General features: G+C 41.4%; 1 protein-coding gene across 1 annotated transcript; it reads left to right on the top strand.

The window, feature by feature from the left end:
• Positions 1-25740: 25740 nt before the first annotated feature.
• Prkg2 (protein kinase cGMP-dependent 2) lies at positions 25741-134739 on the top strand. Its single transcript, XM_021162709.2, has 19 exons — positions 25741-25799; positions 39573-40046; positions 66684-66850; positions 69557-69670; positions 71767-71872; positions 75812-75875; positions 82990-83067; positions 84292-84386; positions 87786-87854; positions 91153-91251; positions 92368-92521; positions 94288-94424; positions 96551-96640; positions 97748-97889; positions 116394-116557; positions 120832-120954; positions 122147-122209; positions 130254-130320; positions 132397-134739. Exons 2-19 carry the CDS (start codon positions 39586-39588, stop codon positions 132490-132492), a joined length of 2289 nt encoding a protein of 762 aa, XP_021018368.1. The 5' UTR covers positions 25741-25799; positions 39573-39585; the 3' UTR covers positions 132493-134739.
• Positions 134740-144179: the final 9440 nt, after the last annotated feature.

The following is a 144179-nucleotide window of genomic DNA, read 5'->3' as shown; positions in this document are numbered from 1 at the left end:
GTTAGGTTTAAGTTCTAAACCCTAGGACCTCAGATTGGTATGTATTTGGGATAAGATGTTTCCAGGAACAGCTAAGTTAGAGGGAAATCATTATGCTAGCATCTGTCTACATGGGCTGATGTCCTTGTAGGCATGGAAAGTTGGATGCAGATTTGAACAGAGGAATATAATGTTGACACACAGGCAGAGCATCCTGTGAACTGGAAGGGACAGTCTATAAGTCAAGGGAAGAAGACTAGAGTAAGGCCTTCTCTCATAAACTGCAGAAGGAATTGGATGGATGTGATGGCACAGGCCTTTAATCCCTGCACTTAGAAGAAGGTCTCTGTGACTTCAAGGCCAGCCTGGTGCACATATAAAGTTTCAGGACAACCAAAAACTTGTCTTGAAATGAATAAAAGGAAAAAAGGAAGGGAAAAAGGAAGCAAGGAAAGAAGGGAGGGAGAACGGGAGGAAGTCAGTCAGTCAGTCAGTCAGTTAGTCAGTCAAGCCCTTCAAACTATAATACAATGAACATTTATTCTGCCTAGTCGTGATGCTACCATATCCATCGCAGCAGCATTAGCATGCGAGTACCAGTGTTCTCTTGTGAATCTTCAGGCAGCTGGTTTTGGGCAGCACACTGCTTCTTTGGCTTCAGCTGGGTTACGTGGTGGACTCAGGGCCTCTTGCTGCATGCTTGCCACTCCTGACATGCTTATTCACATGCCTCCTTCTACATGCTCTCCCCCTCTAGACATGCTCATTCACATGGTACCTGAAAGCATCCAAGGAAACAAGAATAAGTACTGTAATGTCTCTTAAGACTCAGAATGGGGATAGCATCACACCTCTTGTACTTTATTGATCAGAATAAGCCCTGGGCCAGTCAGCTACAACAGGAAGTAGACTCTTACAGGGAGGAACTATAGAATAATGTGACTCCCTCCCTTTTTGACATTTCCTTGCTGTGAGTCTTCCCTAGATATGATATGTGGGTGGGGTTGTGGACACATTTAAAGAAAAAAAATTCACACAAGCAAACAATTCGAAATAGAATGTTGAACATCATAGATTATTTTTTGTATATTGATTGTTCATTAAAAATGGTGTTTTGCAGGGCTAGAGAGATAGCTCAGCTGTTAAGGGCAATTGCTGTTCTTGTAGAGGACCTGATTTCAGTCCACAGTACCCACATGCTGGCTTATGTCATCTGCAAAGCTTCTAGAGAGCACATTGGCCTTGGGGAGGTCGATGGAATTAACAGAGAAGTCTTAGCACAGGAAAGGTGAATCAGAAGAACAAGCATATTCGCAACCTGTGGTGTTCAGGTCAAGTGTGCTACAAGGGCATGGTCCTCCAGCTGAAGGCGTCAACAGACAAGGCTCACTCAATGCCAAGTGCAAATAAAAGGAAGACCTGGATGCTGCCTTAAGATTACCATATGTACACACAAATTGTTCTCTTCTAATTGTGGATGTAATATGATCAGCTGCTTCAAGTTTTGCTGCAGTAGTCAAATGTAGCAGAAGCTGTGGGGTATAATGAATCCCTTTTCCCTCAATTTTGTTCCACAGTATTTTATCACAGCAACAGGAAAAGAAGCTAACACAGATAGCTCTGTGTCTGTTGTTGACATGTGAAAAGATTTGATGCAAGTGTGTGAAGAGATTCAAGATCTGGTGAATTTTGCAGTGATGAGCTTTAGTCTAGAGCAGAGGACAGACTTCTAGACTCTTCAGACAGACTGTATGGCCATGAGGTCAGAGATGGGAAAGGGCATAACATGAATAAAGAATGAAAACTTGATTTTCTTTCTTGCACACTATCTACCCATTCATTTTCCAGGCCAGTTTTCCAGTCCAAAGTCTATAGAGGAGGAAAGCCAACCTTTAAGCACATCTGACATTAAGAAGATACTACTATTCCAGCTAATGTGTCTGGCTCAACACTTGACCAAAGAATGTTGTGACTTTGCTACCCAATGAGCCCACTCAGAAAACAAGGCACAAGCCCGTTCTTCACCGTAAAGCTCACACTCCCTTGGTAACTGAGAAATCTTGATTTCATTTTCTATTCTACTCTTGGTTGGAAGGTTTAAAGTGGTTGTAATACAATAAAGGGGCTCTATTTCAGTCATTTTCTTACAGATATGGATATTATTTTGATGGTATTGAATAAAGATATATGCCAAGGACCTTACCAGTTGCAGAATTCCTGGAATAAAGCAGTAAGCAAAATGGGGCTTCATCTTGAACTATGAATTCATAGAACCTTACTGCAGATCACATATTCAACTTTTAAAAATTCCCACATAAAATATCAGTGGAATTATAAAACACTCCTTTAAACTTAACATAAGTCATGATATGAAAGATTACTTGCTCAACAAACATATACTGGGGGGGTCTCAGCAATTGCTGCTTAATGGACTATGTCCTGGGAATGTCAACTTGAATAAGTTAGACCCCCCTTATTATAGTATAGGTATAGGGAAAGATAAAATAATAATTGGTTAATTAATTAAAAATAAAGAGCTATGGTCATAATTCTATGAAGGAAGTATAGAAGCTGAAATAGAACAAACAAAGTCTTAAGAGGCAGAGATCTGACAGGGCCAAGTAAAGGTGATACTAACCTGAGAACTAAAGATGAAATAAATTATCACTCTAAGAAGAGGTAGACAGAAAGTGAAAATCCCCAAGGAGTAAAAGACCTGATGCAGTGGGGTAGGAGTCAGACCATGCATGGCTCCCTGAGAGATAAGGCAAAGGTCTGGACTTGTTCTAATGAATGAGAAGCCTATGACTGTTTTTAAGTAGATAATAGCCTGTTCTATTATAGAATATGTACAGAATAGACTGAGAAGATAGTAAATAGGGGCAGTGAAAGTGAGTTTGAAGTTGCTGCTATAGTCCATTTACAAAGGTATGGTAGTCTAGAGCAGGAACTCCAGATATAGGACCAGACAACCGATATGGAACCTAGGTGGGAAGCCATGATGCAGAATACAAAGTTTCTATTGAAGACAAGAGTGGAACCAGAAGATGTCATTCAACTGTGAAAGTATGATTGAACTGAGACCTAAGCAAGCCTCAAATTTTGAAAAGGTCATGCTCTGCTTTCCCAGGGATTTTAGTATTAAACAGTTTTCAGAACCCAAATAGACAAAAACAAGTCCACAAGATTTCACTTTCCTACTCACAAGTCTAGGTGATTCTACCTTTAAACTTTCAAGTGTCAATTTATGTTAAGAAACACTGTTGATTGTTCCAGTACAGTTTAGCAACACCTCTTAAAAAAGAAGTAGATTGGGTAGTGTTTCTTCTATTTCTAGTTTGTGGAATAGTTTGAGGAGTATTGGTATTAGCTCTTCTTTGAAGGTCTGGTAGAATTCTACACTAAAATCATCTGGCCCTGGGCCTTTTTTTTTTAGTTAGGAAGTTTTTGATGACTATTTCTATTTCCTTATGGGTTATGGGAGTGTTTAGATAGTTTACCGGATCTTTATTTAACTTTGATATGTGGTATCTGTCTAAAAAAACCATCCATTTCATCTAGATTTTCCAGTTTTGTAGACTATAGGCTTTTGTAGTAGGTTCTGATGATTATTTTTTAATTTCTTCAGTATCTATTGTTATGTCTCTCCTTTTGTTTCTTATTTTATTAATTTGGGTACTGTTACTGTGCTCTTTAGTTAGTTTGGCTAAAGGTTTGTCTATCTTGTTGATTTTCTCAAAGAACCACTTCCTGGTTTTGTTGTTTCTTTGTATCTTTCTCTTTGTTTTTAACTGGTTGATTTCAGCCTTGAGTTTGAGAAACAGAAGGAACAATACCTAATTCATTCTATGAAGCCACAGTTACTCTGATTTCTAAATCATACAAAGAACAACAAAGAAAAATTATTTCAGATTCATTTTGCTTATGAAATGCAAAGATACTCAATAAAATTCTCACAAATCAAATCCAAGAACACATCAAAACCTTCATTCTCGATGATCAAGTAGGCTTCATCCAGGGGTGCAGGGATGGTTCAATATATGGAAATCCATCAACATAATCCACTATATAAATAAACTCAAGGACAAAAAGAACCACATGATCATCTCATTAGATGCTGAAAAAGCCTTCGACAAAATACAACACCCCTTCATATTAAAAATCTTAGAGATATCAGGAATTCATGGCACATACCTAAACATAATATAAGCAATATATAACAAACCAACAACCTAAATCAAATTAAATGGAGAGAAACTAGAAGCAATCCCACTAAAATCTGGGACAAAACTAGGCTGCCCACTCTCGCCCTAACTATTCAATACAGTACTCGATGTTCTAGCTAGAGCAATTAGGCAAAGGAGATCATGTGGAAACAAATTGGAAAAGAAGTCAAAATATCACTATTTGCAGATGATATGATAGATTACATAAGCAGCCTCCAAAATTCCACCAGAGAAAAAGGTTAGGGAAACAACACCACAATAGCCACAAATCATATGAAACATCTTGGTGTAACTTTAACCAAGCAAATTAGAGATATGTAGGACAAGAACTTCAAGTCTCTAAAGAAAGAAATTGAAGAAGATCTCAGAAGATGGAAATATCTCCCATGTTCATGGATTGGTAGGATTAACAGTGAAAATGGCCATCTTACCAAAAGCAACCTACAAATTCAATGCAATTCCCATATAAATTCCAAAGCAATTCTTTGCAGAGATAGAAAGAGCAATTCTCAAATTCATATGGAAAAACAAAAAACCCAGGATAGCCAGAACAATTCTCAACAATAAAAGACCTTCTGGGAGAATCACTATTCCTGACCTCAAGCTTTACTACAAAGTAATAATGATAAAAACCACATGTTATTGGTATAAAAACAGACAGGTCAATCAATGGAATAGATTGGAAGACACTGAACTAAACCCACACATTTATGAACACTTGATCTTTTACAAAGAAGCCAAAACCAGTCAGTGGAAAAAAGAATGCATCATCAATAAATGGTGCTGGTCTTACTGGTAGTTTGCTTGTAGAAGGATGATAAAAGATCCATATTTATCACCATGCACAAAGCTCAAGTCCAAGTGGATGAGAACCTCAATATAAAACTAGATACACTGAATCTAATAGAAGAGAAAGTGGGAAAAGCCCTTTACTCATTGGCACAGGCGGACATTTCTTGGACAGAACTCCAATTGCTTTAATATCAACCAGTGATAAATGGGACCCCATGAAACCAAAAAGCTTCTGTAAGGCAAAGACACTGTCACTAGGACAAACCGGCAACTTACAGACTGGGAAACATCTTTACTAATCCTACATGCTATAGAGGGCTAATATCCAAAATATAGAAAGAATTTAAGAAGTAAACTTCCAAAAAACCCAATAACCCAATTAAGAACTGGGGTACAGAGCTAAACAGAGGATTCACAAAAGAAGAATTTCAAATGGCCAAGAAGCATCTAAAGAAAATGCTCAACACCCTTAGTCATCTGGGAAATGAAAATCAAAACAACCCTGAGAGTTCACCTCACACCAATCAGAATGGCTAACATCAAAACCACACATGACAACAGATGCTGGTGAGGATGTGGAGAAAGAGGAACACTCCTCCATTGCTGGTGGGATTGCAAACTGCTGCAAGCACTCTGGAAATCAATGTGGCAGTTCCTCAGAAAATTAGAAATAGTTCTACCTAAAGACCCACCTATACCACTCTTGGGAATATACCCAAAAGACACACCACCATGCCACAAGGACAAGTGCTCCACCATGTTCATAGTGGCCTTATTTGTAATATCCAGAAGATGGAAACAGCGCAGATGTCCTTCAGCCAAAGAATGGACACAGAAAATGTGGTTCATTTACACAATGGAATACTATTCAGCTGTTAAAAACAAGGACATTATGAATTTTGAAGACAAATGGATGGAACTAGAAAATATCATCCCAAGTGAGGTAACCCAGACCCAAAAGTACATGCATGGTATGCACTCACTGATGAGTGGATATTAGCCAAAATGTACAGAATATCCAGGATACAATCCATAGACCATAAGAAGTGTAATAAGCAGACAGGCCCAAGTGAGGATGCTTCAGTTCCAGTTAGAATCAGGAAGGAATTAATCTAGGGAAGCAGAGAAAGGGAGGGAGCAGGGTAGGAAGAGGGTAAGAGGAGGAGAAGGGGAAAAGGGGAACAGAATCAGGTACATGGCAGGGGTGGGCAGGAGAGAAGTCTAGAGGGCAAAGAGAATGAGTGAATATAAGCAGCAGTGGAGGGTAGGAGGTGGAAGGACTCTCTAGAAAGTACCAGAGACCTGGGAGGTGAGAGACTCTAAGGACTCAATGGTGGTGACATTAGCTAAAAGATCCAACATTGATGAGAGGGAACTGAAAGAGTCCACCTGTAGAGGATAAACAGGGCCTCAAGAGGAGGGATAATGACTAACCCACAGTCAAAATTTCTGACCCAGAATTGTTCCTGTCTAAAATAACTTCAGGGACAAAAATGGAGAAGAGACTGAAGGAAAGGTGGTTCAATGACTGGCCCAACTTGGGATCCATCTCATGGGAAGACACCAAGGCCTGATACTATTACTGATGATATGATGTGCTTACAGACAGGAGCCTGGCATGGTTGTCCTCTAAAAGACCCTATCAGCAACTGACTAAGACAGAAGCAGATACTTACACCAAACCATTGGACTGAAGTTGGGGGCCCCTATGATTGAATTAGGGGAAGGATTGAAGAGACTGAAGGGGAGGGTGACCCAATAAGAAGAGCAGCAGTCTCAACTAACTGAGGCCCCAGGGAGCTTCCAGAGACGGAGCTAACAATGAGGAGCATATAGGGACCTTCCTCAGGCCCATAGCACAAATATAGGAGAGGTGGTCTGCCTGGTCAGGCATCAGTGGGAAATGTGCTTAATCCTCAAGAGACTTGAGACCCCAGGGAAGACAGAGGTCTGTTGTGGGGGGAACATCCTCCCAGAGGCAAGAGGAGGGAGGAATGGGATGTGGAACTGTGGGAGGGGAAATTGAGGGGGGCAACGACTGGAATGTAAATGCTACTACTACCACCATCACCACCACCACCACCGAAAGAGCAAATAGAAATTAGACTGCAGACTCAGGTATGGTAGTGTAGGAAGATCTCCAAGGCACTGATTTCCTAGGCAGGCTGAGGACCAGACCTTACCTTAGGAGCCAAGACCGAACTGTAATGTCATATTAGAGAGCAAGAAGAGGGGAGGGATCACTGAGACCAGGAGTGCCACAGCCATGTTCAAGGTGTGTGTGTTTGGGTGAGAGACAAGTCCATAGTCAGAAGCCAGGTCAGATATCTTTGGGGGTCAATTCTAATCAGAAAATGAATAGCTTTTATACTCTGTTTTTCTCAAATAAATGTATTTTTGAACTATGTCTCTATTTTGACTGGAGAAAGGTAGAGAGCTACTTTGCCTGATGTGAATAAAATGTCAAAAGCAATATATTGGTCTGTTGATTCCTTTTTCTTTTTTGAAAGAACTAAGAAAAATGAGATCATTTTTATATTTGGAAATTCTCACTTTGTTCAGACTTGATTTGTGCGGTTTGCTTTGAAGAAAATACTGCAGAAACTCCAGTCTTATAAAAGCTTTTAACCAAACACATTAAATTCTGATATTGCCTATAATATTTCAGTTTTGCCTATACCGACTTATTTTTCCTTTTATATTCTCATTTTTCTTGACTTTCCTGTTAGCCTTGAGCTGTCTTTTGGTATCTGAATTAAGCAATCCTCTGCTCCACAGGTTTTATAAACCTGAGATGAGTGACCCATCCATCTACCTATGAGGAGCAAAAACACAGTGCACACAAATCCGAGATGCTCAGTCTGCCTGTGGAGTAAAATGAAGGCAGTTGCTATCCTAAAGAAGGTTTCAGGAGACTCGGAGATGAACCACATTGACACCTGGTGTTTAAGTGTAAGGGGGAAGCATGCCGATACAGAAGTGGGAGAGGGAAAGAAGATTAGACATAACCAGATGACAGAGAGAACATTCAAAAACAGGTGATTTCAGAGGCAAGATGGAGAAGGCCCAGTGAGATAGAGGAAATGCCAGGCAAGGGATGCAAGAATTATTCTGAGAATATAGTTTCAAATCCTTAACTGTAGTAGATGTACTGAGAAAGAGAGGAAGCCTAGGGATGAACAGAAGCAAAAGCCTCCAGGGTTTGTAGGCTGAGACAAGGAGTTTAGATTTTATTTACTATGAGAGCTATGAGAGGTAGGAGAAATACTGTAGCAGAGAGACAACCTCACATTCTGCAAAGAGTTAGTTGTCTGCACCTAGAGTGAGGTCTAGCACACCTGCAGGTGACCATGTTTAGCTGCCACTGTGATAGGGCAGATGAGAGATTTAGGACTTTGTATATAGAAGAAGCCAATAAAGAGAGTGACTAGGCCAACTTAAGGGATTCAGAAACTAGGAAGTCCAAGACCCAATGACAAGATGTGAGAGTGTGCTGTGTGGTAGACTCTGTGGGAGGTGTGGGATCTGTGGCCTAGAGGACAAATAAATGATGGTGTCACCGTGGGAAGAGAAGATGCAGGAGGGCTGCAGGACTGGTGTGGGGAGTGTAGCAGAGTAGAGAGGGAAATGGCTCTCGGAGGTGTTTTGAGAGTGGTGTAACTGCATGCTGTTTGAGCGGGGAGGAATTATTATTGAATAGTGTCCTCATAAAATTCCCCTGGTAAGAGGGGGATTCTCAAAATTGGTTTTATCTCATGCCTTTGGAACACATGTTTTGCATTGTAACAGCATCTTCTCTCTATCCCTTGGAAAACCTGCATTTCCTCCTGTGGTTTCTGGCCCAGTTTTCCTGACACATCCCACCTAGTTAGTGGAGCTCATTGCTTCCAAGTCAAGGTGGCATCCTCTTTCTTTTAGTCACTCGGAATCTTGTTCAACCCTTTCCTTCCTCTATTATGATCCCTAATATTATACCCACCTACAATCATACCATCAGACTTCCAAAGACAACTGACTTCAGATATCACTACACAAAGATACTCAGACATAGATGCTCTTTGAATGCATCATTTAGATAGGCTGCAGACAGGTGGAGAAAGGGTCTTTGTCCTGCTTTATATTTCTGCCACTATTCCACTCAGATTTAGTTCTAAATTAGTTAACTAAGGATACTATCATGGGTGAACTGTGTCACCCCTAAAAGTAGGCTGAAGCTCTGACACCTGCAGTATTCTTATGGATGTGTTATTTAGAAATGAGTTTTCGAAGATATTGTACGAAGAGGAGCTCCTGAGAGTGGTTCTGATCTAGTACAGCTATTGTTTTTATGGAAAAGAGAATTTTTAATATAAGCAGATTACTATGGGATGACAGATGCAGAAGCTAAAATTCTATGGTGATGAGCTAAGGGACACCAAGGCCTGGTCACCACCACTTAGAAGTTCAGATGAGGGCATTTTAAAAATAGGTTTTAGAGAAAGGGTGAACTGCTATCATCTTTAGACATCTAGTTTCTAGAAATGTGAGGCAACACAATCCTACTGTTTTATGTAACCACAGTATAGCAAGTTGTCATGGTGGTTCTAGGAAATTGAACGTTCAGAAAGCACATTTCTTGGGATAACAAATAGATATAGACTTTTCCGGGGCCCACTTACCTATACTCTGTATGCTGTCCCTATTTTCCTCAGACTTGTGTGTGTGTGTGTGTGTGTGTTTATGAAGCATCACCACCCCCAAAGAACTTACAATCTAGGAATTTCTTAAAGAGTATATCTACAAATTTGCTATGCTCCTCTGGATCTTAATAGAAATTCTGCATGTCCAAACGAGCTCACGAAGGAGCAGAAGTCCAGCCTCTGCTCAAGCAGCTGGATCATCTCATCCTCCAACTCACGGCAAAGTCCATTTTTTCTGTTTTACTTTAAACATCTAGAAAACAGAGAGCTTGCTTTATTCCATTTAACTCCTTAGATTATAATTCTGCTTGTTGAATCAATAATCTGGTCAATGCATGAACTGACAGTTTCAGCTATTAACAGATAACCATATAGTTAATTTTCCCTCTGTATTTCCCTGGGTCTTAGAGAAAGTGACAAAATATTCTACAAATGACCTGAAATTGGCTTCATTGCTCTTAACCACAAATAGAGTGAGGCTAATTCAATGTCATGATGAGGACTATAATTTAATTCCAAAGTCAAGAAAATGAAAGTTTTAAAACCGAGAAAATGTGACCGTCTTCCCTGTGCTGGAGGCCTTCCAGCACATGGACAACCAGGTAAGACCCCTCACAAAACCTTTGGCTACCAATGAAAAGAAAGAGTCTAACAGAATGGGTGCAAACACAGAATCCATCATTCTGCTACATACAAGAAACATACCCAACATCAAAGACAGACATTACCTCAGAGTAGAGGGCTGGAAAAGGGTTTTCCAAAGAAATGGACCCAAAAGACAAGCTAAAGTAGCCATTCTAATATTTAATAAAATAGACTTCCAACCAAAATTCAACAGAAGAGATGGAGAAGGACACTTCATACTCATCAAAGAAAAGTCCCAAGAGGGTGATATCTCAATTTTCAAAATTTATGCCCTGAATGCAATGGCACCCACATCTGTAAAAAAAAAATTACTAAAACTTAAATCACACTTTTAACCCTACACATTAATAGTGGGAGACTTCAACACTGACTTTCACCAATGGACAAGATGTTCAAACAGAAACTAAAGAAAGAAATAATGGACTAACAAACATTATGACTCAAATGGACCTAACAGATATCTACAAAACATTTCATCCAAACACAAATGAATATACCTTCTTAATATTGAACCTTCTTCCAAATTTAGCATACACTCCATCACAAAGCAAGTCTCAATGGATACAAGAAAACAATGAAATAACCTCTTGGATCTTATCAGATCACCATGGATTAATGTTTGAGTTCAACAACAACAGAAACAACAGAAAGCCTACAAACTCAAGAAAATGGAACAACTCTCTACTCAATGATCCCTGGGTCAGGGAAGAAATAAAGAAATTAAAGACTTTCTAGAATTCAATGAAAATAAATGCACAACATATCCAAACTTATGAGGCACAATGAAAGCATGCTAAGAGGAAAGTTCGTAGCACTAAGTGCCTTCATAAAGAAATTCGTGAAATCTCATACTTGCAATTTAACAATACACCTGAAAGCTCTAGAAGAAAAAGAAGCAAACATACCCAAGAGGAAATAACTGGCAGTAAATAATCAAACTCAGGGCTGAAATCAGTGAAATAGAAACAAAGAAAACAATACAAAGAATCAATGAAACAAAGAGTTGGTTCTTTGAGAAAATCAACATGATAGACAAACACTTAGCCAAACTAAAAGGCAGAGGAGGGAAAGTTTCCAAATTAACAAAATCATAAATGAAAAGGGGTACTTAACAACAGACACCTAGGAAATGCAAAAGAATCATTAGGTCTTATTTCAAAAGCCTGAACTTGACAGCATTTGAAAATCTAAATGAAATGGATAACTTTTTTTTAATAGATACCACTTACCAAACATAAATCAAGATGAGGTAAATTATCTAAACAGGTTTATAATCCCTAAGGAAATGGAAGCAGTCATTAAAAGTCTCCTGACCACAAAAAGCCCAAGACCAGATAGTTCTAGCGCAGAATTCTACAAGTCATTCATAGAAGAGCTAATACCAATACTCCTCAAACTATTCCACAAAATAGAAACAGAAGGAACATTCACAAGCTCACTGTTTGAGGCCACATTCATCGTGATACCTAAACTACACAAAGAATCAATGAAGGTAGCAAATTTCAGACCAATTTCCCTTATGAACATTGATGCAAATATACTCAATTAAATACTTGCAAACCAAATCCAAGAGCACATCAAAAACATCATCTGTCATGATCACATAGGCTTCATCCCAGGGATTCAGGGTTTGTTCAATATACAAAAATTCAGCAATATTAGTGTACAATACAAACAAACTGAAAGAAAAAAAATTACACATACCATCTCATTGGATGCTGAAAAAGCCTTTGATAAAGTCTCACACTCCTTCATGTTAAAAGTCTGAGAGATCAGGGATAGAAGGCACATACCTAAATAAAATAAAGGCAATGTATGGCAAGTCAATAGCCAACATCAAATGAAATGGAGAGAAACTTGAAGCAATTCCACTAAAATCAGGAACAAGACAAGGCTTTCAACTCATTCCATATCTCTTCAATATAGTACTTGAAGTTCTAGTTAAAGCAATAGGACAACTAAAGGAGATAAAGGGGATAAAAATTGGAAAGGAAGAAGCCAAAGTATTGCTATCCACAGATGTTGTGATATTATATGTAAGCAACCCCCAAAACTCTACAAAAGAACTCCTACAGCTGATAAACATCGTCAGCAATGTGGCTGAATACTAAATTAACTAAAAGAACTCAGTAGTCCTCATTTATAAAAAATGATATTTAGGCTGAAAAAGAAATCAGGGATTTTCTATTGTAAATCACCCTTTACAATAGCCACACATAATACAAATTATCTTGGTGTAACTACACAAGCAAGTGAAAGACAAAAACTTCAAGTCTCTGAAGAAAGAAATTGAAGAGGATGGAAATGTATCCCATGCTCGTGGTTCAGTTGGATTAATACAGTAAAAATGACCATCTAATTTAAAGCAATTTACAGATTCAATCCAATTCCCATTAATAATCCAGAACAATTCTTTACAGACATTGAAAGAACAATGCTCAACTTCATATAGAAAAACACTAAACACAGGATAGCTAAAACAATCCTCTACAATGAAAGAACTTCTGGATGTATCACCATTCCTGATTTTAAACTATACTGCAGAGTAGTTGTAGTAAGGACCATGTAGTACTGGCATAAAAACAGACAGGTTGCCCAATGGAAATGATTTGAAGACCCAGACTTAAGTCTACACACATTAGGAAACTTGATTCTTGATGGAAAGCCAAAATTATACAATGGAAAAATAAAGTACCTTCAACAAATGTTGCTGGTCTAATTGGATGTCTGCATGTAGAACAATGCAAATCAGTCCATACCTTTCATCCTGCACAAAACTCAAGTCCAATGGAGCAGACCTCAACATAAACCTAGATGCACTAAATCAGACAGACGAGAAAGTGCCTTGAATGCATTGGCACAGGACACTAATTCCTGAAGAGCACACTAAGAGCTCAGGCTCTAAGATCAACAATTAATAAATGGGACCTCGTGAAACTCAAAAGCTTCTGTAAGGCAAAGGACACCATCAGAAGGACAAAAAGGCAGCCGACTGAATGAGAAAAGATCTTCACCAACTCCACATTTGACAGAGGCTAATACCCAAACTATGTGAAGAACTCTAGAAACTAGACATCAACAAATCATATGCCCCACTTACAAATGTGGTATAGATCTAAACAGAGAATTCTGAACAGAGGAATCTCTAATGGCCAAGAAACACTCAAAGAAATGTTCAACACCCCTGTTTCATCAGGGAAATGCAAAGCGAAATGACTCTGAAGTCCCATCTTATACCCACCAGAGAGGCTAACATCAAAAACTCGAGAGACAGCTCATGCTAGTGAGGATGCGAAGCAAGGATAACACTTCTCCATTGCTGATAGGAGTGTAACATTGTACAACTACTTTGGATATCAATTTGGCAGTTTCTCAGATAGTTGGAATAGATCTACTTCAAGACCCAGCTATACCAGTCCTGGGCATATACCCAAAAGATGCTACCACAAGGACACTTGCTCAACTTTCTTCATAGTAGCTTTATTTGTAGTAGTCAGAAACTGGAAACAACTTAGATGTTTATCAACTAAAGAATGGATACAGAAAATGTAGTTTGTTTACTCAGTGGAATACTACTCAGCTATTAAAAATAAGGACATTATGAAATTTGCTGGCAAATGGATAGGTCTAGAAAAAAAATCACCCTGAGTGAGGTAACCCAGACTCAGAAAGAAAACCATGGTGTGTATTGACTTATAAGTGAATATTTATTGGTCATAAATTTCAGGATAACCATGCTATAAACCAGACCCAAAGAAGCTAAGTAACTAGGAGTATCCAAGGGGGGGTGCTTGAATTTCAAGGAGAAGAAGAAATAGATTAGAAACAGGGGTGGTTAGATTGAGGGTATTATGTGGGGTGAGGGGTGGGGGTGTGGATGGCAACAGGAGAGATGAGGTGGAAGGACAGAGGAAGAGAAAACTGGGAGAGAGAACTGGATTGTGGTGGGGGTAGGGGATAGTACATCTTTTGGAGGAGCTAGAAACCTAGGACAGTGGAGATGAAAATTCTCAGGAAATCTATGAAGGTGACCCTAGCTAATGCTTCTAGCAATGAGGGATGTGAAACTTGAACCAGCTTTCTCCTGTAACCAGGCAAGACTTCCAATGGAGGGATTGGGACATTAACCTTCCCCACCCTTAGACCCACAACTTATCCTTTCTACAAAATATATAGGGATAAAATACAAAGCAGTATTTGAGGAAGGTTCAACCGATGACTGGCCTAACTTGAGGCCAACGTCATGAGAGGGAGCTCACCCCTGACACTATAAATATATTAATATTCTGCTATACTTAGAGACATGAGCCTAGCATAACTGTCATCTCAGATGCTTCATCTAGCAACTGACGGAAATAAATCCAGAGACCAACAACCAAACATTAATCAGAGCCTCGGGAATCCTATGGAAGAAGGGTAGGAAGGAGTGGAGGAGCCAGAGGGGTCAGGGACACAACAAGGAAACCTGCAGAAACAACTAAGCTGTTCACCCTTCACTGCTTATCAGTTCTCAGCAGTGAGAGCAGCAACAAACCAGCACCATGAATCTGAATGGCTGTTCTGACAACACTGAGAACTTACCTTTGCCATTCTCAGTGGTCTTTCCCAGACACCTTGCGACAGGCGACTTATCATCACGTTGCACCTAGACATCAATATACAAATCCAGACTTTTGTACCTTCCATAAGGTAAACATTAAATAGATTTAGTCAAAAACAAATAAAACAATGATCCTTTTCATTAATGTTTAGAAAACATCTATTTTTATGTTCATATGTCACAGCTATTAATAAGAGTTATTTTTAAATGAACAAATGTTTATAAGATTTCGCACCTTTAATTTTGAATATGATAAATATTGATAGTCATAACCCACATAAACAAGAATGATGGAAGGGTCCTCAATAATTTTGAGACTGTAAAAGTCTTCTGAGACCAAAAAATGACAACCTCTGAGCTAGACAAATATGGACTCACAAGAAGTTTCAGAACCCACTGTCCACCCAGCAAGCCTTCCCTCCCAGAGGTTTCTTTCTGGTTGTTGCATAGGTTGGTAGCCAAAGCAGACAGGAAACCACATGTGCCCTGTCTGCCGCCATGTTTCTCTGCCCACTCCTTCCACACATGCAGTTCTTTTCCTTCCCAGGAACCCGCAACCAGAACCAGATATTTCATCTCTGGCACAAGGCTAAATTTTGATGTCCATTATTCCTGCTGCAAATCCTTCAAACTGTTTCTCTCTCCATGCTGAGGGACTTCTGTTCCCACACAAGATCTCAGGGCATGCCCTGCAATCAGCTCTTGCAGGAGGGATACCAATCATGTCGTTCCTGAAATGTTCTCACATTAGAGGAGCCATTCAGTCACAGAGGAAGAGAAATAGCTGTTAATCACGCCTGCAAAATTTCTAATAAAAACCTACAATTAAAAAAAATCCATACATGCTCTTTCATTTTTTTCTTAAATTTAAACAAAAGTTGAAAGACGTCATTTATCACTGATCTTACAGCTATTAAACCTAGCTATGACCACCTATGCATTCAAGAATGTTTCCTGCTGACCTAGCACATGTGAGTGTTTGCAAACATCCAGTCGGAATGCTGCCATACATCCTTGTGTCCTCTGATAGTTGATGACCTTGGCTCATTAAATGAGATAACTAGAGGTCAGGACAATCCATGCATACATTCTATTGTATTGGACCAACATAGGAACGTGCGTTTTTAAATGGACCACCCTGGAAGGTTAAACTGGTAGCTGCTTCCAGTTAGGTTCTCTATAGGAAAGTCAGATAAATAAGTTGCAAAGCCAGTAACAAATAAGTATAAGAAAGGAAAAATAAGAGATGTATAGGTTAGGTTGCTTACCAGTATTCCTATGCCCAAAGTCATGAAGTGGAAATAATCAGTTGCATTTGACAATGTGTTAAGATAGAGGATGAGGTGCATCGTAGAACTTTCCCAGTGCACCATGCTGGCTACACACAGGTCTGAAGGTGATTTATGATGTGTTGTCTCTAAGCAGATGGTTCTGCCTGGTGTTACGCCATCAAATGAGTTCATCTAACGGTACACTGTTTACATAGACAGAGCAAGGCCAGCAAAACAAATTGGCCCAATGAAGGACTGATTCTAAGCAGGATTCTCAATTATCCTTATTTCAGGGAAATATTGCTTACTGATTAAATGAAACTTTCGGTGTCTTGGAGGGTTTTCTGGAAAGATCTGTCACAGACAGACTGAATTTGGGAAATGAGACTACTTATATCTCCAATGAGGTCTTAATGGATTTAGCTCCTCTTGGATGGTTATTTGAAGAGACAAATATAATGCATTTTAAGCTTGGGTTCTGCTGTGTGACTACCAAGATAGGAAAATAACTGTCATATCCATACAGGATTAAACTTCAGAAGAGCCAATGAAAACCAAATAATAGCACTCAGTTCATTTTATCTCTCTTACTTTGGCATTAAGTTAACTTTACTTCAAATGTGCATTAGCATATAATGGCAACGAATAGAGCCTATAAAACAAATAAATACTCAAACCCAGCCAGTATTAAAACGGCAACTGCCATCCTCCTGATTTTCAGGTAGAGATGGGTGATCTTTTACAATTTACAGTTGGGAGTGCCATTTATAGATCTGTGACACGATGCCATTTCTATTTGTTGGAGCACATGGCATCTGGGATTCCAAACAGCTAGCTCATCTCTCATCACTGAGCTCAAGGACAGGCCAGAGGATGCATTCTGGGACTCTGTTGTACTCTGTATGGAGGTGATGACTGACTGGGTTTTAACAGCTTTCTCTCTACAGATATTCTCTGATAACCATAACAGAAAGGTTATCTAGTGACTTAGGAGTTTGCCATTTAATCCCACCAGGTTCACGAGCATCTGGATTACAAAACCCTTTGATGGGAGCTGTCATAAAGGTTCCGCCAGGGTCTAACATCATAAAATCAGTCTTGGGATTAAGCCTGATGCTGTGTGAGAAGGGTCTTCAGTGTGTGCACATTTGTTTCTCACCCCTCACATCTGACTCGAATCCTGCACATGGAAAGGCATCATGAGCTCTGTCTTCTAATCCTTAGTTAGGTCTTTTGATAAACTTACTGTGAGGTTATCAGTACCATCTAGTTCTTCAATGACCAGGACCATGAAAGTTTCTCATTACTGGGGTGCCCAGCAGAAATAGGAGGAAGGGACTTTTTATCCAAAATTGTGGTTGCGCCAGTGAGAGTGCTGTGCAGGACCTAGTGGATCACGACCGACCTGCATCTTCACACACTTACCTGGAGAGCACATGCGCATGAATGTCAGAAGCTCCCCTCGGGGCCTCTTAGGAAGCCAGAGTGTTTCTCTAATACACAGACCTCCCTAGGAAAGCTACAAGTGCAGCTTTCCCATGCTACAGAGCCCTAACATGGATTCCATACTACCATACTACTGGATCACCAATGCCATGAAGCAGATGATGACACCCATTTTAAGAGTTTTCAGGGGTTGGGGCTTGGAGAGATGGCTCAGTGGTTAGCATCACTGACTGCTCTTCCAGTGGGCTCCTGTTTGATTCCCAGCATTCACATGGGGACTCAGAATTGCCTTTAACTTTAGTTCCAGGGACTTGATGTCATTTACTGGCCTACCTGGCACCAGGCATGGACATGATGCACAGATATACATAAAGCACCTATAACATAAAAAAGTTTTGATATGAGTAAACTATTCCTTTTGTTTCCTGATCTGATTGTCCATGTGCATATATGTCTATACTCATACACATACTTGTACATGTAATCACGTTCACACACACACTTGAATTGCTACTTGGCATAATCCTTAGGACTCTTGGGAGATAATTTAAGCCAAAGTAGTTCCTCTTACTTTTACTGTGAAAAGTCAAGGATGCCAATCACCACACATAAGGATGCTGAAAGGAGCATTTAAATTTTTTAAAAAAGATGAAAAGATTGGGCTATTTTCATTTTACTTGCTAGAAAGAAACCTGAGCAGTCGGTTCAGTAGGGCTGTCACAGAATATTTAGGATCTAAATGAGACCAATTTCAAGGCTTTTACTTACCAGGACTGTGATCCTGCCCCAAGCTTTCCATTTCTGAACATCCTGCCCCACACCATCGCATCCTCCAGTCTAGCACCCGTGGACCACCTGCTGTTCTTGGGATTCATCAAGCTTCCTCTGTGCTCACTCCTTTCTCTGCCCGTCTGCCTGGCACATTCCTCCCCAGGCCATCCTGTGATGATTTTGCCTCAGCATTTCAGCCCCAGTCAAAATGCTTCCCCTTTAGAAAGGTCTTCTACGAGCTCCCTCACCAGGCAACCCTCTACCTGCAACCCATACCTCTCTAACCTACAACCTTTATCCCACCCATCCAAATTAGAAAGACATTTCTCATATTTGTGTAGTTATTTTCTGTCTCCAGGAATTATCCCCCATCCCGCTACTTATTTTATACCAATACACCACTCCCATCTGTTTCCTACATAGTTAAACATTCTTAGGTGCTTATTTTGTGTCTTTTTATTTGCATATGGTTTTGCAAAATGAGTACTGTATTTTATGGATAGTCATTTTATATTATATAAAGGCTATTAGACTTTGTATACATACCTCTTTTTACACACACACACACACACACCCCTACCTCATGCCTTCAATTCTCTATTCTATTTGCCTTTTCAATACCTGATCTGTTATTTTCAAGTGTTTTCTGGCATATATTCACTAGGGATATATATGTTCATCTTCTCCCAGGTAGACACCAAGACTCCCTATTCTAACAATAACAATAACAACAACAACAAAGAAGTTATAATAGTGGACAATTCAGGACAATTTTTTAATTGGATCTGCGTGAGGCTCTACAGAATATCCAGAAGTAGAACTGGCAGCAGGCTGTGCAGATTTTAATTTGAGTAAATTCTGAGTCTCTAAAATGGTTTCACCCGTCCACGCTCCTCTCATCAGCTAAGACTTTAGGGTTATGAGGGAGGGACCCATATCTACCTTGCTTCACTAGCCTTCTATAGTCTAAAAATAAAGAGAATGTGGGAAGTGGACCCCCGCCAGGATGACCAAGGTTGGGGCTAAGTCCCCAAAGAGCACAATTTAACATACATCATGTTAACTGTTCAGGAACCGAATACAAACAGAAAGCAAGGAAGGACTTGGAAATCTATATCTCTTTATAAGATCAGAAATACAAGAAGAGAAAGTCATTGAGCAAACTGGCAGGAAGGATGGAAGGCTGTAGTTACAGAGTATTCTCTTGGTGTGTGTTCCCTAGAAAATAAACCCCATAGAGGCCACACTTAATGCCAAGATTTTATTCAAGGGATCACTGAGGGCTGCAGGGTGGAGGGAGACCATGGAAGTGAGCAGGCAAAAGAACAGGCACAGAGTGGTACATTTCCAACCTGACCTTAGTTTCTTTAGCAACACCGCTGGTTTGCTGACTCATGGACGAGTAGCCAGAGGTGCAGAACCACTGAGTCTTAGATCAGCTCTTGGGTGGGCGGACAGGCCAACAACTTATTTGTTGTCTTCATCCTGGCTCCTTCTGCTCAGTGGTCAAAGTCAACTCCACAAGGCATGGACTCCACTGTACTCGTGGGTTGTATTTTGATCCCTTCCAGGCATCTGCGAGGGCAGTCAGAACTCCTGTTGGTTTAGTCGGGTCATCCCATGGGGCAGGACCCAATGTGGGAGGATTACAGAAGTAGTGTTGGTACGGTTCTCTGTTCCAGGGAGGTTGAATCCTCAGAGTTACAACCACGGAGATAGCATGAACCACCCCTAGTGCTATTGTGGCTGAGAAGCAGAGCCAGAGACTGGGATCCTGGAGCTAAGTGTAGGCTGCTATAGGGTGCATGTGTGCTGTCAGAGCTAATCCTTTCAGTAACAACAGCAAGTGTGGCTGCAGAAGGGGACGGCTGAGGCCAAGTGACGTATATATTAGGCACGAAATTAGTTATGAGAGAAGTGAAGAGTATAGAGGCCAACGTGTTATATAGGTGGTCTTTTGAAACAGTGCAGGCCAGCGGGATGTCAAACCCCATGAACCTGACGCACTGTCATGTTAGCTACGTTTTGGTTGCTGTGTCTAAAATATCTGATAGAAGTCGAGGCAACGTTGATTTTGGCTCAGCTTGGGTGGAGCTGTTTGGATGCACTGTGAATGATCCAGCAAAGATCATTGAGGTAGGAAGGCATGTTGGAAGAGTTTCTTCAGTTCCTGGAGACCAGGATGCAGGAAGGATCTAGAGACAGATATGCCCCCAAGGACCTACCTTCGGTGACCTATTTTTTTTTTTGTGACAGGTCTTACCTTAGGAAATTTCCAAAACCTCTCCAAATAGCACCATTGACTCAGGGCCAATCTTTCAATGCTAGAGTTGTTTTGAGGGAAATGTCATATCCAAGCAACTGTATTATTTAATGAGCACCCAAAACGATAGGAAAAAAATTTCTCTTTAATAAAGATAAATGCAGACAAAACCAGATGATTAACTCAATTCATATTTTGTACTTTATAGGAAAATTTAGCATCTCTTGATTTCTAATTAGGCAAAGCGCCAAGTTTTAAATTAAGTAATTATCATTTCAAGCCATTGTCTGTACTTCATGAAGAAAATCAAGAACATTCCCCAAATTCCATAGACTCTCAGAAGCATACGTGTAATTGTACTGGGCAATCACTTATGAATGGATCAGCTTCCTAGTCTGACCTGCTGATGCGTGTGTTAGGTGAGATGACATACAGATGAAGTAAAGGCTAGTCATGGCCTTACGTGCTTACAGTCTACCAGAGAGGCACAAGCACAGACTCACAGTGATAATACAAAGCAGAACACGATACATGGCATGAAGGGCCCTGAGATGAATGAAGTGAGGCACTGGGGGCTTCTGATGGAGGATCAGACATCTCCAAGCCATGACTGAGGACAGAAAGTGGGTAGAGCTAAGGACAGAGCCCTGGGACTTTCAGACTGGATAGAAGGAGAGGGTGAGCATAGGCAAGGTGCTGGCCAGTTTAGGCAGGGGGACACAAGGAGATCCTAGAAAGTAAAACAGATCAAATGTACCCCCAAATTAATGCCCATGAGACTCACCCTCCCTCTCACCAGAATCAGAGGGGAGAATTAAACAAACGAGAGGCCACTGACCCCTTCGTCAATTCAGGGTGGACTGAAGCAATGACCCCAATGCTAGGCTTGTAAGATTTATTTAATAGTCATACTTCATTCTCATGGAGGAAGCAGAGACACTATGTTTAGGTTGTCTTGGGTATCTTGGTGAATATTTTTTAAAGGAAACATGGGAAGAAGTTTGTTAAGATTAATATCATTATTTTAAATAACGAAGAGAATTGAGCTAGGTTATATATGGAATTATAAGGATCAATTCCACAAAGTCTCCATATTCAAGTCCAGTAGGAGAGGTGGGCGAATCCACAAGTCTGTGGTACCTGGAGTATTGTACAGCTATGGTATTAGAGAGAGTCACTGTGCCACACAGCCAGTGGCTTAAAGGAGGAACTGAATGGTAGTGTGAAGAACCCAGAAGTTCTCTTGCCAAGTGATGCTGGAACCAAGATACCAAAAGCAACAAAAGCACCTGATATTTCCTAGATTAGGGTTTAGCAAGGCCAAAAGAAAGAAGACACGGTGGCTGAAGGCTCTATCCTTACCAGGTGGAGTGGCTGCTCAAGACGTCAAGTTGCACACCTCTCAAGAAACAAATGAATAAACATGAACGGAAGCGATCACAGGAGATGGAGAGAAACCTGGCAAACAGGAGGACACTGAGTGAGCCACCAAGATGCTGGTTTTGTTTCTCTCATGCCCCAGATCTGCTGATCTAGAACAGGGCTCAGCTTGAGTGTTGGGGGCTCTAAGCCAAACAATAAAGAGCTATCTATGCTGGCAACACAGAGCTTATCCAATTGCTTTTGAGGAGGGGAAGGAGTGTAACAAGTCTGTGTGTGATGGATCTCCAGAGGTTCCTCTGTGGAAATTTGTCCTGGGAAGAGAGAACTCCAGTTGGAAGAGATTGCATAGTAACTTATTAGCCTAGATGCACAGGAGTCTGGACATGCTCCACCCCTTAGAACCCGCTCCCAGCTCCACCCCTTAGATCCCGCTCCCAGCTCCACCCCTTAGATCCCGCTCCCAGCTCCACCCCTTAGAACCCGCTCCCAGCTCCACCCCTTAGATCCCGCTCCCAGCTCCACCCCTTAGAACCCGCTCCCAGCTTGGCCTCCTCCGTTCTCTGTAGAGAGAAAAAGTAGAAGGCCTGAGAGACTTTTGTAAGGCATGGCAGCTGCTCCGGGACTTCTAAGGCTGTGTGTATAATGATGAGAAGGTAGGTCTTTTGTTCCTCCCATCACTGTAGGCTACTCCTGACCTTGGGCATCCTGAGAACACGCACTCTCCAGCGACAAGGTTTAAAAGAGGCAGGGGGCACCAAGGGTAGCAGAGACACATCCAAGAGGAGGCTTATGTAATAGCACCTAGTTTTTGTGTTCAAGGACTAAAGACATTTCTCAGAAGGAGCTCAGAGGTGGGCTGCATTCCTCCGTTAAAGGCAGAGAAAAGGCAATGGGTGACCCTCCCATCCCCCACCCCCTACGAGATGGGAGAACTCTCAAGCTTGTTAGCTTTGTGAATTCAGTGATAAGAGTGAGTTAACTCTTTGAGCTTGCTTCCAGAGGTCCACCTACTGCCACAAATGGAGTAAATAAAAAATTGCTTGCAACCCTTTACCATATGGATGAAGTCAGGTCACCCAAAAGGATGTTTGAATGACATTATTTCAACTCAGTAGCAGCCTGTCTTGAGCCCGCCAGGCAGACCTGACATTGCCTATTGGATATCATCGCTACCGACACTCCCTCCTTTGAGACTGCAGCCCTGAATATGTCAGGGGCAAATCTGTAGAGCCCAAGTCAAAGGATGGAAGTTCCACCCCATCACTCGCTGCTCTCCGAGATGGGCACACCACCCAGTTTTGAGAAATGGAAGGTATAAAGAAGTCTCACTGGAAGCTTCTGAAAGGGACTGTACTGTTCTTGAAAAAGACACGCTGTTGCCTTCTGACAGGGTTAGAAATTGCGTAACTAGAGACTCTCCTGTCCAGAAGCCATGGGTGTGGCAGTTCTGGGGATGAAGCTAGCCTGCTAGAGAGCAGACAGAACAGCAGGAACAGTCCACAATCCTCCCTGGACTTACTCAGTTGGTGAATTGACCAACTCCAGCCTCTTGACCTTGGGACTTCTTGCTGTATGAAACGATAAATGTCCTTATCATTTCAGACATTTTATGTAGGTTATTTATTAATGGCGGACTCCCATGATGACCTCATCTTCCCATTCTTTTCTTTCATGGTATTTTTCACATATAGTTACACATTTAATGTCTGTTTCTCCCACTGGATTACAGACTCTAAGTTGACAGGAGAAGTTCAACTTGATCACCATTGAATTTCCAGGAGGAATAAGGAATGGGGTGAGGGGTGGGGAGCAAAGTGCTTAAGGCACTCTGAGAAAGAATGCCTGTGAGCCTTGCTTTCTTAAGCAATAGTTCTTCCCCCTCCCCGTCCTCCACCTTCTCTTCCTCCTCCTCTTCTTTGTCCTCTTTCTCTTGCTTTTTGCCCCCTACCCCCACCCCTTCCTCCTCTTGGATTTTTTCTTTTTCTTGTTTCTCTTCTGTCAGGAAAGTAGACTTGTAAGAACTTCTATCTGGTCTCTAGGGGGGGTGGGATCCCACATTTCTCTTCAACTCTAGTTTTATGACACTGCCTGTCTCCATCAGTGGGTTTCAAGCTTTTACCTCAATGGACAGAGAGTACCATTACATAGTTGACTTAGTGGACCACAGGGTTTAGTAAACACACTTACTATGCGTTTTGTATTCTTTAAAAAAAAAAAGTAGCTCTGACTCAGTGTGTCAAGTCTGACCAAGTTCTTACCATGACTTTTAGATATTTTCCTATGGATTCTTCCATTTCTTTGGAGTTCTTCATCTCACCATCTCTGGTTGGCCAACGTGAAATGTACAGATTTGAGAAAAAGTACCTGGACTTAATTTTGTCCAGTTAGTAGAAAAACAAACAACCGCTCTTCGTCCTCTGAGGCTTAATGGCCCCATTCAACAAGTGTACACAGGCCTCATTCTATGTGGGGCTATGTATGTAATAGTGCATGCTGGAGTTGCAGGAAACTCAGTGGCCTGCCGGATGGTTGATACCCCTAGGGAGTCGGGGTCTCACGTTCTCTGGATACAAACTGAAGAATAGACCCTCACTGTGCAGAGAAACTGCCCTTGTCCTTGTGAATCTGCCACAGACATTCCTCTGGGAGGAGGAAGAAACAGGAACTCACTACAGGAGAGCACACCACCCGAGCATAGCATACTGCGGTGGGTGAGTATATCCATTTATATTTAGAAAAACCATAACGGACGCCTCGGAATACTGTGTCTAAAAGGCCACAGGAGAGTATTAAATTACCTGCTTGAATAACCAAGAGAGCCTCATGCTAAAGCCTCACAGAGTCAGGAGGTATTAATTCCTGTCCCTTGAAACCCGGTTTAGCCACTGTCCCCAGCATGTATCACATACAGTGAACTGACTAGATGTGAGTTAAGGTTCCAGAGTCCTAGAAGAGCACGCAGGCCAAGCAGCGCTTGGGTCACGTGTCATGTAGAAGGGCACCTCTGTGACACCAGAGAGCATGGCCAGGGTGTGTGCGCCTGTCCCTTTGCGCTCTGGAAGGGAAGGCAGAATATATAGAGAGAGACCCAGCAAGGGAGAGTAAGAGCCCACAGTGAAGCAGGCTGGAGGCACAAGGGTGGAGAGGGAAGGCGATGATGAATACCCCCCTCAACTTTCCTCTCCCTCGGCCCACACACTTGAAATAGAAATAATAACACAACCAACCACCCGCTTGCATCCACGATGTTATCGCCCTACTTAAGTTGCCTCACGCCGGAGGTTCGGGGTATAAAGTGCAGACTGTCGCCGTCGCCGCAGGCCGGCTCCGGAGTACAGGTTCGCGCCGGCGCGGGTGACCCCACCTTCAAGGAAGCGGGCTCCGGGCTCTCCCACGCCACCCCGGGCTGACCCCCGCCCTCCTCCGTCCCTCCTCTCCTCCGAACTCCCTCCTCCCTCCGGCGCGCCTCCTTCTCGCGGCGGCCCCCGCAGAGCAGCCAGGCGGCAGCACCCACGTCGCCGCAGCTCCCTCCCGCAGCGCGCCCGCCGCGTCCCGGCTCCCACGCAGCGCGAGCGGCGGCGCCCGCCAGCAGCCCGGACCCCGCACGGTGCGCACGGCGCGGCGGGGCAGAGCTGAGCTGAGCCCGGCCGGGGCCGCAGAGGGGCGGCGTGGCGAAGGACGCCAAGACACTGCGGCCGCGCGGAGGGGACGAGCTGCGCACCTGGAAAGTTACCCGGCGGCCTGGTGAGGCTGGGGGGCTCGGGCACCCGTGGGGCTCGCGACCAGGGACGGGAGTGGGGACACGCGGGTGCCACTGGGCGTGCGTTGCGCGGTGTGCACTTCTCCCACACCCAGCCGGTCTCTCGTGCTGCTTGCATGCGGACATGTGGACGCGTTTCGTTCTCTCCTTGTGGCGCGGGTGGCTCCATACAGCAGTTGGATTTAGAGCGCAGTGTGGCTGCAGTGTCCTTTGGCCTCTGCTGGGGCTGGGGGCTCAGGGGCGCTGTCACGGTGTGCCGTCCTGGCTTAGTTCTCCAAAGTCTGAATAGCTGATTGGGCACACAAGACTCCTGCAAGGACGTTTACAAGTGCTTGTAAACTTGTTTGGGTGTCTTCTTGTCACTTAGCACCCCGAGGCGCTTGCACAGTTCTGCACATCTTCGTGAAGAAGCGAAGAGAGCAAAGAAAAAGAAATAGGTTTCAAGTGTAAGTAGGAGAGTTGAGCACGTAGGCAGAGCAGGGAGGCCAGAGCTGAGAACCGAACCAGCTCAGGGGCCCATGAGAAAGGATGACCCTAGCTTTTAGCATGCTTGTTTCCAAAGTTCAATAGGAAAGGGGCTTTTATTTTCCTTAAAGAGAATGCAACATCCACCTGCTCCCTGCCACACCCCCATGCACAAGCGCCTTAGAAACCGTTTCTCTTCTTTGCAAGTTTCTATTTAGCTCACAGAGAAGGCGATCATCCCACAGAGTAGACAACAGCTGCTACTCAGGTTCCTGTTGCGTTTTGCACACCGGGCTAGTGAGGTGATGGGGTGAAGAATTCTCTCTGGAGAACTAGACTGGACTCTCCTTCGCAACAGGCCATAACTAAGAATAAACAAATTGCAAAGGTGGTACCTGTGAACCCAGCTTTTAACAGTCCTTGACTCTGGGCCTCTGTCTTCACAGGATGCAAGTGAGAACTCTCATCACAGGGAAAGAAGGCACATGCTGCCTGCCTGTTGGCTGAGCCCTGTAGTCTCCTGTTGTCTGATTTCTCCCTGTTTCCCAATTATCCCCTTTTCCTATGTTTTCATTTTCTCCAGTTTCCTCGGCTCGTTTTCTTGGGCTTATCAGTACTCTTATTTCTACTATTGTAAAAATTCTCTGCATACTTCTTTAATATTATCCAAAAGTCCCAACTCTGGCTTCAGCTCTTTCTATGGGACTTTTAAATGAGGACTTTCTTCTTCAGTCTACTGAAATGGCTAACCTCTTCTGTGCTTTCCCTCTGATCTCCCTTCCTTTGACACATTTGGGATTTGAGCTGTGGCCTGCTCGAAATGTCTATTTCCAAGCTGTCTAGCAGACTTCTGCCATTCCGACAATGTTTCCTTATCCTTTTCCTTTTTTACTACCCCACCCCAAATTATATTTTCACAGGTATGGCAGGTCCACACTCGGCAATGTAGGTATTTCTTATCTTTCTTCATGGTCTCGTCTAATCATGTGAATTCAAGTCTTACCTCTGCAGAATTGGCCTGACTTAATTTTTTTTTTTATTAATTTATGTATTTACATCCCAAACACTGCTTCTCCTCCCAGTCCCTCCCTCACAGAGTCTCTCCCTCCAGCCCCCCTGCCCCCTCCTGTGAGAGAGTGGGCTCCTCTGGGTATTCCTCCACCCTGGTACATTAAGTCTTTGCTAGATTAAGGACATCCTCTCTCACTGAGGCTAGACAAGGCAGCTATGGAGACTGAGCTGCCTGTCTGCTACATATGTGCAAGGGGGCCTTGTTCTAGCCCATGTGTGTTCTTTGATTGGTGGTTCAGTCTCCGAGAGCTCCCAGGAGTCCAGGTTAGTTGAGTTGGTTGATATTCCTTTGAAGTTCCTTTCCCCTTCAGGGCCTTCAGCCACCCCCCACCCCCATCCTGAACTCTTCCTTAAGTGTCCCTGACCTCCATCTGCTGCTGGGGGAGGCTCTCAGAGGACAGTTATGCTAGACTCCTGCCTGCAAGCTTAACAGAATGTCATTAATAATGTCCGGGATTGGTGCTTTCCTAAGGGATGGGCTGAGTTGGACCAGTTATTGGTTGGCCTTTTCTTCCGTCTCTGCTCCATCCCAGCATTTCTTTTAGACAGGACAAATTTTGGGTCAAAAGTTTTGTGAAGCGTTCATGTCCTTATCCCTTCCCTCGTGATCCTGTCTGGCTACAGGTGGTGGCCTCTTTAGGTTCTATATCCCCACTGCCCTGTATCCCAGGTATCTGAGAATTCCTAGAAATCTTCCACTCCAGCTGGAGATTTTCATTCATTATCCTGGCCCTCTGGGCTCTGTCCTGTCTTTCCCCACACCTGATCCTGCTTTCCCATTCCCCTCCTCCATCCTCCCATTTCCCACCGGGTTCCCTTCCTCTCTAGGCCTCCTATTTTCTTTTCCTTTCTAAGTGTGATTCAAGAATTCTTGCTTGGGCCTTCCTTCTTGTTTAACTGCTTTGGGTCTGTGGGGTGTCATGGGTATTCTGTACTTTATGGCTAATATCCACATATCAGTGAGTACATACTGTGCCTGTCCTTTTGGGTCTGAGATACCTCACTGAGGATGATATTTTCCAGTTCCATCCATTTGCCTGCAAAATTCATTGTGTCCTTGTTTTTAATAGCTGAATAGTATTCCATTGTGTAAACACCACACATTTTCTGTATTCATTCCTCAGTTGAGGGACATCTGGGTTGTTTTCAGTTTCTTGCTATTAAGAATAAAGCTGTTATGAATATGTCATTGGGTATAGTGGATCGACTTTTGGGTATATGCCAAGGAGTGATATATCTGAGTCTTTAGGTAGAACTATTTCCAATTTTCTGAGAAACCGCCAGACTGATTTTCAGAGTGGCCACACCAATTTGCAATCCCACCAGCAATGGAGGAGTGTTCCCCTTTCTCTACATTCTTACCAGCATGTGCTGCCCCTTGAGATTTTGATCTTAGCCATTCTGATTGGTGTTAAGGTAGACTCTCAGGCTGACTTCTTCTCTTTGCATAGGCTTCTCCCTCTTACTGGCCCATGGCCAACTCAGGACATCTTCTGTCTCCACAAGGCTCCTTCTGTGTGACTCCTCCCTCCTTCTGCTGGTGTCATGGAGGGTCACTATAGATGGTGCTCCATGGAACATGTATCACCAAATGAATGGATGACACAGAATGGAAGTCACGCTTTCTTCTAACCAGCCCAAGATTAAAACATTGGGATGGACTTGCTCCATTGTCTCGTGTGCAATTTGATTCTCAACTGCCTCTATATTTTAAATTAATTTTTTAAAAATGTGAGATCATAAAATAATCACAACATTTCTTCCTTTTTCTCCCTCCGGAAATTTCCATCTACCCCTCCTGCTCTCCTTCAAATTCATGGTGTTGTTTTTCATTGTTACTATATGACAGGTCATAGAATATAATATGATACATATGCTTGATGTAGGTATCCTGTTCAGTCCATGAATGAATGTATATTTTCAGGCCTGGCTCTTTGTCCGGGGCCAAAAAAATAAAATGGATGTGCTCTTGTGTGTCCTGGTCACAGGTTCTAGGCCAGGTATTCTGACCAGGAGCTGATTCTAACGCCTACCATTCTCAGTTATGAGATTTCCATGGGTTTTGAACCTGCTTCAGCTTTACCAGTCCTTCTGTCTGGTGGCCCGGTTCTCCTTGTTCTACGTGCTCTTCCTTGGGGAAACTCACGTCACCTGCTGCCGGCTCTCCTCCGTTGCCTGCAGTCCTGTGTGTGGCTATCCCTCCTCACTTTAGCTCCTTACCACAGCTCCTTTCTTTCCAATCTAAGAGTCAGATTTTCATGCTGCTGTTCCTGGCCTGTCACTGAACCGGGAGCTTCCTCAGTTTCCACTCATCTGTCAACCACTGTGACGAGTCTTAGGTTCTTCCTTGCCTTTGACTTTCCAGCCCCTTATTTATTACTGTTTATTGCACGTCTGTGCTTGAAATGTACACACTTCTCTCGTTCTGAGCATGTCCAGAATTAAACTGGTGCTCTGTCTCCCCAATCTGCTCCTCATTCCGGCTAATGGCACCGCCTCTCATCTGGTTGCCACAAGGTGAGCGAGCATGAGGTCCTTACTCTCTTTCTCCCCATCAAGTTCCATCAGCTATAATGTCCTGATTTGTGCATGCCAGCCCACATGTCTGCCTTGATGGTTTATGTGCGTGTGCAATATTCCCACCCCACCAAAGGAGCTGAATGGAGGGCTACTGAACTTTTTTACATATAGAATACATAGTGTTCATAAATTTCAGGATGTGACTTCTGCTGGGGGTGGACTCTTCCACAGAGAGCTTCCAGTGGTGTGACAGGCTCACATGGTTGCGAGTTGAGAGGAAGGCATTCTCAATTTCAAGATGCTGTGCACAGATAAAACAGCAGCCGATTTCAAGCTGAGTCCCACGTCCACAGTCACAGGGCAGCATGTGAAAAGAAGCTTGTAAATGTAGCACTGATAGGAGACTTGGCTTTTTCTCACAGGGTCGACTCTGTATGGGTGTTTGGAGGGAAAGAAGCAGGGGTTTAGAAACTCTGTGATGGTTACTTATTTTCTAAAAGAGCTCTGGAGAGACAGGCAAGTGGCAGTATCATAGAGCTGTGTATCATTTTCATATAACTTTAGAATTTTATCTAAGGAAGCCAGCACAATCCCCTCCTCCCTCCCCCCCTCTAAGTACAATCCCCTCCTCCAACTTCAAGCTGAACTGCCAATATGATAAAAATAATCTATTCTGCTTTTCATGATTTATGGAAGGAGAGGAAATTGCAGTTACCTGTAACCATCACTTCTGTAGTAATGTTTTTCTCTTCCTGGTTACCATGGAGATGGTCTGTATTCTCCCTAGTTCAAGAAGTCTGAGCCAGGAGAATAGGTTTGAGGCTCTGGGCTGGCTCTAATCTCGTAAGCACTTCTCACTCGGATGGGTTCCACCGCCTTTGTTTTACGCCCCCCCCCCAGTTTTCTTCCTTTGATTTCATGGTTATTCCAGGGGCATTATCTTCTAAAGGACAGCTATGACTATACAGCTTGAAAAAGAACTTGGCTTGCATTAAAACCCAGATACCATAATAAGGCATGTGCATTTTCAGTTCCTTACTCCAGCAGATTCCTCCTTTTTAGCTTGTTACTCATTACTTTCCTTCCGCCCATCATCCCTTTAGCCTATTTTCTCAGTGAGCTCGGCTTTAGGTTTTCTTGCATGTATTTCAAAGTAAGTGTTCTAAGTAATAGACGCTGTACTTGGTAACAGTTTTAGGTTTAGAGAAAAGTACAGAAAAGCCTATATACCACTCCCCCCCCCAATCCCCCGAGTTTACTTTGTTCCTAACAACATTAAACACAGATTTTTTAAAAGAAAAAATTCAAATTTATTTTTATTTATGTACATGTGTGTGTATCTGTGCGCATTGTGTGCCATATGCGTGTGGTGCTCACAGAGGCCAGAAGAGGGCACCAGAGCCCCCGGAGCTTAAGTTACAACTAGTGGTGAGCTATCTGTGTGGGTGCTGGGAACAGAAGTCTGGTCCTCTAGATGTGCATCAAGGGCTGTTAGCCTCTGAGCTGTCATACCATCTTGCAGCACTATGATATATATCAGTGTCTGTTACAACTGATGAACCAATATGGACTTATTACTAACTAACGCCCATCATTATAGTTGGGTCTATTCTTTGTATTGAATGTGTCATGGGTTACTGAAGTGCATGATAACAGATATCTATCATTGCAGTATCATATGGAATAGTTTCAATGACACAAGAGCCATGGCGTTTAACTTGTTAGCTCCTTTCTCCCTTGCTCTCCACAGCTCTTGACAGACACTCATATTTTCATGTCTATACCTTTTCTATTTCCCATAATGCTGTGCTGTTGGACTCATACTGTGTTGGCTCTTCTGGTTGATTTCTTCCTTTAGTGATATGTATCTGAATTTCCTCTAAGTCTTCTCATTTTTGTTTTGTTTGTTTTGTTTTTTAAATGGTACTCCTTATTCTTGAATAATATTTTGGTAAATTGATGCACAGGAGTTTCTTGTTAACCAACAGAAGGACATGGTTGCTTCAAAGTTGCAGCATTCATGAATAAAGCTGATGGTTTTGAGGAAGTCATGTGACTCCTATTGGATAATCATGGGGAGGCATGATTACCTGAGTGACAAATGCCTGCTCTGTCTTCATCAGTGACTGTGTCACCTTATGTGGCCTCTGGTCACACCAACCTTCCTGTTAGTACATATCCTGCCATCTTTGGTGTGCTCTGTGACCACTGTGTCTCAGTAGCTCCAGTTAGTTTGACACTATCTGCTCACAGATGACCATGTCTCCTCCCACTTTTCTTTGCTCTCTACGAAGACATCTGCTCTGAGACATCTGCTCTGGTCTTTCCCCATTTTTCAGGCTTGTTTAAATTGTTGCTTGTTGAGAAAGCCTCCTTTATTTGCTCAACTACCTCATTCTCTTCTTTTGCAGAGGTTTCAGTTGAAACAAAGTATAAACATAACAATTTCTCCTTTCCTAACTTATTTGTATCTTTTTTTTTTTTATTTAAAAAGTTACCCCTGAATCCAAGATCATCTGGACTCACCTATGCTGTCTTCTAGGCTTGAGAGTTTTATGTTTAGACTCCTGATCTACTCTCAGGTTACATTTTGTAAAAGCTGTAAAGTCTCCATTAGCTTCCCTTTGCTCTTTCTTCAAGGGTCAGATGTACACGATCTGAGGTCACTTCTGGGCTGCTCTGCTCCATTGGTCTACATGGCTGTTGTCTCCCCAAGGCTCTCTTAGCCACTCTCCTCTTATCGTCTCAATGTTTGTCACTTTGTTGTGAGCACAGAGAGCTAGAGTCGGCTCTCTGAGTGCTCTCCTTTAATAGCTTGTTTATTTGGTGTAGTTTTTAATCAATACTCTGTTGTTTTGATTGAGATAAGCCATTCCCTTGAGTAAATAGTGCTAACAGTAATAATACTAACAGTAATGATGCTGTTTAGGATTCATTAAGCCATGATGATATATACCAAGAACAGTTATATTCTTACCATTATCGATGTCATATGACTCTCTAAGAATTCTATATGATCGCAAATTGTTTTATCTCTTTGTCTATCTGTTTGTCAATCTAAATGTCTTTGTCTATCTAAATGTCAATCTGTCTCTTCTGTTCTTATCATTAAAGCCTGGAGGCTGTTCTGAGGACTCAGAAAAACTAGTCCAAAGAACTTAGACAGGGACTCTGGCTCTGCAGCCTGAGCCATCTTGCATACTCATATATATGCTTGTAAACACTCCCTCTGTGTGTGTGTGTGTGTGTGTGTGTGTGTGTGTGTGAGAGAGAGAGAGAGAGAGAGAGAGAGAGAGAGAGAGAGAGAGAGAGTTTGTGTATATGTGTCTCTCTGTGTGTATCTGTTTATGTGTATGTGAGTGTGTGTGTATTTGTGTGTATCTGTGTGTGTACCTGTGTGAATCTCCGTGTGTGTCTGTGTATGTGTGTGTCTCTCTGTGTTTCAGTGTGTGGTGTATATATATATATGTGTGTATATCTGTTTGTGTCTCTCTGTGTGTATCTGTGTATGAGTGTGTATTTGTTTGTGTCTGTGTGTATGTTTCACTCTCTGTGCATTTACATGGGTGAGTATGTGTGTGTGTGTGTGTGTGTGTGTGTGTGTATCTGTGTGTATGGTGTATGTGTGTATGTGTGTTTGTATATATCTCTGTATATGTGTGTCTCAGGGTATGTGTCTCTGTGTCTGTGCCTGTGTGTGCAGGTGAATGTCTCTCTCTATGTGCTGTGTGCCTGTTCATGTGGACGCATTTCTATCAGACTCTAGAAGAGTAGAGAGAGCAATGAATATTAAGAACAGAGCCATACTTCTGTTCTTAAACTACTGGAGAGCTAAAGGAGGGCAGACAGCAAGGCCACATTTTGCCACCCTGCCTGCCAGGTGTGACTCCGCCCACAAGTCCTTCCTAGAGTCTTTGCTCTGTGAGTAGCGTCTTCTGCAGAAGGAGAATCAGGGTAAGGACGGACACTGTGGTATTACACTCTCCTCCTGCTAAATGCCATGGCTTCCTCTCCTCTCTCTCTCCTCCCTGATTGTGAAGAGTACTCCCTCTCCAGGGAGTTCTGTTGTTGTGCCTTCAGTGAGCCATTTTGATTTAAAAATTTCTCTTCAGTGTATGGGGATGAGTAGACACTTACTAAGGAGTTGATGAGCTTGAGGAGACGTAGAAATTATTGATAGAATCCTGGTTGCCATTCAAACTGTTTTCTCAGCTCCCGCCTTTTGCTAGGGCTTCTTTCCTGTTTTTTGTTTATTTGTTTGTTTTATTCCACAATGTATTCTTTTCTCAATGGGACATAATGTCTAGGAAGCATAAGGTCTCACTCCCACAAGGGAATATTTGCATCTTTAAGGACCTCTTGTCTGGAAGGTATCCACTTCCTTAGACTTCTGCCTGGTACAGAAATTCAGTTCTGTGTTTTCCTTCTATAGAGACAATAAATCCATCTCTAGCCCCATCCTGCTAAAAGAGCCCTTTATGTACCTTGTGTCTCCCACATGTTTTGCATCACAATGGGATGCTTGGCAATCTTCATCATGACTCTAATGAGATGGAGATAAATATACCCATTTTATAGATACACAAGTGAAAGTGGAGATGCCATGTAACTTACAGGAGGTTGGGAGAGGGTGGGTTGCTTCCTTCCCTTGTGTATCTTGAATCTGTTGCTCAAGTTAAACTGGGATTTTAATCTCTAATGACATTTCTTATTACATCATCCACTGTCCTCTAATGTAAAAATGATTTTAATAACCTGTAGCTGCTAGATGGATGGAGCAACGTTCTGCAGCTCATTTCTCCTCTAGCTACCAATTCATATTTGAGAAATCGCTTACCCTAGTGACAGCTAAGAAGCATACAGTGTGAATCTAATCAGGCTTTATGTGGCCAGAGGCTTGAAACCTTGCTTTGTGGGGTAGCAAAACTTAAACAGGTGACATGAGAGCTCATGCCAGTCTTGAAAGACCCAGGAACTTGTTTAAGTCAGTGAAAGGTAAGTTAGCTGCTCTTCTCTCTTCATGCTTCAGGAATTCTAAATACTCCACAAGGTTTATACAGCTTCCAAGGTGACCTCAGGGAAACAGAGAAGATCGTGAGGGTTTGATGCTCTACACTTAATCGTGCTTTAGGTTTGTAAGATGATTGGGTTGGTACAGATTTTGCTCTGTCCATATATAGCAATGACTTTTGACCTTTTCATATTTAGGGTGCTATAAGTATTTATTGTTAAATCCAAACGTTAATATCCATGAGAGGATATGGATATACTCCACAGAGTATATGGTACTCCAGGCTCAGTAAACAGTTGTTTCATGAATACAGAATGAGTCATTAGTTCAATATTAAATTTAAATCTGTTTATGCTTGCCGTGCTCTCTATAAGAAAATTCTGTTGCCTCCTTACCACTTCCTTGGCTGAAAATGCTTGTCCACAAACCAAAAAAAATCTGTCTAGAAAAGAGCTTAGGGCTGCATGACCAAAGCTCGCACACGTGGTAATTTCAGAGAGCTCTGGGAACACCTTTCAGGACATCACTCAAGTTGATTCTTTCATGTCTTACACTAACGTCTGATGAGCTGCTTATTCTGGATACGAGCCTGTTCGGGCTCCCTTCTTTAAAATCTTCTCTCCTCCATCTTTCAATGCGATGCTAATGGGTAAGAATAACAAATGATGCCCAGTGAGCAGAAGCTTAAAGGTTAGACCCTCTGCATGTCCGCTGCTGTGGAAGCAGCTCTGCATATGCCTAGTTTATTAATGGATGCTCCCAGCGAGAAGCCAATGCTGAAAGACGAATCAAGTCCTGTTTCTGTCTTGATCTTGTGCAGCTTCCATTGGCTGGTTGGGCCTGTCTAAAATTTGGAGACTGTTAACTTTCCGCATCTAGTCAGCCTCCGTAGAAGCCACAATTAATCTGGTAGAACTCGTGAAATCAAGTCAAGATCTTTGTTTCTCCCTGAGCTAGACATCTGAAGGGGGGAGCTGGAAAGTGCATGTTTGTAGACTTCAGTTTTAATCCTCCATTTCTGTTGTCAAAAACATCCTAACAGGGCTGTGATTTGGATGTCACCAGGGCAGAGATTAAATGCAAAGGAGCATTCACATTGACAGAGGCTTGAAAAATATCACCACTACCACCACCACACCCACTGGGCTTACAGTTTGAAAAAAAACTCCTCTTGATTTAGAAATAACACATCTGCATTCCTCACAGTGTAGAGACAGAGCCTGTGTTACTCTATTAGCAATTTGTTCTTGCCCGGTACACTAGTAAGTGTTGTCTTTCTGCCAATGCTGGTGTTAAAAACTTCAAGCCGTGATCTCTGAGAAGAAAACATCAGTATGAAGTTTCTTCTACATCCTTCACGTTGGGTCACCAAACCAAGTTGTGCAAAAAGTGAAGGTCCGTGGTGTGATGCTCTATTCTTTCATTAAGAATATCTTCAGGGCTCAAAAGATAGCACAGTGGGTAAAGCTCTTGCAGAGCAAGTGTAAGGAACTAAGTTAGTAGCCACATGAATTCTGGGTAGACGTGGCAGCCTGCCTGTATTTCCTGTGCCCAGGATACAGAGACAGGAGACAACTGGAACAAGTTGTTTAGGGAGACTCTCCAAATTGGTGAGCTCCTGGTTTGGGTGAGAGATCACACTTCAAAAAATAGAAAGAAATTTACATCTAACCTGAAATTCCAGCTTACTTTGGCACAGACATGTATGTGAATGCATGCAAGTGTGTGTGCACATTCACATGAATATGCATACACACATATGAACACATGAACATGCATACACACATATGAACACATGAACATGCATACACACATATGAACACCACATACTTTGCAAAAGAGATGGGGACAGCTCCTCACAGGAGGGCTGGGGAGATAAGTTTAGAAAGTGCTGAACATGCACCTGAGTTCTATGCACAGTCATAGAACTTCTAATCCCCATGCTGGCATGGTAGAGACAGTAAGATTCCTGAGGTTGGGTGGCCAGGCAGTGTAGCCTAATTTGCCAATCCTGGATCTCAGTGAGAGACTCTGTCTCAAAAAAAAAACAAGGTGGATGGCTGCTGAGAAGTGTGACCCATAGCTTCCAAGTGTATTATATGTGACATGTATATGCACATGCATACACACACACACACATACACACACAGCCTTTTAGAAACCCCAAAGTTATCACTAACCAGGGTACAAAAAGAAAATCAGGGATTATAAAAGATATTTTTGTCGATCTGCCATGTATTTTTTTTTAATTCCAAAGCTTTGCATTTATTTAACATTTACTATAAATTCAAAAGGTTGGTACCAAAATATTTTCTTTCATTGATATTAGTACTTCAATAGAAATCAAGGAGCATTTTTAGGTTTACTAAGCCAATTTCACATAAATAATAGTAAATTTTTAAAAAGCAAATCAGGGCTGGAGATATATAGCTTAGCAGTTAAGAGTAGATAGGTAGATAGGTAGATAGGTAGATAGATAGATAGATACATAGATACATAGATACATAGATACATAGATACATAGATACACAATTAATCTGGTAGAACTCGTGAAATCAAGTCAAGATCTTTGTTTCTCCCTGAGCTAGACATCTGAAGGGGGGAGCTGGAAAGTGCATGTTTGTAGACTTCAGTTTTAATCCTCCATTTCTGATTTCATAAAATCAGAGTTAATCCAGATGTTTTTCACAGTTGATATACAGTTCCCCAGACTAAGCCATCTAATACTGCAATGCTTGGTGTACTAAGACCAGTTAGTTAGGGCAGCATCTGCTGTACTTCAGCTGTGCAAATTCTGCTGTTACGGGGTTTTGCTCAAATAAGTTTATGACCTGCAGATGATTTACATTTAAAAAATGATTTTATTTTTTAATCTTTAATTATGTGTAGGCTCCTGTGAGTGCAGTGCTTATAGAGGCCAGAAGGGGCGCTGGATCTCTGGAAGCTGGATTTACAGGTGGTTGTCAGCAGTTGGTACTCTTAACTGCTAAGCTATATATCTCCAGCCCTGATTTGCTTTTTAAAAATTTACTATTATTTATGTGAAATTGGCTTAGTAAACCTAAAAATGCTCCTTGATTTCTATTGAAGTACTAATATCAATGAAAGAAAATATTTTGGTACCAACCTTTTGAATTTATAGTAAATGTTAAATAAATGCAAAGCTTTGGAATTAAAAAAAAATACATGGCAGATCGACAAAAATATCTTTTATAATCCCTGATTTTCTTTTTGTACCCTGGTTAGTGATAACTTTGGGGTTTCTAAAAGGCTGTGTGTGTATGTGTGTGTGTGTGTATGCATGTGCATATACATGTCACATATAATACACTTGGAAGCTATGGGTCACACTTCTCAGCAGCCATCCACCTTGTTTTTTTTTGAGACAGAGTCTCTCACTGAGATCCAGGATTGGCAAATTAGGCTACACTGCCTGGCCACCCAACCTCAGGAATCTTACTGTCTCTACCATGCCAGCATGGGGATTAGAAGTTCTATGACTGTGCATAGAACTCAGGTGCATGTTCAGCACTTTCTAAACTTATCTCCCCAGCCCTCCTGTGAGGAGCTGTCCCCATCTCTTTTGCAAAGTATGTGGTGTTCATATGTGTGTATGCATGTTCATGTGTTCATATGTGTGTATGCATGTTCATGTGTTCATATGTGTGTATGCATATTCATGTGAATGTGCACACACACTTGCATGCATTCACATACATGTCTGTGCCAAAGTAAGCTGGAATTTCAGGTTAGATGTAAATTTCTTTCTACTTTTTGAAGTGTGATCTCTCACCCAAACCAGGAGCTCACCAATTTGGAGAGTCTCCCTAAACAACTTGTTCCAGTTGTCTCCTGTCTCTGTATCCTGGGCACAGGAAATACAGGCAGGCTGCCACGTCTACCCAGAATTCATGTGGCTACTAACTTAGTTCCTTACACTTGCTCTGCAAGAGCTTTACCCACTGTGCTATCTTTTGAGCCCTGAAGATATTCTTAATGAAAGAATAGAGCATCACACCACGGACCTTCACTTTTTGCACAACTTGGTTTGGTGACCCAACGTGAAGGATGTAGAAGAAACTTCATACTGATGTTTTCTTCTCAGAGATCACGGCTTGAAGTTTTTAACACCAGCATTGGCAGAAAGACAACACTTACTAGTGTACCGGGCAAGAACAAATTGCTAATAGAGTAACACAGGCTCTGTCTCTACACTGTGAGGAATGCAGATGTGTTATTTCTAAATCAAGAGGAGTTTTTTTTCAAACTGTAAGCCCAGTGGGTGTGGTGGTGGTAGTGGTGATATTTTTCAAGCCTCTGTCAATGTGAATGCTCCTTTGCATTTAATCTCTGCCCTGGTGACATCCAAATCACAGCCCTGTTAGGATGTTTTTGACAACTATCCAGAGAGAACCACTGGAAGAGAACAATAGGTGACTAGGGCTAGTTTTAGAAAATGCTCAGGTGTGTCTCCTGAAAGGACAGGGAAGAATGAGCCCAAATGCCAACCGCTCTCTATAGAGGGATAAAGAAACTCTGTCATTAGTTTCCTCTGTAGGAACGGAGCGTTTTATTGCTCATCAAAGGATGATGACTGCCTTGCGTCTGTTTATGAAGCAGATTGGGAAGGGGAGGGCCGTTAGAAAGTGGAACTCCACATGCTCACTGCCACTTCTGTGCCCTCCCTTAGGTCCCTGAGCAACATGGGAAATGGTTCAGTGAAGCCCAAGCATGCTAAGCACCCAGATGGCCAGTCAGGGAACCTCAGCAATGAAGCCCTGCGGAGCAAGGTGTTGGAGCTGGAGCGGGAGCTGAGGAGGAAGGATGCAGAAGTTCAGGAACGGGAGTACCACCTGAAGGAGCTTCGGGAGCGGCTGGCCAAGCAGACCGTGGCCATCGCGGAGCTCACAGAAGAACTGCAGAGCAAGTGCATCCAGCTGAACAAGCTGCAGGATGTTATCCACGTGCAGGGAGGAAGTCCACTGCAGGCCTCTCCTGACAAAGTGCCTCTGAATGTTCACCGCAAGACCTCAGGCTTGGTCTCGCTCCACAGCAGGAGGGGGGCGAAGGCTGGAGTATCTGCAGAGCCAACAACCCGAACCTATGACCTCAACAAACCCCCCGAGTTTTCCTTTGAGAAAGCGAGAGTCAGGAAGGATTCCAGGTAAGAAGTTTCTGTGTCCTGTTCATTCAAGTGGCCTTCACAGTAGGAAAGACAAGCGAGGTGTCCACGAGGCTTCCTAGACAGCCCGGGGGCATGGAATTCTCAGTTGTGGGGATGGAGAGCTTTGTGGAGAAGGGATCTCTTATTCTACAGCTTTTCAGATCTGGAATTGCCACTGGAGGCTGAGATGTACAGATTCTGAGACAGGTGCAACTGAGGGGCAGGATTTGGAGGGCACCATCTCTGTTCCCTTGACACTCCCAGAGGACAGAAGATCACTTAGGAAGTACACATGTCCGTTCTAAGGAAGCAGATTTAACAATACACACAGAGCACAGTGGGGTGGAACATGCCCAGCAAAGCTGGCTTCCTAGCCGCTGGTCTGTGAGAGTTTTGAGAAGGACCATGATGGGTGCTCCAGGGAGAATGACTTCATCCATTCACTGCACGGTTCTCGTTGAATGCTCTTCCTGCCAGTCACCATGTTAGCTGCTTACCATAGACAGACAGATCTCTCTGTCTTGTGGGGAGAGAGAGCGCGCGCACACACACACACACACACACACACACACACACACACACACAGAGAGAGAGAGAGAGAGAGAGATGAGGACTGTATAATTATAAATTGGGATAAATGACACAGTGAACAGAAGTGCTGTCAGAGGTGTTGAGGATCTTTGAGAGAAGTGGGATTGTCATGGAGGCCCAGCTGATGGATGAGGTGACCTTTAGCTGAGACACAAAGGACAAAACTGGCAGAAATTAGGTAAAAAGAGCAAAGGGAATAAATTAAAACCTAGAATTGATTTCTAAAACCAGACTGCTTTTCCTGTCTTAAATCAACATGTAGTAAGCGTGCATGTTTATAGGATCAATGTGATATTTTAACAGAGGCATACGGTGTGCGTTGAAAAAAATTGGGAATTTACGATTTGTGTGTTTTTGTCATATATTTATGTTTGGGACAAAATTTTGAAACTCTGAAAGGAAATGTAGAATTTCTTCACTACTTTCTTCTTAAGTGTATGCCAGTGTGTATTTAGGAGTACGGTTCCGATTGGAGTTTGATTTCCTGATTAGGAGAGAAAGATAAGTTATGGTCTCCTTTTTCTGTGGCCTTTCAATAAGCGCTTGTTAATTGACATGAGCTCTTCGCTTTGATGCCGTCTTGGCAGAGCCTGCCACTCTGTGCAAGATCTGTGAAATTAAATCTAATGTTAATTTACTCACAGGCACAAGTAACATAAATCAAGACAAAACATCCAACTCAAACAAATAGCTGACTAATCTTGACCACAAAATTATGAAGGGAGGTTTAATTCTTCAGTTTGTTGACAGGAGTTGGAACAGTGGATAATCAATAAATACATGAAGGGAAAATAGTCATACTGGGTTATTAATCATAAAATTCTGTAGCTGAATGAAGCTGATTAATATTTGTCATTAGGATGGTTTTGTGGATGGAGTCCAAAGTTTGGTTATTAGTTTAGAAGGGTCTTATCTGTTTATTCCTCTCAAAATGGATTTATAAATTATAGTTATTATAAACGTGCATATTTTCAGAACTTGCATATGGTCCATCGTTCTTTGTAATAGACTATGGATTTTGATATATGAATGTATACTTATTCCTCATATATCATGTCATTACACTTACACAGACATTATGTGGGCATAAGTAATAGATTATTTACTTCCATCCCCAAATCTTCTCAAATTGAATATGATTTTTATATATGGGACAGTACCTGGGAAACCTTAGACCTAATCTATCTTTGACTTTTCTCTCTACATTAGCCACTATGTTCCTCCTCTTGAAATCAAGGATTTGTTTATTTGATTTGTCCAAAGACTTGCACTCATCTTGAGTGGTGAAAGCATCAGCCTGCTAGAGCTGCGTAACACGAGACAAGCCTGCTCCTTTGAATTACTGCTTAGTTTGATTATTACATGGTAAAGAAAATTATTATTTATGTACTTAGGATTTTTTTAAAAGCTAATCCCCTATGCTTTTTCTTCTGTGTGTCATGAAGGGATCATAGAAAAGGCAAGGAGGTGGACCTCTGAGTAAGAATTATCAGTGATTCCTCTTACCCCAGCTGCAAGCCAGAGGGGCACAAGTCTATGAGTAGGTATAAATGAAGATCAGGGCTAATTTTTTTTTTCAATACTGGGGATCAAAAGTTGAATTGATTTCTTTAATGATTAGTCCTAAATAGGACAGCAGATAATTCATGCCCTAATAATTCTCATATACTTCTATAGAGCCTTGAGGTCATAGGTGAACCACTTAGGCAGAATATGGGCCCACCAACCCTTATTAATCAGATTTATTTATTTATTTATTTATTTATTTATTTATTCCAGTTTTACTTGACGAGTGTACAAAAGCAATTCTCCTTCAGTCTGAACTGATTGAGAGCAGCGAAGTCAATTGGTTCACAGAGATAACCTCCCAGAGTATAGAGGTATTCACCAGTTCAGCTCTTCATTTTCCCATTCCATTCTAGTTTTCAAGAAAAGACCCAAATAAATCTTGAATGTCTCGTAGGCAATTTAGGAAGAAATTTTATAAAAAAAAACAATGTTCTCGAAGTCAAAGTGCTAGAAATATGGTGTGCTGCTCACTAATGAGGCCTGACATACACAGCCCATTGATCTGGCTACTTTCTGTGCAGAACTGGCTGGAGATGGAAGAATTCACTCAGTTAAAATGGCCCCTCTGTTCATCCCTGGGCTCTCATAATTTATTCATCGAGCTTCACTAATGTTTCCTGAATGGACTGAAACCTAAATTTATACCTAATATATATGTGTCAGATACACTTTTGGATAACTTCTGCTCTCCACGCTTGCCCAGAAAGCTGTTGAATATCATGTGATATTGTCTCTGAAAGAGTACTTTTGTTAACAGAGATCTCTTAAAATTAATAGCTTGTTTTGCTTTGTTTTGTTTTTTGTGTTTTTGTTTTTGTTTTTCAAGACAGGGTTTCTCTGTATAGCCCTGGCTGTCCTGGAGCTCACTCTGTAGACAAGGCTGGCCTCAAACTCAGAAATCTGCCTGCCTCTGCCTCGAAAGTGCTGGAGTTAAAAGTGTGTGCCACCGCTGCCAGCCTAAAATGAATAGCTTAAGGGATCTAGGAACCCCTATGAAAATCAGAGGATAAAATTTGGTGGAATGACGAGTTAAAAACCTCAAAGATCGATTTTGATAATTTACGAGGAATAGTCACTCACAACACCCCAGCCTGTGACTTTTGAGACCTCCACCCAGACATAGTGTGACTAAAGAGTGAAAGTCATTGGTTTTAGGGCAGTCTCAGCTCATGCCAGCTTTGTTGACCTGGACACACTAAAATTTAGAGTTTGAAGAGGCAACCTGTACATTTGCCTCTGTGCTGGTCTAGAAATTTTTATCTTCTATAGTTCTTAAGGATTAGGCTCTACAGTGGTTCGGTGCTGTCTAGTAAATCTTTGTACAGTGACTGAAAGGCTCTGTAACCTGTGCTGTCCAGCATGGTAGCCAGTAGTTAGATGTGGCTCTTGGATGTTTGAAATATGGGTAATGCCTGTAAGAGAAGGAATTTTCAACTTCTGTTACTTATGGTTATATACCTACATGTGCCTGAATAGGATTGGCTGTTGCCGTTCTAGAATATGTGTCTCCTGTTACTGTTATTGCCATTGATGGAGTTGTGACATCTGTGGGCTTTGGGAACACTTTATAGATAGATACAGCAAGAGCAGTTTTAGGCCCAGCCACAGAAAATGGAAATGCTTCAGACAGACTGAGGTATCTATCACAGAGCAGAATTGCTGTGAAGCGGCTCTGGATGTGCGCGGTGCTTTGTAGTCGTTTGGCACTGAGCCTATGGACCAGTTTAGATCTTCAAATGCAGACAGCTGAGTAGCACGCTGTCTGCTGCTATTACAGGCACCCAGGTTTACCAGAGTATCCTAGCTCCTGTGAGACTTAGTACATTCTATTAGGTGTTTTGGTCTCAGGTTCCAATGTAATGGAGGTAAGTATCAGAAGACCTCGGAGATAGAGGAAGCTTTGGGGGTCATTTCATGCCAGTCTTGTCTGGGAAGAGTCTGGAAAGGCACTTGTGGGCATTACAAAATAAACCACAGTAGGCGGAGAACTCAGACTGGATTCTAAGATTGACTTAGAGACCTCTGATATTTGGGATCTACCCACAGATATCAGTCCCGCAGTTCAGGTCCCACAATGCTTTATGATAACAAACTCTACTGATTAGTAATGGTGGCGCCTCCTCCCTCTTCCATATGAAATGGAGTAGGACCTGTCCACTGCACTGATGCATCAATCATGTCCTCAGAGAGACCTGTGAGGAAAGGGTGTCAAGAAGGGATATGGCCCAAGCTATGTCAGACATGGCAGAGCACATATAGTTCTGTGAATGAATCCCGAGCTTCTTGGGGCTGAAAGCAGGGAAGGGCTCAGTATTTCTGTCCATGTCTGACTTGTCATAAGCACCAAGGTTGCCATGTAGCCAGAGGTCAGGCCAGTGACTGGAGGAAAGTTCTCTGTTTCCGTAGATGTTGCTTAGCAGACTCTAGCATTGGCAGAGCAAAAATTAGAAGCTCATGCTGAACGTCTGGTGGAACACAGGCAGCACATTTATCAAAGACATCTGGTAAGTGGCTGCTCTGAGCGCCTTTCGCTAAGAACGCTTAAACTATCATTTGGAACCATTGTTCTTCTGTGAAAAGGAGAGATAAAACAAAGGCTTGCCATGGGCTTCAGACATGGATTCCAGTTTCGGGGAGGACAATTAGTTGTGTTTGGCACTCCCACCCCAGGGGATGAATAGGTAAAAGTGGGAAATGCTGGTGAATCATACATTGGAGCAAGATGGGGTGGGGTGAGCAAGATGGGTGGGGAGTGAGGAAGAGTGTGTGGTTCTCATTTTTGCTTCCTTTCTGAAGGAGTACTGGAAGTGTGCATCAGAGGTACGGGCTTTTCCTCACTCAACAGGAAAGTTCTTATGGGAAGACATAATGGTGATCTATTAGCGAATGTGTGCTAGTCACCAGTCTGCTGCTTCACGAACATGGGAACATGTAATAAATACAACAACCCTTGAAGATAGTCACTTCCCTACTTTACATCTCTCTCTCCCCCGCCTCTCTCTCTCTCATGCACACACACATGCACGCATGCGTGAGCACACATACACATATGCAGATGCTTACATAGGCACAAGCACATACATGTGTGCACGCCACACACACAATAACTGTGTGCTAGTCACAAGTCTAAAAACTGCATAGTTGCAGAGAGATGTAATGCTTACAGCAACTCGGTAGGTGATCCCAACCCACTTTACATATGAGAAACCTGGCCCAGGAGGCTTTACATCCCTCACTCAAGGGTACAAAGTTCTTCATTTCTGGACAGGAGTTCAAAGAGCCCAAAGCAGCTCCAACTTCTGCTCTGCATGATTTCTCCAAAATTAGAATTAGAAGAGGACTTTCCATATTCTGATTGAAAAGTCTTATAGTAAACTAACTACCAAAAAATAATAAATAGATCATTTAAATGCTATAATTAGCAAAACAAACAAAATAGCACCAAGAAAATCCCTCTCTCTGCTTTTGTTTCTCCAAGAAAAAAAATATACAATATCCAGGAAGGGCTTCCCTGGTATTGGTTCACAATTCCAGGAATTTGTGTGGGATGGGCGAAGGGGCTGAGTTAGTAACATAGACATGGTTACCTAAGAGCTTTTAATGAACAACTAGAAATGTTTGGAGTAAACTATAAACCTTTACCTATCAAGTCTAGTAGTTAAAAAGTTGATGTATATGCTCACAATACTGCTAGCATAGCCTCAATAATTAGCATAGCAAACCCTGGATCGCTCAGTCCAATGAAGGCACGGGGAAACAGAAATCCAGTTGTTCGATCTGTTTGCTAGAAACCATGGGCGATGATTGCCAAGTGCCATGTGTACTGGAAGGCGTCAGTGTGTTTGGAAACAGGGGTTATGATTTATAACAATAACGCTCACATTGACACCCAGATCCAAGCTAGCTACTGAGGGATGGGACCAGGAAACAGAATCATTATTTAATGATTAGCTGCTGGTTCTCTTCCGTACATTATCTCCTGGATGCTTTGGACTTAACTAATCAGGTATGTGTGCTTTCTCTGTCGTACCAAAGGTGAAATGAAAGCTCAGGGTAATGTGTCACTAGACTGAAGCTTGTAGTGTTGATGGATTGTTGAAGCGGGATTGTAGTTTGGGTCAAGCTGATGTCCAGTGTTTATTCTCAACCAGATGCAGCCTACAGCATGAATGGCTTCCCTTAGGTTTGTATAACCAGGCATAAAGGGGGGCGGTTAGGGAGCTAGGGTGAATGAGATGTACCCTTAAGTTTTATACAAAAAGGGAGGCTAAGTATGGGGGAGTTTTAGATGTGTCTAGAATTAAGTGCAGCTGGCTTGTCATCTAGAAGCAGTTAAATGAATGAGTGACCTCTCCAAGTGCTGGCATCCAGCCTCTCTCACTTCCAGCCCTCTCTCTCTCTCTCTCTCTCTCTCTCTCTCTCTCTAAGAATACAAAGGCTCTGTGCTAGAGCACGGCATCTCTCTGTCTCTGTCCTCAACCCTTATGGGCCCTGCTTTATTCATTTCTAACCATTATTCCCTCTCACCACAACCCTGTCTTCCAGTCTGTCCGCAGCCAGGTCTTAGGGGAATATGTAATGGAGCCTCGGAAGGTGCTCAGGATTTGAAGACTCTTCTGAAGGGTCTGAAGTTCAAGTGCTCACACATAAGCACCGTGATAACCCTGAGGCCGATACCCCATGTACGACATTCTCATGGTGAAACTCTGTGACATTTTTATACTACCCAGAAGCCATATCGATTCTAACCAATAGCTTCAGGTTACAGCAGGCAGTGGGATGGCCCTGTACAATAACACATTCAAATCAATACTTATTTACTGAATACTGAATCAATGGAGCTCAATCCTTTAAATAGAGTTAAGCCACTGTTACCATTGTGACCTCACAGAGTGCTTCACAAGGTCACGGTCATCACTTGCAGTTCCCCTCTTTTTTTTTTTAATGTATTCTTTGAGAATTTCATAAGTGTATTTCAGTCATACTCCTTTCAACGCCTTTCAGATTTATCCTTCCCTCCTTCTAGATCCAACACCCCTCCCTGCCACATCCTCCCTCCCACAACCAGCGCTATATCCCTTCCAGATTCACCCCTACATCCATACCTCCCCAAATCTCTCCCTTTTTACTTTTAGTAACTCATAGGCTCCAGTCTGTGCTGTTCATTCACTCATGAGTATGGGACTGCACTGGAGTGTGGTCAACTTACTGTGAGCCACAGCCCTAAAGAAAACTGATGGGACTCTTCCCCAGAGGCCACCAGCTACCCACAGCACCTTAGTTAGGAGCGGGACTCACAAATGCCTTCCCACTCCATGCAAGAATGTTGGCTGGCCTCATCTTGTGTGGGCAGGCAACCATATCGTTGATGAGTTCAGGAGCACAGTGGTCCCATCATGTCCAGAAGACAATGTTTTACTGTGGTCTTCCCCAACCCACAACACTTACAACCATTCTCTCCTTTGGCCTCTGAGCCTTGAGGACATGGTGTAGTCTAGAGGTCCCAGATATGAGTGAGCATTTCAATGATGCTTATTCTCTGAGCCTTGAAGAATCCTGAGCTTCTGCATTAACCACTGTCAGTACAAATAAATGTCTCTAATAAGCTCTGAGACCTGCACTCATCTATAGGTAGAGAGGTACCCATTTAGAAGGCAGTTTGATACTGTGTACATTTTCTAAAATAACAATAGTACACTTACTACTCTGAGTGAGCTCTGAATCATGGCTTCTTGGCTAGACTTGCTGTACCTTGAATCTAACTGAAAACATTCATGCCACTATTGCAGCCATGGAAATATTTTGCCATGTGGATCTTTAATGCATGAACACTGGGTTCACAGCTGATTAAGAGTCTTAACTCTTCCCCTGCAACCGCCCCAGTAGCCTGCATAGCACCTTCAAGTTAATGCAGAAACAGCTTAATCCCAGCTATTTTGACACATATCTTATTTTGCTTTCTGGCTCCTTTATCTGTAGGTTCTGTAGACCTTCTTGGTCATATGGGTTTGAAACTGTATAGGCTGGCTTAAACCCTTGGCTTGCAGGCCTGGGCAGGAGCTTCTTGCTAGCCATATTGACACCCTTTCAGTGGCTTCTGAGACAGAATGCTTTCTTCATATTTTCTTTTTTCCTCACAATCATTCTGTCCTAGACAGTGCATGTTTCCTGGCTAGGCACCCGTGAAAGGCAGGAGTAGAAACCGTGCACATGAGGAGACAGTATCTCATCCCCTCCCCCACCCCCATCTCCCAATCACCCACCCCCGACCCCAGCACCGGACAGCTCAATGTGTTAGAGGCACGCATTGCCCAGGCCTTGGTCTCTGCCATCTATGTAAGCCAATACTGTTCCCTGTCTGACTTTTAAGATTTAAACAGCATTTCAGGTCTGAGGCAGGAAGAGCTAAGTCAAGGTCAAAGCTCTTAGGTGTCTAGACTTTATGGGAGCACCTCGTTTGCAAAGAATACCTTTCTCGTCCTGTGATTACACCTCCTGCTTTAAAGTCTCATTTTAAAATAATCTGTCTTTGAAGAATTCTTTTCTTAGTTATAAATATTTCAGGGCATTCTTACCTGACAGGTGTCTTTTTCTTTAAATCTAGAGCCAGCAACAGCTAGGGTATGCTTTATATCTAATTTATATTAAAGCATGAGCGGTCAGGGATCCCCATGTCCCTCTAAGTCTCTCACTAATATGTTCTGTCATATCAGCTCAACTGGGGGGGAGGGGTAGATAATTCCCTAGAAGCAATTTTGGCAATTTGGAAATTACAGACCAAGCTCCCGGGTAGGAAGGAAAGAAGGCACTAGGAATCCCAGCCCCCAGCCCCTTTCCACAGAAGAACAGGGAGAGGGAGCTAAGGAGACACCAGAAGAGGTTACTGCTTGAAATGTCTTGGGACAAGGGTGTTAGCATTCCCTCTAAACTCCACCCCACAGTTACCTGGCAATAGCCAGGTGTGCCTGACTCACTATACAAGGGGCTGCTTGCCCCCTTCTCTTTCTCTTGCTCCTCTCTTGCTCTCTCTTGCTCTTGCTTTCCCTTTCCCCCTCTCTCCCTATTCCCTTCCTCCCTCTCTATCCATGTGCTCATGGCCAGCCTCTACTCCTCTACTTCTCCTCTCCTCTCCTCTCCTCTCCTCTCCTCTCCTCTCCTCTCCTCTCCTCTCCTCTCCTCTCCTCTCCTCTCCTCTCCTCTCCTCTCCTCTCCTCTCCTCTCCTCTCCTCTCCTCTCCTCTCCTCTCCTCACCTCTCCTTGCCTTGCCTTTTCTCTCCTCCCCTTCCTCCCCTCCCGTCCTCTCCTCTAGCTCTCTCACTCTCTCACTCTCTCTCTTTCTCTGCCTCTACTACCCTCCTGACTCCCCTCCCCATGCCCTGAATAAACTCTATTCTATACTACTCTGTCAGTGACTGGTCCCTCAGAGGAAAAGGATACCTCAGCATGGGCCTGCAGAGGAATCCCCTTCCCCTTCCCTGATACGTGACTACACCTCCATAAAACATATCCCCCACCCCTTTATCTTTTTATAAACACAACACAGGGACTCAGAGAAATTCACGTAATAAATTACCTCACAATTTGCAATGTAAACACCATGTATTTGCTGCTTCAGAGAATTCTGGGTTGGGAGTCCAGGGCACTTTGTGTAAGTCACAAGGCTGCAGAGTAGGGTTCAGGCCAATGTGCTTTTTTTTCTAGTACCTTCTAGACCAGTGGTTCTCAACCGTCTTAATGCTTTGACCCTTTATCTTGATGTAGTGAAATTACAACCTCAACAATGAAATTATTTGTTGCTAATTTATGCCCATAATTTCTACTCTTATGAGTTGTAATGTAAATATCTGATATTCAGGATATCTGATATGCAAGCCCCTTGGGGGTCATGACCCACAGGTTAGGAACCTCTGTTTTAGAGGTAGGTTCTTTTCCAAGCTCATATAACTGTTGTAGAATTAAGTGCATTGTGGGTACAGGACCCAGGTCCTAGATTTCTTACTGGTTTCAGCTGAGGGCTGAGCTCTGCAACTTAGACTTTTTGAGAGTTCCCTGCAGTGTGTGCCTCTCTCAGGCCTCCTCACCACAGGCACTTCTTTGTGGCAGTTGGGGAGTCTCTTTATAGTTGGCTTAGATATGGTCATAAAACCCTGATGTGGCCTTCCACTAATGTGTGTTTTGTTGGTGATGAAAAGGTCCTTGGACCTGCCTCCATTGTATGGCAATGTGTTGTGTAAGGGTGTGAAGCAGAAGCCACACCGAAGTCTTACCTCTTTGAGGGGAGACTCTCTGGTCAAAATGTCCATGTGGGTGTTTAAGGCACATGTAAGAAGTTCAGAGTCATACCTCTATGTTCCTGTCATCACCAGAGTCAAATGATGGCTACCACTTAATGTTTATCACTGGATGTATATAGAAACAGAATGTAGCATATAGAATACACACATATGGGATATTTTCCAACCTTAACAAGATGTTATATCTCATGCTATAGCATCAGTGAACCTTTAAGACATTATAGTAAGTGAAACAAATCGGGCTCAAGAAGGAAAATGTCATATAGTCCCACTTACCAGCTATCCAAAGTAATCAAAAATTAGAGTTATAAAGTAGAGTCGATGTAGCCAGGGCCAGGACAGAGAGATTGAGTGTGTAATGGGTGTGAGCTAGAAGCAGTTGAGTGATGGTTACAGACAATGGGAGGGCACTTAATGCTACTGAACTGTGTGTATTCAAGTAGTTCAGCTGAACATTTTATATAATGTAGGTTTTGTCACAACATAAAGAAATATTCAGAGTCCGGGGACTGATTAACAGTGTTCTCCCAAATGTCAGGGCATGCTTCAAGTTCCAGATGGGGGCTGGGAAGAGGGAGAAGGGAGAAGGGAACAAGGCTGTTCTCGTTCTGTATCTATTTGTGATCACATGAAAGAGAGTATGATACATCACAGTGCTATAGTGAACATTGTATTAGTCGGTTATTGATTGCTCGGTGTAAGCTGATGATTGCTTGCTTGAAAAGCATATACATTTGTTACGTATCTTTTTGTTGTTTTGTGTATCTTCCCCTTCCTCCTGGTGTTGCAGAGCTATAGAAGGAAGGATGACATCCCATGTATAACCCTTCAGAGGAAGGATTTTATATTATTTTTCAGTGTGTGCACATATGTGCAAGTAACTCACACACCAAGCCATCTCATTGGCCCACAGCTATAGTTCTTAAGTATAGCTGTAGTCACCTGGGGAATTATTTTTAAAGGTATCTGGGTCTAGTCCTGGGAGAGCCTGATTAAACTGTTTTGAGCTGAGAGCTCACCTTGTGATATAAGATTTATAAACACTGCTTACTGCTAGCACTGGAGAACCCCTATGTTACAAGGATGTGCCCCCACCCCTGCTGACTTCCAAAATAATCAGCGGAACGATCAAAGATCAGTGCTAATTAGATACTTAGAACTGTTTACCATTTATACCTAATTACCTCGCCACACCATCAAATGCATGCTTATCATCAAGTGTGTCAGGCGAGCCTTCTTGTAAGTTTTGGTTGTTTTCAACATTTCATGATTAATCTCTGTTCTTTGATACTCGTGGGGAAAAAGCTATCTGCAGAAACCTGAGAAAGAGACAGAGAAGTGTTTGTCGTGAGCAGGAAGTAATGGCAACGCGATTAAATTAGAATCATGCTTGATTACATGGTCAGTAGGTAAGAGGATGCACAGGAGAAAGTCCTGCCTCCTTTCTGGTTACTGCTGGGATGACCTCGTCCCTTCCATACTGGTTTATCAGTTTCTACACATGTACCTTTATTAGGTATCTTTTTGTTGTTGTATCTATCAAAAGTGTGGGGTTTTGATACAAAACTAGGAAACAAAGAGATGTGTGTTCTGTGTTCTGTTATCTGTTTACTAAGTGACTTAAATCATTTTTACCCACTCTTGCCCTTATGTCTATAATACTTAAGCAGAGAAGAAATTTGAATATTTTCCAGTTTTCTCAAGATCATTAGATTCCTAATAGGTGCCAGGTGCATTTTGAGAGGTTACGTCGTAGGAGGAAAATGTAGCCATAGTCTTGATGATCTCAGTCTCTTTAGGGAAATTAAAATTATTTCCCCCATGTGTGGTGAATACTATGCTGTAAGAGAAAGGTATGAGGAAAGAAGGGAATAGTGAGATATTTTGTTTATTTTGAAACAAGTTCCCACTATGTACCCTAGGCTGGCCTTGAACTCCTTGATCTTCTGTTTCTACCTCCAGAGTGCTGGAATTAAAGGTGTGTACCACCACACCCAGTCCTAAGAGAAGTTCTCAAGCTGGATAGACTGTGGGGTATATAAAGTGGGATGGCATAGTTGGGAACACCAAATGCTTCCGTGGGTGTGGAAACCCTGTGCACCCTGTGATGAGACTGCACAAGCAGAGAGGTTAAACCACTAGGAGTTTAACTGACATTTTGATGTGATTCTCCTGAGTGAATATAGGCAGAATTTATGTAAAGATGTATAGTGTTGCCAGTCTCAGTTTTCCGTTGGTGGTGAGAACAGCTGCTTCACCTAGGTAATAGCTAACTCCTGAGCAGTATATTTTATGTCCCATGTACTATTCTTATTGAACCATGCTGTTAAATAATTTAATTCTCAGAAATTCTATGACCTGTGGACTGTGCTCATTGTTGTTTTACAGCTTAGAGAATCCAAGAGGCGAGGTGACATGCCACGTTTCCAGAGTTTGTAAATGGGAGACCGTAGAATCAAGCTCTGGTATCCCCTTTCAAGATCTTGTGCCCATAGCAAGTGTGTCCTGTGTATGCTTCTTATTGGATTGTGCAATCAAGCTGGGAAATACAATGGCATACAATGTAGGATGTGGACATAGAGCTGATACTGGGTGGGAAGAGAGCAGACCAGGGGTACTGCACAAACCTTGATTAAAGAAGTTCGTTAGAGCCAGGCAGTGGTGGTGCACGCCTTTAATCCCAGCACTCGGGAGGCAGAGGCAGGTGGATTTCTGAGTTCGAGGCCAGCCTGGTCTACAAAGTGAATTCCAGGACAGCCAGGACTATACAGAGAAACCCTGTCTTGAAAAAACAAAAAAACAAAAAGAAAAAAAGAAGAAGCTCATTAGATAACGTGGTCACGAGGAGGGTCTGACCAGACTTGAGAACAAAGGGCTCTAACATCCAGGATGTAGAAGGCAGCCTGAGATCCCTGCAGTGAGAAATGTGGGTGAACTTTGACAAATGGAATTCCTGAGCCAACTTAGAAGCTAGGAGTTTATTGCTTTGAAGAATGTTGATTATATAGATTGGTGCCATAAACAGATTGTGAAAGGTTGTGAGGTCCCCTCAGCTGGGTATGAGTTTGAGATCCTGTTCACCGGGAGAACTTTGGACAGAGCAGAACGTCTTAGAAATGCTTCTGTGGTTTCCGGAACCCTTGTTTCCAGAAAAACATGCTATAATTACTCCCGTTGCCAACTGCTGATGTTGCTATGCATCAAGGTCTTGCTGCCGTGTTATCAGACTAAATGTGCAAAGTATTCTCATGGGACAGACGTGGGTGCCGTGCCCTAATCACAGCTGAGGAGCCCACAATTCAGAAGGTTAAGTAGCTGCTCCAAGGATGTGATGTTGGGAGATAGCAGAGCGGAGCTGTGAAGTGAGCGGTTTCTAGTTCCTGAGTCACATATATTTTAAAATAATTTGAAAGCGGTGCTGGTTCTGGAGAGATGGTTTAGTGACTAAAGTACTTGCCTGGAAGCATGAGGGCATGAGTTCAGATCCCTAGTCCTCAAAGAACAACCCAGGTGCAATAATGTGCACCTGTAATCTCAACACTGGAAGGTGGAGACAGGAGGACCCCAGGATCTTTCTTCCCAGCCAATTTAGCCAATTGGAAAGCTCTAGGCTTACTGAGAAACCCAGCCCCCAAATATACAAATATAATAACTTGGAGAAGGCACTCGGAGTTGATTTCTGGCTTCCAGATATGTGTACCCTCACAGTACACACAGAGGCTGATTTCTCACTGAAGCACATAAATAATATAAAGCGAACATATCCAATGCAGCCATCAACTGTTACTTGAGAATAGACCATTAGGAGAGCCTAGGAAGAGCCTTCCTCATCTCCCAACTTTATCTGCTACCCATTTCAAAGTTACTCTCTATAACTACCCTTACCATAAATTTTACGTGTTTTTATAACTTACTCTAATGGAGCCATGGGTCACAACTCTACCAGCTCTGAACGTTTTCTTTATATAGCAAAACTCATCTATGTTATATACAGTGGTGGTTTAGAATTATCATCTCTCTACTGGACATCTGCTGTTTAATGCATATGAACATTGATTGCTGCCATGTCTTTCAGTGCATGAATGTGTGACATCTGGTGGATATGAATGGGGAAACGAATAGCTTGGCAGTACAGTATTTCTAAATTGAAATTTAGCTTAGACAGCCAGTTTTCCAAAGTGGCTAAACAAACTGGTACTCACGGTAAGGGTAAGGGTATCATTACCTTTCTCACATTCTCCACAGTAATTGGCAACATTAGCCATTTCCTCCTACTCCTTCTGGTGAGTATACTCAATCTTCCATTGTGGCTTTAGTGTTATTTTCTTCCCCAGTTAAAACGGATGAGCATTTTCTGATATGCTGTTTTGGCCCATCATAGCACGGTCTCACAGCTATTACCTGTTATCATGTATTTCCGCACATCTAGGCTGACTCCATGACTTTGAATTTTATACCAGAGGTCATTTTGTCCATCTTCATTCCACTAACATATTAGTTATTTTGACATATAGTAATTATTAACATAATGTTTCATCCTCTTTAATTTTATGAGGCCATTGTTTAGCCTTTTTATAATTATACGAATTTTAGAATCAGCTTTCCAATTTTCAAAAATAAAACACATGATTAGAATTTTATCAACTAGAAAATATTTGACATAATTAAACACTTTATTTTAGGGATCAGCAAGACAGATCAGTGAATAGAAGCACTTGGCCCAATGCCCACTGACTTGAATTTGACCTCTGCAGCCCACATAAATTTAGGAGAGAGCTGGTTATATAGAATTGTCCTCTGATCTCCACATAGGTGACACACACGTTTAATAAAATATAATTTTAAAATTCAGTTTCTAAATCAATAACCTCCATATATTCCTCTATGTTTAATATTTATCTTTCCTCTTCTTGAAAAGAGCAACATCTTCTCTAGAATTCATTGGGAGATGGGAATATGTAACAGGCTCTGTGTTTATGTGCATTATGACATCATTGATAACATACCTCAGAGCCAGAAATCAAGATAAATGTCAAGCATGCTGCACCAGGCTGTGCAAATATGACTTCTTCCACGGCCAGGGCCACGAGGTGGCTCTCGATTCCAATGGCAGATTCTTTTTTATTTTTATTGTTTCAATATTCTATTTTTTTTAAAGATTTATTTATTATATGTAAGTACACTATAGCTGTCTTCAGACACTCCAGAAGAGGGAGTCAGATCTCCTTATGGATGGTTGTGAGCCACCATGTGGTTGCTGGGATTTGAACTCCGGACCTTCGGAAGAGCAGTCGGGTGCTCTTACCCACTGAGCCATCTCATCATGTCTTTATTTACCTCCTTAGCTTTCAAGCCCCAAACCTTCTTAGAAGAAATAGAAGTAAACAACTATATATTATTTTCCTTTATTATATACATATCTTACATTATGCTGTGAAATAAGTGCTATGTGATTTATATGATTGTATATATATATGTATATATATATATATATGTGTGTATATATATATATGGTTTGTGTTTATTTTTGTAATTTCACTTTCAGTCTCATTGAAATTTATATTTTGGGTTATTTGCCTTTATTAAAAATAGGTATTTTTCTCATATAATAAATCCTGATTTCAGTTTCCCCTTCCTCCACAGCATGTGCTGTTTGGAGGTTTCCATGGGACCCCTTTGAACAACAAATTCGTTATAACCCATTCCCAGTACTAGATGCTTCATTTGGTGACGAGAAATGTCCAGTTGGGCACTGTCTCCCCCTTTATTTGATCACCCTCATGCATGTATATATTTCAGGAGGCTTCTACCCCTCACATGGCTCTGACTTTTAGCTGTCTCTTCCCTTATTGTCTTCTCTGTCCTCTGTCCTTCCCTGTCCACCTGACTCTCCCATTCCAGTCCTCCCCACCCCAGTTCACCCTCAATAGTCTCTCTCCCACTTGTGTCACTTTCCTAACACAATCTAGCCATTCTCCCTACTTCTGCTTTCATACTCTATACCTACCTCTGTGGTTCTATGTATTGCAGATTGGTTATCATTGACTTGAGAGCTAATATCCACATATAAGCAAATACATACCCTTTTGTCTTTGTGGGTCAAATTTTGTGATGTTATCTTTTTAACAGCTGAATAATTACTCCATGGTGTAAGTGTAACACATTTTCTTTATCCATGTTTCTCTGCTGTGGGACATCTAGGTTGTTTCCCGTTTCTGGCTATTATGAATAGAGTCACAGTGAACATGGTTGAACAAGTGTTCTTGCAGGAGAATGAAGCATTCTATGGTTTATGCCCAAGAGTGATATGACTGGGTCTTGAGGTTGATTGGCTCCCATCTTTCTAAGGAACAACATGTTCATTTCCATAGTGGCTGTACAAGTTTGTACTCCTGCCAGCAATAGATAAATGTTCCTCACATGCTCGCCAACGTGAGCTGTCATTTCTTCTTTTGATCATAGACATTCTAACAGGTATAAGATGAAATCTCAAAGTGGTTTTTATTGGTGTTTCCCTGATGGCTAAGGGTGATGGTGGTCATTTTAAGTGTTTTTCAGCCAGCTGAGTTTCCTCTTTTGAGAGTTCTCTTTTTAGATTTGTGCTCCATATTTCAATGGGATCATTCATTTTCTTGATGTGCAGGTGGTTTTTTTTTCCCATTCTTGATATACTTTCGATATTAGCCCTCTATTGGATGTGTTCCTGGTTAACCTCTTTTACCACTCTGTAGGCAGCTGCTTTGTCCAAATGACAGTGTCCCTTGCTGTGCAGAAACTCTCAGTTTCACAAGGTCCCTTTATTAATTGTTGGTCTTGGTGCTTGCACTATCAGGGTCCTGTTCGGAACAGAGTCTTCTCCTGTGCCGGTGAGTTTCAGGGTATTCTCCACTTCCTCTTCTATCAGGTTCAGCGTATCTGGTTTTATGTTGAGGACTTTGATCCATTTGGAGTAAAGTTCTGTGCAAGGTGATAAGTATGGATCTGTTTGGAAGCTACTTGCAACCATTCAGTTTTATCAGCACCATGTGTTCAAGATACTACCTTTTTGTCCCAGCATGTATTTCTGACTCTTTCTTTATTAAACAATCTGGTGTCCATGGGTGTGTGGATCTATGTCTGGATCTTCAGTTCCATTCCATTGATCAACATGTCTGTTTTTGAACCAATACCATTTTTTTTAAAACTATAGCTCTGTAGTAAAACTCAAGGTTAGGGATGGTGACACCACCAGCCCCTTCTTTGTTATTCAGGATTGTTTTAGGTATTGTGCGATTTGGTCTTTCCATAGTGCCCCAGATTTCCTGGATGTAAAGTGAGGGTTTTGTTTGTTTGTTTGTTTGTTTGTTTTAGATTTAACCTTTTCTTTGGTTGAGTTATTCAATTTTTTAGTTGTGTCTTCAATGCCTGAGATTCTTTCTTCTAACTCTTGTGTTCAATTGGTTATACTCACCTCTGAGGCTCCTGGTCGAGTTCCTGACATTTTCATTTCTAGATTTCCCTCAGCTTGGGTTTCTTTATTCGATTTCTACTTTATGGTCTTAAGCTATTTTATTCATTTTCTTCCACTCTTGGTGTTTTCATAGATTTCTTTCTGGGATGTATTCATTAGTCTTTAAGAACCTCTATCACATCCATAAAAGCTATTTGAGAGTTTTTTTGTCCTGTGCTTCAGCTATATTGCAATTCCTAGTGTCTACTGCGGTAGGTTGCTGGTCTCTAGTGCAGCAACACTGTCCTGGCTGTGATTGATTGTGTTTTTATGCTAACATCTAGGAATCTGGGTTTGGGATGACTGTGATTCTAGGTGCTGATATCTGTTCTTTGTTGAGTGGGTGCTCTGTGCCTTGGTTTCTATTTCCTCGCTGATTCTTAGGAGGGTTTGTTGGTTGTGTGTTGCCTGGTATGGGAAGTCTTCTGGGATGCTAATGGGTGTGGCCACTAAGGGTCTGGAAAAAATGTGTTTTTAGGTATTATGGTGATGGAGATTGGCTGGGGGTGGGGTGGGGAATCTGGGTAGGTCCACAGGAGAATATTGCACCAGAATCTGTTTGGTCCCTCGTGAATCTGAGCAGAGAGTTAGGGGCGATCACAGCAGGTGGTCTGCTGCAGAGCTGGGCTGATGCTGAGGGACTAGACATGGAGGAGAGGAAGGGTCTGAAGCTTGCCTCTCCGCTTCTCTGGTCAACTTGCTTGAGGCAGGTTTGACTGGTGGGTTCCCGGGGAATGCTTGCTAGATTGAGGGGCTTCCGTGAGGCAATGAGTTGGGAGAAGCACGTTTGGAGGGAAAGGTCTGTGTGATGGGCCCAGGAGATGGGGTGGAGAAAGAGGGGAGGCTGCAGTAGCTGGTCTGCTCCTGGGCTGGAGGTGACTGGGGAATTGGGTTTGGAAGCAAGGACGGAGGAGATCTGTAGTTAGCCTACTGCTTCTCTAGGCCCAATGTTCTTCTCTGTCTCTTAATAATATGTAGTAGTTTCCTGTGTGGAGGAACTGTCTATGTTAGATACACTTCTACTAGCGGATGATTTAAGTTCTGTCTTCAATGATGCCACTTACAATATTTATTTGATCGTTTGAATATTCATAAAATATAGGAATATAATTGAATTTATACTTTGGTTTGGTATGAAGTTAGAGATTGTTGAGAGCTTTGCTAATTTTGAGGAGTTTTCATCATTTTTTCATGACCACAGTCATGACTTTTGGAATGAGTGACATTTTCTTCTGCTACTATGTCTACATCTTCGATGTTCTCCTTCTGTTTACCATTTTAAAAAAGAATAATTTGTTTGTTTTATGTATGTGAGTACACTGTAGCTATCTTCAGACATACCAGAAGAGGACATCGGATCCCATTATAGATGGTTGTGAGTCACCATGTGGTTTCTGGGAATTGAACTCGGGACCTCTGGAAGAGCAGTCAGTGCTTTTAACCAACTCTCTGAGCTATCTTTCCAGCCCTTGTTTATCTTTCTTAAGGGCCTTAAAAAATTTACTCAAATGTCCAGTTCCCGTTAGACTCTAGTGTCACATTGCTGACTGAAATGTGGAGCCTTTCCACCCCCACTGTCTAATCCAGTGTTTCCTGACATTTGAAGCAACCTCCCAGAGCTCCACCGTCTAATGCAATGTTTCCTGTTGTTAGAAGGATGCTTCCAGTCCCCTCAGCTTACTCACCTGTTTTCTGGCTTTGCTTATCAATACGTTCAAGTTCCCTGTCCATTCTTGGTTTGCTGAGAGCAGTTTTAAATTTAAAAGTAATTACAGGTGTTTAATTTTATCAATGCTTTTGGAAATCTAATTAGATTTGGTATATTTTTTTGCCTCTTTGTTCCTTTTACGTGCCTAATTGCTTTAATTTTCTAGAGACAGAGTCTCCTCTGTAGCTCTGGCTGGCCTCTGAGCTGCCTTCTGACTCAGTCCTTGAGTGTTGAGATTGCTGGCACTGCCACTACACTGGCTACAGTCATTACTTTTCAACCTCAATATTTATTGGACATACTTTGTTTTACTTTTTCACATTTGTGGTTTTAAAAATAATTATCTTTTTCCCCTTGGGTTATTAATATTATTTTTTACATCAGACTCTATGGTCCTAAAACGAGTTGTGTAAAATATCTCTTTGTTATTTTCTGGGGGGAAAATGTGAGATACTGTTACTCTTTCTTCAAATATCTGAGAATTTTAATGGTATTTATTGAAATCAAGAATTTTGAGGAGGTAGGTTTTAATTTTGCATTCCGTTTCTTTCTTATTGAATTTTCTATCTCTGGTTGTGTCATACTTTAGGGATTTTAAAAATGATTTCACGTGATGTTTCCAGGTGCATCTGCATAGCATTCAATGCGTTTTCTCACGCCTGCAGGGCAGGAAGGGATGGCTCTCGTTTGCTGGATTAGCTATGTTTCCCCTGTGGCGGCCATCTTGCCAGGAACTTAACCACTTCACCTGCTCATTAGGCTAATAACAGATGTTCTTATTGGCTTGTTGGCTATCACTGGATAGCCCCTTCTTCTTCCCTCCCTCCCTCTCCCTCTGCCTCCCTCTTCCTCTTCTCCCCCCACCTCTGTCAACTTGCTTTTCTTTCCTCTTTTCTCCTTTCTATGGGTTGTGTGTGTGCAAACATTAGGGGGTCTCACTTTGTAATACCAACCTGTTTGGATGGATGTCCTTCTGCCTCAGCTTCCTGAGCACTGGCATTGCAGTCAGGCATCATGGCCCTTGTAGGAGTTTCTTTGAGGTAGAGACAACTCATTTATAATCTCTATTCTTTTCTATTTCATACCTACTTAAATCTAAAGGTTTCTATCTATGCACCATTTTAACTAAAATTCCTTATGATCTAACAGAGTATCAGTGGCATATTTAAACTGTATTGCTCAAGTCTCACACATGTGAGGATTATGTGGCTTTTTGGGTTTTAATTTCTGTGTAGTCTATGGGATCTGAAGAAGAGATGCTGTCACTTCAGTCTTTTGAAATGTGTGGACGCTTTATGCTTCCCCCTCCCCCCATGGTTTAGCATGTGATCAATCTTCATGAAGGGTGGTGTGCCCTTAAAAAGGTGTCGAGTGTGAATTAGACTTAGAATATCAATGACTCTAGAGCTTAAGCAAACTTTGATAACCAATGGTTTAGATATGGCTTCCAACTACTGTCTGCTCAGTTTATTTTGAGAGATGTGTGTTAAAATATCCAGATGTTATTGTGGGAGTTTTGTCAACCTCTGTTTTGAATGTTGTTGCCATTTTACACACGTTGATACAGTCTTCCTAAGTGCATGTCTCTTTAGCATATTGACTGATCCCTGATCAGGAAACGGCACGGATTCTCTTTAGCTGGCACCAGCATATCACATAGCTTCCCATTCCCTAGTCCATCACCATGAAGCATCTGTTGTGTGCATGACATGCATGGTGGTGTTGTTTTGCTATCAGTTTCACAACTCTGTCTTTTCACTGAAATATTTGCTACACCAGTACCTAATGCCATTATGCAACCATTGATTTAAACCTAATATGTTACCATGTGTTAACCTGCTATCTCATCTTGTCGCTTCCTTTTGCTGATTAACTATATATTTTATTACATTATTTTTGCATTTTATTTGAATGTTCTCTGATTAATCTTGTAACAAGTGCTCTAAATTATTTATGAAAGCTCCACATTACAGTTTTATTAATTTCTGGACCTTGCATTGTGCTAACTCCACTTGTTCTCTGTCTGTCTTCTTCATGTCTTGCTTGTCTCTTTTATTTATTTGTTATGCATTTTATGCTGCCCAAGGTATCACTCTTTTATAAAGACAGCCTTCCTTTGGTCACCTGCATGTTTGCCTCCTCTGCAGCTCTTTCTCTGTAACATTTGCTGGTTCTCGTCGGGGCTCACATCCCTCGCATCTGAGCTGTCCGCTATTACCTGTCTGTTGCCAGTGGGGAAATATTTTCAAAATGTGTTCATTTTGCTTTCACTCTTAAAAGCTGTTTTCAGGACAACGAGGCTGAATGGGCTCTGTGGGGCATTTGGAGACTTTCTATTGTGCTCTGACTTTCATTATTTCTGCTGAAGAGTAAATTAGTCCTGTTGTTGGTCATTTGAAGGTTACGAGTCTCTTATGTCTGGCTGCTTTTTGTTCCCCTCTCTTCTGATTGTATTTTATTTTCAGAAATTCAACTTTGATGGGCCTAGATATAATTTTAATTTAAAATCTATTGTTGTTATTATTATTTTAAGTGTGTGTGGGGGGATGTATATGAATATGGGTATACGCCTTAGCTTGATGTGCAAATCAGATGACAGCATTCAGGGGTCAGTTCTCTGCTTCCATGTTGGGTTCTAAGAATTAAAGTCAGCGCTTTTATCCACTTTTATCTATCTCACAGCCTAGACATAATTTTAATTGTATTTGGCCTGGGGTTTCTAGTGCATCTTTTCTGTGGCTTGATGTCTTTTAATTGACCTAATGATCGTATCGAATATGAGTGTTGTAGTTGATTGTGCTGGCCAGTTTTATGTCAGTCAGACACAAGCTAGAGCCATTGGGAAGAGGGAATCTCATCTGAGAAGATGCTGCAAGCAAATTGGTCTATAGGCAAGCTTGTGGTGTGTTTTCTTAATTAGTGATTGGTTTTAGGGGGTCTGGCTCACTGTGAGCTGTGCCACCCCTGAGCAGATGGTCGTGGGTTCTAAGAGAAAGCAGGCTGAGCAAGCCATGGGGAAAAGCCTATAAGCAACACCGTCCATGGTTACTACAGCCATTTCTGCCCCCGTGTTCCTGCCTTGAGCTTTTTCCCTGACTAACCTTGAATGATGGACTACAAGCTATACAGAGAACAAACCCTTTCCTCCACAGGTAGATTTTGGTCATGGTGTTTTATCGAAGCAATAGAAACTAGACTAATGCGTTGAGTTTCTGTGTCTATGACAAAAACACATGAAATAAACAGATTAGAGGAGAAAAAGCTGATTTTGTTCAGTGTGTGAGGAGTTTCGGTCAGTGCCCAGCTGACTCGGTGTCTTCCGGATAGTCAGTGAGATAAAACATAATGGGGGTGGGGTGGGTTTGTGGTGCAGCAAAGTTTCCCACCTCATGGTAGATGGGAAGCTTAGAACATAGCTGAGGCTCATCCTATGGAGCCTCTGCTCTGTTAAGATATCTCTGCTACTCTCAATAGCTGAATCTATCGTCTGTCTGTCTGTCTGTCTGTCTGTCATAATCACCTGTCACACTTTTGTTCATTCTTTGTGGGAATAAAGAACGTTGTGCTGATGATCAGTGGGGTCTACCATCGTTGAACACTGAATTGGAAAAGTTTGTATCCGTGAGTGTGTGTGGTGTTGGTGTGTGCTTGTGTTTGTATGTGCAGATATGAGCTGAATTCAGACGTTAGTGTGAGGTGGCCTCCTCGGTTGCTCTCCATTTTTATTATTTGTTCATTTAGACAAAGAGTCTCTCCTGAAACTGGAGCTTATCCATTCATTGGGTTAGGTCTGCTCTGCCTATCTTTATCCCAGTACTATTGTTAAGGACACATGCTAACCCACCTGGGTTTTCCATGGTTGGTAGGATCTAAACTCAGAACTGTATGTTTTGCACAATAAATAGATTACCAACTGAACCATCTCTCCATATTCTGTTTGCATTTTTTATTATTTAATTCAATTTAATTTTTTACTTATTCCCTTTATATCCCACTTCCTTCCTCCCTCCTGGTCATCTCCCCCCAAATCTTTCCCCCTCCCCTGGTCCCTCCCCTACTCCTCCGAGCCCCCTGGGTACCTCAGTCTCTGGGAGGCTGGGTGCTTTCTATCCCACTGAGGCAGACAAGGCAGCCCAGCTAGTAGAACATATCCCATGTATAGGCAACAGCTTTTGGGGTGTTCAGGACCCACATGAAGACCAAGCTATTTGTATTCTTAATGGCTGCTATATGTGTCCTATTTAAGTGTTTGAAAAAAAAATGTCCCATATAGTTTGTATGAATACAAGTATCCTGGGAGTAGGAAGGAAGATGTGTGTGAACTGTGTGACTACTGATGGATAAGATGTAGATTGAGAAGAAACTGAGCCAAGTTGGAGAAAATTTGTTCTGCTCTTTAAGGCAAAGCTGACAGAAATATGAGACAATAATACTGACTTATTTCATAAAAGGATTTGTTCAAGAAAAGATGGATGTTGTTAAAAAAATGAGGAGCAGTATATTTTAAAATACTGATTTTCCTTTATTGACAGCGGGTATTTCACAGCATTTTTATAGAATGTTAACAGAAGTCAGTATACAGAGAAATACATTCAAATGTTTTTTGTACTACCGCTTTAACGTATTTGTTTACTGGTAGACTTTTTTGAACTTTTAAGTTTTGGTTTGTGAACTTCCAAAGTTGGTTAAACTCAGAAAGAAAACATGTCGGGGACCTGGGGTGTGTGGGTACCAAGGAAACACAAACGGGAAATCTATACATGCATAGGAAGCCCATTGGTGCTGGAGTTTCTGCAGAGTTTTCATATCTTGTACTTAACCAACACCTTTGCCTAGCAAAAGCATGCCCTCAGTATATGTTAGCTGAGGGATAATTTATGAGCACATTTATTTATGCATTTTAGTGGACAGAGGAGAATCTGGACCAAAGTGAAACATCAAATCATTTTTTTCCTAGCAAGATTAATTTCATAACACAGTACAGGGTGATCTGAAAGGAAACGGCCCGAGCAGCTTAAACCTCAGTAAAGAAGCTTTTAACTTCACAGTCCAGAACTATACATTGTTCTTATGCTATGATGACATCTTTGAAATCAAAAGTAAAAAAAGACAACAGTAATTCTTTTGTGAAGAGAATCAACACATCTTGATACTCGCTAATAAATGAATGGATGGGAATTTAGTATGTATATACATATGTCATATTATCATAGTAACATACAATATACAGAAACTATATATTAGAATATTCTTTAGCTTTAAAGAAAGATGAAATAGCAAACTTAGTAGGAAATGGAAGGACATGACATAGAACGTTAAGCACGCTCACCCAATCTCTAAAAGAAAAATGACCTACGTATACTCAGTCATTAGTGGATCTGCCTATAATGTGTGCATGTGTGTATATAAGCAAATGTATGTATAGCTATAGTGAAGCACTTATAAGGAAAAGCTGAAAAGGGTAGTCGTTGAGGAATGATAGTGTGCAGATAAGGGACACAGGAGCCATGGAAGAGGCCACCAAGCTAATTGTTTTTCTAGTTTGAACCCTGACATGGGTTTTCATTCTGGGTAAGTGCACAGAGACATAATGCTACTGAAGGTATGGAACCCTAAGTGAAGCTCTGGCTTCAGCACAACTATTCTAACTGTAGACAAGTCAACAAAATGCATAGAGCTTGGATCTGGATGAGTGTTTGCTTGAATGCTTTATACTTTATTGTAGCTGCATGACACTTGTATTTGTGACAAATAAAGGCAGCTTTATACTTACAACAGAATTAACAAAATTCTGTGGCAGTTTAGATGAAAGAGTTCTTCAGGTGGCCAGAGGGTGTGGATGGCTCTGAGGATAGAGAAGACGCTTTAAGGAGGAAGGGGTTCCTACCAAGGAGCTCGTCTGCTTCCTTTCCATGGCTTAATGATTTGATGAGGTCACGAGGGAAGTTACTCATTTTAGGAAGTCTTTAGCCTGTATTTGAGAACTATTTGTCGAGGAAAAGGCTACTCATTTCCTTATAGAAATAAACTACTGTTGAAAGGCATTTGAATGAACGTTGCAGGGGAATAAAAGGCCATTAAAAATCACAGACAGCAAATGGAGTATGTAAAAATTCCCACATCTTTTCCCCCAGCTCAATACTTTGTAACATCGAAGAGAGTATGTTAATGAGAACATTTGAAACACATGGCAATTGAGTAACTATTTTGAGCTGCCTCCTTTTGCTAACAGAAGGCAGAGGATTCTAGAACCGTCAATAAGCAAGACTTTAATTTGAGCAGTGAAAAGTGTGTTGCATTGGAAACAAAGTTTTTGTCCAGTCTAGTCATGCCTAGAAAAACAACCTCGGACAAACCCTGACTTCCACCACCCCTCCCAAGCCATGTCAATCAAACCTAAGGAGCCAGCTTTCGTCCTCGGAAGGCAAATGAGATGGAACCGAAGTATCATAGATGGCAGATTTACAGACTCAGATATAAAGTCTAGGAAGAGTAAATTTCTTCCTCCCTTTTATTCTCCTTCTTCGTAAACATGGGGATAGTAGCTATCTTAAAGAATATAGAACTAAATAGGATATAAAAGAACACTGTCACTGATACTGCCTGTGCATAAGCACATCCATGGAGGGATGAATACATGCATCAATGAAGGGATTTGTAATCTCACAAATAGGATTTCTTCCTGCTTCCCAGATTTGCTTCCATCTGACAATTGAATGGCCTGGGAATTTTCCATTAAGAGATGGGATTACAAATGATAATTAAATTGGTGTCATGACTACCAGGAAAATATTCAAGATATTTTTAAGAGTTTGACACATAATATATTGGTGAAGTTTTAGGTGAAACCAAGAAACAAATCTGTCCTTGAAAAATATATAAGCATATAGCTCTGAAGATATTCATATCAAATCATGGAAGGAAGTGAATTTTCCATGCTCTCCTCTAGCAGTAACGGCCATTCCTTTTCTGTTATTGTACAACAGTGAGAAAAAGCTCATCACAGATGCCCTGAATAAGAACCAGTTTCTGAAGAGATTGGATCCCCAGCAGATCAAAGACATGGTGGAATGCATGTACGGGAGAAACTATCAACAGGGCAGTTACATCATTAAGCAGGGGGAACCTGGAAACCATATCTTTGTGCTGGCTGGTGAGTTTCACAGGTTTATTTTCGAGTTCCCCTATGAAATGTTTTTGTTTCTTTGGGCTGTTTTGCAAACGTTTTAAAAACAAAGCCAAGTTGCTCTGTTTGTAGAAAATAAACAGATTGACTATGTGTGGCAAGGACATTGACGATGCGGTCAGGGCAGTGGTTGATGCCCCTGGAGTGTGCTGTGTGTCTTGTCTCCCACTGAGCGCTTGATAGAGAGGTCTCATTTCATCTCTTACCTGTCCTGTAGCGTCAAGTGCAGTTCATTTCGTGTTATCAGTGGAATCCATCCCATCCAACGGAGGTTAAATCACTTACCCAAGGCCTCACTGCTCAGAAATGGAAAGTGGAAAATACAGGCAGGAAACCAGATTCAACGCTCCACACTTTTAGTCAGAATGCTGCTTATTGAAAAGTTTTTGTTGGAAATGTAGCTATTTGTGTTGACATTTTTGACATTGCTACCAAGGAGAGTTCATTTTTGTGGTTTTGGAAATCGCTTTGATTGTAGACCAATGGTTTCAAAGGATGATTTTAGTTTCTTTCTACCAAAAAAAATATCAAATCAAATGCCCTACCTATTAAACTGTTGTGAGTACAGCCATTTTGTTTCTTATGCTTTGTGATCACAGGAACACACATGGATGGGAGACAGTAAAGGAGCAATTGATGAATCTTAAATGATTGATAACTTTTAAATATAAAGAGACACAAGAAATTACCTGGATAGGGAATGAGGTCATTGAATGTTACGTAAAATTCTGAATTGCTTCAACTTTCTGAGTCTGAGGAAAGAAAATTAAACTTCCTTACCCAGGTAGCATGGCATCCTGATTGATGCTGTGAACTTCTATTTTACATTGTGGTTCCCAATAATCTAAGCAATCAAACAATATTACTTTTCCTGTTTCCTGCAGCCTTAGAAGTTGCCTATCTAAGCAAACTAATGTGCTTGTATTTTCCTGTTTATAACACTCCAAGGATTGGTCTTTCATATATTGATCCTAAAAGCCTATCAGTTTTAAAAGTTATTTGTGCATCATTTGTTATATAATCTTTAAAGGTAACTTCAAAATGATTCTGTCATGCCAGAGTGATTATTCTACCCTTGTAGTGAGTTATAGTCTTAATTTAGCCAGCCTTCGATTTTTACAGGGATGGGTGACCCACAGTAATACTTTCTTCTTACAACTTTTTTTCTTGGCCATTTCACATCTATTTTAGCATCACGAGAGCATTTTGGCAGGAGAAGACAGGTCATTAAGTCAACAAATATTTATGGAACCTGCTATGAGAGCACAAGAAATGCATGCCAGCTGCATGGTGTCCCTTGCGAGTGACTCTGATGAAAGGCTCGTGGAAAGAAGAGGTTAGACAGGAGTCAGCAATACCACAGCTGTTGAGATCAGGCACACAGCAGATACGGAAGTGAAGACTGAAGGCTTTCTTATTTGAATTAATTACCATGGCATCTAAGGACTGAGTTGCCTGGCTTAATTATCTGCCTGAGCAAATTAATTTGATAATTAGAATTCTCCCCTTTATAAGATTCAGCCTGAATAGCAAATACTACAGAGTTAGCTTAAACTCTTGGTATTCCATATAATTCTGCAGTATGACTCAAATCTTATGAGCCAGAACCAATTAGGAAAAGAACCTGGATGTGTATTAGGATCTGGGATATCAGCCCCAAGTGGTTTCGATGGAGCTGGAATTGGCTGTAATAAGAAATTATTAAACTGTATGTGTCATCTGTGGAATTTAGAACCAAAAGAAACAGATTTGTTGTTGTTGTTGTTGTTGTTGTTCTTGTTAGAATATAATTCTAATCCAGTAAACATCTTTGCTTCTCTGGCTTGGAACCTGTAATGGTTCTTGGCATCATGTCGATTCTCATATCAGATTTGCTAAAATAAGTGGATGACACAGGATGGCATAATGATGCAAGCTTTGGGAACAGGACAAAGAAAGACTGCCATTGCTTCCCCCCACCCCCCTAGATTTCTTCCTTTCAAATGGTAGACGTTTTAGATGAGGTTTTGCTTGAAGAAACAAGAAATGGTTTCCAGGGCAAAACAACTGTAGGCCGTTTGCTTGGCAGTCTGTTTTCTCCACCTCAGCTTTGAGTAGATATAGATGTATAGGAATGCACCAGGATGAGGGGTTCAGCAGCTAAGGACCGTGAAGTCACTTTTCCAAGGTTACACAACCAATAACTAATGCAACCCAGATGGAGAACTAGGTGACTTGACTCAACAGCCAGGCATCATGGCTCTGACCAATCTTCCTTCCCTCATGGCAAGAGCTATGCAGTGTTTTCAAGACACACTCTGATTGTTGGGAGAAATGTTTTCCCATGCTACATTATTTTTTCCATAGGGCATACTGACTGTTGTAAAAGTTTACATAACATCTAGCCGCTGCTAGCTGTTGTTCCAAGCTCCCTACCTGTATTAATTGACTTAATTCTCATAGTAAATGCACAAAATACCTATGACTCTCCCCATCATCCATGATGACCTCCTCAAGGTCAGTAATTGGCAGATTTGGTTTCGGGTCTGATCTTTTAACCACCCTAGTATAATTAGATTCCTAAGTGAGCTAACTGTATGTTGTGCTGTGCATGCTTTCTGGTTCTTTTCTTCTTCTTTATGGAACCTAGGTATATTTTGATGATTTGTGCTCTTCTCAAATTCTGTTTGATAGAGGGTAGACTTGAGGTGTTCCAGGGAGAGAAGTTGCTATCATCCATCCCAATGTGGACCACGTTTGGGGAACTGGCTATTTTGTACAACTGTACTCGGACTGCCTCTGTGAAAGGTAAGAGGAGAGAAGCTGCTAAGAATCACCACTGCATCTAAGGTTGGCTCCAGAGCCGAGCTTGCAGTACTTTGTCTCTCATTTTGCCCCATAAACTCTTGTTGATAGAAATGCGGTTCCCACAAAACGATTTATATGGGAGCTTTGATAGAAATGATTCAAGCTCTGAAGAACTTTTCCTAGGCTAGGGATAGCTCAGAAGGGAAAACACTTGACTTGCCATTGTAAGGACCAGAGGTCCATCCCTAGAATCTATGTGAAGTACCAGGGCAAGAGCCAGTGCTGGAGGGAGATGCCTGAGCTTCATGGCTCAACAGTCTAGCCTAATTGATGAGCATCAGGGCAGTAAGAGACCTGACTCAGAGGAGGTAGGTGGCACTATTGAGGATGACACCTAAAGCCGTCTTCTGGCCTTGCAAACACACAAATGCACATGCACACTTATACATGTATAGGCATCTGTATGTGTGTCCACACATGCCCCTGCACAGAAGCTTGTGTACCCATGTAAACACACAAGCACACACATGTATATGCATCAGAAAAGAAAAATGTAAGTTTTCAGATACCCGTGTATGAGGTGTGGTATGAAGTTCAATGCTTCCATATTTGTTCAGTTGCCACTTTACCTTTTATTATGTAGCCCATTGCCTTTGACCCTTTTAGGATGTTTGCTTTGGGGTTTATTAATATTTTATAAACTAACTGGGCATGGTGGCACATGCCTTTAATCCCAGCACTTGGGAGGCAGAGGCAGGCGAATTTCTGAGTTCGAGGCCAGCCTGGTCTACAGAGTGAGTTCCAGGACAGCCAGGGCTACACAGAGACACCCTCTTGAAAAACAAAACAAACAAAAAAAGTTTTTATAAACTAGAGATATTAAGGAAAGCAATAATATAAATATGAGCATGGGTGTGTTCTTGAGAAATGCTTCCTTGAATGATATTTAAATCTCTCCTCTTAAAGATTCCCATTTTTTTCTATAGTACCCTTGAAGTAGACCTTCAGTCTGCTTAGATGTGCTGTGTCTCAGCATTAGGAATGGGGTACACAAGGTTTTAAGGATTAAGACCACAGAAGTATTGAATAAAAATGTAGATTGTGAGGTTCATCTTCAAACCTGAAGAATAACCAAACTAGGGTTCATTTTTTAAACAAGAATATTGAGTGACTGATTTTCATTTTACTCTGAAGTTTGGTGAACTATAGTTTCATGTTATTCTTTTTATTTTGTTTAAAAAATCATTTTAATTCTTTTATTTTTGAATTTTTATATTTACTTATTTTGCTTTATGTGTATGAATGTTTTCTCTGCATGCAGGTATGTGCTCTATGTGCAGTCTCCTGTAACTGGGGTTATGGATGGTTGTGTGCTACCATGTAGGTAGTGGGAATCAAACCTGGGTCCCTTGCAAGAACAACAAGTGTTCTTAACCACAGAGTCATTTCTGCAACCTGTTTCTAAATCTTCAACCATAGTGTATCTAAACATCTTTTTCTTTTTCCCAAGAAGTTTCTTCTGTTCCCTGTCAGTTTGGATATTATGTTTGCTTTTAAAGTCTCCCATATAAAAATGTTTGCCCCCAAATTTTCTTCTATCTTTAAAAATCATTTGTGTGCACTCTATACAAAAGTAACTGTAGAGATTCTTAGAAGATATTAGTTCTTAGGCAGTGGTTTCTAAGCATCATAGAAAGATACACATTCATACACATGCACACAGAGACTTTTAGCTTCCAGTCACTTGTTTATGAACTCTTTAGTGTTGAATCAGTTGCAGGCTGGCTGGCATGATTCAAGAACACACCTGGTGCTATGTGGCGGATTCAGTGCACAATTAGAAAATGCAAACCTGCTACTTGAATATCATCCTACCTAAAACATAATCAGAAAAAAAAAATCTCCTACCTACTGCAAATCCTGGTAGACTTTGGAGCTGACGTGATAGGAAACCACCCACAATCTCATTATTTCCTTCCATTTGTGGTTTTAAACAATACATTTCCAATAAGTAAATACTCACTGACTAACATTTTGGAATGTTTTCTTTGTCTGGTACTAAACACTGTTGTATTGTTTCCTTGAATTTTCTAAAGCGATTACCAATGTTAAAACTTGGGCCCTCGATAGAGAGGTTTTCCAGAACATTATGAGGAGAACAGCCCAAGCCCGGGATGAGGAGTACAGAAACTTCCTCAGAAGGTAAGAGTATGCATTTGGTGGATGAAGTGCAGCAGTTGGTACACAGGTTGAATTTGACCACAGTAACGATTTCCTTAATGTTTTCCCCCACTTAAGCAGTTTCTACAGTGTTAAAGCAAGGAGAAAATTTGCTATAAATGGCAGCAGACACTAAAAATTGTATTTCCTTCCTATTAGCTTGTATGCTGAATTATTTTCTTGCTATTCTTTTTACTTTAGTATTGAAAGGGCCATAGCATAAAAAATATGCAAAAACACCCAAAAAATTCACCCAAGTTTGTTCACTGGGCTTTGAAAAAGCATTTATGATCTTAGAAAGTATATCAAAAAGTTAATTTTTCTAATACTAGTTTTAGTTATTTTTGTTACATTTTAAAATGTATTGATTGATTGATTGATTGCATGCACACACACTCACATGTGTGCCACATCACGTGTACAAGTCAGAGGATCACTTCCAGGCATATGGATCCTTGGAATCCAACCCAGGTGATCAGTCCAGCCTTCAGAGTACTTTGTACCCTGAGCTGTTTCAACAGCCCCACTTGGAACATTAGGATTAATTTATCTTACTCTCCTTGCTCTACAGGTGACATTACTTTTGTCATTGGCAAAGGCACACTACCTTCTAAGTAATCATTATTTGTAGTAGCTTTAAAATCCCCGTTACTAAGTTGCCGCATTGACACGGGTACCAGGACAGTTGATTTTGTTTACAAAATGCCCTGTACCGTGGCATCATGAGTTGATTTACAGGGAAACACATGTCTGTATGATTTCAAAAGCAAGCTTAAGGAGATAAGCGTTTTTGAGAGAGCACACTTTCCATGTTCAGTAGTTTTGCATCTGAGACTTTTGACAGCCTCTGGATTTGGGACACAGCATGTGATAAAATGTACGTAGGATAGGTGTATCAATAATTATGCATCATGTGACTTCCAAAAGTAAGCTTCCAGTTTTTCCTAAGTACAGTCTAGTAGTGTGACCTTCCATAGCCAGCCTGCAAGGCCAGTTGTGTTAGGGCCATCCACACCTAGCGCCCAGTTGGGAGTCATAGGCATGAACACATTGGCAATCAGCAGAACACAGCCAGTGTGCTGGTTCTTAGAGAACATCTCCTTGACATACCATCGTAGAGACAATAATGACTCCTGACAAAGGGTTGCAATAATGAGAAGCAGGTGTGTCTCTTCTAGGTATCATGTACCTTAGCTGTCATGTGGTAGGATATACCTAAATATAGGTGGCCTCAAATTTCTGCAGCTGAATGTCACAGATCAGCATTTAAAGTAAATAAGCCACACTGAGGGATGAGATAAAAAAAAAGTACAGGAATAAACCAGTGGCCACAGGATGTAGTTGACTGAGATAAAACACAAACCATTCTACAGAGTCATGAACCTTGGAACCCAGTGTGCTCTGCCTGAGTTAAGGAAGCCCAGCACGTATTTCTCCAACATTCTTTTTGTTATTTCATTCATCCATGCAACAAATATTTGTTTCTGGACACCAAACATTGTGGATTCAGTGGTGAACAAGGTAAACCCGACCCCTGTCCACAGAGAGGGGAGATGAACTGAGATTTCTCCTCATCTGTTCATCCACCACTCCCAAAGGAGACGACAGGCTTTCTATTCATGGATCCCAGTTCCGACCAGAAGGAAAACCTTCATACGTTTGTGGAAATTGAGTTCTACGTTTGTTCTGTTTTGGTTTTCCATCTCAACAGGGAGGCACTACTCTGGGGTAATGCCAGTTTTTTTTCCTTTGTTTCATTATATATAATAGATTCTTTATATATGGAATGCGATACACAAGGGCTGTGGTATACATGCAAATCACAAAACCTCATAAAGCTAACAATCCCAATAGGAAATACATCCAAAGGAAATGAAATCAGTATGTTGGAGGAGACATCTGTGTCTCCATGTTCTTTGCAGCACCATGCAGAATAACCAGGAAATGGATACAATCTAATTGACCATCAGCCATGAGTGGATTAAGAAAATGTGGTACACATAATGGAAGAATGTTTAACCGTAAAGAAAAAGATTAAAACTCATTATTCGGGATGACATGACTCAAAGTGGGGAATGTTCTGTTTAGTGCAATGGGCCAGGCATAGACAGACAAGTGCAGCATAATTGTACTCAGATGTAGGCTCTGAGAGAGTTCCTTGCGTAGCCCTTGAGAGCAGAGCGGTGCTTCCCAGATGCTTACAACAGCAATGGGAAAGGGTTGACCAGCAGGTGCTAAGCTAGAGGCATACGGGAGTCAGAAGTTGTGATATTGCACCATAAGATGATTATACACAGCAACAATGTAATGCATATTTCAAACGCTGGGAGGGAGAGTTCTGAATGCCTTTACCATAAGAAAATGATAAATTCTTAGAGGACACATGTTTACCCATATCTAAACATTGCATATTTATACATATATAGAAACATTGCAAAGAACCTCATAAAGAGGTACAATTTTATACACATAGTTCAATCAGAATAAATCTAAATGAATGAATAATAAGTTTCATTGTAAGGGAATAATAACATTATCATTATTATAATAAGTGAAGTTAGAGATGTTCCCACAGTACCTGTGGGCTCTGATGTCATCACAGATGTCTGTTCTTCTCCTCTCCCCCTGCATTTGGAAGTTTAGTGACTGTTCCATAGGTATTCTTCAGGTTTCGGGTTTGATTTAACCCACTTTGAACTTGTAAGAATGGGGGCATTTTTTCATCCCATTAGTTCCTTACCCATCACCATGCGTTTATTTATATGCTCGCTAGCTGGGCTCACACCGGTGTTTTGCAATTTCTGTGCACCAGTTCAGGAGTTCTTACAGATCTCACACGTATTCTGGCCTAGTACCCCATGTTACATGTGTGCAAGAATCTGCCTTCAGCTCCCTACCATCACAAGATTTAGTCGTGCATTTGGGGAGTGGCATAATATTTCTTGTAAGGGTGTCAAGTGGTAGATAGTAATAAAGAAATGCCGTTTATAGAACTGATACCAATGGTGTCAAGAATGTGTAACACAGAAAGAAATTGATTCAATAAAACAATCTAATCATATAGATTAGTTAATCGTGCTGAGGGAAATTCATGTTTTTTTTTAAGAATAAATGGGCTTCAGTATTCTATTTCAAATGTTCCTGTTACCTGCCTCTAGAAACACTGATTTAAAAAGACAGCACAGTAAGATTAATAATCAAAGAATATGTCACTGGTAATTTTCATGTTCCCATGGGTTCAATCTTTTCCTAATTACAGGGAGTTAGATGAAAATCTGCTCTTCCATCTTGAATACAGTAGTCCACCTGCACTAGAAGAGACATGGAGAACTGGAAGCAAACACTTTTCCAGATATGAGTCGCTTAGCAAACCAACAACAGTGTGTCTGGGTCCCCCGAGTGAGTGGGTGGGATGTCACTGTTACCTTTGTAGAAATGACATTTTCATTTCTGCACCTATGACAAAAGCCTGGAAGAGTACAGTATACATGGACCATTTTCCATTGTCAAGAGATTCTGTATTTAGGCGATTTCAGTTATTTGAATGTTTATTTCGGAAAAACTGAAGTGCATTATTATAATAGTATGAAAATATAAGAATTTAGAATCTGTATGAAATATATATTTTCCAAGACATAAGTAAGAACTAGGTGTGGTGTTGTATGCCTATAATACTAGTTCTTAGAAGGCCAAAGCAGGGGAAATCATTAGTTTGCGGGTAGCCTGGACTACATTGTGAGACTCTATCTCAATTTTTTTTTCAAGACAGGGTTTCTCTGTATAGCCCTTGCTGTCTTGGAACTCACTTTGTAGACCAGGCTGGCCCCGAACTCAGAAATCTGCCTGCCTCTGCCTCCCAAGTGCTGGGACTTGATTACAAAAAGATAATTAATTTAAGATTTTTTTTTTTTAATTTTGAAGTGTCTCCTTGTTGAAGAATTTACCTGAAGACAAACTAACCAAGATCATTGACTGCTTGGAAGTGGTAAGAAATTTTAACGTAAAAAACTACATATATATCATTAGATCTTAGAACCTAGTCATATTATTAGTAATGTAAATGAATAAAGAGGAAAAGATGGGAGAACATTTTAAGTCCAGAGAGCAGGAGCCATGTCCAGTTGTGAGAAATCTTTTAGGCCAGCTCACACTGAGATAAGGGGCCAGCCAGGGTTAGGTAGATAGACTCGGAACTTGTAGAAAGAAATTTGCATGTGTAAAGTGAAATTTGATTTACATATTTTAATCTTTTTAGTACATTTTATACAACTAATCTGCCTTACTCAAGAGGCATTTGATTTTCTCCCATTAACATCACAATCCCTTGCAGAGTTTTCACAATATAAAGGAGTCAGTGAGGCATAATTAGGAAGCAGGGTACAGAAAGGGCATGCTGATGCTGTGGGGGAGGATGCTGATGCTGTGGGGGAGGTGCCCAGAAACCAGCCTGAAGCAGTCTATACTCAGCACTGTGGGCCATGGAAACACATATTAAGAGCTCACACTTGAGTACTTTACCTATTCCAATATCTAGAGGCAAATGACAGATTGGAGTGTGTTCAAAAGCTTATTCCTGGCATCCCCCAGATGGCTGGTTTTAGTTTAAGACTCGTCAAGCCTTATTGTGAAAAAAAAAAACCCAACAAAATGATTTTATAACGTACCTTGTTTTTTAATGATACCATTTTATGTAATCCTCTTTAGGTTTCGAAGATTACAACTCAGAGCAAACACCCCCTCTTACTTTCTTGGGGGTTCTGTTTCATTGAAACCGAAAAATGACCTTTCGGAAATTAAGGGGAAATAGGGGTTGGTGGCAGTATCATGACTGGATGTGATGTTTATACAGAGCTGCTTTCAGTGGGAACAAAGTAAAAGAAAAAGGAAAAAAAAAGCCTGCCCATCTGTTGACAAATTCATACCCCTATCAATCATGGCATAGTGTAAAGACCTATGTGTTGAGAAAGAAGCAGGGATTATTTTATCCTAAATCTAAGCAACACCAGGAATGTTTCCATGTACAGTCATGGAACCCATTGAATAGTTGAAGGGCAGGCTATGGGGACACAATGCCTCACCTCCTGTCCCCTGGGACTTCAGATATGAAGTCAGATTCAACAAACCTGTGTACTCTGCATTCCTCCGGGATTTTTCCCAGTGTAACATAAACCAATCACAGATGTTACAAATTAATAATTCATCCCAGTTTTTTAGGGTGTTTTTCCTTTCAAACCAGAGAAGCCCTATATGTACATATTTTTGTTGTTGTTGTTGTTGTTGTTATTGTTGTTAACCTAAGAAAGTCTGTTTTTAATATACTACTAATAGAGTAATTTCATCGGAGAGACATTCCGAGCTGACAGCAAATATGAGAACTTGGCATCATTAAAAATATATGGTCAATTAGACCTATTTATAGGGGCCATAGGCAACAGCCGCAGAATACATAGATGGGTCTAGAGTCCGGTACTAATTAGCACACAATTCAAGTTTGTAAGCTTCATCTTTTAAAGCACGAGAGGCGAGCTTGATTACATCTCAGCCTCTGTGGACAGCAGCACCGTGTATAAAGGCGCTCTTTATTCACACCTTGCAAACAAATGCATCCCAGTCATGTGTGAAAAGCCTCAGATGTGGTAGTGATTAGTGAGGGAGTAATGGAGTCTGTTTAGTTCTGAAAAAAAGGGCACAATTTACAAAACAGATCCTCCCCACAGTCAACCCCCAGTGCAGGGAGTTGCGATAAAGCACCGGCTGAGTTCTCAGAGGGCAACACATCTCCACAGTTTTTGAGAAAAGAGGTGTCTGAAAGGCTGCTTAGAGGTTGGTAGGGAAGCTGTTTTTTCCTTTGTGTCGGGGGAGAAAGGTGGAGAGAAGAGGATCAGAGCTTCCTGAACCAAGCAGTAGAGCTGGCAGGTTCCAAAGAAACTCAGGACTAACTCTGGTGCCTTTTAGCATGAAAAAGCATGTTGACCACCAGGCCCATTCAGTACCTGTGACTCTTAGTTCTTCTTACCCTGGCCTTTAAACGACTCCAGCCCAGGGGCGGGGCTTCTGGGCGGGGTTTCCAGGGGGCGGGACTTCCCTTCTTCCACCTTCTCATTTCATCAGCAAAGGGTTCTTTTGATCTTCATTCTCCCTCTCTCCTTTCCTCCCTCACTCCCTCCTTCCCTCCTTCCCTCTCTCCCTCTCTCCCACCCTCTTTCTCCCTCTCTTACAGCTCCTGGTCCCCTTTCTTGCTCTTTTATCTTCTTCTCTTTCACTCTTCTCTCTGCTTTCATGTCCGGTTCGGTCATGTTAGTCTACGTGCGTTTTTCCTCTCCTTGCTCTGCCTTTGGCTGTACTCTCCCATACATCTACACTAAAACCTGTCTCCTCTACCACACCTAGGAACGATCATATCCTCATTTTCACTCAGACCCTTTGTGTTTAAGACCTTGTGAACTCCACCACCAAGTGTCTCTGATAGTTCAGTTTTTTATCAGCTTTCTTGAACACAGGTCTCCCAGAGCATTGAGCTGGGGAGGCAGCCACCTTCTGGAAGCCCCTGCTCACATTCTGACCAGAACAGGAGTAGGAAGAGTAGGAATCATGGCGCACAGTCACGGCTATGCTTTAGAATTTGTCTAAAGATAGCCTTAAGGGAGGATGCAAGTTTGGAGTGGTGCTAACAATGGACGATAATGAAAACTTTAATGTGCCTTGTGTATCTGCACAGTCATGAAGAAGACAGGAGAAGACAAGAGTGTCTGCTTCCATGTCAACAACAGGGCAAAGCATGGAGTTTGTATAGGGCAGAGCTCTAGAAGCTGACCCTGTGGCCCTTAGTACTGACACCCCAATGCCCACCCACCTCTGTGCCTTTCCTAGAGTTCCCATTGTGTCAGGGGAAGTGGGGTACAGTAATGTGAATGCCTTTATTCTATTGCAGATCTGGATTGCCAATAGATAGGCAGGTACTGTCTTTCACTCACTGAGTCAGAAACTGGTAGAGCATGCCAATTTCACAGTTTTAGCATTTCGCCAATGGGATTTTTATGCTCATTATGGTTTGAGAAGTACCGAGGTGTGAAAACGGATTGTGAAGCCTGCTTTGTAAAGTGTGCCCTGGTCTGCCTCTTCCTTCTAGGGATTTCCATTTTAAATCATATTTGGCAAAGTCTAGTCTCTGTGTGTGTGTGTGTGTGTGTGCTGTATGTAGTTTGGGTGAGTGTTTTCTGTGTGTTACATGTACTTTGGGTGAGTGCTCTCTGTGTGTGTTATGTGTAGTCCAGGTGAGTGTGCAGGTGTGGACACATGTGTATGTGCATGTGTATGGAGGTCAGAGGACAATCGGTGGGGTGGGTGTCATTCCTTGGGCACCAACCCCCTTTTTTCTTGAACAGGGTCTCATATTGGCCTGAATGCATAGATTAGACTAAGCTGGCTGCCCAGTGAGACCCCTAGGAATCTACTTTCCTTTGCCTCCCTAGTGCTGGGATTAAAACAAGCACTCCCATAGCTAGTTTTTAAACGTATGGGCTCTGGGGAGCAAATTGAGGTAGTCATGCTTCTATAAGATGACCACCTTACTGCCTGAACTATCTCCCCAGCTCTATAAACAGGTTTTGAGAATGAATTATACATGTGTGCGTCTATGTATTTTTTTCACGTATGTTACATCTCTCTTCAGGCTCCTAGGCATCCTCCTTTAAAGACTCCTTTTCAGACCATGAGTGGTAGATCGTTACTAGTTCATGGAAGTGGTTCACTGGAAGAGTTTTGCAAAATGAAAGGAGCAAGTATAGTTACGGTTTCAAAGACACTTTATATTTTACTTCAGTGTCTATGTGTGCATACCTTTATGGGTATATCGAGCAAGCATGTGCAGTGAATTCCTTATTCCAGGGAAAATGCCCGTGGCTTTTTGGTCTTCTAAGGGACCCTTTGCGACGTAACCGCAGGGCTGTCACCGCACTGTTTGCTCTTCTCTTTTTGGTTGCAGTGGCCGCCCTGGCCTGACTGGCTGCATTTCCTAGTGGACAAATACTGGGCAGTCCAGCATCATGGCCAGTTCTTACCACCATATATTTTTGGTCTGACCTGTTTCCACAGGCTTTCCTCGTCCACGAGTTGCTGTCGACACAGTGGGAGGTACTATTTGCCTTCCTTCCTCGGTTTGAGGTGACAAAGAACCATCCCTGGGCTGATTCCACAGGGGAAGTTACCCTTTAAGAAACAATAAGGCTCTTTCTCAGTGCTCCTTCTCAAGCTTGTTCCCTCTGAACTTGCTGGTCGTCAGGAATTAAGACCACACCTCTGTACATGTAAGAGGATTTGTAGTAGTCCAAGAACAGCCTGGTAGCCCATCAGAAGCTTCTCATGTCGTTTCTGTTCCATGTGCGTGTCGGGGACCGAGATCGGAATGGGGGTAAGGGACATCCCCAGCCATGGTCCACCTGGCAGGACACTGCCACTTCACTGAAGTGATTGGTATTTTAATTAGTTACAGGGGGAGGGCACCTTGGATTGCCAGGATGTGGTCATTCCTAAAGAGTCATAGTTACTGCCACCATGAAATAGAGCATCTCCATAAAGAAGGCTTCTGAAAAAAAATATGAAATAAGAAAAAAAAACGAAGAGCTGGGCTAAGTGAAGTGAACATAAAACCTCACTGTTTGTGTAAAATAGAATCCATCTCTCATTCACAGACCAATCCAGAGGGCATGTTAGGTTCACCCGGTCATCTGGGAATGTAAACTAATGGCTACTTTGCCATCGTCATTTAGCAAATGGTTTTCAAGGTCCCTCCAGGCCATGCCATTAAGGATGTGCACATGGAATGGTTCATGGGTCTGGCTCGGAAGTGACATGCATTGCCTCTGCCTTATTCTTTAGGACAGAATTTAACCATATGGTTAATACAACAACAGATGCATCACTTCCTCGGGTAGCCATAGATGACTCTGAGAGCCAGCTTGCCATCCGTCCTGTCACAGAAATTAACAGGCACTAGGTGCCTGGTGTGTACCAAAAAATTCTACCATGTACTTCATGAACATTTCCACTTCATCCTCAGACAATGCTGGGTGCTGTAGATACAGAAGGACAAACTGAGGTCCAGAGATGTGGCCATAAAGCACATCCCACAGTCCCTTTCCTTAATACATCAGTTATTAAATAAACATTTACTGTGTTTAAGGTGTTTCCAACATTTCAGAAAACACTGTATTTTGGGGATATACAGAATTGTACTCACGCACTGCCATCCCCCAACCCCTTGTTGGCTAGATGGGCTGAATGTAAATACAGAAGCCCTTGAAAAAGAGAGTCATTCTACGTGGAACCAGAAGTGGAAACTAGGGAAGAGTCCTAAGTGAGTAAGAATCTCACATGCAGTGCTTGTTCTAAGCTGTCAAGGAGACTGCAGCAGACAGAGGCCTCCCAGTGCTCAGAGCAGCCCTGCTGACTCCCCACTGACAGCTGAGAAGGAAATGCAGTCTGTCCCCACAAGCAAGTTCAGCCAGCCATCACAGTGAACTTGAGGAAGATTTCCTGTACCTGGAGGTTTCAGGATGGAAGGCAGCGCCTGCTAATACCTCAAACTCAATCCTGAAAGAGCTTACGCAGCTGCTCTCCTCTGTCCTTGGGCTTTACGATCCACAGAGACATTAAGCTAACCAAAGGGAGTTGCTCTGAGCCACTAGATCTGGGCCTGTTGGTTTTAGAAGCTGCAGAAAGCTAACACATTTCTATAGCTTTGAAGGTTAGGGTACTCAGGTGATGTATTCAGTTAAAAGCAATTCCATGTAGAAATGGGCTTAGGATCTGGTTCTTTTGGTTTCATGTGTCTTTCTGAGAGATGCTGAAATGTCTAATTACGTGTATACAATGCTAAGAGAATGAAAGGTATATTCACTGATGTGAGGAGTAATATTCAGTCCATAAAGATTTGTTCTATTACACTTTGCTCATTTTGCCTCCATGACTAGGAAGGTTTTGAAAAGCAAACACATTAAAGTAGATTTAGTTTAGAACTTATTTTCCAGTCTAAAGGAAACAAATGAGTGAAATTACGTTGTCAGTTTGTTGTAGACATTATTAAGAAATCCATCTTACTTCTCTGAGTTGAGACAGCCTCAAACGAAGACAACACAGAAGGGGGTCAATGTGATCTGTCTGTGTTCCATGATGCTGGGTGGCTCTTTTGCTCTGACAAGTGGGTACTTCTTTCTCACCAAGAACTCTCAAATCGCACAACTATGTGTGAAAGACAGGAAAATTAGTGAAAGAAAGAAAGAAAGAAAGAAAGAAAGAAAGAAAGAAAGAAAGAAAGAAAGAAAGAAAGAGGAGGGGAGGGGAGGGGAGGGGAGGGAAGGGAAGGGAAGGGAGGGAGGGAGGAAGGAAGGAAGGAAGGAAGGAAGGAAGGAAGGAAGGAAGGAAAGGAAGGAAGGAAGGAAAGAAAGGAAGGAAGGGAGGAAGGAAGAAAGAAAGAAAAAGAAAAAGAAAGAAAGAAAAAGAAAGAAGTGATCATTTGCAGTTTCATGAGGATAAATCAACACTAAAGCCAGAATCTGCACATGTAGGTTCTGTTCTTGCTGGGACCTTTTCTGATGAAGACTGTTTAGAAACAATGTGCATAGCAGAGCTACTTGTTGTGTATATGAACACTTTCTAGGTGGTGTGTTTCACAGAGTTAGAAACGAAGGCTGCCTCTCCTCATACCCACTGGGAGTATTTTCAAGCTATTATGCAATCATGCGTTCCTTTCTGAACCTTGGACCTACTCTTTAGCCGTTACTAGACATTGCAGTCCATAGATCACACTGTATCCCCGGCTGTCGTCTTGTTCTTGCTTCTCACCGTATCTCTGCTCTCGGTAACTGAAAGTGAATATTGCAAATGAAGGTTTCCCAAGAAAAGATAAGAACAAGCACATATCTTCTAGCTGATCAATAAGGCAACGCTCCTTAATTTTTATCACAGCACTGATGACAGGTAGGGTAAGCTCACAGGCAGTCCACACTCACTTAAAGACACAAAGGGCTCTGTTTCCTGTATGGCTTCAGTCGTAGACCCCACTTGATCCGATGTTTTGTTTGTTTGCTTCATCCCACTAGGAATACTATGACCGAGGAGATTACATCATCAGAGAAGGAGAAGAAGGGAGCACGTTTTTCATTTTGGCAAAAGGCAAGGTAAATGCTAAGTCAAGTTTAAGTTAAAAGGCCTCTCCTGGGTTCAGCATGCTAACCCTGTAGTGTTGCTCTCTGTGGCTGTGGCGGAAGCCCCTGACTGAAAGGGTGATGAGACATCTCTCTTAGAGTTTCTGGGTTTCTCTCCGAGGCCCAGGTTTGGAGAGGAATACACAGACTACTCCTGATTGCCCACAGATGACATAGTCCCTTGTCAGTGACTGCACACAGGTTACTGTATGTTCTGTGGAAGCCCCACTGTGTGTATGTCTGTAGTAGCTGGAGTCCCTTTTTAGAAAAGAGCATCGGACTGTCAGTCAGCTCAACAGCTGAGAATGGGGCTAGAATAATGTTTTAACATAACAGGTATGAAGAGCAATGAATAGAAGGAGCTCAAAGGGCACTGTCTCATTCTTCGAGAGAATTCTGGCTAATAAAGGAATTGCATCTCAAAATATTAATTCGTGGTGACACGTATATATCAATCACGAAGTCTAGCCAGTGAGAAACAATGGCTAATAACATATTAAAGAGGACTAATTCTAGCTCAAATAGAGAACACCGTAAGTTTGAGTTTCAGTTCTCTACCGTCCTAGCCTGTGGGTCCCTTTGAAATGGACATGAGCTGTGAGCCTTTGTACCACATCATTTGACATTGTCTTGGAGGTCCACATGATATAACCTACCTGTGGACAAACTTCAGACTGATTCCTGATTAAGTCATCAAGACTATTAGAATTTTTGAAGCAGCAAAAATCCCTATAAGAATAATATTATTTACTATGAGGATCTCTCAGGAAGAATCACTGGATTTACATTCTTAAAATTGTCCTTTGGAATCAGGCATAGTGGTTCATACCTTTAATCCCAGCACTTGGGAGGCAAAGGCAGGTGGTCTCCAAATTTGAGGCCAGCCTGATCTACAGAGCAAGTTCCAGGACAGCCACGGCGACACAAAGAAACCCTGCCTCAAAAATCAAATTAAAATACAAATAAAAACTGACTTTGGGAGGCTACTTGAATGGTTGACTTGGAATCCCTGTTACAGAGGGTTATCTCGTACCTGCCGGAACCAGAGCGGATGTAGTGTGTTGTCCTGACTACAGCACCACTAATGTGGCCTCTTCTTTTCCCTCCTTCAGATAGATCTGTGCGTTTGTGTGATGGCTGTGCATTCAGACCCCTCGTTTACTTTGATCTCTGCTTTGAATGTCTCTCTTCCTCTAGGTGAAAGTCACACAGAGCACAGAGGGCCATGATCAGCCACAGTTGATCAAAACACTGCAGAAGGGAGAGTACTTCGGAGAAAAGGCTCTGATCAGGTGGGTCCATGGACACGAGGTTTTAACCCACTCACTCATTTTGCCCAGGAAGAAACTGGAAAGTCTTAAATCAGTAAGATCAAGAAGGTGTTAGATTAACTCTTAGCTTAAAAACATTAGCAGAAAAATGTAAAGCGAGGAAATTATTAACCTAACGACGTTAGAGCAAGGTATTATGTTGCTGTTGTTTGCAAAAGGATCCTGCTCAGCAATTTAGTTTTGTATTAAAATGTGAGAAGAGAGCTGACAAGAAGGGCCAGTGGGCAGAGGGGCTTGCAGCCAACTCTAAGGACCTGAGTTTGATCCCCAGGAACCGCATGGTGGAGGGAGAGAACCGACACCCCTAGATTGTCCTCTGACATTTACATGTGTGCACAGCATGCAAACACACACACACCCCACACACAGACGCACACCACATACACAGACACACATACACACACACACATACATACACACTACAGCCCCCCCCACACACATACACATACCACACCACACCACACATACACATATAACACACATATACCACACATATACACACACACTACACACAACACATACACACACACCCCACACACAAACACACACACACAGACACACAGACACACACACCACACACGCACATACACACTACAGCCCCTCCACACCACACACACCACACACACCACACACACTACACATGCACACACCACACACACACACATATTACACACATATACCACACACATACACACACACTACATGCACACCACACACACACATACCACATACCACTCCACACACACATATAACACGCATATACAACACACATACACACATACTATACACAGCACACACACACACATAATAAATAACTGAATAGAATTTTTTAAAAAGTCACAACTTTTCACACACTGGGTATCTTTAAAATATGTCAAAAATAATTTTTAGGAATTTTCTTATGAGTTCAATTTGCAAGTCTTAGCATCCGCTCAAAATAATGCATCTGAAATTTCTTTGTGACCCGTCTATTGAAGTATAAGCTTATTTACAGTTGATCTACATTATGGGAATAAGTTTTTAAAAGCTGATAAGTGGCTCAAGGGAAACTTTGTACTTCCTCAAACACACAACCCCCCACATAAAAAGAACTGATTTTTCTAAATAAAAATATCTTAGTAAAATAACAAGATAGAGTTCAGAGAAAGACACGTTTTGGGAGTAACATATTTTAAGTGAGTAATTTGGGGTTGTTTAAGAATCCCTTCAATTTTATATTGCCACCAAATGGTTTTATTGAAAACCTGTGTTCGAAGAAGAGAGTTGTTGAAGAACAGGTTCTTTCTGCTCTGTTTTCTTCACTCTCACACATTTCCCTCCTGCTCTGCTGCTCTGCACGACAGGCTGCATAATTACAGCAGGAGGGAAAACGCGCCAAAATTACCCAGAGACACATCTGATTATCTAAAATTCTTACATCTCTTATTTTTCAAAGAAAGCTCAAATAGTAAAACATAATAAATTGGGCTTTAGCTATTATGTAAGCAAGTTCAAAGTAGAATTGAAAGACAGGATGAGTTTTTCTCTATTAATTTCTAGCTGGTAGTGAACTTACTTTGATAATAATGAAATTATCTTTTTTCTACACTATCATAATTATCTTCCCACGTTCAAGCAAAACAAATAAACCTTGAAGATCCGAGAGGATTATAAATGGAGTATAGATATTAAGTTTCTCTTGAGAGCTAGTGTGCTCTCTGGTTTTGCTGGACCTGAAGTAATTTGTGCTGTCTGTTGCAGCCAGCCAATTATAGTTCTTTTCCTATAGGAAACATCAGGATTTATGTTTAACATAGACAACCAGCTCCCCAGTGCATCCGAAAGCACAAAGCTAAAACAAATGCGAAGGGAATGTTGATACAAATATTTTTTCCTTCTTTTGCACATTTTTTATGACCCTATTTTTCAGGGCTGCTGATGGCAGCTCTCAGTCTTGCTTCCATTTTATGTTTTCAAAATGACATTAAATGGTCTCAGGAGTTCTCTCAGAATTTTATTCATAAAAATAAATCCCTGGCATTTAACACACAGTTACTCTGAAGGCACACGTGGGACCCTGTTGTAGTGTGTGCCGAAAATGATGCTTGTGACCATCATGGAGTACATATGTAAGGCAAATGCCTTAAGTATTCCCTTGCTCTGAACTCACAAGCCAAGGTCATGTCTGTGCATGTGTCTGTGTGAGTCCACACACACTTGGTTCTCTCTGTTCCACTCTGCTCCTACCACTATTCATACCTCTGTCTCTAGGGCTGCTTTGAATTGCTTGAGTAAACTGATCCAAAGCTGCCCTACCTCTGACTAAAACTCCCTGAGGCTCACAAATTTTCACTGATATCCTCTAGCAGGAACCCTATAAACCGAAGACAAACTTTAAAAGGTCTTTGGATATCCCCTAGGAGGAAAGGGAGCCCCTCGGGCACACAAGAGATGGGCCGCCCGAGTTTTCTCTGTCTTCCCACTAAGGCCATGCGAAGGACCACATGGTTGGTATTTTTAAGAGAATTGTTCAGAGCTTTCCCTGTGATGCCCACATTTTCTTGGTACTCCTGGGTTATTAAGCGAGTCTCTGAGTACTGGATACTATGTCTGTGCCTTTCATTAGACTCTAATTTATAATAGAGGGAGAATACCAATACATAACTTAATATGAGGAAATACTTTACCTGATTCTTGACCCATCAATATTACCTAGACAACTATACCACCTTCAGCTCATATATAATGACTCATTATATCTAAGAGATCCATGGTAAGAGTCTGTATTGCATTATGTACCAGAAAGGTAGCTAATTATGCTATGGTTCATCTTCAAGAAATCCTAATTTCAGAGATTTTCCTGAGGGAAAAAATATCCATTTTATATCCTATGACGTGAAAGTGTTTCAGTATGCAGTTCATCTGTTGCTATGACTCTGTGCACACATGCCTGGATTTCATTTTAACCGCTTTGTTGTAGAGTATGCACTTGACCATTTTCTGGGATGTTTCTCCAATCTGTTGATCTCTGTGCTGCCTCCGTTTTCATTTGCAATTCTTCCTTGATGGGGATAGCTCTTCTCTTGTGACTGTGATAAACACAAATGAGATTCCGAATCTCAGCTGGCTATTCTTCCATGCTCCCAGTACAGGTTATCTTTCCTGAGGTCTTTGTGTACATAACCTTTATTGGGACACATTTCAAATCCATTTCATAGAAGGGTTGAATATAAAATACCATGTTATTAAAAAAAATCCACTGTTGTCTTTGGATGGTTTAGCTGCTAAGTGTGAATTCACATAAAGCTGTAGGTTCCCTAACCAAGACAGACTTTTAATTTCTAATGGTAGTGAAAGCTGACTTCCCTTTTTCATTTGCAGTGATGACGTCAGATCAGCCAATATAATTGCGGAAGAAAATGATGTCGCGTGCCTCGTGATAGATCGAGAGTGAGTGTCCCAGTGTTGGAGAAGGCAGGCACCTGTTACTTTCGAAGACTTGGCATCTGTTACTCCGAGGCCCTTTCTGTTTTCAGATTCACCACTACTTGGAAATGCTGGCCAATGCTCAGCTGCAAGTACACGCCATTAAAATTCATGAGCAAGAACCGGGCCTTCTGATCAGAGCCTGTCTCTGCAGTGGCAGATGCTGGCAGGCTAAATATTTTGTGTGCAAAGTTGATACATAATTATCAGCAATGGGCTGATTTAAATTCTGTGTCTTTCAGAGAACTCAGTTTTTTAGTGCTTTTATGGTTTTACTTGTGTGTCTGTGGGCATGCCATATGAGAGTGAGTATCCAAGGAGACAAGAAGAGTTTCTAGTCCTAGGAGCTGGAGCTAAAGGATGTTGGGATTCACTGATGTGGGTTCCAGGGACCAAATATGGGTCCTTTACAAGAACAGCTAACTGTTGAACCATCTCCCCAGCCCAGAATCTTCCTGTGAAGAAAAAAAAGTCACTAATTAGTTATCATTCCAGAGAGGCAGGGCCATCTGTAGTAATTTTTAATAATATGCATCAATATTGATATCATTCTTAGGTTACTCTTTAAAAATAAATCTCACATTGTATCCCTCCCTACTTCAAAGCCCATGTTAACCTGGCTCCCTGGACCCTTCAATTAGCCAGTTTAAATAGTCACTGGTTATGTAGCCAATCCAAAGAATACAACTCACGTAAACCAAAACTGAACCATTGTCTGTGTAAGCCATAGTGTAGTCAAAGAACTAAGACATACTCTTGTGAAATATTAACAAAATCAGAAAATGACAAGGTATAACAGTGGAATATTGTCAGTGGCTAATCGTCTATACCATTTACTGAACACGGAGTCCTAGATGTGACACACTGGGAAGGATATCAGAACACTTACCAGGACAATTTTCAAATCCTGAAAAGTAGAATGACCTTGTCCACTTCATAACGCAAGTCAGTCAGTTGTCAATGCATGTAGCCATGCTGTATGTAGCCATACAACCTGTCCACAGATCCATGCCATCTTGATAACACGTTCAAGGAAATGCAAGAAAACAGGCAATTATTTCGTCTGTAGATTTCTCTATTGTCTCTAAAAGCCAGACACTGTACGTGTAAACCGCACAATCCTAGGGTCAACATATATAAACAGTTAACTGTAATTTTAATACTTCTCCAAGCTATCCTGATTTTTTTCCTGCAGGTATGACAAGTGACCCCCAAGTAGGTTAAAGGTCTTCTCCCTCAGTGCCCTCTGTCACTAGCCAGGGGCTACTGCCCAGATTTCCTGACTAATTCCAGCATCGTGCCACCATGCCCCAAGGCTCCCATGGCGCCTGATCAGAAAAAGAAACAGTCAGGAAGCTGTGTGTGGGAAGGGCTTTATTTTATTTTTAAGTGTGGAAATGCATCTCAAAACACACCTTTTTCCAAGCAAAGAGAAAATGTAGGAATCACTCCAGGGGATGTAAACATGCAAAGGCACAGGGCTGAGAAAGGGCAAAATGGACTTAGATGCAAACAACTCTTGGATGACAGCTGTCGAATAGAAAATGTGTTAGGTCAATACCATCTCACCAACAAATTTGCTTTTTATGAGTTTCTTAAAAATCTGCACACGTGCTGAATAACATTAGCGGTGCTGTAATTGTTCCAGGAGCTACAACGTGCAAGGAAAGAGATGAATGGACTTCATCTATAACCACATATGTCAGAGAGAGTCCCTCAGAGTCTAGGAAAAAACTGTAATAATTTTATGCAAACTTTACAAGTTTAACTTCTATGCGTATTAATGAGGGTTGAGAAGTACATGTGACACAATGACAGATATAACATTATGTACATCAGGGGTGAGACAGATGGACCATAAGGTGCACGTAGGTTGATCTACGACCTAGATTTCTACGGTCATTAGGGTTATGTGTCTCTTGAGTTGTGTCTCATTGCCCTGTGGACACTATTTCACTTTAGATGGTAAGTGACAGGAGATTATTGATTCCTCTAGTTATGACTAAAGGAATAGATTAGGCCCCAGCTATAGAGCAATTCAGGACACTCCGTAGACTTTAATCATATTGGGTGATACTCCCAGTTTAGTTTCTATAACACCTGCCTTACCAACCTACTGTAAGCCTTATGCTCACAGAAGGATGTCCTTTGTACATGGTGACTGCAGAGCCAGTGTCTGCCATAGTCCTTGGGATATGAGAAGTGCTCACCAGATGGTGGCTTGACCAAGGCCACCATACTTACGCTGAAACAGAGTGACAGAGAATCTATAGGTCCTTATTTCTCCTTCCCTTCCCCAATTTTACACAAACTCTTGATTATAGCGCCAGAAGAATATAATTTGAGTTGTCCTTTTTATTTTGAAATTGTAAGAAAACATATGAATTAACTGTAAGGTAATAATAACTCTATTTTTAAAATGCCAACACTTCTGGTAACATCTCTACCATGGGTTGTGGAGGACAATCTCAGACTCCTTGGGGCCTAACTTCGGAGTGGGGACAGCTTGTGTGAAGTTATGGCTAGAGCTTTGTAGTGGCTGAAACCTGGGGAATGGCAAGACAGGGGTTGCAAGAAAATGCTACCTGACTGAGAGTCCCTGTATGTCCTTAACAGAAGGGATCAGCTACAGAACTTCCAATAACTAGTCACAACTATAGAAACTTTAATATTCTGTAACTTATTGAAAAGCAGTTTAAAGTCGAAACAAACATTCAGATAGCGTGTGTGTGTATGCATTGAGTAGAACTCTTGGGCTTGGGGGATGGCTCAGGACTTTGTGTATGTGTGTGTGTGTGTGTGTGTGTGTGTGTGTGTGTGTGTGTATGTATGTATGTATGTATGTATGTATGTATGTATGTATTTAGGAAAACTCTCAGGCTTGGAGGATGGCTCAGCCAACAAAGTGCTTTCTGTGCAACCACAAGGATTTGCATTCTATCCCCAGAACCCACATACAAATTTTAGACACTGGGACATGTGCTTTTATCTCCTGCTTGGGCTGTGGAGGGAGTCATGTATCTGGAACTTGCTGGTCAGCTAGCTGAGTCTAGTTGGCCGGATCCAAGTCATGTGAGACCCCATCCTAAAGCTAGACAGCTCTTGAGTAATCACACCCAAGGGTAGGCCACCAAACACGTATGTACCCCTCCGCCCCCCCACATGCGCGCACATAGATTCACACAGATAAATGGGAACTGAGAGCATTAAATTGTCTTGATACCTTCACAACGGACCACTTTGTCTCATTTTTTTTTCTTAGAACATTCAACCAAACTGTCGGGACATTTGATGAACTCCAAAAATATCTTGAGGGGTATGTGGCCACCCTGAACCGTGACGATGAAAAAAGACACGCAAAGTAAGTGAGACGGGGTTTTCCTGCCAGTGGCAACAGGGACAGGGTGCAATTCCCCGCGGAGTGACCTTCCATGTGCCCTCGCTAAGGGATTCTGGAGATCCCGTCTCAACTCTGGAATGGCGAGTTTTTAATGCCTCTAAGTAAAAACTTTGAGTGTTGAGTAGGAATTTGAGAGAAATTTTCTGATAAAGGAAATGGCAAGTTACTCCAAAAGGACATGCTTACAGTGAAGAACAGGATTATAGCTGGATTTTTTTGAAAGTTTCCAAGGATGTATTTGTGAGTAGGAAGGAGCTGAATTGACTATTTCAAATTACTAATAGTGTTTTTAAAAAAATAGGGAGCTTTCGTTTAATTTTTTGTTACCTGGTAAAACATTTAAATTTTATTGTGATATTTTTTGTGCTGAGAAATGAACCTAGGGTACCATACAATGAAGGTGGATTCTCCCTCACTCTGCTGACCCCAGCCCTTAAGGCCATTCTGGGGGAAAATGGAAGCTTATGTTCTTGAGATAGGCTTCTGATGAGGTACACTTGAAATTTCTAGATAGACTACATTTTGAGTTAAGGGGTTTAATCAGTTCTTTGGTTTTTCCACTCTGTGCACCTTCAGTCTTTGTGCCTGCAGCCTTTATAGTAACCGTTTACCCATCTAGAACTCAGAACAGTTAGTTTTAACTCGGTGAAAAAACAGGTATTTATGAGCTGAAGTTCTTAGATGTAAAATAGGGGGTGCTTGTTTATGTCTTATGAAGCAGTGATTCTGCATAAGGCACAAACATTTTTGTTGACAAACAGCAGGAATTCTCAGTGTGGCCTTCTGGGAATGACAAATGTGACTGGTTCGTTCTCTTCCACTGGCTCCTCTCCTGGGATATGGATTAACAGCTTGTTTTGAGATGTGTTTCAAATGCAACAAAGTCCCTCCATTTCGTTCTCGTTGAATCTGACTTTTGTCCAATGGAGTGATCCCTGGTATGGCCACATGAGTCCCTGTAGAAGGGTGAGACCGTCTCTGTGGCACCGATAGGCTGTGTGAGAACAGAGTTTGTGAGTGACAGGGTTCCAGCACGGCTCAGGGTGTATGTGTGTGACTTCTTGCTTCTCTCTTCAGGCGCTCCATGTCTAGCTGGAAGCTGTCCAAAGTCCTTTCTCTGGAGATGATTCAGCTGAAAGAGAAGGTGGCCAGATTCTCCTCAACCTCCCCATTCCAGAACCTCGAGATTATCGCAACACTGGGCGTTGGTGGGTTCGGAAGAGTGGAGCTTGTAAGGGGTTTACGTTTCAAGCATCTGAGAGAAGCATTTTGACTCTTTGTTTTGTTCTGTTTTATATTCCAGCTTAGGTTGGAGGAATACATGAGCTATCACTGCTAACTTAAAGTGTTCTGAATCTGAGGGAGTAAACGCTTCCATCTATTTGTGCATGCAAATAGTAATTAAGTGATCTCTTACACAACATCCTGTTATGAATCCTTGTTGATAGTAATTATTGGAGAATGTACCAAGTAGGCATTCTGAAAGATTATGAACTGCAAAAAAAAATGTATTTTGTAACAACCACTCACATCTGCATAGATGTATATAGCCAAAACCCAGTATCTGTCTGCAGTGGCCAGCAGAAATACCCTAGGTGAAATCCTTAATATTATAGACATATTCCTTAAGCAACCCCACTTCTTTATCTATGCTTGGCTTTCCTTACCCTGCTTTGGGGTTATGTAAAGCTTCACTTCAGAGAAACAGGAAAGAATGGAAGCCAGAGACTGTTTGAAGAGCAGCCTTCCGTGGCACTCAATAGACAGCTGGGAGCCAGAGCCTGGTGTCAGTTGGCACCACCTTTCTGTGCTTAATAATCAGCTCCCAAGAAGTAGCAGAGGCCCTGGGTTAGACCAAGGGTTCTGAGAAAACTGTGGACTAGACAACTGTGCTCTTTGGGGGCGCAGATGGCTCTGAGCCCCTGGCAATCACTAAGCCCTTCTTTGCCCAGGTGATTTTTGATGGTTCACTGTACCATGACCTCCGGGAGCTACATCGAGGCCCTTGTCTGCAGGATGACTCTGCATAAGGCGCTATGGCAGGCTGCTACAGATCCGATAGATAGGACAATTCACACCCACTCCAGACTCATCTCTGATGGAGGAGGGGAAAAACACTTTCCTAACAGGGCAGAGAATACTTGTAATAAGTCTTATGCTCTATACAAATAGTTATGTGCACGGGTACTTTCCACCCAAGGACGCAGCTAAAAGAATTGAATTAACAATGCTGTGATCTGCGCTCCTAGATAATAACTACTAAAGAAGTAATTCCTCCAGTCATTTAAAAATCTATAGACGTTACAAACGATAACTGTGATGAGACTGTAACTGCAGTCAATTTCCATTTACTACTCAGTATTGTCTGCTTATGGATTTTTATACTTATTGGAAAAAATAGTTTTCAATTTTGATTTGCCTTTAACAATATGTTCTGATTTTTGCATAGAGAGCCTTCTCTTACTTTCCAATACCAATTTCTGCATTGATAGATATATGCTTCTATCACCTGATGTGTCTGTTCAACTTTGAAAATGTGCCTAATACAACCAAGGAAATTAATTTCTACTTTTAATTAATTTAAATTTAAATGACCTAATGAGATTAGTAAGCTGCCACTGAATAGGACAGATAGAGAATTGATTCGATATGAGTTTCTTTGAAAATTAGAGATGAATATTAAGAAATAAGCCTTGGAAATTCTTATCAAAGAATTTGTTACACAATGAAAACTGACGATTTCTGTCAATGAAATTTAATGAAACTCTGTTTTCCTATTTCAGTAGAAAAATTTTAGAACCAAGTTATATGAAATATTTTGAAAATGATTGGAAGTGCATAGTTATATAGAAATCAATTCTAGAGGGATATGTGATAAAAAAATCCTATATACTCTTTAAATGTAAAACAATTTAATTTTCATTAGTTAATGTTATATTACATATTGCAAACTATCATGATACATTAAGTATGAGAATGCTTCCATTTCTTACATAGGTTAAAGTGAAAAATGAGAATGTTGCTTTTGCCATGAAGTGTATAAGGAAGAAGCACATTGTTGATACAAAACAGCAAGAACATGTCTACTCAGAAAAGAGGATCCTGGAGGAGCTGTGTTCTCCCTTCATCGTGAAGTAAGTGGACAGTGGGCATTCCAGGAAGTGTGACTCTGAATTCTCCTATGGGGTCTTCGCGCGCACACACACACACACACACACACACACAGAGATACGCACACGCACATGCACACACGTGTGCATGCGCATGTGTGTATATTATAAAATAGTTGCAGCTAATGTAGAATTTGGGAAGGAGGAAACAAGAAGCTGCCCAGGATGGGTGGATGTAAAATCTCTGCAGGGAAGGCATTTGGGTACACACAGTTACCAAAGGGGGACATACCTGGTCCTAGAAGTTCAAAGCTCTAAAGTGACCATCTCCTGATAGTTACTCCTTTTTGCTCTGTACCTGTTAGAAGCTTGGAGGAGATACTATTTAGGCCATCACGCTCTTTACTTGCATATTCATGGGTCACCAATATAAACCACTTTAAATTTTCATTTACTTCTTAACAATCCCTAAGTGTAGTTTTGGCGACTTCTGGTAATGTGCAGCCTATAGGAGAGGCCAAATAGGTGTGCCATGGGGCATCTAGCCTGGGCTCCAGCTCCAGAGCCCACACTCTGAAACGCTTTTACTCTCTGACTAGCATGGTACTAACTATGTGGCCCGAGATGACCATGAACTCACAGAAACCTTTCTACTCTTGAATGTCACAATTACTAACGTGTGCCACCATGCCCAGCTTCTAAAGAGATGACTTACTGCAGTCCCCAGGTTGTGCATCATCGGTTCTCCTGGCTGCTTCCTTTCTGGGTGTAGTGCAACCAAGAAAAGGGTCAGCACCTTCCTCTCTGCCTCTCCCCTCCTACCATTCCATTCTCATTCTTCTCTTCCTCTCCTCTCATTCTTCCTTCTTTACTTTTATTTTATGCATATGAATATCTGCCTGCATGTATGTATGTTACTACATGGATGGCTAGTGTCCACCCAGGCCAAAAGGAGGGAGATGGAATTGTCATTATAGACAAATGTGAGATGCCACGTGGGTACTGGGAACTGAACCTACATCTTTTACTGAGAGCAGCAAGTGGTGAGCCATCTCTCCATCCACTAAAACAGGTTCTTCTTGAACACTGAGCACCTGAAAATATTAACACCAAGTGTTAAATGTGGCACACTGTCCAGACGCACCACTGCAGATCTGAGGCTTGGAGCCTGTTAAGCACTGCATCTCTGTCCTTCTCAGGCATCGTTTTTAATGCTCAGAACCACTTTACCCACCATCTAATTTCCATGGGTTAGCCAAGGGCAGCAGAGCTCCTTAGAGGTGGGCCTTTGTTGAACCTGGATCATATATACTCCTCACCCAGACTTCTCTCCACTTCTAGGTGTCCTTGCCAAGTCATTCCCCACTAGCCTTATGACTTAAAAGTTTGTCTCCTGTTATAGTTCCCACACTAGGTTATCAAATAAGGGGCATAAAACATGCGTATAATGAACTGTTATGGAAGGTACTTATTAAGTGATCTACGCATGGGCCTGTGGCTTTGGGGAAGAAGGAGTGGTCCTATTTGATAGGTGACATAATGAGCCATTTTATGATGAAGGGGGTCCGGTGCTTAGCCTTTCAAGAAATGGAGATGAGGAAGTTCGGTCTGTGAGCAGAGGCAGGGCTATGTAAATACAGGATAAAGTCAGAGATCCAAGGGATAATCAGAGAGGCTTTGGTGAGAAACCCTGTGCAGCTGTTGGATGTTATCTTAGTTAGGGTTTTACTGCTGTGAACAGACACCATGACCAAGGCAGTTCTTTTAAATGACAACATATAATTGGGGCTGGCTTACAGGTTCAGAGGTTCAATCCATTATCATCAAGGCAGGAGCATGGCAGAGCCCAGGCAGGCATGGTGCAGGAGGAGCTGAGAGTTCTACATCTTCATCTAAAGGCCACTGGGAGAAGACTGGCTTACAGAGAGCTAGGAGGAGGGCCTTAATGCCCACACCCACGGTGACACACCTATTCCAACAAGGTCAAACCTTCTAATAGTTCCATTCCCTAGGCCTAGTAGATTTAAAGGACCACAGGTATCTATGTGGAAATGGGAGTGGTTGTTTTGAACGTTGCTGGTGGTAGCCTAACCAGCTTCAAAGACGTTAGCACTGCATTTCTAACCACTTGTTTTCATCTGTCTCCACAGGTTGTATCGTACTTTCAAGGACAATAAATATGTATACATGCTTCTGGAGGCCTGCTTAGGTGGGGAGCTGTGGAGTATACTGAGGGACAGGTAAGGAAAAGATCTGTAAGCAATAACTCTTACCAACTCACATCTGGTCTGAGCTATGGAGATGGTACTGTGATATGATTATAGGAAAATGCTCTCACTATATGTAGCAGAGTAGTAATTGGTGTTTTTTGTTAGCTAACATTACAGAAGTAACATGGGGGTCTTGTAAAGTAATCTGCCATTCTAGTATATGGACTAGAGAGTTTCAGGAATACAGCATGTATGAGCTATCCGAGGTCACATGGATAGGAAGAGGCAGCCTCAGACTCAGAATGTTAACAAGGGCGTGTGATGGGAAACGCCCCCACATTAGGTCCTCACAGAACAAAGCAGAATGGGATGTCTACAAAGGTGTGATTTTATGAAAGGAATGATTTTGGTCATCATAATATAGATGGTAAGAGATAGCTTCTATGTAGAAGGCATGATGGTAAAAGTCTGAAAGATTCCTAGACAAAACAGAATTGTGTATGTAAAAGGCTATAAAAGTATAAACTTTAGAAACATAAGCTTAAAGTAGATCTGAAGAAAGGGGAGGTGATATTAAAATATCCCACTAATATGAAAGCTAAATAATGACAGAGAATTTGTGCATTTGTAAGGAAATGATAAATCAAAGGATGCCCCAACGGTGACAAAGACTAAGTTGGAAGGGCAGAGAGGTGGGAAAGACAAGGCAGAAAGCTGTGGACTTCTGAGCTGCGGAAAGCAAGAAGACAAGGGCACAAGAAGAGGAATGTGGGGGCGTTCTATAATAAGTAAGGGAGTCGTTGACAGACGAGCCCTTAGATGCTCTTCTTTGCCACTGTGGTCCTTAACCCTGGCTGCATGACATGATTGCGTGTGGAGCTCTTACAAGCCAAGAACGTTTTGTCCTAATATCACGTTATGATTCATTTTACTGGGGTGTGGTCCAGTAAATCATTTGTTTCAAGGCATATCAGTGTTCTCATGGCTGAGGCCCACTGAGCTAGGGATGTAAGTAAACGAATGTTGGGTTAAGCGTGTGTGGACAAGGCCACGTGTGGATTACAATACGATCTAGAAGCCCAGGATGGCACCACGGACGTATTCGGAGTATTAAGAAGAGAAACCATGTCATTGCAGAGGCAGCTTCGATGAACCCACCTCCAAATTCTGTGTCGCTTGTGTGACAGAAGCATTTGATTATCTGCACCGACTGGGCATCATCTACAGAGACCTGAAGCCAGAGAACTTAATTCTGGATGCCGATGGCTACCTTAAGTTGGTAAGGCACATTCTCTTCCTCATAGTAACACGTGAGGTATTTCTGCAACAAAGTTGTGCTATAGTTGCAGTCTCTCTGAGGGGTGTGGCCCTCGAATACTTTATGCTTAAAACCATGAACAATGCTATGCATATATTCTATTTAAATGTATTTTTACCTGTATGGATGGTTTACATATTTGTACGTGCCCATGCATTCATGCCTTGTGCCTGAAGAGTCAGAAGAGGATGTTAGATCCCCTGGAACTGCGATTGCAGACAGTTGTGAGCTTCTGTGTGGGGGCTAGGTACTGACCCTGGTCTTCTGAAAGAGCAGCCAATGCTCTCAACCTCTGAGCACTTTCTCTTGTAACTATGTATACGCTCTTCTTTGGCCCAGTCTTTCAACTGTCTCTACAACTCTTTCCTGAAGATTCACATCACAGAACGCCTTTCGGGTTTGTTAGTATCGTTTAGTCATCTTAACTGTGTGTTGTTTGGCACTCCATATAGGAACTGCCTTGTGAAGAATAAAGATGTTAGTGTGACTTCCGTCTCAAGGTATCCACTTTCTAAGTAGGGAGAGAAGGAAACCTGTGACCATGGGTAGCTAGTTTGAAATCTTTCTACTTGCTCACATAGGAAGGGAGCATTCAGAAGCTTTGAGGCCAGGCTGAGTGAGAATCAGCTTTCCTTGCTAGCCATCTCTGTGGTCCATTTACTCCTAAGAGGAATCCCTTGCAGGCCACCCAAGATCATAAACGGCATACACTATTTTCAGTGAGATGCTAATAGAAGTTCAATGGTCAAACTGGGGAGAAAATAAAGCCACTTTGGACCTCAGGAAGAAAACCTACAGTTTGGCAAACCAAAGCGGCTTTTCAGCATCCATTTTGATAGCTCCTCAAACACTTCTAGCCGTATTTGGACTTAGCACTTACAAAGATATTGCTACCTAAGGTGTTTGATGTAGGGAGATAACATTATTTACTGATCAGTTAACAGATGCATATGCTATGTTAAAACTTCAACAGTGAATCTGTTCAATAATGTATGAGATAGGTTTAGTTGGCTTAATTGTAAAATTTAGCCCGTGATTAAATTTGTTATGTCTAATTTCTAAGAGATCTTTCCTTATGAGGTAAAATAAGAGGCCTTTCATGTGAGACCTGGCTCACTCCCAAGAAACGTTTTCATCCATTCAAGCTTTATTTTGTCCATGAAAGACAGCTTTCAGAACTGGCGAGGTCTGAACATGAGACTTCACAATTCATCCATTGACTACCCCCTTCCCCAAGCCTTTAGGTAAACTCTCTGGAATATTCTAGAAGAAAGAAAAACTATCGTGAGGGTTGAAGACTGTTTATTAAATGTATCTCTTACTTTTCATAGTTGCTTTCCCAAAATCCTTGGAGAGGATAATTAGTATTTACGGCACTAGGTGACAGGGACTTCCTGTTTGCAATTATTATCCAGCCTTCTCATTTATTTATCAATGAGTAAAATAAACAGTTAGCAATTGGAGGTATCTAAAAAAAATCAGTGTTGAGTTTTCAATCACCAATTATATTTTGAACTAGATATCCAGAATTACTTTCACTACAAAATGTTTGGAAATACCAGATAAGACATGTAGAAGAGGGCTGGGAATGCACAGAGGGGTTCCTTAGACAACACAGGAGTTCCTATGGGGCCAGGAAGGAAGATAGAACAGTAGTGGATGGTTATTACGTTGTACACAGAAGGGTCCAAGATGCATAGCAGCTGCCTTATCCAGGCAAACCCCTCGGATCAGTCCTCAGTGCTGTCATCGCAGCTCTGTGTTCCAGCAAATCAGAACGACCTAGAATTTTGATTTAGTGGCTGTGCCATTGAGGAAAAGGAGAGTGAACCTTAGCTCTGGGCATTGTGGGAAAATGATCTAGGGAACTCTCTACAGAGGCAGGAGGCAAACAGGTTAAACAAATATCGGAGTGATAAAGGCAGTATGTGCAGACAGACGCTCTTCTCTCATCTTTAGCTCATGGGAGAGTAATGAAAAAGTTTCCTCTAAGAATTCTTGGTCACAAGCTGCTCTTAGTGAAAAAACATCCAAGCAAGTGTTTAAATGAAGATGGGCCCATGCTGGACCTATGCCCAAAATCCTAAACACCATGGCAGATTCTTTTTAAAAGAATCTCCTGTCAATTCAGGACATGAAGAACCCCTGGAGGTGAAGTTCCAGGAAAGACAAGCTCATGCTAAGTCTATTAATAATAAATGTCTGAGGGAAAAAAATACTAAGTACCACGGGCATAGCTGCCAGGAGACTGAGGAGCAGAAGCAGATCCCGAAGCTCCTCGGGGCTCTCAAAAGTGATCTGAGAAGGTTGGAGAAAGAGCCAACAAATTGTCTGCTGAGAAAAATAAGGCTATAATAAGTAATTAATTATACAATGGGAGTTTTCATATATCATGGAGTAGCTTGCGCTGGACCACCCTTGTGTAACTAATTTATGTATACACTGTGAAGGCACTGGAAAGCAATCAAAGGAAATAAATATCTAGGCCTCGATAAAGGGCATCCTGCTAGATGAGACCCACATTTTAAAATGGCTGCACAGGTGTTCATTGAGAATGTGCCTCAGTAACTAAGGAATTAGGATTGAACCTAACTTAACATCTTACCTAAAGAGCAATATTGAACAGTTTCTCATTAGATTGAGAATAAGAAGAGATTATCTGGTCTTATACTGTTAACATGATAATAGGTTTCAGCAAATGAAATAAAACCAAGAAAGGGCAACAAAAGGCCCCAAGTCAGAAAATAAAATAAATCAGCTCTTTTTATTTGATCATAGCATGGATTTTTATTTATTATTTTTATTATTGTTTATTTAATTTATTTGTTATTTAAAGAAGTCCAAAAACATCAAAGAATAACTTAGAATATATAAGTGAAGTATTGTTGGCACAAAATCAATAAAGTAAAATTTTCTATTTTACATAGTAATGACAAAAAGTTCTAAATGAAATAAAATGACATTTATAGCTTCAAACTTATAAAATGTTATATTAAAATAGTATCACTATTATGAAAAATAAAATATATAAAGATATAATATCTCTTCACTGAAAATCATTAAATATTAATAAAAGTAATTAAATGGTAATATAGATTATGTTCATGATTTGTAGAAAGTAATAGTGTATCAAGCAAAATTGTATAAAGATGTCTGTTTTTTCAAATTGATTTATATGATTTTTATGTTCATGCAATCAAACCTGCCATGTGAGACCTACTCTGGTGCCACTTGCCAATACTTTACTGTCTTTTTTCCGTCCTACAAAGCCAGCACTTGCTTTCTGTGGGAGAAGAATCTGAATTCCAGGGCAGCATCATGGTTCCATTGGATGTCAGCTAATGTAGTAGAGAAATATAAAATTAAACTAAGTGAATCTTAAAAGAGAAAGGCCAGTCAGTATAAACAGAAAGAAATAAAGGGGGCAGGGATATCAGGGAGTGGGGAGTTTCATGTGACAACTTACCAGCAACAAAAGAAGCCAGAATTCAGAGAAAATCATGCTTAAGAACTCTGAGCAAGAATAACTGACAAATTTTAATTATAAGCCCAGAGAAACCATCTTTCAGGAAGGGTGCGATGACATATTTAGACAAAGAGGAGAGCTGTTTCCTACATTAAAAGAATATGATTATGGAAGGTTAAAATATGACACCTCCCCCACCCCAGTCCCCACAAAGAGAGGGTAAAGCAGCAGGAAGGGTGACCACAGGACAATGATAAATCTGTCAGCTCCCGTAGACACTATGGTGTAAATCAGCCACACTGCAATGCATCACATTAAAACAAGAAAATGCTAACTAACTCAAAGGCAGCGGCACATAAACTTAAAGTAGGAGTCTCTGAAATTAAAATAGGAGGATAAAATGTCATCTTCAAAGAAGGCAGCAAGAAGAAACAGGAGAGCCAGGGGTGGGGGAAGAACATAAATTAAAGAATTAGAGAGCAGTCCAAGATATGTAAATGAACTTACTCTCCAGATTTTTTAAAACAAAATGTCAAATAAAATTATAAAATAAAAATCAGATATGCGATATCTGCAACAGAAAGTCTTTAAAAATGAAGTGCAGGAAACTGAAATTATGGATAAAAATTATATGCCTGGAAAACGTTGAGTCAATTAGAAATCAAGTCTCACCGTGTCATCGTCAGGGAAGAAGCAATCCTAAAGGTGAAGAGATAATACATGATGAGAGTGTGTACAGCTTAGCCTGGTTTACTTTTTAAAAGTGTTTTCTAATAAGATTCTTCAAAAGTATACAGTGGTCTGGCAGAATTAGGGGCAGAAATAGTTGAAGACATCTTACTACACCACTTAAAAACTGATAGAACATTGAATCATAAAACACTACAGTGTTAGAAGATGCCTAGAACACAGTGAACAAGCTTGACCTCGCAGGCTTGTGAAATGTTTTTCCCAGTAGGTGACTAATGCACATGAGAAAAATTTTAGCAAATACTGGGCCATTAAGCAAACTTCAGCAGAGAAAAAAGGCATTGGGCTGTTGGCAGAAAGCCTGGTAGAACTAAATTGACTGAGGGCTCCTGGGGTAGTTGAATGAGTTGGCAGTGGTGGGCATACCTGGTATCTGCATGGCAGGAGTCACAGGGTCCTGGTAACAGTGACCTTGACTTCATATGTGTGTATGCATGCACACATGCATGCATGTATGTATGTATTTATGCATGCATGTATGTATGTATATATGTATATATATGCTTGTATGTATGCATATATGTGTATGTATGTATGTATGTATGTATGTATATATGTATGCATGCATTTCTCCTTTATCTTAAACCCTGAAAATTTCACAGGAAGTTAGACAACAAATGAAAGTTACTAAGAAAAAAAGAACAAGGTGAAATTATGGTCTCATGGATCATTAAGTAAGATTGTTTTCATTGTAAAATGAAACCTGGCCTAGGTTTATTGCTAGATAGTTGTTTTGAGGCTAGTGAATCGGCGTGTTCCCGTGATTTTTTCCCAGCATGTTTTATTGTTTGTTTTCTGGGTTTGTGAGTTGATTTTGCATCTTGCCATTTTGCTGGAATTGATTATACCTAAAAGTTTTCTGATAGAAAATTCGGGATCCTTTATGTATAATATCACATCATCTACAAATAATGATAGTTTGAGTTCTTCTTTTCCTATACTTTCCTTTTGCTTTCCTTCTCTTGTTTTATTCCTCCAGCTAAAACTTCAAAAACAATGTTGAAAAGTGATCCATAGTCCTGACTCATTCCTGATTTGAGGAGGATTCCTTTCAGCCTTTCTCTATTCAGTATGATGCTGAGATTTGTTCTCTTCAGTCCTAGTCTCTAGAACTTTTATCATGATGTCACTTGCATGTTGTCAAAGGCCTTTTATACATATGTTGAGTCATACTGCTTTTGCCTTCACATCTGCTTATATGCTTCATTACGCTTCCAAACTTCTGTATGTTGAACCATCTCTACTTTTAGGATAAAAGAAAAGACAACACTGGATGATTTTTTAAAGTACAGATTGAAGAGCCAGAGGATCGTGAATATCTCACACATGTCTTTCCTGTGCACATGCCATGTTTTATTTCTTCAACCTTATTTCACTTTCCAAGCCAAGGAAGGCCAATAAAGCCAATAGACTTCTGAACAAATGTATGAAGAAAGGGAAGCGGATATAGCATACATTTTTAAGCACCATGCTGGTTCTGGCAGTGAGTGCTCTGTTACAGCTGGTGTCAGGAGCCTCAGCGTTCTAGGAAGCTTATGGGTCAAAAAAAAAATCTGCAACAGTGTCAATACTGAACATATTTTGCATTTTCTTATGTAGGGCTCTAAGTAAAATTAAGTTGTTCTATTGTCACTCCTGTACAAAATAGAAATCAACAAGTCATCTGGGTGGAATTTCAAAGATACCAAAATAACTCAACAGTAGAGAAAATGTTAATAGTTGCAACCAGGTGAGAGAATATACTGATAAGGAGCAAATTAGAAATAGCTAGGAGGTCCAGAAAATAAATAAGAAAATAGGAACTACCAGTGAACTGGTATCCAACTTTAGAAGTTAAAATGACAGAAGAAAATGAATGGAATTAAAAGGGAGAATAAATCATCATGAATTAAAAGGGAGAATAAATCATCATAAAATAAAAGAATATTCACACCTAAAGCTGATTATTTGAAAATATTGATAAAATTAACAAATTTGTACCTTTTCTGTTCATTTTACATATGTTTGTATCACTGTTATAAAACACAGTAATCAAGGCCAATCATCAAGGAAAGCATTTATTTGGGGACTTCCATTCAGAGGGTTAGAGTCCATGACCACCGCAGAGCAGAGGCACGATGGTTGGGTTGGAACAACTGAGAAATTTAGCCCTACTTTTAAATCCGTATAGTCTTTCAGTCTCTCTTCACAGTTTAAAAATCCAAAGTCTCTTCTGAAACTCAAAGCAATGACTTGATTCTAACCCTTTGTAAAATAAAACCGCAAATTACACACTTATAGCACACAATGGCACAGAACATATGTTACCATTATAAAAATAGAGGAATAGGGGATGGGTTAAGAAATACTGAACCAACCGGGCAGTGGTGGCGCATGCCTTTAATCCCAGCACTTGGGAGGCAGAGGCAGGTGGATTTCTGAGTTTGAGGCCAGCCTGGTCTACAGAGTGAGTTCCAGGATAGCCAGGGCTACACAGAGAGACCCTGTCTCGAAAAACCAAAAAAAAAAAAAAAAGAAAGAAAAGAAAAGAAAGAAAGAAAGAAAGAAAGAAAGAAAGAAAGAAAGAAAGAAAGAAAGAAAGAAAGAAAGGAAGGAAGGAAGGAAGGAAGGAAGGAAGGAAGAAAGAAAGAAAGAAGGAAAAAGAAATACTGAACCAAATCCAAGTCTGAAACCTAGAGAGGGGAACTCCAAGTCCTGTAATTCCATGTCTGACATCAGAGGGCTTAGATTCCATCCTAGCATTGCCGACTGTGACATGTGCCTCTCCCCTTTGGGCTGGTTTTGATTCACTTCTTGTCTGCAGCTCTCCTGAGCAAAATAGCTCTGGCATCTCCAACATCTCTGGTTCTCCAATCAATCTAGGCCTTTTCTTCCACAGCTTCACACAATGGCCCCTCAGGGCCTCCACACAGACTCCTCTGCCACTCCCCTGTCCTTAGTGACTCTCTGTAAGCATGAAGGAAGCTTCCACGATCCCATTACTTGTGCATCTTTCATGGCTCTAAAGGCAGAACCAAGTGTCCAGACCTGCCAAATTTGGGTACCTCTTGAGGTGGAGCCTGGTTCTGTTGAATGACACGTGCAGGCAGAACTTTCCTCTGCTTCGCTTCACAGGAGCAGGGCTTTCCTCTTTGCATGTTGGGGGCTTAGCTGGGTGGGGGCTTACACTGAGGACATCACCCTTTTTGCCAAGGAAATACAATACTTTTGAATTTAGCCTCAGACAGATTCTTAGGACAAGGACAGAAAGCAGCTACATTCTTTGATGAAATACCACAAGAACGGTCTCCAGCGCAGTTACTAATATTATTTCCTCCTGAGGCCGATTGAGCTGAGCTTCTGCAGTCCATGTGGCTCTTGGTATGACTGTCTTCCAAGATCCTACTAGGATGGCTCACGTTTAAGCCTCTCTTAGCCAATGCAACCCTTTCCTAGTCCATGGTCGTCCACATTTCTCCAAAAGCAGCATGCCAGGCCTGTTGCAGCAGTAGCCCACTTCCTGGTATCAATTTCTGCCATGGCTACTTTCCTACTGCTATAATGAAACACTATGACCAAAGCAACTTATAAAACAAAGCATTTAACTTGGGCTTTACAGTTTCAGAAGGTTAGAGTCCGTGATGGAAGAGTAAGGCATAGCAGCAGAAACAGATGAGCACCTACATCTTAATCCACAGTTGGAGGTAAAGACATTGAGAAAGGTGTAATTCTTTTGAAATCTCAAAGCTCACCCCAGTGATATCCCCTTAACAAGGCCATATCTCCTAACCCTTCTCTAGTGGTTCCACCCGCTAGGACCATGCATTGAAAATATATGAGCCTATGGGTGGAAATTCTCATTCAAACCACCACAATGCATCAAAGACAATAAGGTCTATAGAAAAATGCTCTTATGGTTGAAAATTATTATAGTAAAAGCAAGATTTATGTGGGTTGGAAAAGTAACTTCCAACTTGTTGGGTAACTTTACATTGTATATGAAATCTTAGATGTCCATAAAAAATATATAAAATGCCTAGGTAAAGTAATCTAAGGGGAAATAAAATAGCCATATTAAAATGTTATTAATTTCAGGGACTTTACTGTTTATCTTACACATTCCTTGCAAAAATAGTAAAAGACTGATTATTCTCACTTTAAGAAGCTACTTAATGTAAGTGTCATTATTCAAGGAAATCTCCTTAAAAAGCCAAAGTAACATTCCATCTCATTCATGAACCTAGCACACACATTGAAATATTCACAACTGACTGTTGCCACAAATCACAAATTCATAACATGCATCATAGCAGGTTGGATATATTTCCGAATTGTAAACACAGTTTAACCTGAGTTGTTCCATGGAAAAAACCTTTGATTTTCTGGTTCTGTGTGTAAAGAACTTGGAAATTACCACTCTCCTGTAACGTTGGCAAGGAGCTGATCAGTCATGAAAAGTCAGCAGCCTTTCTGGGATCTGTTAGACACACGTGACAAGGAGGGTGTTTCTGGGGTTGGAAAGGAATATGGGGGTGGAGGGCTGGAGGTATAGGGGATCTGGGGAGCAGAGGGCAGGGGTCACAGAGTGCAGGAGCAGAAGTCTCAGGGCTGGAGACGTCCGGGGGTACTGACACTTTATGACTTTGTCCCACAGAGCTTGGCTTAGTTTTCCCAGCAAATATAACAGACAAATCTCCTTAGGCTTCCTGCAAGGAACAGAAGAGAGGAGCTATTTTGCCATGAGACAGTGCACTTTATTCTTCCTGATGAGGGATGTTTTAGGAGAAATTCATAGCCAGTGCATGGCCTGATAAGTTCTTATCAGAACCAAACTGACCTGGAAGAAGAGAAAGATACCAACCCACTCAAGCTATTTTGCCTCACCAAAGGGGGAAGAAGTCAGGGAAATATTTGAAAAGTTAACACAGCAGAAGCTTGGTTCACTAAAGGACCAGAGCCTAACTGTGAAGGCACAGAATATACCTTCCCCCTTGGGAACCATCCCTGTATTACTCACGGCTATTCATAATCATTTCTTTGGCTCTGCCCTTCATATCTGGCTCTCAGGTGCATAATATATGGCCTGCAAAAGGCAAAAATATAAGTTGAAGAGGCAGAGTCAGCCTCAGAACTAGGCATTAGAGGGATGTTAGAATTATCAGAAAAATTTAGGACAGCCATGATTAACGTACTGAAGGGTATAGGGACAAATCAGGTACCTTACAAGAACAGACAGATGACATAAGTGAAGACATAAATCCTAAAGGAAAAACAAACAAACAAAAGTAGCTGTTATGAGCCTCTTAGCAAACTAGGTAGGGCTGAGATGAGAATCTCTGGACTTGAGGATTATCAGAAGAAATCTTAAAAAGTAAAGAGAGCAGACACTGCAATACAAGCAAAGCAACCAACCACAAGTAGACTCCTAAAGGGATGTGGGACTGAGGAGCATAGGAGACTGGGATGAGAGGGGAGAGGACAAAGGGGGCAGAAGCCATGCATGAAGCAGCAGGGGCAAAAATCAGCTGCAGGTCCACAAAGATGCAAAGTCTGCAGCACACAGTGCCCATACTTGAGGGAAGTGGGGTGATGATGATGATGATAGTTACAAGGAGAGGAAAGAAGAGTCGGGGCGCTCTCATTAGACCTGTGAATGGTATTGTGTCATTTGAATATTTGTGTGAAGGCCTTATAGTGTGTGCTCACAGACCACATAACATTGAACTAATAATCGGTAGCAGAAAGACAAGCTCATTTGGTGTAAACACAGTTATACATAGTATTTGGGTATCTTTGGGGTGTTTTGTTTTGTTTTGTTTTGCTTTGTTTTGTTTTGTTTTGCTTTGCTTCTTGGTGTGGTAAAATGCTCTTAAAAAAAACAACTTAAAGGAGGAAGGTTTATCCTGGCTGCCATTTTTAGGCTACAGTGGGTCACAGTGGGGAAGCCAAGACAAAAGAACTTGAAACAGATGGTCACATCATAACCACAAGCAGGAAGCAGAAGTAAATAAACATATGCTACCACTGAGTTCTCTTCTCCACTGATACTGTCCAGGATCCCAACCAGGGAACAGTGCTGCCCACAAGACACAGGTCTCACCACAACAGTTAATGCAACCAAGAGAATCCCCACAGGCTTGCCTGGAGGTCCATATCTCAGATGATCCTAAATTCTGTGTAGTTGACAATACTACCCACCACAACGGGCCAATAAAGAGGTCTCATAATTATGTTTCAAAATATTCTGATTCAAATAAAAATAAAAACCCAAGCTATCATAATTTCTGGAATGTTCCCCAAAGCACTTGATAGAGAAACAGGAAGCACTGAGTGCCTTATTAAAAAAGGAGAAGGATCAAATATCAACAGTATCTATTCCCAACTGAGGGAATAGCATATGAAAACAGAAGCAAAACCTCACACTCTGAATGGCTGGGAAATAATTGAAAAGAGTCCGTGTTCTTGTAGCTGAAAACAGAAAATTCCCAGAGGAAAAACCAATTATCTCAAAAGCTGATGCTTTGAAGTGATCAACAGAAACCAACAAATCTCAAGATGAAATAGCAAGGAAAAAAGGAGGGGACTTACAAATTAGCATCACAAATGAAGCAGAAGGTATTATTACATGCTCTGTGGATACAGAGATGGTGAGAAAAGAACTCTGTCAGTAGCTCTCAGGGTCAAGAGATTAGATGAAATAGGCAAATTCTTGAAAAGACATTATCTTCCAAATGTTAGACAGGGAGAAATCAAACATAAATAAGTTGATATTTGATAAAAGAACAAAGGTAATTCTTAAACAAAGTTGTTGTTTTTTTTTTAAAAAAAAAGGTCCATCTGAGATCCACCCCAAGTAACCCTCACATCGATCCCACTCCCTGCATAAAAACTAAGTAAAAATCAATCTCAGACATACACATTAATGTATATAATGGAAAACTATTCAACTCTAAAATCAAATCAAGAGTTCTTAGCTAAATGCTATTCGTAAGCCAAATAAAGCCATGCTCGAAATGCTTCATGCTGCTTTGTTTCTCAACTGTAAGACGTTTTGTAAAAGGAAAAATTATTGGAGACAACAGGGAGATTAGTAGCTGCTAAGATGCAGGATATGGGAGAGGCATGAGTATGGATACTTTAGCATAGTAAAATTACTCAGTATTCTATATAATGTTAGATACGTGCAACTAAACATTTTCTACAAGAGACATCAGTTGTGAATCCTAAGGTAAAGGGGACATTTGGGGACGATGACTTGTCAACAGGTGGTTGCTCATTTGCAAACCCTGTCCTGCTGTGGTGTGGGGTGTTGACAATGGGGGGCGGGGCTGAGCATGCAGGGGACAGGAGGTTTATGAGTAAATTCTGCACCATTCCTTTCAGCTTCACTGACGGATCTGAAGAAAATAAAAGCTTATAACCAAGAAAAAAGAAAATACAGTTCAAAAGTCACATTCAACAAATTAAGATAGAAACAATTTAATGACGAATTTAAAAGCATCAGCAAAAACACACTACCTTAATAGATTTCTCCACTCATATATGTCAAAAGTCTCTTAGAAAACTAGAAAACAGAATCTATTTCGTGAATCCAGTAAAAGGTGCCTAACAAAAACCAAGTGTATAAACATAGACACTAGGGTTAAAGCATTAGAAGTATTGTCTTAAAAGATCAATGGTATAAGGTGTGAACTCACAGAGAGGGTAACAGCACACACAAGACCTGCACAGGTTCAAACTAAACAGAATCCCAGCACTAAGAAGGGGAAGTGGACACAAACCCCCCACCCCACCCCACCCCACCCCAGAAGCCTTTTGCAAATGATGCTTCCAGGGAATAGGAAAACCAGTTTCTTCCTGTAGAGTGTCACAGTGTAATCAGCCACAGTCCCCCGGCTCTGTGCCCAGGAGGACTTGACCAATACAAAACAGACTCCTTGCTTATTTGTGTGTGCTGTGTTTGTTTTTGTTTTGTTTCGTTTCTTTTCCTTTGTATTTTGTTTACTTATTTGTTTGTTTGTTTGTTTAATTGAGAGGGAGAAAGAAAGAGGGTAGGGTAGGGACAGGGACAGGGAGAATATGAAGTCCAGTGGGTAGAGAAGTCGTGAAGATCTGGGAAGAATTGGGAGATGCAAAGGGTATAATCAAAGTATATCGTGTGAAAAAAAATTAAATGAGAAAGTTTTAAAATCATTGCTGTGCACACTTCTATTCACTATTTTACTGACTGTTCTACCTAATGCAGTAAGGTGGAAATATATATATATATTTTAATTTTTTTATTAGGTATTTTCCTCATTTACATTTCCAATGCTATCCAAAAAGTCCCCAATACCCTCCCCCCCCCCACTCCCCTACCCACCCGCTCCCACTTTTTGGCCCTGGCGTTCCCCTGTACTGGGGCATATCAAGTTTTCAAGTCCAATGGGCCTCTCTTTCCAGTGATGGCCGACTAGGCCATCTTTTGATACATATGCAGCTAGAGTCAAGAGCTCTGGGGTACTGGTTAGTAATAATGTTGTTCCACCTATAGGGTTGCAGATCCCTTTAGCTCCTTGGGTATTTTCTCTAGCTCCTCCATTAGGGGCCCTGTGATCCATCCAATAGCTGACTGTGATCATCCACTTCTGTGTTTGCTAGGCCCCAGCATTGTCTCACAAGAGACAGCTATATCTGGGTCCTGGAAATATATTTAAAAGACACACTGAAAAGTCACAACAAGGGCCGGAGAGATGGCTCAGGGGCTAAGAGCACTGACTGCTCTTCCAGAGATCCTGGGTTCAATTCCCAGCAGCCACATGGTGGCTCACAACCATCTGTAATGGGATTTGATGCCCTCTTCTGGTGTGTCTGATGACAACTACAATATACTCATTTAAATAAATAAATATACTTAAAAAAAAGTCACAATAAGACTTCTCAGATTGGTTGATTCTTTATATATGCATCCAAATTTTATAAAAGCAGACTTTACAATTAAATGGAGGATTTACAGTATGGTTGCAGGATGTTGTGGTACACAGTATATTTTAAAATAACCAGAAAGAGAGTCAATAGGGATGTAAATGCCATTCACAAAAAATGGAAACGTGTATGTAGGACAGTGGAGTGTAACAGTGTGCTTCACGGCTTTACCAAGAAACTTGCAAAGCTTTCTAGAAAGACATTTAAAAGATCTAAATTAATAGATGGGGTGGTTCATGCCCTTTTCTGGGCAGAGCTACACAGATTCTCAGCCCTCCTTCTGGGTCGTTGTCACTAAGTGGCATGGTTGTAGCTTGTTAAATCATACCCTTGCTATGCACACCACTAGCAGATCTGGCTTACAAACGTCCCGTGAAGTAGTTTGTCAACAAAGACAGACAACTAGAGTTGGCAAAGCCATAAAATTTGAAGTCTGTGTCCCTGAATCAGGGCTTAAAGATGATTCACTTACCGCACCGCTCCCCCACCCCCAGGAAAGCCATTATGTGAGTTAGAATTAATTAATGTATAGTTGAAACCTTAATGACTTCCTGAATCTATTTTTGTAGTATCCAGCCTCATTTATCCCAGCTCAGACAGACAGATGCATCATGTTTAAAACCAGGAATACTTCTCATCCTTGAGGTAGTCTGTCAGCTGACCTACAGTCTGATATCCTTCTAATGAGACTGCCGCCAGAGCACTTCATGATGCTTGGCAAGCTAATGCTAGAAATTTATGTCAGGATTCCCAAACACCCAGAATAGGCAAGGTACTGAGGAGACCATGCAAGAAAACCAAGGTAGAAACAAGTTATGTCCTCAGTTATGTGAGCTGATTACAGCTCCAATACTTCTGCAGAGGAAGTTCAAGTTGGAGCAGTAGTAGTTTTATCCTCCCAGAGAGTAACAACTTGTTATTTAGATGGTGTTGCAAGATAAGTAGACTTCATTGTTCAAATGCACCACGATAGGCTTGAATGAATAAAAACAAGTGTTGCCCAAAATAGGTATGATAATGCTGATCTGAAGATTAATATCTAGAAGTAGTATTGCATTTGTGATAGCAGATACGTGGTAAAGTTAGAAATGAATGGGGCTAGTCGATAGATGTGTAAGTGTGGGTGGTTGCTTGGCAACGGGCAAGAACACACAGAGCAGGACTTCTATCTCTGTTCTCTTCTAGTAACTGAACTGTGGGGCAGGGGGGCCTCTGCTCTCTTGCATTTGTGTCACATATTTTAATGTATCAAGAATTTCCTCATGTAAAATATGAAAATAATCATTGGATCCAACCATTTTCTATGGATGCAACAAGACTAGCTTATTGGCTAGCAGAGACTGAGCTTGTTCCATCCATCTGCTTAGCACGCGCAGCTGCTTCTACTTGTAAATATCTTCTGCCTCAATTTACCTGTCTCGAAAAATTTATCTTTGGGTGTTGGATGGAGTTGTACATAATGCAAATGTGTGTGATGTCTTTTCTTACCACAATATATCTTATTTAGATTGATTAATGGGTAATCTCTGTCTTTTTCCCCTACAATAAGAACAATTTTAACATCTGCCACATACCAAATACAGTTGACTACAAAAATGGATATGTGGGGACTCTTCTCCACGAGCTGGGTTTAGTGATCTAGTTAGAACCTACTACCCAAAGGTGTGTGATTATGAGGTATAATTGGTAGTAAAGTACGTGGAAGGAGAGAGAAATATACCCATGACACAGGATAACCTTCGAAGAGATGATGCGGGAGATGAGTCTCAAGGGATTTTCATAGTTCGCTGTTATGAATCAAGTCCTTCCCTTTCTCTTGCCCAACTCAGCACTGCTTCTGTGAGTCTCTCCACCCCATGGAGAAGGGGATGCTTCATAAAGGGCTCCTCTATTCCTACCTCCGCCTCTCCCCAGTCCCTTAGGGGAAAGCACCACTGCTGTCCATTAGAGAAGGATGTTAAATCAATTGTGGGAGTTGGCAGAAAGACAGAGATTCCATTTTACCTCGTCTAGCCTGAGGTAAAGACGGGGCCCAAAACATGCCACATAAATACTTTTTTGGAATGTTATGTCTCCATGAGTCATCTGTCTTAATTAGACTAGTCACTTTGTGCCCATTTTTTTTATGTGACTGAAGCAATATGTGAGAAATGTTACTAACCCAAAGAGAAACTTATGGGGGAAGAAAGGTCACTGTTAATGGATACCAGTTCTAAGAAGTCACATGGTGATTTTTTTTCCTGAATGATACAGCCTCAGCTCCAGCTTTGGAAGTATCTCAAATCCTTCTGGATTATTTCAGCCATTATAAATATGTTTGAAAATAAAATAATAACTAACTAACTAAATAAATAAATAAATGTTTGAAAGCTCTCAGCAAAATGTCATCCATCCTTAGTGGAAATTTAATCCAGATAGTTAAAAAACAAAAACAAAAACAAAACAAAACAAAACTGTCTACAGGTTTTCTAGAGATCCCTGAAAGACTAGTTTTTTTTGTTTGTTTGTTTGTTTTGTTTTGTTTTGTTTTCTTGCAGAATTTGAAAACAAAGGGAGAGGGTCTCACCTTTTTTCTTTCCATGATCTCTTGAGGACATAAATCATACCCTTTTTTCCAAAGGTCTTTTTATGCTTTTCAAACCCATGCAAACCTGCATGCCCTTTCTACCTCCCATGCCTCCCTGGACCACAGTAGAGTCACACTGACCTTGGGATTTGAACTGACCACCAGCATCTGCCTCTCAGGCATTTGTGCTGTCTCTTCCTCTTTTTCAGATGTTCACAGAATTCCTCTCTTAGTTCATTCAGATGTCTGTTCAGATCTGCCCAAGTGCACCTCACTGAAGTGTGTTTTCCTGGCCCTCCGATTGATCGTGAATTCATCTTGTTCTCAGGGCCTCAGTCTTCTGTTTGCTTCTCCACAGAATGTCTTACCACGTGACAGTATATCATCATTATGATACATTTCTGTGATCATTATTGTTCTTTTCTTCTTGATACAAACTTAAGAGCTAAAGCTTTGTGTGTGTCCTGGTACCTGGTAGAAAATGGTTTTCACTGAGTGTCTCTGAATAAAGGAAAGAGGACGTCCTTTCAGCGGCCTAGAGGAGAGGGGAAAGGCTCCTTGGTGCAGCCATAGTACTGAGGTGGGGTGGGGGGTGGGGGAGCTTGCTTCTTATGGAAAATGTGCAGAACTTGACATAGAAAATCTGGAATCTTCTACATTAGTGACACAACTTTGGGTAGCTCTGAATGCCACAATTCATTCTGTCCAAATGCATTAGATCAGAGTTAGTATGAACCGAGTAGATGAAGAAAGGAGTATAATTTAATAAATCTTGGAGCATTAATATAATTATTACCAGCTTGTTGAGCCAAATATGCAAATATTGCAAGACCATACTGGCAATTCAAATTAAAACATAGTATTTAGAAAATTAGAGTAGCTCTCCTAAATAGCCAATGAACTTCTAGTAATTCTTAAAAGGGAAATTAAATGCAATTAAAACACAGTCTAGAAGCTGTTATCACCCAAACAAATACAACGTTTCTGCATATGCATATATACAGTTGCAGCTAAAATCACACTTTCTCACCTCTTAAATTTCAGCCTTTATAAAATTAGTTAGGACTTTCATTATTGTTTCTTCCTCTGAGGAATATGTAGCTGTTCTCATCTCCGCTGGTTGCAGAGTTTAATTTTATAATATTCCCAGTCATCTCTCAGATTTAATCTTTGTGAGTCATGCTGCACAGATAAAGGTTTTTGAATTGTGTTATTTGCATTCCTTTTTTCTTTCACTAACGAAATCTTTGCTACTTATGTGGTAAGTATGAAAGAGTCTCAGAAAAAGGGAGCATTTCTAAGAGACTTCTTTAATGGAAAACAAAAGCTTTAAATATGAGTATTTGAACAAGCAAATGAGGTAGATGTTTTGGTTTGTAGCTCTTACTCATCAAAGTGGGGATTTATTCCGATATCAACTCTCCATTTTTAAGCCCAGATTATTGATATGTTATTGAAATTACCCATGTGCAGTGAAACTATTGAAATGGGTATGGTAAGCCCAGAATCAATTTCTATGCCTGTTACCTGAGGGAGGTAAAAGAAATTTAAAATGAAATTAGTGCACATTAGAGGTGATTGGCTAAATGCTCACTTTCTTGTGTGAAGAAGCCAGCTATTGTTCCGCAGGACTGGATTTTGGTTATACACACTACCACACTCAGTGAGAGGTTGCTGAAGCCCTGGCCTCCCCTCTCATCTGTTCTACAAAGTTCATTGGGTAAAAGCTTGGAATAGTGAGAGAGACACATTCTAAAAGGCAGAGATGGGGGCCCCTGACTCCTTACTGTGGGAGAGTTCCTCACCCCTAGTCAAGGACAACCTCAAGTGTCACCTCCCAGTGGCACCCACATTCTCCCAGCCCTACCTTACTAACCTTCTGCGATGTTAACTTTTTTCCTCACTATGAGTTGATACTTTCTTCCCCATTGTGGATCACAGAATATTGTATGGACCACATGTACATAGATTGGCCCAGTACTCTGAGCTTCTCATGGTCAGCTCCATATGACAATCATGGTGCAAAATCTAAGCTGGAGTGAGTGCTGACTACTTGTTCAGAATATGAGATTTAATAATCTCCTATGCTCCTCCCTAGTGGGGATCACAAGTGTTCAGAGATCGAAGCAAACTAGGTAAAGATGGTGCCGGCTTTGCTTCGGGATGCAGAAAGAGATAGCTGGCATATGCTGTGAGCAGTGCATCTTTAGGACAGGCAGAGGTTTTAGCTTCTTTTCTTAGTAATAGACTCTTTCCCAAACTCTCAACTTTGCTATTATTTCGATCCCTGGAGGAGTTTTACAGGTCCCTGTTTCTATTAGTTCCCTGCCTCTTCAATCCATCAGATAAGCCACTGAGTTAAAATATGCTTTAGTCCTGATTGCCAGGAGCATAAGAATGATTTTTGAATTGTCTTCAAGAGTAATGTGGGACATATGATGGAACCTTTCTCAACAACTTGATCTACAAAGGGATATCTGAAATGGTGTGTCTGTGCACATGTATCTGTGCATACGTGCGTGCATGTGTGTGTGTGTGTGTGGTATGTGTGTTTCTGTGTGTCGTGTGTGTACACAAGTGTGTGCATGTGTGTGTGCATGAGTGTGTGGGAGGTGTGTATGTGTGTATTGTATTTTGAAGGCAATTTCGGACTCATATGAAAGCTCATTCAAATTAACAGAAACTTAAAAGCAGCATACATTTTATAACATCTTCAGTTTTCTTTGATGTCTTGTCTTAGGTTGACTTTGGATTTGCTAAGAAGATCGGCTCTGGACAGAAAACGTGGACATTCTGTGGGACTCCAGAGTATGTGGCCCCCGAGGTCATTCTTAACAAAGGACATGACTTCAGTGTGGATTTCTGGTCCCTGGGGATTCTGGTCTATGAGCTCCTAACGGGCAAGTGAGTGTGAACCCACAGCTCAGTCCAGCCTCGCTCAGCTCCGTCTTCAGAGCAAAATAATTCACTAATGATAAAAATACAAAATTTAAAATGAATGTTGCTTTTTTCTCTTCACATTGCTTCAAACACAGGGCTAGGATAAGAAGTTTAAAATAAAAAGATTCAGAAACCCAAAGCAAAGGAGGATAGCATTCTTATAGTTTACCTAAAGTGTCAAGTTTCATTGTTACAGAAACACATTCACTATGTGAAAGTTTTATGATCCAGAAATAGAAACAATACTTTGGACTTGTTAGAATTTCTTTCCTTTTAAACAAATGATGAAAGCTGTTTTCCTAGTTCAGTAAGACTCATTGATCAATCAAACTAAATTTAGCTAGAGTCTGCCATCTTCCCCAGATGTCATTAACCATAAATGCTAAGAGAAGGCTACAATGCTGAATTTAAAATTTAAATCCCCTGACAGCTCCTTTACAAGGTGCTAATGAACAGAACCAAGACACAGCATGGGCTTCAGCGGTTAAGAGTGGCTTGTCATCTGCCGAGAGATAAAAAGCTGGGATTAATGAATCTGCAGTCCTAAATATTTAACACTGGACAGTGTGCACATTCATACACAAATGTATACACACACACACAGAGGCACACACAGGCACACACACACACACACACACACAGGCACACACACACACACACAGGCACACAGACACACACACACACACAGGCACACAGACACACACACACACACGCACACACACACAGGCACACACACACACACACACACAGGCACACACACACACAGGCACACACACACACACACAGGCACACACACACACACACAGGCACACACACACACACACAGGCACACACACACACACACAGGCACACACACACACACACACGCACACACACAGGCACACACACACACAGGCACACACACACACACACACTCACACACAGGCACACACACACACACAGGCACACACACACACACACAGGCACACACACACACAGGCACACACACACAGGCACACACACACACAGGCACACACACACAGGCACACACACACACAGGCACACACACACACAGGCACACACACACACACACAGGCACACACACACACACACACACACAGGCACACACACACACACACACACAGGCACATGCAATACAAGATAGTCCGCTGCTTACTTCACTGCTTACCAAGCACACACACACATAGCCTTGTTTAGTTTTCAAACACACATGAGGAAGGTAAGGTAGGAATTTTCATTATTATTTTATGATTCAAATGTTTTTGATTATTTTATGATTTAAATTTTACAACTTAGACAACTAGGTCACAAGACTATGTGCCTGAGATCAGTAACTTGATTCCAGTTCCCCTGGCTCTGTCTGTGACGTACTTTCCATGACACACATATGATTTATGACTCTTTATAGCCAACTGTGAGCAACATTAGTTTCAGAGACATTTGCACTAAGAATTGTATAATCAGTGCTAAGATGGATCCATTCGGGGCAGTAAACATCACCATACACATGTTCTTTTTGCAACAATAAGGACCTAAATAGGGATTTGAACGTTCTAAAGATGCAGTCCATCACTGAGCTGTGTTCTACTTAATTGTCTTAAGTGCTGAAAGCCTCAATATTAAATAAAGAATGTGAAAACACCCATGGTTCACATCTTTGTCCACACACACACTGGGGAAACAGATTTGAAAATCTGCATTTTAGCTGAATCATTATAACCATGTTCAGATAGTCATCATGGAAGACTGAGATGGAAGAATGGAATTTTCCAGGTAGTCACGGAGAAGAGCAGATTGTCTAAGGTGTGTGAACCCTGTGTTGTTTCCAATATTTATTCCTTCATCTTAGAGATGTCTAGGGGAATGTTACTGGCATGGTGGTTCTTGGAGCTTCTGGAAAATACATGTTGATCTTTGTCACCTGAGAAATGTGTCATGCAGAACAGCAAAATAAATTGGGGAAATAACAGAGGGAGAGAAGGGACAGCAACATGGAATTGCTAAGGGGGCCTCGAACTATCGTAAAGAAGTTAGGGAGATATTTTGCCAGGCGTTTTCAGGGCAGAAGAAAGTCCATTTTTAATTCTCTGATCCAGTGTTTCAGGATGTCAGGGAAAGAACACCATGAGAATCATTACAATGCTGTAAATATGCTCATGCATGCATCTCTGTGTATTGAAGATGCCAAACCAATGGCTTTGCCTCTGGCTTCATTTTCTTCACAGTGGAATCAGAGGTTACTGGAAACTCAATGCATTACCTTTGCTCTAAGGCTTTATTATTTTATTTTATTGTGCCAAAGGCCAGGACAGTTGGTTTCCAAATAGTACAGCCATAGTTGCTAAACAACAGAGTAATTAGGTGTTTTTTAATCTTCAAATTTTAAATGGTATACTAGTCCAGACATGAAAATGTTTTAGAAATCAAAGCGATAAACAAATTAAAATGTTGCCCCACTTTGGTGGCTACATCTAAACCCCACTAGTCTTTGAAGTATTCTCTTCGGTGCTTTACAGGCCCTGCCTCTCCCTCCTCATCTTACAGTGATAGCTCCATCTCTGTACTCATTTCTGAGTTTTCTCATTTTCCTGATAGTTACATTGAACCAGTCAGTCCTTGACCTCTTTTCCACCTAACACTTATTGGGTCATATCCTGAAGTCCTACAACCATAAACCTTATGAGATGATGAGATGGACCAAGTTATACTTCCTTAGTGTTTCTCCTCAATGCTAGGCCCATAACCCCAATGGCCTGCCTCTCAGGTCCACATGGTTCCGCAACATAGCCAGGGTCCTTTCCCCGTGACTAGCTGCAGCACCACTGAGTCAGGTGTCTTTCCATTGCTGTGACCAAATACCTGAGGTCACTTACAAGTAAGAAAAGATGTATTCTGGTTCCTTGTTTCAGTACGTTATGACAGAGCATGCAGCAAATGAGGTCTGACACTATGAGGTGGCCAGAACACAAAGAGGAAGAGACGAACATCTCAATATTCCAGTTAAGGTCCTTTCTCCAGTGGCCTTTCTTTTGGCCTCATTCCTAAAAGTTCCTGCTACTTCTCCATTATGACACAGCTTGGGGACCGGGCCTCTGGGGACTAGCCTAGACCCAAATTACAGCACTTGCCTCATCCCTAGTTTGTCCGTCTTAGGGAAAATAGCTCTATTCAGTGGATACCGTGGCCAGGCATCATTCTTGAATTTCTTTTCTCTCTTCCCCACCACATTCACCACATTGGCAAATCCTGTTAGTTTTATCATTAGTCTTAGGCCAGGCTATATCACAAAATTCTATAGGCTGGTGACTTTTTTTAAAGCTCATTTATTTCTTGCAGTTTGGGAGGCTGGAAACCTCAGCAAAAAGTTGAGCTCTAGTGAGGACTCCCTTTTAGTTGTAGACTTCTTATGGGATCCTCACTAGGAAAAAGATGGCCAGCCAGACTCCTGTCTTAGAAGGTCACCAATCCTATTCATTGATGGGCACACTCTCAACCTAATTAACTTTATAAAACCCCATCACTTCAAGATTATGGTTTCAACATATAAATCTAACAAAGAGACATAATTAGTACAGTCCACGGACTAGATAGAGCCATGTCTCTTTCAATATCTTCAGCACAGCTTCCCACCGCCAGCCTGCCAGCCTCACCCCATACTGGACTTTATTTCTTGCATTAAAAAAGATGACTCAAGTTGCTGTAAGTTCTACCACTGACTCAGATCCATGCCCAGATCCTCACTGTAGCCCACGGGATACACAGGATGCTGTGGTAATCTCTCAGCGTCCCTGGAAGCTTACTCATTCTACCATTTACTGCCCACTCCTGCCCACTCCCGACACATTCCTTTGCACTTCCTGTTTCAGAACTCAGTGATCTCAAATAAGACGACTCTGAGTCTCATTGGCTCCCTCTGTCCATTCAGACTTCTCCTTTGTCAGCTTAGAAAGGAGGAGGCTTTTCCTACTCACCTTCTTACACACACACACACACACACACACACACACACAAGAAAATCACACCCCCTCCCTTTCTGTCTTCTCCTTTTAGGGGCTATTTAAGTGATGGGAAATTGATTAAAGGCTTTCCACAATATACCCCAATTTGTTGTAAAGTAACTAAAAGGGAGGGTCAGAGAACAGAACCGGAGTGGAAAGGGAAGTAGGAAAAGAGGAGTCTGTTCCAGAAGGCCCCACAAGACTCTCTCTGAAGTGCGTCTTATTTTGTGTCTTCTCCAGCCCTCCCTTTTCTGGGATAGACCAAATGATGACCTACAATTTGATTCTCAAGGGAATTGAGAAAATGGATTTCCCCAGAAAGATAACAAGGCGCCCTGAGGATTTGATCCGGAGGCTTTGCAGGTGAGAATGACCATGGGCCACAGAGGAAGTGTGAAGGCTTCCGCTCCCTGTGCAATGCGTAGATGTTTTGCAATTACGTTTGTGCATTCAGTACTTGGACATCTTATGTTGCTGTTGTAACTGAAGAAAGTTTTTAAGTTAAATATTTTTGAAAATATTTTTGCATGTGTGTTTATGCACGGGTGCATGCCTGGTGCCTTCAGAGGCTAGGCGACGTCATCATATCTGGAATTGGAGTTATAGACTGTTGTGAGCTGTCGTGTAGGTGCTGGGGACCCATTACAGGTCCTCAGGAGAAACAGCAAATTCCCCTGACACTGAGCTGAGCTGTGTCTCCAGCTCCCTAAGTAGTCTTCTTCTTTCCTTTTTGTTTTTTAACAGAGTTCAAGAAAAGATTTTTATTTATTTTAATTTTGTGTTTATGGGTATTTTACCTGTATGCATGTCTGTGCACCATGTGCATGTCCATAGAAATCAAATAGGGCATTGTTGTGTCTCCTGGGGCTGGAGTTAGAGGCAGCTGTGAGTGCTCTATGGGTGCTTGGACTTGAACGTGAGTCCTCTGGAAGAATAGTCAATGTTCTCACCCACTGAGCTATCTCTCCAGCCCCTTTGTAGTCTTTAAGAAAATGTACTTTTCCATCTTCTTTTAAATTATTTCAGCCTTTGGCTTACTATCGAAAACATCAATTTTCAGAGAAACATTGGAGACTTCTAGAGCTTTGTTTTGTTTGGCCCAAACTCCAATGCACTGCTGTGCCCCTGTCTCACCTTTGGAGATGTTTTTAAAGCGTATAAAGTTAGCAAATCTAAAACATCAAACCTAGTTTGGGAATTGCAAATAGGAATACCAACACACTTCTGAGATTGCAGCTTGGATGTAAATGAAACCCTAACACATTTCCCAGTTTTCTCAGCAGCTAAGTTTGCAAGCTAGTATTTATTCAAGTCTATCCACGGCTCATGCAGAGAACAGATAGATGAATCCAGACACTCAGCTGCAGCTCCTCCATGGAAGGACCATAATTTTGTTTTCTACTTATGGTCAAATGGCTGGCCTGCAGTAGGATCTGATGAAAGTTATTGAGTAAATGAATTTAAACACAAGCACTACTCTTTTATCTAAAACCACTTGTGTGTTGTTGTTGTTGTTGTTGTTGTTGTTGTTAACTTCTCCCATAAATCATTTTAGGCAAAACCCAACAGAAAGGCTGGGGAATCTGAAGAACGGGATCAACGACATTAAGAAACACAGGTAACTGATTTTCCTTGTTGCTGACATAAACATAGAAATATGCAGGATAACCAGGTGTCTTAGGTAGGGTTTCTTTTGCTGTAATAAATACCATGGTTGAAAGCAGCCTGGGGAGAAAAGGGCTCATTTCATCGCACAGCTTATATATAGTCCATCATCCAGGGAAATCAATGCAGCCACCTGGAGGCGGGTACTGATACAGAGGCCGTGGAGGGTACTGCCTACTGGCTTGCCCATAGGTTAATCTGGGGGGGAAGCACTTTCTCAGTTGAGGTTCCCTCTTCCCAACTAACCATGTTTGGTATCCAGCTGATGTATAGGTCACCAGTACGTGAGATGACCATGGCAGGTTCTCTCAGGAGACTGCCATGCTCTGTTACAGGCTTTCAACTTCTGGGTGTTTCAGGGTGCAGTTTTCCTTTGTCTAGTTTGCTAGTAATTGTTGCCCAAATAGGTCTTAATATACTTTCCTTAATACTGGAAATTCATGTCAAAAATGAGTCATCATTCATGTCATCTTTCAGTCACGGAAACAGTTTTGCATCCACTGTTATTTCTATTATTATTATTATTATTATTATTATTATTATTATTATTATCCTGGCTTCTGTGAGGGAATTAAGTAATATTTTGGGCTTTGAATTTGTAAATAGAATAGGATATAATTCTTGTAGAGATGTAGAAAAGAATGATCCAGCCTAACCCATTATTAAATACCACTGACTAATGAGGTTTTACTTTATGTTGTTGTAAAGGGGATGCATTTAGTAGGAACTGTGGCAGGATCATGTTCTGGCCTTACCTAGGTCCTCAACTCTTACAACCCCATTAAGACAATTTACAAGAGACAAAATGTCGTATAAATGAGAGGGAACAATTATTACGGAGTGACGTGGGATACCAAGGGATAAGAGTGTGCAGTGGCCACAGGGACCATTGCAGAGCAGAGCATCTCATGTCACTCTGAGAGCAGAAGGTGGCTTCTGCCTATGTAGGTATTATGCTCTATGACTATTTCTTACATCCCGTGAACAGACAGCTTTCCTGACAGGTGTTTTCCTGTTCAGACTGACAAGCTCTCTTGGGTTCGATCTTACAGGAAGGGCAGTGGGTTGCCAAGGCTCCTGCTAGCTAGCAATCTTACAAGGTTTGTGGTTTCTGGATCCTGTTTGAGATAGTGTTAATGGCTTTCCGGGCAGTTCAGGAGGTCACATCTCCAGGGACAGAGAAATGACTCAGGTCATTTAAAAGTAATTGAAGTCCTGCAGCTCTAGTCCTTGGCTTTACAGGCTGCACACTATGAGGCAAGGGGCCAGTGCCAGAGTCCTTAAAGCCTGCTAATGTCTAAACAGCTCCCCCATAGAAGCCATATCCTGACTCCTTAAAGCCTTTCCGCTGCTGCTAGAGATGAATAGAGAGCTCTCTTAAGATGTCAGACTGTGAACCCAAAACAAGGAGAGCAGTTGACTGTGGTATTACTTACAATGCTTGGTAGTTTTAGGTTGCTAAGTCTTTTTTATTTAATATATCTTCAAATTATATCAGTTTTTGTCAGAGTGTGATTTATTTATTGTAAGTCACTCCTATCCTATTTGTTTTATCTAATACCGCCTATTTGTTTAAAATATAGTTTCCCTTGGATGATTCTCTAGGCTCGAAACCTCAATTTACTTTTCTGATGGAGTCCACTGATTTGCACAGACCCACAATTCCGAGTCATCTCATGGTGACCCTGCATTCCCCATTAATAGCTTTTAGACCTATAATAAACTCCTTGAAACCCACTCTAATTTGTTTAAGTATTCAAACGTGGCACTTTGAACCTTTAAGATTTACAGTTTTTAAATCAATCATTGGCAAGTCCTAGAATTTTCAGGATGTTTTTTATCTTGCTTACAATCTATAGACAGAAAATATCACGTGTGGCTCTAGTTTGCTGGTCCACAGATAAATGTGAGAATCTTATTATTGTAAGCTTTTGACCATGATGATGTGTTCACTGTCAAAAATGAAAACACCTCTAAGGTTTTATTCCTCTCGGATTGAGGACTGATGTTTCCAGGTACACATGCTAGGAATCAGGATAAAAGCTGGAATTCCGCCCATGCTAAACACATGCATTACCCCCAAGCCACTTCCACCCTACCAAGCCCTCCCCCTCCCCTCAGTCCATCCTCACACTCTGTCAGCCTGGACACCAAAGGAGGCACATGGCATGACTGATATATCCTCTCCTTAACTGCAGCTGCAAAATGAGTACATACATACATACATACATACATACATACATACATATATCCTAAGCTGCCAATCTTACTGTATGAATTCATGATCTCTCTTGCAACAAAGCCATGTGTTCACCATTGTGAAAGCAAGCTTCCCCAGAGGGTGAATTAGAAAGAAACAGAGGGAGGGAGAGAGACAGCAGAGAGGGAGACACAAGACAGACTCATTTGGAACTTCATTTACATTAAAGTGCTTGTAAAACTTTATTCTTTGTCATTCTTTGGGCTGCCTTCAATTAAAGGTCGATAAACACTGCCTAAAAATCCAGTTTATCTTCTCCTTGCACCCCATACTTGTGACCTGCTTCTATTCCCATTATAAAAGGGTGTATAAGCACACCATTCATATTGACCAGTGTCCCTCCAGTGAAAGTGATTCTGATTCTATTGCCCACCCTCCATGCTGTCATTAAGGAGTTGCCATGCTTTGCTGTGGGGTGGTTGGAAAACAGAAGTGACCATAAGTGCAGAGAAGCTCCGGCCTTATCCTCTTCCTCTCCCCTACCTGAGGCTCGCCCAAACGCACGGGGCAGAGTGTGGTGGGATGCACAAGCAAACTGATGTGACTCGACCTTTCCTTCCAGTGAGGTGGATTGGTCCGTTCCCTGTCATAAGGAGGCTTCCTTCTGCCACACACGGCTTCAGGGGCAGAGTGCGGGGGACAGTTGGCACAGTACAGCAGATGGCATGGCATTCTGAGAAACAGAATTTCATGCTGATTTTCCTCTTTTCTCAGAGCTTTTTCCTAAGCTACCAAGCTAAGGGAGAAACTCAGTGTGTGTGTCTGTGTGTGTGTGTATGTGTGTATGTATGTATGTGTGTGTGTGTGTGTCTGTGTGTGTGTGTCTGTGTGTGTGTGTGCATGTGTGTATGTGTGTGTGTGTGTGTCTGTGTGCGTATGTGTGTATGTATGTGTGTGTGTATGTGTGTGTGTGTATGTGTGTATGTGTGTGTGTGTCTGTGTGTGTGTGTATGTGTGTCTGTGTGTGTGTGCGTATGTGTGTATGTATGTGTGTGTGTGTATGTGTCTCTGTGTGTCTGTGTGTGTGTGTCTGTGTCTCTGTGTGTGTGTGTCTGTGTGTGTGTGTCTGTGTGTCTGTGTGTATGTGTCTGTGTGTATGTATGTGTGTGTGTCTATGTGTGTATGTATGTGTGTGTATGTATGTGTGTGTATGTGTGTGTGTGTATGTGTGTGTCTGTGTGTGTGTATGTGTGTGTGTGTGCATATGTGTGTATGTATGTGTGTGTGTATGTGTGTGTGTGTGTCTGTGTGTGTCTCTGTGTGTGTGTGTCTGTGTATGTGTGTGTGTGTGTCTGTGTGTGTCTCTGTGTGTGTCTGTGTGTCTGTGTGTATCACTCTAGGTCAGTAGTTCTCAGGCTTGGGCCACGACCTCCATAAGGACTGCAAATCGGATATCCTTTGCATAACAGTGCAAAACGACAGGAGAAGTAAGTTTATGAAGTAACAACAAAAATAATGTTATGGTTGGGAGTTACCGCAACATAAGGAACTGTATTAAAGGGCCACAGAAATAGGTCGGAGAAACACTGCTCTAGATAAAAAGCATAAACTTTAAACTCCATACAAATCTCCCAAGTCTATAGCTTTCTTACTACCCAGTATAGTCTTAAAACTTACCAGCAACATTCTTTTAGGGGCTGGAATGGTTGAGAACACAAACCACTCTTGCAGAGGACATGAGTTCAATTCCCAGCAGCTATGTCAGCAGCCCATAACCACCTCTAAGTCCTGCTCCACAGGATCTGACACCCTTTTCTGGCCTCCTTATTGGGTGCACACTGACACACACACTCACTTTAAAATAATAAAATAAATCTTCTCAAAAATCTCTTTAATGTTTGTGTTAGATTTTCCTACTCCTCTGAAAAACAAAATTAATTTTTAAAAGAAAACTTTTCATTCTATCTTTGTATTAAAATAAAATTATGCCTAGGCATGGCATCTACTCTATAAATATGCCCAATTTGTGTATCCTTTATTAAATCATCTTTGCTCCCTTGTTTATTAGCTAACCTAGAAACAAGGCATCCGTCTTTTCTCCCAAAGACAAAGAGAGGCTGGTTAACCTGGGTTGATGTAATAATGCATTCCTGATAGGAGGATAAACCAAACACCTTCCCAGGACATTTGAGGATGGTGTCTATAAATCTCCTGAAAGCAATTTCTGTTCTGTCCATGTCGGCGCAGCTCTGCTGAATGTTGTTCAGCTATCAGTGTGTGCTGTACCTGCGCTGCATACAAGGCAGCCTGTCTTCTGCATTGCCTGTGATGTGGCCTGTCACAGAACACCAGGATTAAGTGAATGGCCACTCACCCAAAGCAAATGTTGCTGTTAGTCAAATTGCACTCTGAGCACTCTAAGAAGCGCAAGGCCATTTTCTTCACTAGAACAGCAGTAATCGATAGTGTTAACACTTCTATAAGCCCTTGGATAAAGAGCCTTGTGAGTTATCCTAAGAGTGGCTCCTGTATTTTGTGACAATCAAGATCCTGCAGAAATATGTACTCAGAAATGTCTGAAGACGGAGTCCAGCTCAGTGGCTCAGTGTCAAGTCTGATGGGGTTGTCCTGGATAAAACTTAGTGCTTTCACACAGGGACAGAGGATAAGAAGACATCAGCTAACGTTGTTGTCTGACTCCTGCGTTTTACTAGAGTTGTAAAAGCTTCTATTAACACGGCATCTGAAGTGGAAGGCATGAGTTAACATTCTACGGGCAAACGTAGACTTGGATTGGGAAGTCCCGCTAAGCGCTAAACCAAAACGAACTCTGAAGTGAGGCAACACCTCGAACGAAGGGCTTCTGGTGTGGCTAAAACAAGCCAGTAACAGGCTCCTGAAGGTCCCCTGCCCTTAGTCTCCACCACTCACAGCGCTGCACCCCTGTGGTCATTCTCTAGATGACTGCAGTTACCTTTTGAGAACCAGATTGTACTGTTCTTCAGCATTTTGTAATGGCTTTCTATCACACCAAAACTTACTGCGCCCTAATCTCCAGCAAAGCACCCTAACATGATCTGCCATTTCATTATTTCTTAGACATCTTTTGCCATTTTTGCTTTTATGATTTACTTCGGTTTTAACCATGTTTTTATTGATTCTTTGAGAATGTCAGACCATGGATTTTGATCATATACACCCCTCAGGACCCCTCTCAAATCCACCCTCTTTACTCTCAATTCTTTACCTATCTGGCTTTGAGTTTTCTTCATCTTTTTTTTTTCACCCATCAACTCCAATTTGTATTTATTTCTCAGCTTTCTTGATTGATAGAACCTGCCCTGGAGTGTGGTTGACCTAAGGAGCTCATACTATTAAAGGAAACCGACTCTCTGTCTCCCAGCAGCTACCATTTGCCAATACCACCTCAGCTAATAGGATTCTTGCTTCCCTCCCTCTCTCCCTCCGTCCCCCATGCTGGACTTCATCTGGTTTCAGCTCACTAAGCTCTTCTGTGTGCTGTCACAATCACCAGGAGTTTCATATGGAAAAATGCCCCATTGCACTGTTTCTCTGAAGTTACTCACCGCCTCTGACCCTAATGATCTTTCCAACCCCTGGATATCCTTTTTCCCCTATTTTCTTTACATTTTGTATCTCTGCTGACTCCTACCTCCTCCATCTGAGAGGTCTTTCCTGCAGAATTCTGCATGGCTTCTCTCTTCTCTTTATTCTTTAAATACCACCTGACTTGGAAGCAACCCTGCCAAACTCACCCCATCCTAACACCACTCTGCTCTCTTTCACCTTCCTGGCACTTACTAGTGTCTAAATTTAAATCAAGCATTTGTGATAGGTACTTATTATGTCTACTGACTTACCAAAATAAAAACATTATATATATTTTCATACTTGGGACAAGTTGTCTTTCCATAAGTGTTTGCTGCCTGGCTAAGTTGACATCAATAGCCTAAATAACTAATGATCAATAGGTGGAGAGTATCCTTGCTCCATGTTCTTTGTAAGATTCCAAGAGACAGAGCAGTCAGTCTCCAGGAGGAGGGAGGCCTCCCGACATCTGCTATGGCACATGTGCTGAAGTCCAGATTCAGCGGTTTACATTAATGATATGGATGTAAATAAGAGAAGAAATTCCATCTGTCAGCTTCACTCAGTATCTCCACACGTCACTCACGATAGCACGCTTTGCTGTTGGATCTGTGTGGGCACTAGAGGAGGTGGAGAGGAGAAGACTGAAAGTGACTGCAAAGTGCTCAGGAAGGAGAAAGTGGTTGGATGGACTGGTGAAAACACTCCCGGGGACCTTGTTCCTCCAAAGCAAAGGAGAGAGGCAGACTGAATTGGAGAGGAAGTTGGGTCAAAGGGTGTGTTTTGTTGTTGTAAGAATGAAGTCGTTTCTGTATGATAACCAAGCAGCGTCAGCAGTGACAGTGCAGGACAGAAAAACTGCAGCAATAACCAGACATGATGTCATCAAGCCCCTAGCAGAGACATTGGCAATAGGGACAAGACTAGGAAGCCCCGTTTGTGGTTCAGGAGAGAGGGCAATCCAGAGATGGGGTGCGAATGGGCTGAAGATGGGTCGCGAATGATTTTTTATAGGCCTATGGAGTTTTGTTCTGTTGTGGGGTTTTTTTTTTTTTTTTGGTTGTTTCACTTCAGTGAGTTAAGAATCAAGGGTCGGGTCTAAAGCAATGATTCTCACACACCCCTTGAAGTTGAGCGACTCTTTTACACTTGCCTAAGATTTTGCTGAAAGGACCCTGATATAGCTGTCTCATGTGAGGCTATGTCGGGGCCTGGCAAACACAGAAGTGGATGCTCACAGTCAGCTATTGGATGGAACACAGGGCCCCCAATGGAGGAGCTAGAGAAAGTACCCAAGGAGCTGCAGGGGTCTGCAACCCTATAGGTGGAACAACAATATGAACTAATCAGTACCCCTGGAGCTCGTGTCTCTAGCTGCATATGTATCAGAAGATGGCCTAGTTGGCCATCACTGGGAAGAGAGGCCCCTTGGTCTTGCAAACTTAATATGCCTCAGTACAAGGGAATGCCAGGGCCAAGGGATTGGGGGGGGGGAAGGGGAATGGGGGGGGGAGGCCTGGGGGACTTTTGGGATAGCATTTGAAATGTAAATGAAGAAAATTCCTAATAAAAAAGAAAAGAAAAGAAAAGAGATACTTACATTAGGATTCATAACAGTAGCAAAATTATAGTTAAGAGATAGCAATGGAATAATTTTATAGTTGGGGGTCACTACAACATGAGGGACTGTGTGAAAGGGTCACAGCATTAGGAAGGTTGAGAACCACCTGGCCTGGATAGCTCTGTGGTTAAGAGCACTTGTTGCTCTTGCTGAGGTCCCAGGTTCAGTGCCCAGCACCACACAGCAGCATGGCAGCTCACAACAATCTATAACTTTGATTCAAAAGAACTTGACAGTCTTTTCTAAGCCTGATATGCTCAGAAGAGGGTGTATGCATGCATGAGCCTATACAGATGGGACTAAAGTTCCGAAAGTCTGAGGAGGTGCTGCACTATAAGTTCTGAACCTAAGTGTGATAGGGAATATTTAGGGTGGTTGCTGGCCAGTGTGCGTGCCCATATTCATGGGTTGAATATGAAATGGGTCAAGGCATCCTTCCCTGTTAACTTCAGCTGCTTACAGCAGCACTTTTGGAGGTAGGGAGCAACATAATGGGTAGACAGATATACTCTAACATGTTAATCATCGATTATGTGAGTAATAGCCTTTGTATTTCTCTCATTTTAGGTGGTTAAATGGTTTTAATTGGGAAGGGCTGAAAGCACGGAGCCTTCCATCACCTTTACGGAGAGAGGTATGGTATTTGCTAGAACACTCCCTCAATTAGGTTCTAGGAAATAATTTTGAAAACAAATTCTGAAGGAGGGAAGAGGGAGAGGGGAAAGGATGGAAGGAGAGAGAGAGAGGAAGAGAGAGAGAGAGAGAGAGAGAGAGAGATTCTAGAATTTTAAAAACTACTTATTAGGTGAGTTTGTCCTGCTAATTGTGATCTAGAGACTTAAATAGTGTGGCTGGGGCTGGAGCTCAGGCTCAATGGGAAAAGTTCTTAACACATGAGCATGAAGGCCTGGTTCCTGCACAAGAAGCTGTACACTGTAGTGTGTGTGCCTGCATGAGAACCTGTACCCTGTAATGTGTGTACCTAAGGAACTGTGGCTATAGTGTGTGTCTGTACCCTGTAGTGTATGTGCCTAAGAAGTTGTGGCTATAGTGTGTGTGCCTGTGATCATAAAGCTAGGGAGACAGAGACAGGCAGATCCTTGGACCTCCCTAGTGATGAGCCCCAGCATCAGTGAGGGACACTGTCTCAAAATGTGAGGTAGAGTGTAATTGAGTAATGATGCCTGATATCAACCTCTAGCACCCACAGGCAAGTACATACAAGGATGGTGTGCAGGAAACCCACACATGCATATGCAAGCACACATACACTAAAGAATACACACAAATAAAAATAATAGAGTTGTCCATGTGATGCACCTCTTAGGAATTAATTATATGCCAGTATCACCTAAATCCCAGAGTAGTTAGAGATGCTTAGGTACCCAGATGAAATGTAATTTATCGTTAATTACAATATGACAGTTGTAATATATTTGCCATCTGACAACACGTGCTCCTAAAATGTAACTATAGCTATACCTAAAAGAAATGCTACTATTATTTCAGAAATAAGAGAAATAAACTGAAATATAGGGCATTTAAAGAAAGAACAAGAATCCTGGTCAATTATAAAACTATTTTCCATTAAAAGGAGAATTTTATAGGTGAAACAGAATGGGAAAAGAAGAATAAGAAGTGTTGCATTAGTGTGTGTGTGTGTGTGTGTGTGTGTGTGTGTGTGTGTATTTTAAATGATCAATAGATATCAAATCTCCTTGTGTGCTATTTAAATTGTAGTGAGTGTATTCTGTGAAATTAAGGAAGGTTACATTTTGTTTTATGTAACTATATCTGACTAGAAATTTTATTCTCCATAATTATTTAACTTTAGTGAAAATCTTTGCTCTACAAACGTGCAGTGGAAGGCACAGGGCTGCCACAATTCCTACAGACAGCACACATACATTTGGTATACCACTGACCTATTAGTCCTTGACACACTTCTCCCCAAGTCATGAGATGTTCCACTTTCTCTCAACCTATGTTGCCCAATATGACACCACTAGCCACAGTGGTGACAATCCTAGGAGGTGTCCTCAAATGCCCAGTACCTCACAGCAAATCACAATAGTGTCATAAATGCTTTTTTTTGTTTAGATCTGATTGTTTAATTGTGTATTCTGTAATTTGTTTTAAGTAAAGAATTTCAAACCATGGTTACAAAATAGTTTAATACCACAGTCATTTAATTTTTCTAGTGACATTTCAATACCACTAAGATTTAGGATTGCCCATTTGTTTACTATTTTGCAAACTTTACAGAGATACAGTAACTGCTCAAATTCATATTGGCAAGAAACATAAATGTAAGAGGAACTCTAATAAATTGTAACATTTCAAAGATATTTGTTTTGAAAACATTCCTTAACTTGATACAGGAAGGTGGATAGCATTTATTTCACCTTCTCTTTAGAAAATAATTCCTCATGTCAGCAGCTCCTGACACACAAAACCAACAACAAAACACTTGCTTCCAATGAGATGACCTCAGTATGCTGAGACTGTGACACAATGCATATACTTGGCAATCTTTTCTATGTAATGTATATTTTGTAATTTGTAACATGCAACATGTAAAACGTGATATGTAATATATGTAGTAGGCTCCAGTGTGAAGTCACCACTCAGGTATAACAAGTTTTACCTGGATGTCCTACCACGCCTGGTCACCCTGGTCCTCACCTTTGTTCTCTCCTATCTCCACTAGCTCAGTGGCCCCATAGACCACAGCTACTTTGACAAGTATCCTCCTGAAAAGGGGGTGCCTCCGGATGAAATGTCAGGCTGGGATAAAGACTTCTGACAGGAGAAAAAACAACCGGCCGCCGCTGTGCCCTGGAAGAGGACTGTGAGAATCAGTGACACAGCCCTGGTTGTTTCTCTCTTCAAAGCATTGTTAGACCTCTTGGAAGACAATTACAGAAAAGGAAACCCTGATAGACAGGGAAGGAGAATGGCTGGATGTGGTTCTGAATGAGAACATCTACGTTAGCTGCTGGGAATTATTTATCCCTTTATTCCATTCTGTCCTTGTCTCAGATGTCAAAGGTTGTCCCTTTCCATCCCCATGGTCCAATCCATTTTTTTTTTTTTTGGCATAGGATAGTTTTCTTGAAAATCTGTTGCTCCCTCCAAATCATACTGTCCTGTCTAGAATCCTAATCAAATTAATATGGCTTTTGTTCTTGACCACCTAAGCTATCCAGATAGAAGGAAGTCTATAGAGCAACTTTAGAAGACTCTCTCCAGGGCTCGTTAGACACCAGGGATCTATACAGCATCCTTAAGTGGGGTTTCCAGGTTTCTTGGGTAGTCAATAGAAGACCATGAATTTCATTTTCTTTCAACTTACAAATACACTAATACATTTTTCTGATGTTAATGAGGAAAAAGGAAACATTTGAATATTAGTGAGTGGTGCCAGCTACTAAAGGCAAGTCCATCAAATCAGATAATTACATCATTTTTAATAACTTAGAAAAAAAACCAAAACGGTTCCTTTTTCTTTGGCCAGGGATCTATAAAAAAAAAAAAAAAACAAAACAAAAACTTTGTTAAACATAGTTTGGAAAGTGTAGCTAAATGATGGGCCTTTGGAAAGGTTTTACCTTATGTTAAAAAAAATATATTTCCACTACCAAAGTAGACAATTCAGTGGAATAAAATGCTAAGGACATGTCCTTCCCACCAAAGACAAAGCATAACAAACTCCTGACAGCTAAAGTTGCTAACTCTTTCAAACTCTGAGATATTTTGATCAGTCCTATTATTACAGCTATTAGTAAGCCCAAAGTATAGAAAGACCATGTGTGATTTTAATGAGAAGCCCATTGGCAAATGTTGACATTTGTAATCACTGTAGAAGTAATGGCTTTGTTCAAAGGAGGCAATTGAGTCATGTCTATAATTATATCCCAGGCTACTGGGGATGTGATGGGATTTTAGAAGAAAAAGGAACACCCAGAATCTGGCCTCTTCCTGTTTCCTCTTGGTAATCTTCCAAACTGGAAGCGATGAGGAGAGGTTCCAGTGCACTAGACACCTGTCCCTGAGGGCTTTCCTGGTGTTTGTAGGTGTTCTACTTCCTCCCTTCCTTCCAAAATGAAGGCAGATGTCCCAGTATCTTCTTAATCTGGAAGAGGAGAGGTGGTATCCTGATTCCTATATCATTCAAGCTTCTGATTGTATTTTCATACGATATATTCTATGTGAAAAGAAAAACATCCACTCCACACACACTTTCATTTTTTAGAGAAAGTCAGCTGTCTGTCTCCTGAAGACTTAAGCCAGATAAGCAAAGCCCAGAATAAGAAAGTGCATCCTTAAGAAATTATATTTACACATGTAGAGTCCTTTGCTGAACCAAAGAGTTTTGTTTCTTGGGGTAGATTTTTAAAGATTATGTATTGTATATAGAAAAGCCATTTTTAATAGGATTAATATAACATGCTTAAAAGAATTTCTAAAGTCTAAAAAGATCTTATTTGCATTTGATTTCTATGTACTATATGCTTTTCCATGTATATATTTTATAATTACCAACATATGCAGGGGGAAAACTGATATATTGGATGGCTATTAGGACTGTACAGTTATAGTAACAATGATTTTCTCCAGAGTGTCATTGTAATCGAAAAGTCCTACATGTATAGAGTTAAAACACACCTTGGAGGTTAATCTTTCCTGTGAGTGGCCATATCATATATAATTCCCACACATGATTTAATGTGTTCCCTTTACAAAGATGAGGATGTGTCAGACTGAATTATCATTGAATCGCAACTTGATTTCTAGCTCAGTGACCTTGGGAAATTGATTTGCCTTTGGGTACTAGCTTCTCACTTGTAGAACAAAGGCTAGGCTAAGTGGTATCTACAGACAGATCCTTATCTGGTATCTGTGAAATGGTCCTTGCTGCATAGATGGGAGCTACTGTTACTATCTCTGTTAAAATTAAAGCGGCCTTAATAACTACTTAGTTCTGAACCATGTGTGTCAATGGTGTCTGTGTGCATTGGTGTCTGAGTTAAATTAAATCTGCAGTAAAAATAGTTGATCAAACTTTGGTGTAAAAAAAGCATTCATCATCACCAAAATGAAGTAAGTACTCGACTGAACTGACCTGTGCTTAAAGTTTATGAATTAAAGATACACACACACACAGAGAAGAATAGCAGGTTATCGCTCTATGTGAAAAGCCATCATACTTTTAATTATTAAAATTTCTAATTATTTCTAAATTATTTCTAACTTCTTTTTTCTAAGATATAATATTACTTCTTTCTTCATCATTTTTTTGTGTGTGGGGTAAATTTCTCATCATTATAGATTCTTAATTTTTACCTAAGTATTAATGTCTGAAGTATGGTAAAATACAGAAAAGAAAGGATGAGCCCTAGATGTGCATGACTTTAACAATAAGTCACATCCTTGCTCATTGGTCATTTCGACATTGGACCTAAGTACTGGTCACTGAGAATCACCACTTAAAAATGTGTGCACATGCTTCTTAACCTAATTACTATCCTGATCTTGACTGTCAGGCACCATACAAAGAGCACTTTTATGCCCTGCCTCATGTTCATAAGATTCTCCAGTTATATCAAACACCAACGGCTGACTGTTCCCCCAAAGCCCCATATTGGCCTTAAATACTTACTACATTCCTAAATACTTATTGCATTCCTAATTCCCTTGTAATGCTTTTGCCTGGACTAGTGCCTACTGCTGTACCTGTCTAATAAATTATCCCTAAACTTAGAACACTCACCAAGAAGCATCATTTTGTCTCTGAGATCCTTTGTGCCAGTAATTTTAGACAGCTAGCACTGGAGGGTGAGGGGTCTGCACTAGAGCATCCGAGGGAGCCAGAGTGCGTGAGCTGGAACGTCTCGGTGACCAACACTGCACCAGTTAACCTATGCTTGCTGCCTGGACAGTTTGGAGTCTTTAGGTTAGATATGTCTATAGCCACACTGGAATCCAAAGGAGAAGGTGCTAGCCAATGAGGCAGAAGCTGCACCGCTTTGTATGAACTCATGGAAGTGGTCTAAAAACACTTCTGCTATATTCTATTGATGGAAACAGAAGCCAACCCAGCCATAAAGGAGAGGTGTAGAGATGTGACTTCTTAATGAAGTAAGTTTTCAAAACCTATGCATCAAGTCTTAAAACAGCCAAAATCCACTTTCTGGCTACCTACAGCAATTCTCCCATATGCAAAACACATCCATTCGCTCTCAGAAGCCTCTATAAATATATCATCAGGCTTAGCATCCAGGATCTTGTCATCTGAATCCTATTCAGGTGTGGATGGAGGTCCCTGGGCACATTTCCTTGAGAATCTTCTTTTAGCCCTGAACTCCTCTCCAACAGGTAAGTAAGCCATCTTCTCTCGACACTCACAGCATTGCATGGAAATGATCTAAGGTCACTGCTTCACATATTTGCTTTAGGAGATAGTGGGTAATGGGCACAGGCAGACTCTGAAAGATGTATCCAACGTGCAACCAGTGGGTTGCAGTATCTCAGAATAGCTGTGAAGCTGACTTAACACATTTGTAGGGGACAATGTCCTATTTCAAAAGGTTGGATAACCCTGAATACCATATTTCTGGGCCTTACTTGTGGTACCATTTTTTTCTTTGGCATTACCTGGGAATTATTCTTTAGTTATTTGCCATACAAGAATTCAAAATGGACTCTATTAGACACAGGCTTTGTCATGGACTCAACAGTATACACTGGAGATATTTTAAAAGTTTATTTGAAATGCTTTGGCAAGCAGCTTCAAAAACATCCTGAGAGCTCCTTTTTTATGATATGTCTACACTTTAAAACCCTCTCTTCTTGCAGATACATGGTCGTATATACAACCGAAATTCTGACACTGGGGAGATGGACCTAATAGGACCAGGAATTCAAGATAGCTATTGAGTTTAAGGCCAACCAGGGCATCATGAGACCATATCTCCAAAAATTGAAACTCTCCACCAACCAAAAATTCATTCTTCTTTAGAGCTGCCCAAAGCTACTAACTTCCTGTTAATAATCAGAAAAGAGAAAAAAGAATAAGGCAGACACAAAACAAGAACAGTGAATTCTTGAAGGAAAATTGAAAAATTTGAACACAACACATGACCATAAACTGGAGCCTGCATCTGGCTTTCATGATGACCAATCTTCTCATGTTAGTGGAACTGCAGCTCACACACGAACCTTCACACCTTCCTTGATTGGGATTTAAAGACACAAGGGGTGGTGGTGTTAGGGGATAATGACATGGTGGGAGTCAATCTGTCTGGATCAAAGCCGCAGGTCTGATGGCTGTTTCTCCCAAGGTGAACCCTCTGGTCACCAGCCTTGTGATGCTGCAGCAGTATTAAACTTAAACTTATCCCCAGAGTGCAGCTCAGCCTGGGTCCCCTATCTGTCTTTCAGACCAACATTCTTACGCAAAATTGGCTTGTGGAAAGGTCCAGGTCAGAACCAGTCTGAGAAGGATGTCTAGGGAAACACACTTCAGCCTTAGCTAAGTAGAAAGAGGACAAAGTAGCTTATTTTTAAAACCAGTAAATACGTAATACATGCTTATCCTCTTCTACATGACTTACTTATTTAATTTGCATTTTTAACTAATGAGGCTTCTTTTTTTTCTATCTAACATTTATTAGAATTTGTTGAGGACATTGGCATCATACACTTGAGCAGGAAACAACAGTAGTAATTGGACTTAGGTGATTGACGTGCAAACTCAAAATTGAATCACAGATGCACCATTTTGAATTTAAGAAGGCAAAAAACACAAACCAAGATCTTTTATTCAATTTCTAGTTGATGGATTTGAATTTAAGATTATACTAAGGAAAAAAATCATGTGAAATGTGTAAACTTCTTAGGCGAGGGATGGAAATAGGCACGCACTGAACCGGAGCTCAAAGCTGAAAGCAATGTGATGTAGTTAAGGAAGAGCCCGACCAGTCTTCAATCCTGAAGCTTGATGCAGAAAATGGGGGCTTCCTCTGGAGGAGAGTAGAAGAGCTAGAGTGTTCAAGAGCACACACAGACTGGGGGACAACTACATAACCCTGATATTTAAATTACAAGAAGGGTCTTGGGTTGGAATGGAGAATGAATTTTAGGGTTTGGAGCAGCCCTCTGTTCTGCACTCTGCTTGGCATGTTCTTCTTCTTCTTCTTTTTTTTTTTTTTTTTTGAAAATTTCAAACATGAATGAATGAAATAAATACATCATTTCCACCCTGCCCTCTCCTTATTCTGATTCCATTCATGTCCTCCCCATTCTTGAAATGTGTCTGTCTGTCTCTTTCTCAATGTGTGTGTGTCTGTGTGTATGTGAGTATATGTAATACCCAATGAGTCCCACCAGTGTTTTTACAGAGCATGGCAGATGGGTTATTTACAGGAACATGACACCTTACCAGTGGCTACACCACTGAGGAAAATGTCTGTCTCTCAACCATTAACTGCCTAGACATCTTCCAGGAAGGGAAGGGCCTTGTGACTCCCTGCTCCTCCATGACTGGGTGTACATGATGGGGTGTTCACTCTAGTGTGGGACTTGTACAGGTAATCACAACTGCTATGAGTTCAAGAGTACAACAGGAAATCTACCCAGAGGACATTTATAGTACTCTACCCCTTCTTTAAACCCTTAGACTCTTTCTAGAGTTACTTCCTCAATGGGGAACCTCTTAGTCAAATGAGTAGTGGATATGAAGAAAACAATGAAGCTATGTCTTCATAGATTTTCCTAATAATTACTAAGAGAATGCTTATGTTGCAGGACTTGGTCCAGATGGTAAGGATGAGAAGGACATTCCTTGATTTCTTTGAATCTGAATCTTTGAGTTAAATATCTACAGACTTATCTACAGACTTTGTTTCTTATGAATCCTTACTGATGCATATTTTTATTTATTTAATTTATTTAAAATATAATTAATGTCCCCTCCCTCTATTGTCTCCTTATCATTTCCATGTCTGCCTCTCTCTCCCAAACTCATGGCCTCCTTTTCTTTGACTATTGTTGCTATGTGTACATATAAAGAAATAAGCCTATAGAAACACCCTGCTGGGTCTTTTCAGTACTGCATGACTCTGTATGTTTCTCAGACCTGACCACGTGGTATTGGATAACTTGGAATGATGCAAACCGAAGGCTTCTTGTTGCAGCAGATGTACTCCCTGGGGATTTTTGATGGGTTAAAACAAAGGTTAAAGGTGTCCTTCTGCTGGACTTCTGTTCTCCAACCTTCTTCCAAAGCCTGAGGCAGAGATCTCCATCCTGACACTGTGTGTCCTCTGTCAAATGCATATGCATAAGTAATTAATTGTTCAATAAACTGATATACGTGTTCAGGTAGTCACTCAACTGCATCAGACAGAGTTCCAGGGTTTGGATGCTCAGCAGTGAACATCATCTACTTCTACAGCACAGCACTGATTGTAACGGCTAGGGTCTAAGGATGGAAACAGTCTAATGCAGAACTTGTGTCTAGAAAAAGACAGTTCTGCAATCCTAAAGGAAGAGAATTTAAAGTCTTATCTTGCTTAAAGACAATTGAATCCACAGTCCCTCAAGGGCAATGGTTCTCACATTTTTGTGGGGAAAGTTGACAGACCCATCCAGGTACAAGTTCCATCCCACTGGAATGAGCCTGGGTTTCCATGGGAAAACCCAGGTCTTTTAATTGTGAAGTCATGTAACCATTGTTCTCTGAAAGATTTAATCCCTTTAAGACACAAAGTCTTGGGTTCAATCTGAATAGGTATTTTCATTATACTCCTTGCTAACACAGAGGAAGCGTCTAAGGTAACATGCCATCATGGTTGCAGTCAGAGTGACGCTCAAGTCTCTGATTGGAGACATACAGCTCTTGCCTTCTCTGGTGATCCAGGGTCCCGCAGTCTCCTTAAACCAGGCTCACTCCCCTTGGTTATTGCTGGAACAAGAGACACCTAGGTCTGATTCAGTCCCCCTTATCTCCAGCTGCTGTCTACCATCTTTCTCTCTGCCCAGCTCCATAGCAAGGCCCCTAGAGAGTTACAGGCTCTGGTTTTACAATGCAGAAGGCAGATTTGTGTTAACTAGAGCTCAGGCCCTCTCAGCTCTACTGTGTCCACCAAAGCTACCATGCTGCAGTCTACTCAGGAAAAGCCTATGAAGAACCAACCCCATGACAGAAAGAGGTCTGGTTTTGCTCATTTAACCCCTCAGTTCCCAGGAAGGGAACATCCGCTTCCTTCTGCACTGTTTGGAATGTCTTTACATACCTGAAACTTCCAGGTCTTTTCTATAAAGTGTCATCATTTAAACGGTAAAGGGGGTAACTGAATCTAGGGCAACCTCCCTTAGGACCAAAGCTTTGACTTTCCAAAGCTTACATTACTTAGGGCTTTTTCAGTGAGAGCCTTCTAGAACTGATGCCAGTGGGCAACAAGATGCTTCTAACCAAAGAACAAGGTTTATTTTCAAAGTGGAAAACCAAGATCTCATTGTTCATTTAAGAAAGAGATTTCTCTTTTATATAAGTATACCAGAGCCTTTCATCACAGGGATGAATCCCATTACACAAGATCTTAGGATACAGGGTGGATGAGCAACTAGGAGGCTGGCAGTGAGCAAAGGGTCAGGAGACATCTTCCAGGGTGGGTTATGTCTGAGCCATGCCTGAATGGTGAAGAGAAGCAAGGTTTGACCAACAAGAGGGTTCTGAGCCTAGAAACCAAATGCAAGAGCTGCAGGTGTTGGTGAATCCACCATGTTTTAGGAAGGAAGAGAAGGCTTGCAGGGCTCTAGTTGTGAGGCTTAGAAAAGACAGAATGTCCCTTGCTGCAGACCCTCTGGGCCCCTTTGTCTGCGTGGAATGAGTCTCTAGTCGCCAGTGGGCAAAGCTTCGGATGAATTGACAGACAGATACACACAGGAGAGGTTGTGTAGAATCTGAATGTAATTTGTCAAATCGAGCATCAGACTTTTTATACAGAGGACAATAAGGAAGTTGGGTGACACACTCGCAAGGTACAAAGAGGTTACTGGATTCTAACATAAAACAGAGGAATGCAAACACAGAAGGTCTAATGGGAACCACCTGGGATAGAATTCATTGTTAACAACTGGGATCAACAAGGGCTCCACTAAGATTCGCTTAATCTTAGAAGCCAGGGTCAAGGGCTTCGTGCCCTTGCCATAGTTCCTATTTTAGTCTATTGTATAGTCCACCTTCCCCTTAGGCCATTGCAAATGCGTGTGTATGGGTGTAACTCAGTTATAGTCTTAGAAGCCAGGTGTGAGGTCTTTACTCTCCTAGGGCAAGGGCTTTCACACCCAAGTCATGGTTCTAACTAGGGAGTTCTGTTCTAGCTAACCATCTCATGAATAATGCAATACTCTAAAACCACAGCCTGATCTACTTCCTAAACCATTGTAAATTCCTGTATATGGGAGCAACTTGGCTTTTATTCTAAATGATAGTGTAGTACCAGAGGCTATTCTGAATGTCACTGAATAGCAACATTCCTACTGAATTTCAAGCCCATGGTCTTGCTCAAGTACGTTCTAGGACTGTTGGAACACTGGCATTAGCTATGTCAGAATTCAATCTTAAAAGGCACTTATAATAGGATAATACTAAAAGAGAGCACGTGGATCCATACACTAGACTAACTCGGGAATGGAAAATTAATGTATGAGTTAGAGAGAACGCCAGACTCCAGGAGTGAGTTTCTGTGAAACTCTTTTGCCTCGTGAGTAGCTTTTAAGCCTCTCGGCTTGTCAAACTGACTTGACCGGAGTGCATGGCAGTCCCTGATGCTGAGAGTCTTGAAAGCTTTGCTTTTTACCTCAGATGTAATGAGAAGCCATGCCATTGTCCCCATTTGAAGGAGAAGAGGAATCTAACTGGATATATGTTTACTTTTTTCTGAATTTGCTTATTTTAAAAACATTTTAATGATATAAAATAATGGATGTGATATGAAAATACATACATGCATATATACATGCATACATAGTTGTATGCATAAATAATGTACACATACACATATACAAACATGTATACATGCATACATATATGCATACATAATGCATACATGCACGCATTCATACATATATACATACATTCTTACATGCATACATACACACATACATATATGCATACATACATACAGTATATACTTAACATTTCAATGTTTTTATCATCACTTCATGTTCTACTTATTATTACTTAGTAATTAATAAAGTATACTCTAGGTTGATGTGGACTTCAGCCCCCTCCCTGTTATGTGGAAAGCTGGAATTTACTGCTGTGTGTAGTTAGGTTCCTGTTATCTAAGTCCCTGCTTCCTTTCCCTCCCTATTCTAGACCCAGTAATCCTGTTTTACATTACTCTCGGCTTTTCTTAAACTTCACATTTGAAGGGGAGTATGTAGAATTTGTCGTTCTGCTTCTGATTTATACGTTTAACATAACGATTTTCAGGTACATGCATTTGATCCCATTGATACAGTGCTATTTTTTAATGTTTGAATAGCATTTCATTATGGTAAAAAATACTATCATTCTTAGTTTTTACTCCTTGTTACAGCTGATGGTAAGGTCCAACCTAAGTTGTTTGATAAAGTAAAATCTCTCACAGGAAATACATTAATATAAATTCCAGAGTATAGTTACATTTTAAAGATTGTTCATGTCTCTGTTTATTCCACCATCTCGTCACATCTATGTTTTTAGTGACTGCTGCAGTGGCCCCATCCGCAGGACATGAAGGTGGTTGTGGCGGCAGCAGGCAGGCTGGTCAGCTGGCTGTTGAGTTACTTGGTTCAGTGAGAGACAGATGGGCTCAGGCCCACAACAGAGCATTCAGTGGTCATGGACAAGCATGGTAAATGGGTGGGGCTTTACCTAGAGAGAGAAGAGAGAGGTGTGAGACTGAGAAGAATGGAGGAGCTGGGTGTGTGTGTTGGGGGATGATTCTCAGAGCTTTCAATGTGTGTGATAATTATCTATGTATAAATATACAATATGTATATATACACACAATGCATGTGTGTGGATGTGTATGCATGTGCATATGATATTCTTTCCTCTTCTAATAATAACTTGTAAAGCATGGTTTTGGATACTTTTCAGATAGAGTTGTAGGATACTGGTGGCCATAACTGTGCAATGTTACAGTGACAGGGGGTGGAGGTGGGGTGAGTACCTTTTTTGGTACTGACTAGATAGGGAGTTAAGGAAACTTTCTATCATGCTTCCACACAATTACTGATTCCTTTGCTGAATGTGTGAAGAAACTTGACCCAGGTGAAAAAAAAGGAATGTCTATACTTCAAATGTTTGTAAGCTAGTAGTTTTAAAGATCTACTGTCTGTTTGATGGTGATCAAAGTTCTAGCAATAAAGTTGCTTAGGAAATAATACATATGGAAAGTTATGCCACCAATACTACTGGAATATAAGTAGGGTACAGTTAGAAACTGAGAGAAACAAAACCCTGCACCGTAATTAAAGATTGCTAAGAAAGTTCCTGCTAATGTCTATTCACTGCAATGGAACACCAGTTAGGCTCCATTTGTATAACAGAGAGGACAATGACTTACAAAGAGCCACTAAGTCCATTTCTATATCAAAGAACCTGCCCCTAAGAGGCAGGACCAGGCGTATCACAGGGACTCCATCTTCCCCAAGCCCTGATAGGCCTTTAAGTATGTTTACTTATCAAGACAAGCATAGTTCTGCCAGGTGGGCAAGATGAAGCAACTGTTCAAAAAGAACAATATCAATGAACTTAAGTTACAGCAATTTTTGCAGTGTTAATCTCTCATCTATCCAAGTGACAAGACTTGTCATCTGCAGCATGCGCTTAAAACTGTTCAAAGTGTTTGGACTAGGATCTCAGGAAGATTTGAGGATGACAGCATGTATGTAATGTGTGAATCTAAGGTCTATACAAGTTAGAAAATCTATTTGCAGCTGACTCCTCTTTGGACATTAGCCAGAGCCAGATGCACACTATTATTAAAGAGTGTTTTCCTTTATTAATCTCTATGGTATATTAATTCTAGAATATTCTGACTACCATAGGTTCATGACATCTCTGTTCAAATGTCCAAAGACTCTTACTGTGACTCCCTTGAATAATCAAGAGTCAAATTACACAATTCCCTTCCCCAAATTGAGGAATGATGGTATAGCAAGGAAAGATTGGACCAAAACAAGACTGAAACTGAACACAAAAAAACATCAAATCCTTCATATCTGGTACCTGGGGATTCAAGTTCAAGGGGCTCAGGTGATGCTGTGCGTTCAGCCTCACTGCCTGCAACAAATCTTTCTCTTTGGTGCTGGTTCCATTCCCTATGAGCAGCCCTTCTCAGCAGATGTTCCACTGATCTGCCATGTCCAACATCTTGTAACAACCTATGTGCCTTAGTCAGGGTTTCTATTCCTGCACAAATTTCATAACCA

The sequence above is a fragment of the Mus caroli genome, unplaced genomic scaffold, assembly GCF_978045245.1.
Source record: "Mus caroli unplaced genomic scaffold, Mus_caroli_1 scaffold_4, whole genome shotgun sequence".
NCBI lineage: Eukaryota > Metazoa > Chordata > Mammalia > Rodentia > Muridae > Mus > Mus caroli.
This window is presented reverse-complemented; position numbering and strand designations above follow the sequence as displayed.

Coding starts and splice junctions, on each gene's coding strand:
- Prkg2 (XM_021162709.2), top strand. CDS start 39,586: ATGGGAAATGGTTCAGTGAAGCCCAAGCATGCTAAGCACCCAGATGGC. Junction 71,873..75,811: donor TACAGAAACTTCCTCAGAAG/GTAAGAGTATGC, acceptor TTAATTTTGAAG/TGTCTCCTTGTTGAAGAATT. Junction 96,641..97,747: donor TGGAGTATACTGAGGGACAG/GTAAGGAAAAGA, acceptor ATGTCATTGCAG/AGGCAGCTTCGATGAACCCA.